The 144,179-nt window shown below is 40.2% G+C and overlaps 4 protein-coding genes across 13 annotated transcripts; 1 reads left to right on the top strand and 3 right to left on the bottom strand.

Annotated features, from left to right (window-relative positions):
* Positions 1 to 2,251: 2,251 nt before the first annotated feature.
* LOC125383698 (sterile alpha motif domain-containing protein 9-like) lies at positions 2,252 to 16,059 on the top strand. Of its 3 annotated transcripts, none has more exons than XM_048402422.1 (6): positions 2,252 to 2,300; positions 4,421 to 4,731; positions 8,575 to 8,794; positions 8,942 to 8,988; positions 9,302 to 14,037; positions 15,460 to 16,059. In XM_048402422.1, the coding sequence occupies exons 2-6, from the start codon at positions 4,425 to 4,427 to the stop codon at positions 15,532 to 15,534; spliced, it is 5,385 nt and encodes a 1,794-aa protein (XP_048258379.1). In that variant the 5' UTR covers positions 2,252 to 2,300; positions 4,421 to 4,424; the 3' UTR covers positions 15,535 to 16,059. The 3 variants fall into 3 exon arrangements, with proteins under 3 accessions (XP_048258379.1, XP_048258378.1, XP_048258377.1); XM_048402421.1 differs by lacking the exon at positions 2,252 to 2,300 and adding an exon at positions 2,519 to 2,653; XM_048402420.1 differs by lacking the exon at positions 2,252 to 2,300 and adding an exon at positions 3,048 to 3,247.
* A 23,860-nt stretch (positions 16,060 to 39,919) lies between these two features.
* Positions 39,920 to 67,466, bottom strand: LOC124141488 (brain-specific homeobox protein homolog). Of its 4 annotated transcripts, none has more exons than XM_046509527.2 (4): positions 67,389 to 67,466; positions 45,680 to 45,956; positions 43,275 to 43,459; positions 39,920 to 40,837 (listed from the first exon to the last, which is right to left on the bottom strand). In XM_046509527.2, exons 2-4 carry the CDS (start codon positions 45,933 to 45,935, stop codon positions 40,568 to 40,570), a joined length of 711 nt encoding a protein of 236 aa, XP_046365483.1. In that variant the 5' UTR covers positions 45,936 to 45,956; positions 67,389 to 67,466; the 3' UTR covers positions 39,920 to 40,567. The 4 variants fall into 4 exon arrangements, with proteins under 4 accessions (XP_046365483.1, XP_046365485.1, XP_046365484.1 ...); XM_046509529.2 differs by lacking the exon at positions 67,389 to 67,466 and adding an exon at positions 54,144 to 54,163; XM_046509528.2 differs by lacking the exon at positions 67,389 to 67,466 and adding an exon at positions 46,450 to 46,564.
* Positions 67,467 to 81,545: 14,079 nt separating this feature from the next.
* LOC124141449 (insulin-like growth factor-binding protein complex acid labile subunit) lies at positions 81,546 to 88,656 on the bottom strand. 2 transcript variants are annotated; one of them, XM_046509469.2, is made up of 4 exons: positions 88,614 to 88,656; positions 87,431 to 87,597; positions 83,697 to 84,949; positions 81,546 to 82,992 (listed from the first exon to the last, which is right to left on the bottom strand). In XM_046509469.2, the coding sequence occupies exons 3-4, from the start codon at positions 84,947 to 84,949 to the stop codon at positions 82,698 to 82,700; spliced, it is 1,548 nt and encodes a 515-aa protein (XP_046365425.2). In that variant the 5' UTR covers positions 87,431 to 87,597; positions 88,614 to 88,656; the 3' UTR covers positions 81,546 to 82,697. The 2 variants fall into 2 exon arrangements, with proteins under 2 accessions (XP_046365425.2, XP_046365424.2); XM_046509468.2 differs by having other exon boundaries at positions 83,697 to 84,952; positions 88,614 to 88,654.
* A 5,802-nt stretch (positions 88,657 to 94,458) lies between these two features.
* Positions 94,459 to 141,022, bottom strand: LOC124141450 (trichohyalin-like). Of its 4 annotated transcripts, none has more exons than XM_048402416.1 (35): positions 140,844 to 141,022; positions 140,019 to 140,102; positions 139,449 to 139,560; positions 138,567 to 138,697; positions 138,376 to 138,446; positions 137,389 to 137,544; positions 134,350 to 134,454; positions 134,032 to 134,094; positions 133,813 to 133,896; positions 132,587 to 132,670; positions 130,418 to 130,441; positions 126,820 to 126,920; positions 124,185 to 124,299; positions 123,558 to 123,655; positions 122,326 to 122,457; positions 121,343 to 121,460; positions 120,152 to 120,328; positions 119,598 to 119,717; positions 118,029 to 118,151; positions 117,476 to 117,619; positions 116,554 to 116,637; positions 116,119 to 116,187; positions 115,195 to 115,388; positions 114,114 to 114,340; positions 113,723 to 113,778; positions 113,230 to 113,300; positions 112,269 to 112,422; positions 111,245 to 111,400; positions 110,179 to 110,317; positions 108,394 to 108,633; positions 104,816 to 104,900; positions 104,214 to 104,302; positions 101,813 to 101,885; positions 100,907 to 101,074; positions 94,459 to 98,751 (listed from the first exon to the last, which is right to left on the bottom strand). In XM_048402416.1, exons 2-35 carry the CDS (start codon positions 140,092 to 140,094, stop codon positions 98,592 to 98,594), a joined length of 3,999 nt encoding a protein of 1,332 aa, XP_048258373.1. In that variant the 5' UTR covers positions 140,095 to 140,102; positions 140,844 to 141,022; the 3' UTR covers positions 94,459 to 98,591. The 4 variants fall into 4 exon arrangements, with proteins under 4 accessions (XP_048258373.1, XP_048258375.1, XP_048258374.1 ...); XM_048402418.1 differs by having other exon boundaries at positions 94,459 to 98,116; XM_048402417.1 differs by lacking the exon at positions 130,418 to 130,441.
* Positions 141,023 to 144,179: the final 3,157 nt, after the last annotated feature.

Genomic DNA, 144,179 nt, shown 5'->3' with positions numbered 1-144,179 from the left:
TTTACTTGCGGTTTTGAATAAATACATGGTTCTTGAATCAGATAGGTGAATCATTATACATACGTATCTTCACGAATTTCATTGTTCTTGTTTAAAACCAGTTGATGTTTTGGGCACAAATAGACCTTTTATACGGCCCAAGTCACACAATACATTTAACAGTAACCAACCAACGAATTAGTGTTGTATATTACTGGTAGAGGAGATTTGTTGGAAGGTAGTGGTTAATTATATTAACGTTAACATGGCTGTATATGCTAAAATGCACAGTTTCATTTAGAAGATAAATACTATATGTGTGTCTTTTTCCGGGATTTTATCGAGTATTTGCATCTTGGAAATTCATCTCGAGACCCGAAACCGTTAGCTTGTGGGGCTCGAATGAAAAGTTCTATCGTTGCCATGGTGCACGTGGCTGCTACCACTTGACAAGAGGGGGAAACTTGTGTGACTTCATCCATTAGGAAGAAATTTATTTTCATTAATGCTTTGTTTGATTATTACTTCCATATTTTAATTCTATTTTTATTATTTCTCAAAAATCCATGAAAACTAGGTTTATCAAAAAAATAAATGAAAATCCTATTTCTTTTGAGAATTTGAAACGATCCGAAAAGGTTGAGCTGTTCTATTTGCAGGAAGGGTGAATTGACCTATGTTTTTATTCAATAACATTGGCTTGTTTGGCTTATCAAATCAGAAATAAAAACAAAGTTTTCACATTTAAATTCAATTTAATTCAGTTTAATTACAATTTGCAAGCTGCATTCACTTTCATATAAGTAACAATTAAGTATTTCACTTATGTTGCCTTCAAAGCTTACACCCCTTTTCGCAGTTTAGACTCTTCCGAGTTGCCGAGACGCGACCATGCTGCCAAACCTTACAAGAGAGTCGTGACTTTCTATAGGTTTACAATTCGGCATACATCTATTTGCTCTTTGTTGAATCGTAATGACATGCGGGATGACATACGGTTGTTGGCTGAAGGAATGCGTGGCTGTTGTTCTACGCAAGAGTCAGTAAGTTTCCGTTCGGACTCAAGCAATCAAGTCCATAGTGTCAGGGTTGGATCACACACAAACAAAATGTGACCTTGCAATATCCGATTCTCATCCGGTTCTTCTGTGACATAGCTGTTACGTAATACAAAAGCAAGTGCTTACACTTTGCAACTGTTACAAAACAGTTACTTGATCTTTGGTTTGTTTCCTGTTTGACCCCGTGTGAAAATTGTCGTTGATGAGTTGGTTCGATATTGTTGTGTTTGCGAGTAGCATTAGTTTTTTTGTATGTGTTTATGACGGGTGACACCGGTGGGGCGGGGTACGCCCACCTTTCGCGAACACCTGGTGTCATCACTATTTGAAAGTGATTCTCAAACACTAGTCATGATAAGTCGGACTCGTGCTATCGACTCTGCTATTAGTAGAGTTTTTTATTAAATATGGAAAGGGTTTTGTCGCTTTTATTTGGGTTGGATTATTATAATAACCATCAAACTATTCTACACTTACAATGTGTTATTTCCACGACTGGGATGTCTATAAGTGTTCAAGACAAATATGTACGGTAACACGTTTGCTTACGTTTTAACTACCCCAAGCTACGCACCTGTTTTTGCTACATGCATATTGCGAGTTCCTCTACTATAACTGAGCATAGCATATGATGATTTTGTATATACTTGAACTTCAAACTGATTTATCCTCTTGTAAACGCAATATATACCTCATATATGACCTCACAATAACCGCGAAGCCATGAATATACATGTATTCGCAAATCAATGTCTTACATATTAATCAAGCCAACAATATCAGGTGTGAAGCTTCTGTTGTTTATATTCTATAACGCACGGCGGCCTGTAAACAATTAAGTCTGGGTCAGACAAACCAGTGATTCATATTCTAAGTAACGTGTCACGCTGCCAGTGCACAATGGCACAAAACCAACCAAGTCCCCAAGTTACGTCAATATTGTTTAATGCCCTTTTCTAATACGGAATCCCAAAGGAAGCTTACGTGTTGAAGTATTTGTAATTGTAAGTTACGATGAACTGTATTCATCTTAGTTCTGTATGGCAGTGCTTTAGTATTCATTGAAAAGTATAAACATGTACTGTATTTAAGTAATGTATTATTTCACTTCAAACATATTTTCTCAGTAATTGAAACATTGTCGTTTATCCGGCCACGTTAAACACGGTTAAACGAGATCTAAGTATCACGTTTCACTGCATGGTCGTCGGAGAAGAATACGCTGTAGTCAGCAATTTTACTGTTTAGAAAATATGACAGGTGAGGAAACATTGTGTATCACAGTGGAGTGTCAGGTTCCTCAGGTAGTGTAAGAGCGGGAACTTGTTTTTTGGTATATTAATAATGAATTTGTGCACGACAAATACTTCAATTATAATCCTTATTCAACACAAGGCTATGACTGATAAGCGCGTGACACCCGGATCGATGACATAACAATAGCTCAGGTACGTAACCTATTTCCTGGTACTTGAACACATCACGTTACCTGGAAAGGTCGACCGTTCAGTCTTAACACAAGAGGACATGGGGAATATCGATATACTAGTGTTATATTACATACATATGTTACTCGGATAACTAACAGCATTCACAAGCAAGGTGGATGTAAGGTAAGCAATATGGCCGCTCACACATTACGCAAACAGATAGGGTAAAACTATATAAGGGATTTGCGTTCTAGATTGTCTAGATGGACTATATAGTATATTCAAATACAATTTAATTGGTCATAAGACTTTTAGGTTTAGGATTCAGGGAACTAATGTCGCCAGTCGAGTTTAACAGCCCGGAAATGGTTACGAAACTCCGGACTGCAACATTTCTGAATTAAAGTATTTTTATGCCCCAAAGCTTAAGGAATTAAGTTTTATATCCGATATCGAACCTTTGAACTGGTCCCCGATGTCTTCTCGGACTGAAGTGAAGTAACGCGAGAAGTGCACACTGAGAGATAGGACTTCTTTGTAATCAGCGCGACCTCTACACGTTTGTACATGTTATGGGGTTTGGCTAAACTACACAGTTATAAATACATGACTGATTGCGTAACATGGTTTCCAAGAAGTAGATCTCTTTAGCTGGAACGACACTCGGATAGGAGTGAGCCATAACACTGGAGAATATACACCGAGTGGTTGTCCGATTAGAAATGGACATCTTACTGGACAGGACACAAACCTGACAGACAGACGGGTGGAAAGAAGGTAGTATAACCGGGGTGTCGCCCTACAATTGTGGCTGAATGTGGGTCATCGTGCCCGGACATCTTGCATCGTTGCTCATTTGTTTTCTTAATCTGTCAGTTACCAAATAGAGTAAAGCATGACAAATGAGATCTGGATAGAAGGCATAATCTAATGCCCAAATGTGTTTGTTGTTAGCATGGTATATTAACATCAATACACTCAATGACCGAGCACTATATGAATATCTTACCAAGTTTTAATAGAACTGAGCAAATTACGGATATAGACATGCTGTGGTTATATTTGTATTGTTTGTTCCCCGTAGATGTGAGGTTTAATGAGGGTTTTTTTTGATAAAATCTACTGTCGGTCTTGCTATACACCGAAAACACAGTCGAGTTATCTACAAACAACGTTGATAAACGTAACCTGGGCCGACTTCACAATAGATTGTTGCGTTGTGTAATTAGGTCAGATTTTCTTGGGAACATTTCCTGGAAATGTTAAGACTATAAGGAACAATCGAGATATGTCGATGTGATAAACCCGCAACTACATTTACTAAAAAAAGTAATTAAAATAGGCAAATGCGGAAAAGATCGTTTTAATTCATGTTTGATACAAATCATGCAAATTAGACCGTACGTAGACGATAGGCCGAATTCAAAAGGCGATAGTAGATTTTGATAAGAGACTATTCCGTTTGTGAATTCCAGTTTGTTTTTTGGTATGATGTAAAATGTAAAATGTAAATCGAGTCGTCGCTATATGCTTTGAAAACCTCATGGGCGAGAACGGTGACAATATAAAATTTAAGAAATATCGGTTACATATGTTTTATATCTGTATCTGGAATCACACGATGTCTCGATCCTGAAATTTTAAACATAATGATTAACAAGATCATTGGATGGCATTTAGAAGGTAACTCTAAATTACGAGCCGTGGACAGCAAAAACTAGCTACAACAGTAACGACACTAACAATCATTATAACTGAATTACAATGTATACTACCACATAACATTAGATAATTTGAACTTCTTTTGGACAATAACCTCAAATTTTCAGTTGCTTCATAACGATGTTATAAAGTAAACGGAAACGTTGCTACAATAGTAATCAAGAAATGGATCGTCCACCCTACCATGTCATTAGTTTACATTAATAACTGATCGAGGTCATATTTCAGGAATATGGATTCCAAGGAATGGCGCAGGATAATGAAGAATTGGGTCTATCTTAAAAGTGAGCTTCAGTTGGAAGATGGCGGTGACATTCTTAACGGCCTGTTCCAAAATGGCACACTGAACGACAGCGAGTATAAACTAATCAAAAGTATTTCTCCTGAACCTGAAAAGGTGGAAAGACTACTGTTCGCGCTGAAACGAAAACCACAAAATCTGAACGCGTATAAACGTTTCTGTGACATTGTAAGAGAAATCCAGCCACACATAGAGGAGAAACTTGCAGCTACGCCCGATGAAGATGCCTGTTTAGAAGGTAAGTCCTTTGGAGATAAACTTCAGCTAGGTGATGAACACATGAGCATCTATAAAGTGAATGACTGGGTTTGATGTAACGTCGCTTTATACATTAATTCAGTATTTTCAGTTATACCACATTTGAGCTCAATGTGGAAAGTCGTGTGTGTACTAGTCCATGTTTTATCCCATGAATGCCGAGCGAGCGTTAGGCAGGTAGACAACCCCCGACCTTCCGCTCTCTGGGCAGACGCTCTATGACTTAGCCGCGGAGGTGTAATGAACAGAGCGAACAGGGATTCGAAACAACGATCATAGGTTTCTGACACGCCTCAGGGACGACATTCTGCAGAACCGTTTAGGCTCGACGATAGGTTGACATTTAATGCAATACGTCTTTAGGGCCGACGATACAGGGCTGTTAAAGTCCAATATTTCATACCAGCAGACAAACCTAAGGCACCCCTCTCAACTATAACAACGGCGAACCTGAGGCACTCGAAATGACAGTGCATAAGTACGAAAAGGTAACTATACAGCACAGGGTGTTGTGCTACCTGCTCATGTTTGAACGGGTTGTGTTGTGTTGTCATGGTGCGCGTGATCACTATTGTATGTATGCGTGCAGCTGCTGTCTAGTGTTAAGAGAGCAGTGCGTAGCCAAATGCTACAAAGGATAGCCTGAAACATGAACACACACGAGCGTGACATATTAACTTACGGCCGCTGGCAGATTATAGGGTAACGTCCCTACAATAACCAACTATAGGTCATATCTAACACAGGTGTCACAAATAGATAACACGCACCTGCACCTGCACACACACACACACACATGCACACACACGCACACACGCACGCACGCACGCACGCACGCACGCACACACACACACATATCTATATACATACTTTGGCATGTGTTAATTTATCGATTCTCAGTGTTCATTGGTCAGTTGAAGCGGTATATGACAGCACATTGCTGTATTGTTACTTGCACAGGTTTGAACTTGTAAAATGGGTCACGTTGTGATTTTAATCAAATTAAAAGAATGAGTTTAGTTTAATCCCGGTTATATACTCTCCCACAATAGAAACGCACAGGTGAATTTTCACATATTTTTATATGTTGTGTTCAAGGTAAATAAAAGCGATATCCATATTCATAGGACATCTCTGCCCCACCGGTGGCACCCGTTATATAGACATGCACTGGTAATTACATTGTTCACCTGAAACCACTTTAATACAATATCATTTGCAGCCATAGTACATATACAACAAGAAAGTCGGAATACAAGTTTAGTCAGTATTGATGTCATTTGACAAGTGGGCGTGTGTTCTCAGTAACTATACTGAGTCAAATTAAAAACTTCACATTTTTAAAAGTAATCCCATATATGATATAAAAAGGACACATGAATCAGAGAAGTTAATATTTAATCATTAATGTCCAAAGAAGGATTTTGATTAACGGTGGTAACCATAGTTTGTTCCAAGCACCCACGGTTTTCGGTAATAACATCAACAGTATAAATCATAAGTCCCAAGCACGAGAATCTGATGGCACACAAGCAGCCATTGTTGCTGCAAAATGGTGCCAATTGCAAGATCTTGCAAACTCTGTGGTTGGTTCTGGAGAGTGCGCAGACTTCTGCCAAGAGCATCCCATACGTGTTCGATGGGATTGAAGTCGGGAGACCTTGACGGCCAGTCCATGACGTTGACTCCCGCATTCTGAAGGAAATTCCTTGTCAAAATTGCTGTGTGGGGTCTGGCATTGTCGTGTTGGAAGATCAAACCGGGTCCATGTGCTGCCATAAAAGGCAGAAGTTCTGGTGCCAGTACCTGGTCGCGGTAAGCAGCAGCGTTGAGGTTGCCACGGATGACAAGAAGCCTGGAACATGCATTGCCACAGAAAGCACCCCACACCATGACATTTCCGCCTCGAAATCTGTCAACTTCCTGTTCACAACACTGGGCGTAACGTTCATTACGGCGCCTCCACACCCTTGCCCTACCATCAGCAAATCGAAGATTAAATCGGAATTCATTCACTGAATAAGACCTGATTCCAATTCCTCTGAGTCCATCGTAAGTGTCGCTGTGCCCACAATTGACGTTGACGTCTGTGTAATTGAGTCAGAATCGTCCCGCAGTATGGCCGTCGTGCTTGAAGGTGAGCAGTTCTCTGACGGTTTCGAACAGTTTGCGCACTCAGTCTACCCCTAAACAGTTCATTTCTGGTTGATGTAGCCGTCAAAAATCGGTTACGGAGGTGACGTAAGACAATCTGACGATACTCTGCATGTGACGTCACACGTGGTCGACCTGGCCGAGGGCGATCAGCGGTGGTACCTGTTTGCTGTAGACGCGTCTGTAAATCATAAACAGTCCGTCGACTACAACCCATCGTCCTTGCAACTTCAGCTACGGATGTTCCCGTCTGCAACATGCCGATAGCACGTTTACGTTGCACATTTGAAAGGCGTGGCATGACAAATGGCCGTAAAGACTTTTGTTTTCTTGTGTTTTTCTTTTTTTTGTTAATGACTGCTAACAAGAATGGCTGAAAACACGTTCGGTATTATGGCCACGTGACCAGTTGCACGTGAAAAAACACTTTTGCCACTATAGTGTTGTGCACATGATTTTGATCGATTCACCTGCACAAAAACGGGTGTTATCTGAAGACAATACGTGGCCATTACTGTTTAAATACACAATAAGGGACCACAATAATAACTGGTCAAAATGTTAAAATTTTAGGATTGTGAAGTTTTTAATTTGGTTCAGTATATTTCAACCAACATGTGCCTCCAAAACTGCTCTTCATTGAAGAAATCGTTGCTTCCAAGCTTGTGGAGACATAGCCAAATTGTCCAGCAATATGTGTAGCAGTTGCTGAAGCATCCAGGGAGGCGGTTGTCGTATGCGTACCTGTCTATCGATGACCAACAAATGTTCTATGGGGTCAGGATCTGGTTTCTAGAATGGCCGTGGGTTTGCGGGGCCGATCTTGCGTGGAAATGTGTTGCTGATATCAATCCCAAACACGAGAAATGGTGCTAGGTGAACATGGAGATGAAGTGCAACAGCAAATTCACACTCCCCAGCCTCAAGGCATCCCATGGCAACGTTGCGAGTCGTGGCATGACGTTTTTGATCCAAGCAACAAATATAGGTTAATAAACGTTTGAATGTAATGCGGTTTCAAATGGACAGTATCGCTGCTCACGATTCCCCTAACTTGCACCTGGATATTGCAAAGAATTCCTTCCTCGTGACCTGTTCATGTAAATTCACACTTCACGTAGAATACATACAAATTCAAAATGGTCCCATGAACATAAACGAACATTCTGTTGGAAAAAAATGTTACAATCAAACACCATTTCTGAAACATGTCAGCTTGATGAGGACAGCAAGAAATAAAGTAGGTCTTTGACGTTTACAACTATTACATGGTCATAGGTGATCAACCACAAGCATAATATGTCGTCAGAGAAACTCTGGTTGATAGAGTCATCAACCGAGAAGGTTCTCCGTGTCCTCTGTCAGTGTGCAAACCAGAAATGTCAGTCTGTCGCCGACTGTTACATATTGTGCAGAATGACGTCCCTTAGGCGTGCTAGAAACCTATGCCCGTTGGTTCGAATCCCGGTTCTCCTTGATTGTGATTCTAGGTTTGTTAGCACCATACCCTTGTAGGTGTGCACATAAAACCGAAATAATTTTCAAAGCGGCGGTAAACCAAACTAACTCACTCACTATCACGTAAGCCATATACCACAATGAACTGTTAAAACAGGGAGCAATTCTGTTGTTATTTAACTTGCCACAATCTTTTATTTCTTCGTCATAGCTGATCAACCACAAACAGAAGATGTCGTCAGAGGTGCCCTGCTTGATAGATTTATCAACAGAAAAGGCTCGACGTGTCCCCTGCCAGATGTTAAAGCGGTCATCAAGGAATGTGTGACTTCGGCAGGGGTGAACTATGACTGGGGTGACAAACAGCTCAGGGATCTCATCACACAAGTGTTCACTGACGCAACTTGGCAACAGCGTTCAAAAAGGGAAATGTATCCTTTGAATTGTAAAGTAATTTTACAAGCTGTTTCAAAAATATTTTGTTGATTTTCCAAATAGATCAGAAATAGATGTTCATCTCAGCTCTACATTATGTTTTTTCATTATGTCTTTCGTTATCTTTCCTTAACCCTGACAAGACCCTATTTGAGAAATTTACAAATAAGACCTTCACAGACACCTACAAGTACGTAAATATTCAAATAAAAACTTCAAAACACGTGAGAGACAATACATGTACCCTACTGTCACTGATTGATATTTGACGTCTTGAATTGACATTTCTTACAGTGAAAGAAACACATTAACAAGTAAACTGTGTAAACTAGAAGTAAGTTATAAGATGTGGCTCCGTCCATCTAATTGCCACCTGATGAGAGTCTACTCTGTGTGTGATTATGTGCATGTGTGTGTGTAATCATAAATCCCTCTTTCGCCATTAATAATAAATAATTAACTGTATTGAAAGCATTCTTACAAACAAATCTTCGATATTTTAGAACCAGGCCTCTTATCAACACCGACCAAAGAAAATGTCAAACTGATGCAAGTTGATGGTCTATGTGATTTCCTCAACAATCATCCTACAATTGGCAAGAAGGAAGACGTCATAGCAAAATGCAAAGACGAGTGCATCACCGGAGAAGTGTTCCTCTCACTAAAGGAGACAGACATAAATGAACTTTTCCCTTCCTTGAAATTTGGACATAAGCGGGCCTTGTTATTACTCATTTCAAACATTGAATCGCAACCTCATGATACGGAAAACACGAACACTGAACAAAGTGTCATTGAGTCACCAGATAGCACTTGCAAGCCGAGAGAATGCCCATACCAAGAGACATTAAGGAAGTTTGAACATCCAGTAGAACCATGGGTCAAATATGTGAAAGGAAGAGTTGTGAACACCGAATTCTGCAGTGGTAACATGGTGCAGCCGGTCAAATATTTTGCTAACATTCAAAAGCCTACAGTCATGATTCAGCAAATGGCAGATGAGACAGTTGCATTTGCTGCAGCATGTATGAATGACAGGATAAATGGCACAATTTACTTTGGTATATGCCCAGAGGGCTCTCTGGAAGTACTGCCCGGAGAAGTTGTTGGATACACTCTTGACACAGAAAAATGTCGGAGTGAAATCATGAGCAAAATAAAATTTGCCTTCGAAGAAAAGCATCATGAGATTGTGTCTAAAGTAATACGAGATCCAACATTTGTAGAGGTCATTGACAGGAATAACAGTGACGACCCCCGCTATGTTGTAGAAATAGATGTTGTTCCAACAAGTCATGTTGTAAAACATGAAGTGTTTCTAATCAGTTCAAAATTCCCCATTGGCAAGAAGAATAAACAGAGACTGTTTCGATATACAGAGGGCGCAATAAAAAGGCATGATGGAAGAGATCTTGTACACTTCACATCTAAAACTGTAATGGATTTAACAACTCTACGTCAAACCCAAGAAGCGAAGACACAGGCGCCTGGACCTGCCAAAAACCTGAGAAGAAAGTTTCTCAATTTGTTTACTGGTGGCGCAGAAACACTTGAAGATGACGTTTATCCTGTGTTGTTTTTTAGTCCTCTTGGTGACCAAATGGAAGCAAATTTCATAGAAGAAAATCTATCATTTGTTAAAGATATAGATGCAACAGCAATCTTTGACTTTGATCCCGAAAGTGACACTAAAGGCCTTTATCATTATGTGATGAACAAAGAGAGAGTCATGCAGGTCTTAACAACAGACAACTTTGATAAGAACGGAGGAGAAAATCTTGAGAAAGAAAAGCATGCTGCATTTTTAGAGAATCTTCAAACATCTTCCTTGAACACATGGACATTTTGTAATGGCTATGAATGTCTGGGAAAGCATGCCTTTGGCCCCTTTGAGTGGAAACAAAAGCGCATTGAAGGATTTCGGGGGGCCATACAATTTTATCATAATAGCATACCCCAAGGAAGAGCACTGGTGTTAGTATTTCTTTTCTCATCGAATTATGAAGTTATGTTGGAGGCAGCAGATGAGATATTTACTAAATTCCAAGAACAGTGGATAATACTGGCTGAAAATGACGCTATTGCTGATCTTTGGAAAGAACAGATGATTGCTCGTCACTGTGCTGATACAGGATCACTCAATGAGAGATGTGTTGTTGGCATTCCTTGGAATCATCTTAACGATACCATTTGTCAAGTCACAAATTTGAGACAACCATCTGCATGCCTTTTACCAACATCAAAGGGTATGCATTGCTCTCTGCGGCAAAGAGTGAAGGAGGATATGTGCGATTTGGACATTCTCAGCATACAACAGTGTAGCGACAGTGAAATTGTGAATGATACCAAGAAGAAAGAAGCTAAAAGACGTGAGGTAGAGGAGATTTTTTTCAGGGGAGGTGAAGTAGACTGGTGGAATTTTTGGTTTCCTGGAGATCACGTTCTTAAGAGAGCTTGTCATGAAAGTCTGATGAATCAAATAACAGACGCCCTTACTACTACTAAAGAAACTGACAATAAAGTAACAGTGGTGACATTGTTACACCAGCCAGGGGCAGGAGGTACCACATCAGCTCGCCAGATCCTGTGGGATCTGAAGGACAAGTACAGATGCTGTGAAGTTAAGCAAATAAATGACCAGACACCTGAACAAATAGCTACTCTGAGATGCTATGAGGATCCTGATAGTCCCAATCCCCCACTGGTTTTGATTGACAACCATGATGATGAAAAAATGAGCCTTCTCTATGCTGTCCTGGAGGATAAAGCTCGTATCGCAGCAAGATCATCGGATGGCATTCTATCCGTTTTCTGTGTCCTTCTTGTTTGCCAGCGAAGAGCTGACTTGCCAATCCAGTGTGACAGCCGGAAAGTACTACTCAAGCATGAACTGACCACAAAGGAGCTTGCCTGGTTTGAAATGAAAAATGCTGATCTAGAAAAGAGGTTCAAAGATGACAAAAAAGTCGATCCCAAACTCTTGATATCCTTTAACATCCTGAAGGAAAACTTCAACAGTGAATATATTCACAGAACAGTTGGTACACTCGTCAATAACATCAAAGATGAAAAAGAGCAAAGGGTCCTAAAATACCTTGCTCTCATAAATGCATATGATGTTGACTTCAGTCCGGTTCCCGTGGCCTGCTTTGATCCACTCATGCAAACACCACAGAGGTGCGGCATGATCATCAGTACAGGAAATCAACGCACCTATTCAAGAAAAAAAGGTTGGGAGACATGCTTAAGTTCACCATTGAGGGTGCTCTTAAACAAATCATCACGATCAGCTGGTCAAGGGACAAAAGAACAGACATTGCGCATCATACATAGCCTCCTTGCTAAAGCAATTCTTTTAAAACTTATGGAAAAGCAAGGAGAAACTATTGTTGACATAATGAACCAGCTACTCGATTCTAATGTGTTTCTCGTTGATTCTGCATATACTGAACGTTTACTGTACATTATCAGAAACATCATCAAGAAAAGATCTCGCTCAAAAGATGATAGAAAAGAAAGGTTTTCACCATTTGTTTTGGCAGCCATTGACGATGTTGATATTGATGGAACTGTAAACCTCATGATCAAGGTATTTGAGATGTCTGATGATGCACTCATTGCTCAACAGATTGCTAGATTTTACATCCATTGCAAAAACTGGACACAAGCTGAACGCTTTGCTAAGATTGCTACAAACAAGTGGTACCGAAATTCCTTCCTCTGGGATACTTTAGCAATGGTTTACAAGGAGCAGCTGTTTGATGAATATGTTCAACACTCAGAAACAGATACCAACAAAATCAATGGGGATGATGCTAAACGTATAATTGGCATTGCCTTCAAAGCTATAGAGACGTTCAGAAAAGAGCAACAGCTCAGTGAAAATGAAACTACTGCTATCAACAATGCAGGATACTGTGGAGAGATCAGGGTTATCATACTGTTGCTGAGTACTTTCCCTAAGTTTCAGTGTTACACAGGGAAGGAGGATATGCATAAATTCTTGGTCAATGCAAAGTTTGTTCCCGACACGTTTCAGTTTGTTGGTGAAGCAGATATTGAGCATTTGAAACAGATGCAAGATGATGCGACAAGAGCTCTTCGAAGACTTGATGAGGAATTTCACCAGCTTAAAAGTGTGACATCTGCCGACATTATTCCAAAGGACTCACACCTAAACAATGAGCTCCTTATCAGCTTCAAAGAAAATATTGATGGTTTCTTTGGAGAAGGAACTGATAGAGTTCCCCATGGCATGAATAATGAAGATGCCATGGCGTTTCGCAGAAGGCGCGCCAGGAGGCTAGGGGTTGCATCACTGCCCAGTGCTCTCCGGATCATGGCAACAGGTGGAGGGAAGCTTTGCAGCGCTTACAAGTTAATGGTTGAAAATGTGAAATCACCTCAAGCTAATGCTTTTGATTTTGTGACCATTTTGAACACATGTATTGCATACAATGGAGTGGAAGATAAGGAACAAACAATTGCAAGCTTCCAACAAATGATAGAATGGAGCAAAAGTCTTTATGAATGTAAAATTCAACAGGGAACACGGCCTCACCTTGAGACTTTTCTGTATCTTGTTCTTTTTCATTTGCCAACGGAGGATCGTCACATGTATAACCTGTGCTCATCTTCAAGACTTTTGGAAGCAATCAGCCAATGGAAAGAAGCATTTTACAAGAATCACCCAAGACAAAAAGATGGAAACCGCCATTTCAGGAAAAAAGATGCAACCTATTTCTTCCTTGGAAAAGGCCAAGACATGGAGAGTATAGTTTACTATGAGCAACTAAATGGCAGAAATGAAGGAAAAGGAGACATAGGAGATGGAGTCTGGCGCACAGCAACAGCTTTGAATAGACTGAAGCGAATGAAAGGTGTTCTCCTAAATGAGGGACTGGAAATTAACATGCAACTGAAATCGGTAGGAGGGAATATGTTCAATGTAGCGATCCCCACATCACTACCTATTCGAAAACGGTCGTTATGGCAAAAGAATGTATACTTTGTCTTGGGGTTTGGCTGGTCTGGTCCAAAGGCATATGATGTTACTGATGAGGAAATCAAGGAATGTCCAAATACTCAGCCTTCAGCCAGTGGAAGCAGAGATTGGGGTCCAACCACACGTGTTCCTCAACTGGCTCCAAAGAGCCTTGAAATCATCATGATGAGTATAACAGAGAAAGAGGCAAAACTTGATAAGTTGACGAAGCAGGGTGCAAGAAGAAACAAAGGGGTGATTATCACACTTGAATCTAGTAAATATGTGTGGCTACTCACTCTTTTACAGCCGAATCTAAAGCACATTTATCAAAGTCTCCTTTCTTTAACATTGATACAATGATATAAGAACTAATGTCTACATACTAACTTAAAAGCCTTTCCTTTAAAACCGTTTACTTTAGAGCTATTGTGAATGAAATGAAATTGGGTATGCTGAACAGTAAAAGAAACGCAACTTCTAAAAACGTTTGAATGATTATAAGTTTAACCATTCAAGTTTGTCTGAATTGATGACTGATGTCATGTAACTCTGCAGCTGCTGTAACCAGAGAGTTAGGATGCCATGTCACCACTGTCACAAGACAACTGTTTAGTCAACTGTCGACGTCAGTATGTGGTATTAATCTTGACAAAAATAACACCGTCAGCGACATTCACAGTGGGCCCCGGCAACATCATCGTTGGCGAAGTGCTCAGTGGTATCAAGTTGTCTTTTCAGACGAGTTTCACAGACAAGTCATTCAGGCTAACAAATGGTACCGTGGAAGTGTGATGGTTCCGGGAGCTAAAATCACAACCATAGTTCCCAGGTTCATGTCTTCCGACAACCATCTTCCCGAGGCAAGGGAGTTAACTGACTGTAAAAGTACAGTTTCCTCCCTTCACGAACTTGGCTGGAATTTCTGTGCTAAATCGTAGCGGCACCATTGGCTATTACGAGTTATGTCCCTTCTATGTCATCCTGTTGATCAATCAGATCCCCCCTCTAATATAACTAAAAACAAAATAGCAGCACCTTATGAAGACGATATATATTGTAATAGAACGGATCTTTCTTCGCGAAGTGCCTCAAATCACATAAGCACCTTGATTAAAACATGAAAAGTTTTGGAAAATATCAGTTGACGGTACACGTGCATTGTAAATCCTGCAAGCAACCAAAATCTGCAAGGCAGTTTACGAACCGGATGTCGATATCGTTACGCGTTTTTGATTGGTCTTTGCATAGACTCGTTAGTCCAGCCAAAATAAAACTCCATATTTCCAGCCTCGATCGGCAAGGGTGGAAACTGGACCTTTATAGTCAGTTAACTTCCTTGTTAACATCTGACAACGTGTAACTCTGTTGTGTATGGGATCAAGTTCTTCATGTTACATCCTCAACTGCAGTAGTTCCAATAGGACAACGCACGTCCTCATAAAGCAAGGGTGTCGATAGTGTATTCTTCCTTGGCCGGCCTTTTGGACGACGCAACTACGTTCAGCTCTTAAACTGACCTTTCACTATATGAATTTGTCTTTTGTTCAAAAACTTGAAAAAAGTGTCAGACTTGCGTTTCTTTTGCTCTTCATATAGAAATGTTCTCTTCATTTGTGGAACATTTAAAACTGGGTAATTATCTTGATGTAATATATTTTATTACTAATTTTACAGGCAATCAAAAAAGTCCTCCAGAAGCAACTACAGTGTCTTTATCGAGAAAGGGACGATCTACTGGGGATGCAATAGACGGCTTCATGTTGCCCATGAACTCATACCTGACAGATACTAAAGACATGATGATGACTTATGACTCAATCGTCTATTGATGGCATGATCTACTGAGTATGATACACAATCGGTCGTGTATGTATAGTATTAACAGTGACATTGAGAAATTCCTTACTATTAACTTTGAGTGATGTTTGGCTTTGGTTTTTGAATAGATAATATGTTTTTGTTTGTAGTTTGGATGGTGAGGTGTTGAGTGGATGGTTGCGTGGATTTATATCATTTACAGCTACAAGACCAGAAGCCGGGTGGATTTTTTTTTTAAGAAAAACACATTGGAACATTCTTAATTCCGTGGCAGGCAAATTCTTTTTTTGCTCATTTTGAAGCATAATTTTATTTCTCAAGAATATTCGGGAACACACACGCATGCACACACGCACGCACGCACACACACGTACACAGACACATACACTCACGCACATGCACTCACACTCACACACGCATACACACACGCACACACACACTCACACATTCACTCACTCTCATACACTCACACATACTCGCTCTCTCTCTCACACACACACACTCGCTCTCTCTCTCTCTCACTCACACGGGGCGGTCGGGTAGCCTAGTGGTTAAAGCGTCACGCCGAAGACCCGGGTTCGATTCCCGACATGGGTACAATGTGTGAAGCCCATTTCTGGTGTCCCCCGCCGTGATATTGCTGGAATATTGCAAAAAGCGGCGTAAAACAATACTCACTCACTCACTCTCACTCACACACACACACACACACACACACACACACACACACACACACACACACACACACACACACACACACACACACACACACACACACACCAGGATATCAATGTTCGGTCCAATATGGTTGGGTTCTTTTGCTGTAACTATAGCATGACTCGTTTTGTGGGAATAGTTCTTTTAGTACTCTCTTTTTTTATGACTAAATTAATATGCTTGTGCAAAGTTAACAAATAACAAGATGTATATTGCTACATGTTGATCTTGTGAATAATGTTGTTTTTTCCAGTTGTCGTATGTTATATACTCAACGCCAAACGCAACGCGATCCTTCGAAACATACACAGAGAAGAGATGTTTCTTTATTCTTAAGCTGCACGTGATTTCCAAACATTACACGCTAATCCTGCACGAGACAAATGGTGCATCTCGAGTCATGGATCTATGACGTCACATGTAATGAGTTCAGGAGCATCGGTTCACACAACATACCAGAACGTTCGTTTGTGCATCAAACCAATCTAATATCTCTTGAATATGAGTAAGTCTTCATACATTAACCAACATATATGGTATTCGCGTTTCTTTTGGCGGTGAGAATATATACTTAAAACAAAATGTATTCAGCGATAGAGGTTTCTTAGACTTGATAACTGTAATTGTAAACCGCCTGTGCTGTATTTGTTTAGCTCACCTGGACTGAAGGTTCAAGTGAGTTAATGTCGTGTTGCCTTGTTCTTTGTGCGTGACTCCTTCATACATGTTAACATTTCCTCGTCAAGTCCTCTAAGACCAGAAGTCTAAAGATGCTGAAAATTGACATTGGTGGTAACAGCTAAAGTCTATCGAACTAATTCAGATCTTATAATACACATGGCCGCCAGGTCCACCATAATGAATGTTTGAACATATAATTATGATTTATAATTAGTTAATGTGCTATTCAGTAAATATGTGGTATGAGGAATATAATGTTATACACTATGTTGATATTTCAACCCTGCTATAGTCTATTATTATTAAATATCTATGCTATGGAAACTTCTTAACCCATTTACTATGACTTCTTTAATATAATGAGCTGCAATGCTTTGTGACTGTTGTATTTAATTAGCTACATGTTTTTTTTATGAATGAAATATATTTGAATTGGTGCTCTTATGAAGTTCAATGTTTCTTAGATTACTAATCCCGTTTTATGTATATACTAATAAAATAACATGTTTATATCACTGAGTAGGGGCACGGGAGGTCCAGTCGTCTAAGGCGCAGCGATTCGCTGTGCAGAGTTGCGTCCCTTGGGCACGCCAGAAACCTATGATTGTGGATTCGAATCCCGGTTCGCCTCGATTATGTTTCCAGGTTTGTCAGCACCATACCCGTGCTCGTGGGTTTCATCGAAGTAGTAAACGTCTGAGACCTACATCACTTCGGGCTTTACTCCCACATTAAGCTGACACGCCATGATATAACTGGAATAATGTTAAAAGCGGCGTTAAACCCAACTCAGTCACCCACTATATCCCCGAGTGACTTTGAAATTGATATTTTCATAAATGTCGCATCCAAGAGTGAAAATATCAACATTTTCAGGTCACCAGGAGAGATAACATATTTTTACAAGAAAAGCCAAATGTTCTGTTTATTATGTATTTTTACTTTGATCTTATTCTGAAAACCATAATGTTTACAGGCAGTAAATATCGCTTATTTATTTAAAGATAAATATTGTCTTCCATTACCAGATACATTTTTTATCAGCTTATTTTAACTTATTTTAGAAACAGTTTTATCTTTGTAAATATGTATGTTTTATGTCTGTCTGTAATCTAATGTGGAGCACATGGAAATTTTTAATATATCCCCGTTGATTACATTCAGTCAAAATGAGTACACAAAAGATACGTGTGAAATAGGAAGCTGGAAAGTGGCTAGATTGTGAGGATCATATTCTCTAAAGTGCTAAACATAATTGGTATATACGGAAATAGTCTAGAACGTCTGTTGTTTCAATTCAATGTGATGTGCGGAATAACATGTAATACAATATATTGATTGTTCAACTCTGCTATAGCTTCTAATTATTAAATATCCGGGTTGTTTTCTTGTTTTAATTCAAGCTATCAGGAAATCGAAGATATTCTGTTCGTTCACCTTTTATGACCGCTTCGGGGTAAGCGTTCAAGTTACAAACTTACTCCTTGTCGATTTATATTCTTTTTCTGTGTTGATCTTATTCAACAGTGTGCCAATCACAACCTTTCTTTCATAGCTCCGTTTTCACTGTGTCCATCCCAACGATTAGTGTATATCATCACTGTTGCAACTAACCTAATTATACGGCGAGGCATAGAAATGCGTAGCTATACAAACACAGCTACACACAAGCTCCACACACAGAGACAGAGAGATGTACACACACACACACACACACACACCACACGTGTACACGCACACACACACTGATGTACATACACAGAGATATACACATACACAGATGTACACACACATAGATGTATACATACATACATACACACAGAGATGTACACACATCCACGCACAGATGTGCACATACACACACACAGATGTACACACATACTCGGGAGGTATACATACACACATATGTACACATACACACACACACACAGATGTACACATACACACACAGATGTACACACATACACACAGATGTACACATACACACACACAGATGTACACACATACACGCACAGATCTACACACATACACGCACATATGTACACACATACACGCACAGATGTACATACATACACACACATAGACGTACACACATACACACACAGATGTACACCCATACACTCACAGATGTACACACATACACGCACAGATGTACATACATACACACACAGATGTACACACATACACACACAGATGTGAACACATACACGCACAGATGTACACACATACACGCACAGATCTACACACATCCACGCACAGATGTACACACATACACGCACAGATGTACATATACATACACACACAGAAGTACACACATACACATACAGATCTACACACATACACGCACAGATGTACACACATACACGCACAGATGTACATACATACACACACAGATGTACACACATACACACACAGATGTACACACATACACTCACAGATGTACACACATACACTCACAGATGTACATACATACACACACAGATGTACACACATACACACACAGATCTACACACATACACGCACAGATGTACACACATACACGCACAGATCTACACACATCCACGCACAGATGTAAACACATACACGCACAGATGTACACATACATACACACACAGATGTACACACATACACACACAGATCTACACACATACACGCACAGATGTACACACATACACACACAGATGTACATACATACACCCACAGATCTACACACCTACACACACAGATGTACACACATACATGCACAGATGTACACACATACACACACAGATGTAAACACATACACACACAGATCTACACACATACACGCACAGATGTACACACATACTCGGGAGGTATACATACACACATATGTACACATACACACACACACACAGATGTACACATACACACACAGATGTACACACATACACACAGATGTACACATACACACACACAGATGTACACACATACACGCACAGATCTACACACATACACGCACATATGTACACACATACACGCACAGATGTACATACATACACACACATAGACGTACACACATACACACACAGATGTACACCCATACACTCACAGATGTACACACATACACGCACAGATGTACATACATACACACACAGATGTACACACATACACACACAGATGTGAACACATACACGCACAGATGTACACACATACACGCACAGATCTACACACATCCACGCACAGATGTACACACATACACGCACAGATGTACATATACATACACACACAGAAGTACACACATACACATAGAGATCTACACACATACACGCACAGATGTACACACATACACGCACAGATGTACATACATACACACACAGATGTACACACATACACACACAGATGTACACGCATACACTCACAGATGTACACACATACACTCACAGATGTACATACATACACACACAGATGTACAAACATACACACACAGATCTACACACATACACGCACAGATGTACACACATACACGCACAGATCTACACACATCCACGCACAGATGTAAACACATACACGCACAGATGTACACATACATACACACACAGATGTACACACATACACACACAGATCTACACACATACACGCACAGATGTACACACATACACACACAGATGTACATACATACACACACAGATCTACACACCTACACACACAGATGTACACACATACATGCACAGATGTACACACATACACACACAGATGTAAACACATACACACACAGATCTACACACATACACGCACAGATGTACACACATACATGCACAGATGTACATACATACACACACAGATGTAAACACATCCACGCACAAATGTACACACACACACACACACACAGATGTACACACATACACACACAGATCTACACACATACACACACAGTTGTACACACATCCACGCACAGATGTACACACCTATACACACAGATGTACACACATACACGCACAGATGTACACACATACACGCACAGATGTACACACATACACGCACAGATGTACATACATACACGCACAGATGTACACACACAGATGAACACATACATAACCAGATGTACACATACATACATACACATGTACATACACACACATATGTACACACACATAAAGGTACACACATACACACAGATGTACACATACACACACAGATGTACACACATATGTACACACATAGATGTACACACATACACACACATACGCACGCACGCACACATGCCTCGTGGTATTCAAGGGTCAATAAAACACTGTTTTCAGCTACGTAGGCGTGTGACTGAACTTTTACGCTTGGATGGCTTCCAAATATTACAATTTAGGGACTATATAAAGATACTCTGAAACTGTAAACGAATAGGTATGTCCTTGATATCATGTGTTATCATGTGATAACAATATAAATGTGTTATCATTCTTTGGCGTAATTTACTAATGTGTTCTGAATGTTGACTTATTAACAGTTGTTGCTGCTCTTGGGATATTGATTTGTCCATGTGTTATTCATTTTTGTGCTTCAAACACCTGTAAAACCTACATACCTTTAAACCCTTATGACCTTATAATTGCTTTGAATTAGTGGTGATATAGCTCTCTATATTGAAACAAGAAGCACTATGTGCCAAGTCAGCAAATAGTGACAGTAGTGATGGTGTTGGTGCCCCGGAGCACCTAGGAGCTGAGGGTAAAGCCTTTCTCTTCTCATTCTCATCTCTGGACCAAGACTTATACAGCTAAGTGTACCTGGCATGGATAAAGTCATAAATATAACCAACAGTAATTGATCGGTGACATAGTTGCACAGCTCTTTTAGGATGTCAGTCAGTCGATGTACAATACAATGGCAATTCTAGACATACACATGACGTGGCTACAGCGTATTTAGCTTTTGTTCATTCAGACAAAGGCTCTCCCAAGTCGGTCGGTATGACAATATTCTTGGATTTGAATAGGGGTCTTCCAATGAAACAGTTGAGGGGGTACTGATGGTCAAGTCGTCTAGGGCACCGCAAGTCGTTGTTGCGTCCCTGAGGCATGCCAGAATCCTACTATCGCGGGTTTGAATTCGAGATTCACCCAGATGAAGTATGTCAGCACCATACCCGTGCTCGTGGCTTTCACCGAAGCGGTAAACATCTAAGACCCGCATCACTTTGTGCTTTTCTCCCTACCCACGTTATCACCTCGTGATATAACTGAAAAAGTGCTCAAAGACGACGTTGATGGCATTGGGACATATGATTTTGTTAACAAATGATGTTAAATTATGAATGAGTTAATGCCGCGGCACAGATTGAGATTGCCTTCTTTATTTGATGCCAATGCCGTGCCATAAGCCTGTAGATAGCATACACCCAGGAGTTACATGTGCCGAATTATGTTCATACCTGCAACTGAATTTTTTTAAATGTTAAAAGGATTCGTACAATTAGCACTTTTGTTTTAGTGCTAATTTAAGAGCAATAGATATAGTCATATATACATATGAGTTACTAACTTATAGTTTTGCGCTCTACAATTCCCAGTTACATTTCATCTTATGTAATGTATAATGACCTTATATAATAAAACTTTGACTGAAACATTGTTAAATTTGTTTGAGTATTCTGTGGCGTTTAGGGGAAATTTGATCCACATTCTATTCCATATGTCTAGGTGAAGACGAAATATTGATAGGAATTAGGGTATTTTGTCCATTTGGTGGTTCAAACTTATATGTCTTGTTTGATACAGACAATAAAGTTCAAAATAAAGTTCGCCACTTTGAATAGAATTTCAACTTGAGGAAATTCCGGCCTGACCTCTTATCGCCTACACCCCATTTCGCCTACCCCCTTATCAAAACAATTTAGTATTGACTGCACATCACCTAAATGCTGTTATACTTTTAGAAAAGTGAACTCTTCCAGTAATGAGGTATACTTCATATTTTTCAACAACTGAAGAAAATAAACTCTTGCACTGATGATTTATACTTTAATAAGGTCATATATTCAACATACATCAATATCGTCATCATCATCATCATCATCATCAGTCACATAAGTTAATCAAGTACATGTGTGATACACTAATTCATCAGTCACATAACAATTACTGTAATTTCACCAAGTGTCCAACTGCATCTAGAAACTGCATCACAGTTGTTCGTCCAGTTGCGAGGTGTAGCTTCAGTCTCTCAAGTCGGGCATCACTGTCTCTGTCAATACGTGCACGTCGTTTAACAGCACCACCAAGACCTGTCTGCCGTCTATAACGTTTATCTGCTGTCTTAATCTTCTTGATATCTTTTATGAACTGGTAGATGTTGGGATGTGACAGGGGCATTCTCTTTAGTCCAATGTGAAACCCCTCCAGGTGGTTGTTGGAGCGAGGTCCAGTGTTCTCGTGCTGGTTCCAGATATTACAGGGAAATCTGGCGTCATCTTCTACTTAGGTACTTTGGTACTCAGCCATCTTCTGTCTTGGTCCATGGATCTTCCATTTTGACGTTGGCTCTGGATTCAGGAACTGGCGGAACCGACATGGCTCTATGTCTGTACAAGGCGGCTTGTACACTGGCAAAGGAAGGCATGGTGGCTGCTGTGTCTTCGTCAGCTTGGTCGAGTTCAGCATTGTAGATCTGCTGCACAGGAGTGATGTCAGTCTTGACAAGTTCCTTCATTCTGGCTATCATTCTGATGTGATCTGCATTCTCAACAGGAGGATGAGTGTGCGGAGTAATGGATGCGATGTGGTCGCCGATAGTGCTACATCTTCCATTGCAGCCAGGAATGACACACTTCTAGTGAACTGTAAGTTGACGCTTGACATTCTGTCTGTATCGGTATCCAGCATGAAGCACTTGCTGACCGCCTCTCTGTGTAGTACCAAACTCAGCTGTCTGAAGATTTGCCATTTTGACGCTGAGTGTGAAACTTGCAGAGGTTTATAGACAACATTCCGAAAAAGAATAAGATGAGATGAGCAGGTCTTGCTAACACAGAAAAAAACAGCTTAGGTGATCAAAGTAGAAGATGAGTAAGTCATGTCTATACTATAAAAATATATGTATGGTTGATCAAAGAAGAAGATAAGTAAGTCATCAATTGATTGATTCCGTGTTCTGGTTATTTTCCAGGTGTACAATTTACTTGCCTTTGTATGTGAAGTCATCCTTCTTGTTGGGCGGTCGGGTAGCCTAGTGGTTAAAAAGCGTTCGCACGTCACGCCGAAGACCCGGGTTCGATTCCCGACATGGGTACATTGTGTGAAGCCCATTTCTGGTGTAATTCGATGGTGATGCATTTCATACAGGTGTCACAGTAGTGTTTTAGGAACCTTAAGTTTAAAGTGTTTCGTTGGCTGTTTTCAGAAAGTAGCGTTTGTAATTTGGGGGTCAAATCCGATTTTCAACTGCATGCTTTCTTTTACCATGCAGCATATATCGCGGCAATCCGTACATGAACTATTCTGGGCCGCACAAACCAGTGATTCATATCACGGGTTACCACCAAATCATTGATTCATATCATGGATTACCAGGCAAACCAGTGATTCATATCACGGGTTACCAGCCAAACCATGGAATCATATCATGGGTTACCACCCAAACCATTGATTAATATCACGGGTTACCACCAAACCATTGATTCATATCATGGGTTACCAGGCAAACCAGTGATTAATATCACGGGTTACCACCAAACCATTGATTCATATCAGTGGTTACCACCAAACCAGTGATCAACATCACGGGTTACCATCAAACCATTGATTCATATCATGGGTTACAAGGCAAACCATTGATTAATATCACGGGTTACAACCAAACCATTGATTCATATCATAGGTTACCACCAAACCAGTGATTCATATCATTGGTTACCACCAAACCATTGATTCATATCATTGGTAACCACCAAACCAGTGATTCATATCATTGGTTACCAGCCATACCAGTGATCAACGTCACGGGTTACCACCAAACCATTGATTCATTTCATGGGTTACCACCAAACCAGTGATTCATATCATGGGTTACCACCAAATCATTGATTCATATCATGGGTTACCAGCCAAACCAGTGATCAACATCACGGGTTACCACCAAACCATTGATTCATATCATGGGTTACAAGGCAAACCATTGATTAATATCACGGGTTACCACCAAACCAGTGATTCATATCATGGGTTACAAGGCAAACCATTGATTAATATCACGGGTTACCACAAAACCATTGATTCATATCATGGGTTACCACCAAACCAGTGATTCATATCATGGGTTACCAGCCATATCAGTGATCAACATCACAAATGGATACACCTACTAACTAATAATGCATCCTCTTGTGTAATACAAAACGGTCATATGTCTTCTTTCTTTATTAATGAAAGAGGTTGCAGACAAGGAGACCCAATATCACCATATCTTTTTCTTTTTGCTGTGGAAATCTTAGGCTGTATGATAAGAGACAATAAAAACATTATAGGAATTGTATTGAATGAGAAAGAGTACAAATTAGGTCAGTATGCAGACGACACACAATTATTCTTAAACGGAGAGGCTGACTGCCTGTATGCAGCAATAAATATACTTGATTGTTTCTTTAAAATGTCTGGACTTAAAATAAATATTGATAAAACAAAAGCCATATGGGTCGGGTCGAAAGCAGGGAGCTCAACAAATATTTGTGAAGACTTAAAGTTAGACTGGCATGTAGGCAATTTGAAGTGTTGGGAATTATTCTCAACCCCCATTTGCAAGATCTATGGGTTATCAATACCCGAAAAAGACTTGAAACATTAAATAGGTTATTGGCAAACTGGAGAAGAAGAAACTTGACTCTTATAGGTAAAATTACTGTTATCAAGTCATTGGCTCTCTCAACTCTTGTCCATATTTTTATGGCACTGCCAAACCCCCCAGAAGATTTTATTACAAATTTAAATAAAATTTTGTTTAGTTTTTTATGGAATAATAAACCAGATAAAATTAAAAGGCAAAATCTGAAAAAAAATTATGCTGATGGTCGGCTTAGAATGGTGGACATTAAAATATTTATAGAATCACTAAAATTATCTACTTTAAGAAAGTATTTAAAAAAGAGTACATGTGATAATCCCTCAGTTTTTTCTTTCACTGATATGATAAATTTAGGAGTCAATGCTGATAAATATTTATGTGTGAAAAACCCTTTTTGGAGAGATGTTTTAAATGTTTGGGGAAATTACGGCAGAAAATTTACAACAAATTCAGAAAGGATCTCCGAAATTCTATCACAGCCCCTATGGCTAAATCACCAATTTAAACATGAAAACTACATAATTAAAAATTGGTTTAAAAAGGGTATAGTGACAATTAAGGACTTATGTAATGAGAATGGATTTTTGCCATTTGAAATATTAAAAGTACGTTATGATATACAGGGTACAATATTAGATTATAATAAGGTTAAACTTAGTATACCTAAAGAATGGAGAGACACTGTCAATCATTATATCAAAATACCAATATATGACTTAAATCTTAGTCCACAATTGAGGGATATATTTATACCCGTTCAAGGATCTAGGTACTTTTATGATAGACTAATTACAATAACAAAACCACCCTTAGTAAATGGAAAATGGCAATCTCTTTTTGATAATGATATTCAATGGAAAGAAGTTTATTCAAATTTCAGAAAATGTAACAAAGATACTAAATTGATTGACTTTCAGTTTAAGTTTATCCACAGAATAATTTACACCAAAAAGGAATTATTAAGAATGAAACTAGTTGATAATGATATTTGCTCCTTTTGTGACTTAAATGGCGAAAACCTTATACATGTATATTGGGAATGTGAATGTGTTAAACACTTTTGGAGCAAACTGGAAACCTTTTTAAACCTTGACACAAATACTAGGATCTCACTTACCAAATACTCAGTTATTTTTGGATTCGACAAAAATAAACTTTTACTTAATCATATTATAATATCCAGTAAAAGATATATATATATATATATATCAAGTATTAAGGGTGAGAAACCAATTTTTGATAATTTTAAGAAAATACTAAAAGAGACAGCGATGATTGAAAAATTCATTGCCACCAAAAACAATGGTCTATTACAATTTGAACGAAAATGGGGAAAAATCCTACACAAATTAATATAATAATCATGCCCTGTACAATAAGGCTATAGATCAGCTATGCCTCAAATAGCAATACTACCATAATTGTTTTAGTTCTATCAGACTATCGATACAACTTTTCATGCTCTTCTTGAGGCATATCATGTGTGTGTGCGTGTGCGTGTGCGTGTGCGTGTGCGTGGGTGTGTTTCAATTATGCATGCTATATTTATATCACAAGAAATGTACATCTATGTAACGTATTTTCACTACAATTGACTAAACCTACTGTGTAACCTCTGAACCTGATGTACAACTCTTCGAAAGGAATAAAAAATGTCAAAAAAAACATCACGGGTTACCACCCAAACCATTGATTCATATCATGGGTTACCACCAAACCATTGATTAATATCACGGGTTACCACCAAACCATTGATCAACATCACAGGTTACCATCAAACCATTGATCAACATTACGGGTTTCCACCAAACCAGTGATTCATAGCATGTGTTACCACCAAACCATTGATTCATATCATGGGTTACCAGCCAAACCATTGATCAACATCACGGGTTACCACCAAACCATTGATTCATATCATGGGTTACAAGGCAAACCAGTGATTAATATCACGGGTTAACATCATGGGTTACCACCAAACCATTGATCAACATCACGGGTTACCATCAAACCATTTATTCATATCAAAGGTTACCAGGCAAACCAGTGATTAATATCACGGGTTAACATCATGGGTTACCACCAAACCATTGATTCATATCATGGGTTACCAGGCAAATCATTGATCAACATCACGGGTTACCACCCAAACCATTGATTCATATCATGGGTTACCAGGCAAACCAGTGATTAATATCACGGGTTAACATCATGGGTTACCAGCCAAATCATTGATCAACATCACGGGTTACCACCCAAACCATTGATTCATATTATGGGTTACCACCAAACCAGCGATTCATATCATGGGTTACCAGGCAAACCAGTGATTAATATCACGGGTTGCCATCAAACCATTTATTCATATCAAAGGTTACCAGGCAAACCAGTGATTAATATCACGGGTTAATATCATGGGTTACCACCAAACCATTGATTCATATCATGGGTTACCAGCCAAACCGTTGATCAACATCACGGGTTACCACCACACCATTGATTCATATCATGGTAATTGTCTCGTTGTCCTGATTATTTCTACTGTGACTGCCAAAACTTCCTCTTTTCCTTATGTTATTTGTGTTTACACTAACGCCCGAAAGATGTTACATTTTGGTGTCAGAAGAGGGATACTAATTTTCTTAATTACTATCCAGTGGCCCGAATCCTTTTGTTAGTCATATGCGAAACTATAGATGTATAGGGGAGTGAGTGGGTGGGTATGGTTTTACGCCGCTTTTAGCAATATTCCACCAATATCACGGCCGGGGACACCAGAAATGGGCTTCACACATTGTACCCATGTCGGGGATCGAACCCGGGTCTTCGACGTGACGAGCGAACGCGTTAACCGCTCTGCTACCCGACCGACCGAGATGTTGTAGGGGAATCGCTTAATTAACAAGTCTCTAGGGTCAGTCGTGACTCAAGTCCTAGATCTGATGATAGGATACCTGGGAGGCAGGGAAGGCAACATCCTGCGGTACAACAGAGTCGCTCCGGTGCTTCTTATGTGTCCCAAGTCATCTTCAAGGAGAGATTCTAGGAACAGTTAAATAAAATCTGGTGCAATTATGTTCATAGTCATGAGCAAATAATTGTTCCTTCAGTAGAGAGACTGATGCCAGACTCATTCGAGTTACCCAATGTTGAGGCTAGATTATTACTTACTTCTCCCTCTACCCAATCAACCATGGCTAAGACTCATTACTAAAGCAAACATACAACACATTGAAGATCTAAACTTGGCAGGTGGGAAGACCAATAAACGATTTTGTCCCTTGCAGGTAGTTTTGGGGATTCGGCACGTACCTTCTCTACAGGTCTGTTTCCAGATGAGGTGGGGAACTATATTACCTAGTTAGGAAGCTTGGTGATAGATTTGGTTGTTCACGGCAGCGAATTTGTTGACTCTTTCGGTTACAAATGAGACAAAGAAGACCTTATGAATCAATTGCTACTTTGGGCAATGATCTGAGCCAAATGGTATAGCGAGGATATTCTAACCTTAATGCAAGAGCTCAGGAAGCCCTAGCTCTAAACCAACTCTTCAAGGCAATACCTCTCAAGATGAAATGTAGATGCACGGATCGTGAATGTCGCTCTGTCTCTGAAGCTGTTGATGTCATTGTACGCGATGAGGCTATTAAACATGACTCAAGGGAGAAATAAGAAGCAGAAAAAAATCCGCGCGTTATGTTAATCCAGCATAGGCCTTGAGATGTATTTCAAGGACATTGCCTCTAGTATATCGAGGGTTGAACACAAGTGTGAGTCTGCCAGGTCCAATAGAGAACAACATTCTGTACCTACACCTGCAGCAAGTAATTATCACTGCTCAGGCTCGTAGGCCTGCACGACGCCTTGTCTGCAACGAAAATTGGCATCTGCTCAGGAACGGACCCATCTACAATCAGATGTGCCAGAGCTTTAGGCAATGTATGCCCAATAGTCGAGGACACACACAATGACTGAGATGCATATGATGCCCCTGACTCTGGGGCCCAGGCCCCGCAACAGAGTCAAAGGCAGGGAAACTCGAGGGTACAGGAAACGTCAATCTGTCAAGGTGGAGGGTCGAACCTTGAGAGAGGAACAAGGGGCTAAGCAATATATATATATATATCCCAAGAATAGGACAAGTTGGCAAACATAACTATAGATATTATAGTGGTTTCTATTTTACTGGCATCTTAGACACATGATGCAATTTTGGATAGATTCTAGCTCCACGGTGACCCTGTTGTCTAAAGCAAAGTATAATACCCTTCCATGCAAGCCAGAACTAACATCACGGACATATATCCAGGGTGTCGTGCCAATGGCTCCACGCCCAAAAATGAACTCAGGAATATGTGAAGCTGTAGTGCCTAAGACAACAGAACCTAATTCAAGTACACCCATTACGCCATCTGCCGATGATTTGCCAGACTATTTCATAGATAACAAAGCACAGTTCAATGGGACTGATGAGTGTCAAAAGAGTTTTTGAAACCCTTAGTTTTGATTTCATTTCCAATACTGCCATATCCTATTCTAGGCAAGAAGTTCATTCTGGACACAGATGTCCGTGACAATGCAATGGTGGCAATACTGTCTCAGGGTGGGTTATGGTTATCGCCTATATGAGCAAACAATCATGCGAGGTCTATTGTAGCACCAATAAAGAGCTGCTTGCAATTGTTACAGGACCAGAACACTTTTACAAGTGTTGATTAGGACTGGCAATGCTGCAGTGTCACGGATGAAGAAAAAGAACCTCAAGAATTTTAACTGGACGGGTAGCAAGATGGCTTCAAGAGCTGGGAAATTAAAACCTGTATGTCCAGGAAGACAACATGGGAAATGCTGATGCCCTCTCTACTTTACTATGTGCCACGTATACAAGGCAGAGATCTATTCAGAGTCCCAATGATGATGAAGCTGTGAGACAGCGCCAGCTAGTATCCAATTAATTGCTGACAATGTTTCTACGGAAACAGGGCGGTCGGGTAGCCTAGTGGTTAAAGCTTTCGCTCGTCACGCCGAAGACCCGGGTTCTATTCCCGACATGGGTACAATGTGTGAAGTCCATTTCTGGTGTCCCCCGCCGTGATATTGCTGGAATATTGCTAAAAGCGGCGTAAAACCATACTCAGTCAGTCAGTCAGTCTACGGATACAAACAGCAATGTTGTAGTCTTACGAATTATTAGAGGACACAAATTTACAGAGAATGGATGCCTCACCAAAGCTGGACTTCGTGTACTCGGTGGTTGGGAGATAACACAAATGCTACAAAAGCAGTTACAGAAACATTGGTATTCCTCTTACTGCTAAAGAACATGGTTTGAAAGGCGAGAGGTTCACATGGGGCAACTGTATCGCAGGTGGGAAATTAAAATGGGAATCAGTTCGTAGTATCTGAATTAAAGTAGGACAATGTCGCGAAATACTGTCATGTGTATCCTTCCTCTCATCTTCCCGAGGCAAGAGAGTTAACTGACTTTAAAAATCCAGTTTCCACCCTTGCCGAACTAGGCTGGAATTACTGGGCTCGACCGTAGCGCCACCAGTGGCTATTACCAGTTATGTCACCTCTAAGCCTCTCCTATGAACCAATCAGAGTTCACCTCTCGTATCACTTGCGTTTGCTTCACACAAAATGGTGGCGCCCGGTAAAGGCGATCTGATCAATAATCAAGATCTATATTGTGATAGAACGGGTTTTACATCGCGAAATACATCAATTCACGCGAGCACCTTGATTAAAAAGATGAAAAGTTTGGAAAATATCTGCTGACAACGAGTTGGCGGTGCACATGCTTTGCAAATCCTGCAATCGACCGAAATCTGCACGAAAGTTTACGAACCGGATTTCGATTTCGGTGTGCGATTTTGTTTGGACTATGCATAGACTCGTTGGTCCAGCCAAAATGTAACTCCATAATACCAGCCTAGTTCGGCAAGGGTGGAAACTGGACTTTTATAGTCAGTTAACTCCCTTGCCTCGGGAAGATGCCTTCCTCTGGGCACTTGGGCTCTGAAAGGAATTTGAGGAAAGTCGGACAATAACTTTATTGCCAGTAACGAACGATGCTATTTCAGCATACTCTTGTGTCTCTACCGGGTCCCTACCAAGTTGGGGAACCAATGGAGCGTGTCTCCGTCGACATAGTGGGACCTCGCCCTAAATCTCAGTGACATATTCATTATGGCAACGGCAGACCGTTTTACAAAGTGGGTAGAAGCTGTAGTTTTACCTGGACAAGAGGCAAGGACTCGCTGAGGCCTTCATTGTCACATTTTTGTCGTTTTGATGTACCACTGCAATAGCACTCTGACCTGAAGGGTCAACTTTTGAGTCTTTTTGAGTCTGCTGTTTTCAAGAAAATGTGTGACCTGTTCCCCATTGATAAGACTAGAACAACATATATGCATCCACAGTCTAATGGTTGTGAGGAGTAGTTAAGTCGATTCAGGATTTTCCAAACTGCTGTAGTTTGCTTAACAACGAGAAGAAAACTGAATATATGTACTCCCTATATGGCTCTGTGTGTGATGTCAGTACATATAAATATCTTGCTATGTATTTGACTATGTCCTCGATTTCACTGCCAATAATTTGTCATCCTACCCCAATTATTTTTAATTTGATTAGATATCAGTGACGAATATCATTAAAAAAGGAACTTAACCTCCCTGGGGAGTCAAATCACATTGTTTCTCTTCAGTTGACAAGGGAGGGAACTCTAAACCAAGAGGCCAGCACACCCGCAGATCTTGACTCATGCTTCAATCGCTAAAGCTCTCGGGATACGGGAATATCAGAGACAGTATTTTCATCGAGTTATTATTACATTTTAGCTCGTCACATCATTAGTGAACAGGGGGTCACCTCTGGATTACAAGAAACGAACTGTAATATGTGGACGGCTAGGAAGCCTTATGGTTAAAGCGTCGTTCGATTGTCACGCAACAGACCCGCCTTCGGGGTGGGAGAGAACTCGTCGATTCGAAGCCCAGATCTGCGCACGATCCTTAATGTTGACATCAACATACCCGTAATCATGGTAACACCTGAATCAAGGGAGTTGCTCCCAGATTGACCGAACACGCTGTGATATCGCTGAAATATTGTTCACAATTCTGTCAGAGATAAGTAAGGAGACATCAACGAGGTGAACGAGTACATTATGAAGTATATACACACGTTGTGCCCATGTGAATCGAACTGGAGTACTTATAAAGTGGTGTTCACCTTAACGTAATCCGAGTATTGTTGACAATTAATCAATTTCGCAGTGCCTAACAAGTAGTTACAAAAATGTTTTTTTTATATGACATGAGTTAAAAGAAATCGAAATGGGCTTCACAGGTACCCTCGTAGGGAATCGACCCCGAACTTTAATAACCATGATCCCCACCGCCATCAAAGAGATCAAAATGTGCGTGTTCTAAACATACAACGTACTTATATTTGGTTAACTAGAAATAATTCAAACGTTCTAAGATAAAAATGAATATCATCCCTCGGGTAAAAACAAACTGTATATGACATGAAAATAATCCCTATGACTGAAAATCACCCATGTGTCTTTGTAAGTAGTAACGCAAAACACGTGTGTTTATATTGTAATAACACTTAACATATATCATTATTGCTGAAATAAATTTGACATCTATATCAGTGTCGTGAAAACAAACAACTTTAAAAAGATAACATTCCATGAGCGCAATAATTTTGAAAAATGAATTAAAATGACTTGGTAAAAAGAACATTTGAAATCAATATTCAAGACGTGAAAATAAATTCTAAATTAAAAAGTCATAAATTGAGATTACAGACAAATTGCAAAAACAAAACATTCATATGTAGCCCCTGAGTTGGATAAATTCTCCTCACATTCACATTCTCCAGAAAAGCCAATTAATTATGAGACGTTTATCATATGTCTCCGGTCACATGACCCGGCGACGTCAGGTGGCGCTTCTTCCCGACAAAGTCATCCGTCATCACGTGACACTCCCAGAGCGAGGCTCAACGGTCGTAACTGGACGTTTAGCCGTCATTAAGCCTTGATTAGAAGGTTGAAAACATTCGTTAATACACCACAGCGGGCTAATTATCTCCAACGCTCAACTGAGGAGCGGGTTATTTTTGACATGTACGGTCCCAGTGGTGACAATTAGCCCGAGATCAGAAGGAATAGTACTGAAAAGCCAGAACAAATATTTATCATGTCTGATGACATTAACACATTGTTGGCTGGTTTTATCCAGTTTTTTATCCGTTTCTTATACCGATTCTAACATTAAAGATCATCTTCAATGAACTCTTGCTTATGATCACTTCTAAACGTTTGGAATTGACAGAAAATAATTGAAATTTTAGAGTTAATTTTGATTTTTACAGATCAATATACAATGTGGGATGTTGATTTAAAGTCTGAAATGGTATAGATTAATTGGATTATCACAACTGCCGATGGTGTTTGTAGCCAATAAGAAGGTACACGTTAGACGATTAATCACGTTATTTGTGACGTATCACGGTCGACGTTGAACATAATTGATTAAAACTGACATGAGAATGTTTCCTATAGAGACCTTAGAGAAAAACTTGCTTAAGCGTTAAATATGTTTGCCCATGCCGAAGAAATATCAACCAGCATTCTTTGACTTTTTTATGACCTCAAGAGAAAAACACTCCACGTAGACAGAATTAACTGTCTAATTTTAAACTTATGTTCAAATTACGTTAGTTGAAGACACAGCCAAATTTTGCCTGTGAACTCTGGTTTTTTTCTTAGCGTGGAGAAAAGCGGGCAGTATTTCTTGTGTAAGCCCTGACTGGTCCCAGCAGTAACACCAGGTGTCGTACACGCCACGTTGAGTCCCCACAGTGGAAGTAGTAGCAGCTTTCTCAAACATATTACCGAGCTCAAATCTTCTTAACTCGAGGTGGAAGACGCAGAAAATTAATCTCAAGACACCAATTAGCAAGCAAGATCTTCGGCAAAAGCTCCCGCTTGAGAACAATGGCTGCTTATTGTCACTGATGACCGGTAGATGGCGGTGTTAGCTTCACTTCCGCTTTCTAGATCTTTGATTAATTTAACACTGTCTGGGCTCCTCTATGCGAGTGCAGGCGTGTAGGTTTTCCTATTAGTCTCCGTCAAATCGCAAATTAACCGGCTGAATATGTCATCAAAGCCTTCTTTGCCTTCGATTCGTCAGGAAATTTGGTAGGAGTCCCTTTTCCCGGCTGACTTGGATAGCAGAAGAGGATTTTTCGGCTGAGTGATGGCATTGAAAGAGGGGAGGAGTTTCGACTCTAGGCTGGAATGTAGCAACTCTGTGTAAAGAAACAGAGTGTTTGGCTATAATAGCCGCATTCAGCTTCATTAGGCCTCAATAATGGGTTTACTGCTGACAATTTCCGAATACAAATCTCATTAAGTTAAAGATCATGAATTACGATAATTCCAAATTAATTGTGTTCCTGTGGGATTCAAATAGGATTTAGGTGACCTTTCCCTTGTAGGTGACGTTAGGTTTAAATAGGCTGTTTTTCCGAGCATCGGTTACGTCACCAAACATCGGCATAGTAATCAAAATGTACCACAGCTACAGCTAAATAGCCCTGTGACAAAATGATACTGTTTCCATCGCGTTTCTTTTTTGAGGAGCACGCGACCAATTCTTTTATTATTAATTTTAACAGACCTACTGTTCATCTCCGATGAGGTTTTTTCTTGCGTGATATGATAGAGGTTGTCGCACTTTACCAATGCTGTACTCATTAGACAGTCATAATAGGTTAAACCTTATTGTTCTCTGTTTAAATGACTTGGTAAGGAATCTACTTTTATCAAAGAAATACATTTACAACTAAATAGTGTCACTTGTTTAACAAATATATTATATTATTAATATCTATCTGTCGTGTTATGAAATCTAACTTATGTCTTATAGCCTACACTTTTTTTGTGAAATTTGTTCAATAGGTTTAGGTTTGAAACGTATTTATTATAAAAAGTGAGGTTATTCCAGTGAACACCAACCTGTCAATATTGTTACTATGAACCAGTCATATTGGTGAGGCTACATAATAGCGTCAATTCGGATCTGTGGAGTAGCCTAGTGGCTAAAGTGTTCGCTTGTCATGCCGCAGCCTGGGTTCTATTCCCCACAATGTTCGAAGCCCATTTCTTGGGTCACCTGCCCTGGTATTCATGGAATACTAGTTTTACTAATGGCGGCATAAAACCATTCTCAATCAATCAATGGAGTGATTTCGCTTACTATCTATGACTGCATGTACCGTGGTGCCTCCGTGGTCTAACGGATAGAGTGGCTGCCTAGAGAGTGGAATGTTGGTGGTTTGATCCCCAGCTGAGTCCAACAGACGATAAAAGGTGGTACTTGTACTTGTTGTTACCCTGCCTGACGCTCGGTAATGGGTGATAAAACCTGGACTGGTCGGCTCGAAGTCAGAATACGGTGTCCCATCCCGGTGTGCAGCTGACATTCCCAGAAATCGTGATCAGCTCGAATATGGCTCGAACCCAAGATCAGCGGATCCTTCTTCGACCAAGTTTCACAACTCCGCATGGCCAATTGCGGCGTCATATATACCAGTGGGTCCACCCGTTCTCCAGACATTTACCTCTCAGTGGATCATGCGATCATAGGCATAATGATGACAAACAAAGGATCTAAACTTTTAGACAGATATATTTCATAAAACGTGAGTTGTATTGGAACAACATGAATCATATATACGTCCAACATCTGTCACTTTGTCCGAAGCCAAGTCCCCCTTGACGATAGCACCCCTGAATGCGACGCTAACAAGATGACAAGAGTTGTTTGGCTCTAACCTGTGTTGTCTTATCAAAGGACAGGGCATGATTAGGAGACCATTTAGTCCACGGCATAATTTTAGAAACGACTTTTGTTAAACATTTACGAAAGTAATCAGATATGTTCACGTGAATGAGAATTTGAATTTGTTTCTGTCAGTGCTATCTCCTGTTAAGTCATATTTGTGTTCTTAATCATGCCAGAAGTACAAAAGCTGCAAATGAAAGAAAGGAAAAGGTCAAGTTATCATCCTTTTGAACGTGCCTGATCAGTTTTATACCAATATTACAAAGATTTCGTACCATTGATATAAAGCTTTCATCCAAAACTACAAAGTTTTCCGTAACTTTTGACACTTTTAGTGCCCCAAGAAAAATCTTTACCGGTCCTCGTCCTCTCATAGATTAGAACATCACTCCCCATCAAACACTAATCTCATAACGTATGATGTCTAGACACCCCGGTCTAGTCACGGTATGCAACGCAACAAGATCGTGACACCTCCCCCGACACCCCAACCTTCTACATCAGTGCTGGCTAGCCTGGATAAAGCATATTCATTCTTCACTGAGCCCCTTCAAGTGAATCCTCATCCGTTAAAAACCCAGCCAGAGCCATAGCCGCATTATACCAGTGAGAATTATCATCTAAATGTTTTAAATGGAAAAAGTCTTGTAATTATGTTAAATTACTGGAAGAGGCTGAATGATATTCAAAGAGCAGCCTTAAGCTACAAAGATGAGAGTCCAGGCTACATTTGATTTGTGGTCACGCGAGTCTAATTTAGAGGTAATTGTCCCTGTTTGTCCAGTTGAGGGTGGAGATTGTATTGGTTGAGTGGCGAGCGGCGGGACCAACCCTAGCTCTATTATTGAGCGTGGAAAGCAAATGACAATGAACTTCTTTCCCCAACTGTAACGTGAACACATGTCCATCTGTTTGCCTCGAGATAAAGCGTTCACTCGGTGGAATAAGTACTGTCTCTTCCATGAGTGTCACATTCTTAGCGCGTCACCTGGTTACTGCTGCTAACGGGGAAGACCAGAGTTGCTTACAATGTAACCACGTTAATCCGGACGGTACCCTTCAAACTGAATTCGCCCGGATTGCCAAATTAACAAATCATTTAGTAATACCTTTTACCCTAACCATAACCCTTTTAATTTAATCGCCGGGAAAGCGGGGTGTCCGGTCTAAAGGGGTCCGGACTTACGAGGTTCCACAGTATTTACGAAGTCAGTATTTGTCACGGGTGGAACTGCAGTCAGCTGATCGAGGGTTTGTATCCCAGATTTGCCAAGATTACGGTCAGTGGTCGGACCATATCGTTACACGTTGGTTTCTAGACAGTAGTCTACAACCGGTGTCATTTCGGGATTTCCTCCCATATTAAGCTGGCACGCCATTATATAATTGAAATAATGTTCGTTTCGGCTTCAAATGAACTCGGTAACTCATTCTAATACAAAATATTCTTAAATTAAAGATAATCTAAAATGCTATCAATGTGGTGGCAAATTTCAATTTAATCAATTTAATTGCATGTTCGTGTGAATTTTTTAAGAATAGAGACAAAAAAACTAGAAAAGCTAAGTCACCAGGGGCTCACAGAAACATATATTGGGCACACGTTAGGTGTAATAGATTGATGGTGATTATCTGGGTATAAATTGACTTAATAATCAAATACTAAAGATTTAAATCTTCTATATAATTTGAGAAGCTCACGTGACACATGGCACGATGCAGCATTCACTGTCAAGACCTTGATCAGAAATGCCTACAAAGTCGGTACCCTCAATTCTAACTTAATGGCTAGTGTGTTACACAAGGCTACACAAGTATACTGTATACTGAATCCGAACTGTAGTTAACCATAATGCGTAAAATATGAAACACAATTCTTTTCAATTTACAAATCTGAGTTTCCTTATTGGTGTATAAACTCACGCGGAATACACATATCAAGAAGAAAAAGAACATCTCACAGAACCATATCTTTCACGGTAGGTTAACAAATTATGCTTTACAAGATTTGACGTGAACCATTTACGAGCAACTTTACCCATTACCTACAAGCCAACTGGAAATAATAAGTTAAGAGATTTTCCGCGCTGTTGGCAACAAAAGAATAGGAGCCAGAACATTGCCCTGCGGTCCACCACTCACCACAGTTTAACTCGTTACTCCAATCCGCTTGAATAATACGCTTTACAAACAAACCACCAGACACTGTCTGTTAAAGGTATTACTTAAACCATATTTCCTAAATACCGTCTGTGAAATGTCTCTCTATGGCCAAATGTCAGTGGGGCGTTAACAACCTTACATATGTACGAACAGTTCAATGCTACGTTGGTCTCACTGTAGGAAGTCGATTGAGCGACTGTGTAAAATGTGACAAGAATTGTAACCAAACTGTCAGACAAAAGAATGTACATATACACTTTAAAATCGATTTGACCAAATAATGTTATCGAATCCTTACTAGGCTGAAATCAGTTGCTGAAAGACGGCAAACTTAGGGTCAAAACCAGGGGTCCGGAAAATTTAAAATCCCAATCGGACATTTACATTTATGCCACGCCCCCTTCAAACAGCGTGTTTTAGTACGACTTTTTACACACAAATTACAAGTTGTTACGTATTCATAATATGATGAATTATGAATTGTTTCAATTAAAATTGTTTAATTCACCGGACAATTAATAACAAATAATATCATTTTAGATATATATGGAAAACATACGTTTGTTTCTGTTATAATAACGATCTGTCAACGTTGTGAACGGTCTAATTAATATTCATGAGTCTGCTCAAGTGTACGCGTTGTAACATTTGACTCAAAACCACATCACCGTCGAATAACCATTTGTTTTTGTGTTAAATGTTTAGACACCATCAAACACGGCTGTGTACTTTCTTTTCCCCGACAGTTTATGTTTGACTCGTGCAGGGTTTGACATAAACGGGCAAAATAAACTAACATTTAAAGAACTATGGTAATTACTTAACCCTGTTCAAGATTTACTAAGGCCGAACAGTCAATGCTTTTGTAATACACCAGTACACTACTCTTTAAAAGAAAGAAAGAGGAGATATGAACTGTGTGTTCCTATAAAGGTGAAAAAAAGGGAGAGAAGAAAACATATGAGCACGATATTTTTGCGTTTGAATAATTTTCGTTACCAGGTACTCATCACCATGGATAATCTGTAAGCTTAGACATACAGTGTATGAATAATGACAAACCATTAGATATACACATATTACAACATCATTTATTGAACAGATACTGGAAAATCCGTCTCATCGACAGACTATTGCACAAAGTCCAGATATGTTTATATAAATATTATTCACAGAAAAAAAACAACTTCAAAGCTCTACATAGCACTGTACATGGCCAACACAACACATCAAGTTTAGATTCGTATGAAAATAGTCAAAAGGATTTCAATATTCACAATAGCGATGTGGTTTGTCTCTTGGTCAATGATTAACAACGTGTCTTTCACAACTAGCGATTTGCGATCTTGTTTATTCATACGGCCCCATCACTGTCTCTCATCTGATTCAGATTTGAAAAGCATTTCTGCATCTTCAAAAAATATGTCCCAATGGAAAATGAAAACACACGTGGGGGCACGACGTTCCTAATGTTTGCAAATAACTACCGTTCACTCGGCTAATATCAATCTCACATTTTGTAGTTTGTGGAATACGCCAAGAGGATTCGGGTGTCGTTCTGACCATTCGTCATTATTTGCTTCTTTCTGTAACTTGCCAAACGATGTTCGGCTTCTCCCGGAATGACATGTGTTGATCAAGAATGCGTTGGCATTCCATCTTGCTTCCGGATATCACAAAGGGGGATAACTCCCATTTGCACTCAACATAATGCTGTTCCCAAAACGTTTTGTGATATATTATGATGCCGAAGTAGAAGGATGTTCAATATCTGTATCCACAACATTTATTTCTTCCGTATCTTCGTTATCTGAGCATGCGCAGTCCTTGTAACTAGTAACAGGTGTATCACTTTCAAGATGGCCGCTATCTGATCGGTCATCTCCTACGTCAGAGTGGCTGTCTGATTGGTTGTTTTTGTCGCTTGTGTTAGAGGGGTCGCTGTCATCTTGTGTTTTGCGTTGCAATTTCTTTTGTTTCATTCTTCGATTTTGAAACCATGTCTTCACCTGAAAGTAAGTAAGAGACATTAAAACCAAAGAATACAACTTGATGCTTCTTCCTCGAACTGAACATTAATGAACATATGGATAATATTTTCAGTAAACTACGGTTATACCGAACTAAAAGGGACCACTAATTTTAGTTCGTTATAACCGTAGTTCGTTATAAGCATATATATATATATACAGCATATATACAGCAAATGGACGGGACCAAAAAGAGTTCGTTATATCCGCAAGTTCGTCATAAGCGTGTTCGTTATAAACGTAGTTTACTGTACATGGCAATACCCAACTCAATTGTCAACGCAAACAGGTGGGGTTCCATTAACACGCAAAGCTTCACATTACAAACACATATCAGAGGTCAACTCGGCGAGTGCAAGGTCGCACATGCTAATAATGCACACGTATGATACACGTAATGAAACAAATTAACCTTTATTCTAATTACAAAATGAAAAGACTATCATAGTGACAATCCGTTTCATATCATCATAAAGCACGTGTTTGAAACAACTATAGCACTTGTAATCAAAGGCTGCTAAGTACCGTTATGTTCCGAGAACCTGAAGATGCATGTTCTGTCTCACTCATGATCAACACGAACCCGTGGAAGTTACTTGTACATAACTCAACGGTAAAGGAATTCCCCGTTGCAGCGCCATCATATGATTCTATCTTATCTTGAATATAGCAATCCAATTCACACCTCTACTCGCTGGTACACCACTTATCTTCAAGTGATGTGATACATTTATCTCAATGTTTATGTCGGCGTCTTTATTGGTTAATCCGGCTATCCATATAACTTTGGAGCCACTTAAATATCAACCATGTTGCTATCCAATTATCGCTTTGCCTTCTTCAAGCAATCTTCACCATCTAATGACTCCTTCAACTTCACCGAACGATGCGTAAGTATGGTTATATCGTTACCGTATAATTGCTGAGATAAGAGCTCTCCAACCATTTGTAAGCAGCTTCTTAAGCCATTAAGAGGGACTGAGATGTGCTTTACTTCGGCTTAATATCCGGCGCCGGATACATTAAGCGATAAGTTGGGATTAGCAAAACATTATATTATCTAATTTGGGTGGTTGACAATATGTTTTAGATTAAATGATGTGATAACCAACAATTTCTTTCGAGACATGGTCGACATTTCTTTGGTATAAATTAGCTTAATTGGACAGTTCAAATTTGGTACAGGTCTTCAGGACTAGTTTGATGAATGTCACTTGAAATAATTATATTTTTTAATAACAGTTGGGTTTTCATGCAAATTGCGATAAAAGGCATATGCACTTCAGAGGATTTATTGATGCAGTAGAAATTGATTGTTTCCGGACGAACCTGATCCCCTTGAATTAAGTACAAGTCAGCCGATATCAAACTTTCTGTCCACTACTTTGAACGGCGATAGTTCTGACCCACTTATATAACTAAACAGGGAGAGTTATTTTATTAACGTGTCACGTGTTACAAAAGAACGATATATGCATGTTCTTTGGCATATTAAAAAGTAACACCCAGCCATTAGGCTTATGAGACACAATAAAACATTATATACATTATATACTATAAAATACATTGACAATAAAATTTACATGTCTAGCTAAATGCCAAGCTAAATGATTGCTTACGTTTAAACATCTTTAAAAGTGTATTGGCTAACAAAGGCTGAATTTCTTTACATTTTAAAATATAAATGAAAGCGTCATCAACGCTAATATTTTCAAATAACGGATTTAAAACAATACATTCTCTAAGCAAAATACTTCTAAGATCATCATATAAAGGACATAACATTAAAAAGTGAAATTCATCTTCGTGAAACTTTTGATGAACAAATTTAAAACAGTGCGGGCAGATTCTATTTTCTTAAAGGGTTGGTGGAGTTGTAAAACGTCCTGTTTCGATAGCCAGGGGTAAAGATGCAGATCTAAAACTAGCTAAAATGCGCTGTGGTTCCCTGTATTTAATACTTAAAACATAAGGAGCAACACGTTACTAAACAATTACTTCATAAAATGTCTTTTCAAGATTCATCCTATTTTTCTTAAATGTATTCTATGAGACCCAAAACAGTATTCATAACGTTTGAACTTGGAAAAAACGAAAAGGGATAATTCTGATCTTAAAAAATCAACTGTCTTTAATCATTTCTCAAAATAAAATAGATGCATTTCGTTAATATCAAGCATACCTTTTCCAAAAAGAATGAAGGATGTATTTTTAAAACCATGTACCTGTCAAATATGATTTGACTAATCAACTGTCAATTTATACATCTGGATGAAGTTCGTTCCTTGAATATCAGACATATTTGGTGGTGGTGGGGGGCAAAAATATCAGTTTTCAAATGGATGCATCTGCCAAATTCGACTTCCCCGTCCAACATCAATTCATACATATCTAGGGACAAAAAATGTCATCCTACCTGTGTCTCTGACAGACTGAGTTGAGAGGCTAATTCCATTCTCTCAGGGGTGGAGAGGTACCGTTGGGCTTCGAACCTCTTCTCTAACCCATTCAACTGCTGGTCGCTAAACACGGTCCGGGCCTTCCTCCTGCGGCAGTGTTTCCCTGGGCTGTCGTGTTGAAACAGCGGGGTTAGCGGGAGACCTTCAAAAACAAGGGAGATAATAAGTTTTGGTTGTGTGATATTGTAAGTGAGAAGGGTTGTAATGCTCTACCAGAAATTCAGTTCTACTAGCATTAAGCGAACTTAATTCTGTCCTAACTACCTTATCCCCCACAAGGACAGTTTGTACTGTAACTGACACGTTCGTGAAGAATTTTGAGTTTTTATCATATAAATGGGGACTGTCCAATCGTCTAGTTCCCATTTCAGTTTAGGTTCGGAAACACGTGAAACTGAGATATTGACTTTGTGTTATTGTGGTGATTATAAACTGTTAAAATAATAAACGAGACAAATTATTAGTATACAGCCAAATAGGTTCTTAAGAGTCTTGTATAAAACATGGACTGCATATTAGCCCGACTCTGTAGCTAATTACAGTTAAATCATATTTATTTCGCCTTACCATGACATCATGCTACCGAAATAAATATTTAGTTACGATTGTTATTAAATTAGATAATGAATATTTACCTAACTCATTTTAAAACTGTCTATTATCATAATTATTATTATTATTATTGTTTTTGTTGTTGTGGTTAATAATAATATTATTGTTGTTGTTGTTATTATTATTATAATTATCGTTGTTTATTTCTCACCAGGGAAACCTTCCTACTTGTATTACTAGCGTCCTGTAATCTGTATTAATGTTGGCTGTGAAAACATTGCTAGACATTGCTCTGACAACCTTATATCTGTAAGTGTATATATCCATAAGGAATGTCAAGAAAATAATTCCCGAACGCCAGCAATCATACAAGAACTAAGGAACATGGACATAACCAAATTTGAAGATCAAACTTCAATATTTATTTACGCATATCTTAATAATAACCTGAGATGCTGATACGAATCTCTTTGACAGCTTATACAAAAGGATCAGTGAGGCTTCACTACAAATTAACGGGATCAGTGCTGAACATGATTTCCCATAATGCAACGCAGGCGCCGACTAAATGATTACGTTTTGGTCACCGTTCAGTCTTGTTAATTGCACTTTACAAGACGCGGGTCAGATAAAGCCAACACGTTGCACAGGTAATTCTCCGCCAATTAGGCCGAGTTCAAAGTACGTGCGCTACCTGTCCTTTGTTTGTACATCATGGCCTAACTATTGTTGTTTGGTGTAACCGCCATATGACAGGTACTTCATATCATTCCGTCATTGGCTTTATAAGCTGATAACATTTGATAAATTATTATTAGAAACTTCTTGAATAATATTTATCGATTGACAAGTTTATAATGAAAATTGGTACTATAGGAATTTTCTTTATCCTGTGGCCATTTATTTATTTATTTATTTATTTATTTATTTATTTATTTATTTATTTATTTATTTATTTATTTATTTATTTATTTATTTATTTATTTATTTATTTATTTTATTTATTTTCCGAATATTCTTATGGTCCGAACATTTTAACAAAAGGAGAAAAGACAAGTAAATGCAGCTCTTTTAAATATCAATATTCAAACTGTTAATCTATAACTTTTGACCCTAAATTGCCAATCAAAAAAACATACGGCAGCCTAAACGTTGACTTTCATGCGTTGTAAATAGAAATATTAAAAAAATTATATCGTCACTAAAATCTTTCAGCAATATTTGACATGTCCTTCCCTTGCGATGGTAGTTCCTCGAACAGTTTCTCTGGTGCCACTGACGGCTAAACCATGGAATGTATCGATCTTCAGTCCTGCTCTGTAAACTTTATGGACTTTCTCCCATTGAAGTCAACAAACATTTTAAATAACTGTCTTCTTAAATCATTACTTTGTTTTCCTCCTCGGCAAAACAGTAACGTAACTGCGTATGTATGATAGATATGTCCTATATATTTGTTGTTTTGTTTATTTTGGAATAACACAGATACATCACATGAAACGATATATCATTTCTGGGAGAACAAGTATTTTCTAAAAACACTGTTTACATATTTCGGTTTTTGTATTTATACCCTTCTGTACCCTAATATTATATAAACAGTGAAACTATGAAATTCATATTCAGTGTTTTCATAAAATTATTAAAGAAACGAAATATCTTTTAAAAATAGAAGTCCGTTTTAAATATACTCAAATATATGTTTTAGTGTCAAAATACACACATCCGCACCATCATAAACATTGAGCGGATAATGCATTTAACAATTTCTGTAAAAATGAAAAAAGAATATTTGTATAACGGTACTTACTGGAAGTCGGGATGAGGAAGGCTGGGTGGTCTGGGTGCTTGGGGATGAGCCCTGCCCCGTGGGCCAGGAACGGGTGGGTGTAGAAGGCGGGGGTCCCGGGGAGACACGCATACCCGTACTCTGGGAATGCCGACCGCAGTCCAGTCACCGCCGTGAAGTCGCGAGGCAGTTGTTTAGGTTTGTTGAGGAGGATGTCGTCTATGAAGAACGATGTTGATCTACTTGTGTGAGGCTCGGTGAAAGAAGACATTGTCATGCTAAGTCCTGGTACGTTTTTCTGAAAACAAAACAAGACAAATAATATTAATTGCACGAACAAGACTTCATATTTTGTTGGGTTTTTTCAACCGTATAAACATCTTACTTCCGTATGACATGACAAAGCATTATATATATCACATTATTCAAAACCTTAAAAAGTTTTTTTGATTATATCAAAAACCATCCGTGCCAAGAAATACACACAAACATTACACAAAATAATTTGCCAACGTATGAAATCATTTTTTATAAATAATACTAACTTGAAAAGGTAATAAGTAAAAAAGATCAAATATTAATGTTTCTGGGTTGAAAGTCCTTCAAATGAATAAGGTTATGAAACTGAATTTGATCAACTTCAAAGCAACAGCTTTAAAAATGTTAAATTGAAAATACATAGAGAAATCGGTATCTTTTAGAAGTTAAATCACCATATCAGTGTCAAATTCTAACAAAAACGACCAACTCTCCCCAAACTCACAAACATCTCCTATTCCTGCCCAGATTACCTCGTATGTGCGCCCACGTGCCTTCTCGGGAGAATACCATTTACCCTCCCTAGATAGCTTTAAAAGTGTTAGCCAAACAATCGAACATGAGATTGTATCAGTCCGCCGATGCCTATTCGCCGTCACCCCAAGTGGTAATTTGGTTTATACTTCCGCACGAAAATCCTTTGGACTAATTCGGCCAAATTACTGTGATTTGTCGTTGCCTAATTAACATAGCGCGAGCAGCGGTTGGGCCATGTCAATGCTGCCGCTCTCGCCTTGAATCGCTTGAGGACTTGGGCTCGGTGGATGAGATGGACAAACCGGGAACATATCTCATAATCATTAAGTGATCTTTTTTCCACGGTGATGTCTAAGACAAACGTCTTTCATGTTAAATACCTGTGTTTTAAACAACACGGCGTGGTTCTGTTGATCGAGAGATCAGATACCAGCCTGTTTCAACAAAGTGGCAATGTTGTAGATATAATATTAATCCTGTTCATCATTTTATACGTATCACAATACATAATTGTAGCACCTCCATTTCAATAGGATAGGAGAGACAAGACAGATAACTTTATTTACTTTTCTGGCACAAACACATACACACACATATTTTCGTTACTTGGCAGCAGGCAGATTATTTACAACTGACAACAATTTACAGCAATTAAATGTATATACTGTTTAACCCACAAGGCTTATGTTTGCGTTATGATTGAACAACCTTAGACCATTTATTGAACATACTATTTTTGTACTATTTAACAGACTGTGAAATCTTAACACATTTGGTTTATTATAATAACATCTAGGCAAGAAATCAGTTCCATAGCTGTAAAAATAATTACAATTGAAGAGTGCATGAAATTTATCAACAGCGTCGCTACTATCACGTAAATTACATTTTCTTTCAATAAACGGCGCTTGGGTCCAACGAACCACCTGTATTTATACAACACCTGGATCATATCTTATATACATAATGGGATTTGTCAAGAACTTATTAATTCTTTACAGTTGTAATTCTACCTGAATTAACAGGGGACAGGTGGGGTTCGCTACTTCCCCTACCCGACAAACCGGGCCAACCCCTATCTACACCCTACATCCGATTATCTTCATATTAAAAGTAATAATATGAAAAGTTTTAGGATCTGTTAGGAACTATTGCATGTTCCGCTATTCTTGCAACTTTATTTTATCATAAGTGTGTTGCATGCCTACCAAGATGGACCCTTCGCCATTCAAATGTGTATAATTAATAGCATTATGCAGTGTTGAAGGCTGGGGCTGTGGTTTGAATAAACGACATTTCTCCAACGATTCCATATTCTGGTAGCCTGACTACTGAACAGAAGCCCTCAGACCTGTTAAACATGCATTGGGCAGTTGTCCACCGGTTTTGTGATTTTTATCGCAAATGTTATTACGAGATTTGACTGGATGCGACTCAAAGATTGCCTTTTGTGCAGCATTAAGATTCACGACACTCCATCTCCCGCCGTTCGGTAATTCGTCAAATTCGGCAGCCAGGAAGCACGAAATGATTTAATCAATTATGGAATTAGACGTCGTGATTTCATGGACTAACTGGCTTTAACCATCCCCATCGCAGTGTCGACGTTTCGTGTGTGTTATTCCCCACACCCAACACTATGCCAAGACGCCACGATCACCCAGCTATTATGCCAATTATAACTATAAACAACCCCACTTGCCACGCTACTTGGACGAACGCTCTTCTCGTCTCAAGGGGGACTTTTTTTGCCCCGTTCGTCTGATTTTTGACCGAAACGCATTAGCCATGTGAGCACAGAGCATTACCCGACAGCTCCGATCACCTCTGAGGCCAGTTAGAGAAATCACTAGCTAATTTGGCCCTAATGACGATGCGTGGTGTGAATTCTTTACTTAGCAAAACGGATGAGACTGTAATTTAATGAACGCTCGTGAATTTGATTCCCTTTTCCCCAATCAAAGCCTAAATGAAGGAGCCTTTTGTTGTTGCTTGGCCGTTTCTTATGTGACTCCTACTTCATTAGGCAAACTCCAAGTGCAAAGCGGAGATTTTATAGTCATCAATTGTAACCTTTTTCCAAGGCATGGGTACTTCTGAATACTGAGTCACTAGTTATGGTTATCTGTGCCTAGTTAGCCTCTACGGTTGCCTCCTAATTAGATAGTACCTGTCATTATACCTGACCATAGAGCATAGAACCGCTATTGTATACCTTCCGTCTTGTAACTGATGCTGTCTCCTTATCTTCTTCAGGTGATGGAAACATTTTGCTTTTGGCTGCCTCTGCAGCTTAAGCATTTGGAAATAGTTATTGTTTTTCGATGTGAAACAGTGAGAATTGGTCCGTATTGAGAAAATGATATCGTTATGTTAGATTATCAATACGCGTGTTAATCCGTGGAAACTAATAATTTTAATTAATCTGAATTAAACATTAAGATCGCTGAAAAAGTTATACAGTTTTACCTATTTATCATTTACGAACGCCGGAACGGTTTTGTTGATGGGAGACAAAAGTTCGTCCTGTTGAACGCTACTCAAGATCTAGTTTTTAAGATGGATAAATTGTCATTTTTTACGATGAAGGTTCTTCAAAGATCGCCTAACTAATAATTTTCTGCATTTTTGAACCTTTAATTCTCACTTATCATTAAACAACGAAATGAAAGAACTGTTATTTTGTTATTAGTCCTGCTACGCCCATCAGCAGGGTGATCACTGGCATTTAGCATCAGAACGTTTACAATGAAAATCAATAAGTCTTTATGCAGCAAAGAAAAGACCCCTGCGCGTGGTTTATCATCAAAGTACAATTATGTGATATTTAGGAGGATTACCTTATGATTACACCGCGTTTCTACTTCCCGCCCCTCCCCCTTGTCCCTGTCCCTCCCCCTCTCCCCTGCTAGCAGGCATATAAACCCCATGAAAATGCCGTCCATTTGACAAATTACCCGTCACAACCATGGTAAATGTTAGGGCCTGGGAGGCACTAGAAATGTTGGCTGGCAACAATAAGCAAATACCCTCAAACCGGATAAAATGCTGTTCAGTAATGCGACAAAAATTGCCGCAAAACGTCGTGCATATTCTGAGTTGAGGCAGGAAATAAGCTAATAAGGCCCTTTGCAATAACTAAATGCATCCAGCGATGGGACATGCCTCGCCACATTTCGCTCTTTCCTCTTCAGCCCTGGAAATTAAATAAAATCTGAGGTCTAATAGCTGTAATTGGTCTATTTCCAAGCTATTTACGTCATTGGCCATCTTTGCTCCCCACTAGCGACGTCAGGCGCATCAACCCCAGTCCAAAGGAGACCTGATTCTTCCGCCAATCACCTTTTTAATGGATGTTTGGTGCCGGATGCTAAGGACTGGGGTGGGATCGTGCATCCATTTTAACAACGTAAAGGTGGCCTATTATCCCGCTATTTGAGCCTCGTTCTGAGGCTATTCCAACCTGACTATTTAATGACTCCTGACGGCCAGCCTCGGAATCGTGCATAATGACTGATAATTGTAGTAATTACCTACAAGAAAAAACACATCAAAGTATTTAGATCTGAACGCCAAATCTCGTGTAATAAGCGGGCAAAGATGATGTAGTTTGTAAAAGCGACGTCTTCGACAAAGCAGAAAATATCACTCCCTGGTCAAACAGCGAAAAAACATCTCCGATCCTTTTAGCCTGGTAATGACGGCAATAGCTGCTGATTGAGGTTAAAGTTAGGTGAGATTTGCAACATAAATCACACCTTTTCGTGCATAACAACCTCGGTAACTTACGAACCTCGACCACTCACGGCCCTGACATATTGAATGTTACCGTGGTGAAATAGCGTTGTGAAATGACGGTGTTTTTGCGTCACTGTTAAGCTAAGATCTGAGGCGGCATGTGGGAAAGTGCTAATGTACGAAAATTACAGGGATTTGCTGTAAAATTAAAATATCTCTTCACAACTATTTCAACTATTTACTGTGATGAAAGGACTTGACGTTTTCCAGTAATTTGTGAAACCATCCCTTTTAAAATCCATTAGAATTACATGTGCGTAATGCACATTGTAATTGCGAAACGAAACAGCTTAAACATCATTTTATATGTATTAGGAATGTTGACAATACTATGTGTGGATGGCTCTGAGAAAAATATCCCATGGAATATGTCAAAACCATTAATACAAAGCTTCAGGGAATAATTTACTCTACAAACAAAACAGATCCTGTCTATCCTGATGTTATTCACCATTGTTAGTAGTAAACATGCTTCAAAACAATTAATACGTGTTTCTCAACGACAGATCTTAGAAGTTTACGTATCTCGGTCGTTTAAAGGCGGAAAAATAATTTTAACGAAATATAGATAAATAATATGTAAATTCTATTAAAAGAATGAAATGAAGAAATAATGAGTAGTGTGCTTTTGAAACAATGTATTAATATCAAAAGCTATCCAGCGGTTGGAAATATTTCGTTAATCTTTGAGTCTCAGATACAACCATTTTCAGTACAAGACTATCGATTTTCCCCTTGCCAGATAACAAGCTGACATAAATATAGAATTGCCGTTGCCTTGTTATTTGTATAGATCATGTTCTTTTTAACACAAGGTGTGTGTATCGTGAAGAAGATCGCCGTATAATAGCAATGAAAACGAAGTGATTGAGGTCAGCGCTAACATATACTTCATGTGAAAAGAGGCTGTTGATGAGGCTGGTAGGCTATACTGTCAAAGGACATATTAGTGAAATCTACGAATTCAGTTTTTTATTTATATTTTTTTTGTAGGCTTTAATTTCCCGATTAAATACAAAATATTTCAGCGTATTTCATCATTTTGTACTTGCTCAGTATCATATTAGGTAAATGTCGCATACAAAATATTATTTTAAAACAAGTTTAAGTAGTAAACAAATATGACCGGAATACACAGACTGGGTTTTGGGGAAGTGTACACACCGGGCCAGTCATGGAAGCAGTTTCATGGATTATAGGTAAATAACAGTTATGGATTATAGTTAACTAACAGTTAATGGGTAGTTTAGTTTTCTTCTACAGTAGGACTTTGCCTGACATCAAACCTTTTCATGCAATTGTAAATGTCGACCCTTGTGAAAAATACAGGTGTAACTTAAGTGTAGACAGCTATTTCAATCAATATACATGTATTTAGATTATACCTTTTTTTTGTTAAATAAAAAAAGAATTTGTTGACTTCATAAGTGCATGATTAGGAGTACCAAACTAGAATGAATATTGTTTTACTTCGCGTCAGCAGCCAAACTAGACGTGCAAGATAAAAAGAGAAATGATATAAAACAAGCATTTTTAAATGACATGCAAACACTCCGATCATTCATTTACAACAACGCTGACATTCCGAACACGCTGTAAACTGATTAAATCCCTCAATTTGTGTGGGATTAATTGACATATAAAATAACATCATGGACATACGATATATTTACCTGGTATTCTGGGTAAACGTAAGAATCCGCGTAAACCATTCCTCCAAGTGTCGGTATAAAATGTACAGTATACTGACGATATCCGCGCTATATACAGCTACAATCCTGGGCTAATGATAACAAATCAGTGTTACAACATTTACACGTCCGTACCCTCAAGCTACTGACCAGGGGAATGAGGAAATGGTCAGTGTTGTGTCCACCATGCTTATAAAACAGTAGCTGGGCGGTCATTTATCAGCGGGGCGGAACAATTAACGCGTCAAGCAGTCTTTCACACCTACCCTGATCGCAGTTAGATTGACGGACGGCAAAACGCTTGTCTGGAAATCACGGCAGGTTTGATAGTACATTTGGACTATTGATTGGTTTTAAAGTATCTGAAGTATGGTTGTGAAAAAATCTCAATGAACCCTTTGATTTTTTTTCACAAATACACACGTTATCTTTTGCTCGAGTAAAAAAAATGAAAGAAAACTATATTTTTTATGGGGTTCGATTATAAATTGTATTAAGAAATAAATATTGCTCATTATTTGGGGTGACGAATTTTCTGTTCTGCTATTGTCGCTTTATGATATTTTAGAACCGATATTGTAGTACCGTCAATAATAGTGTGATATGTTTACATTAATATAGTACTGACCTTTTAATATTAAATGCAAGCTGAACATAACATTAATACCAATCTACTTCGACTTAAACGCGATAATATACACACACAAAATTAATTGAATACAGTATTCAAAACAAACATTTTGAGCGGCAAGGGACTGTTATATAAACAATATAAAATACTACATGGCATTTCCCGTTGTTGTGCTATTTTTCTACAAACAAAATGATATCATTTCTGTTCACAAGGATAAGAGAATTCCGCAGATATAGAATGTTCTGATGTATACTGTTTGTGTTACGTTTTGTTTACATAAACAAGGGATGAATTCATATAAAACTATGTGACTACACGAAAGCATTGAATTCTTTTGGCATTAAAAATCTTTCGAACATGAAAACGACTTAGCATCATGTCATGATCATAATAAAACCACAAGATCATAAAGAAAACAATCACACACACAACTGCCAATGTTTGTTTGTTTGGAAGACTGTGTGTCAATCGATGAAACATTCTGTAAACCTGATGCTCCTACGATAGTTAAAACCATTATAATTACAGTTATCAATCTGCATTCAAGATAATCATCAACACGTGAGTAATAAACAAAAGACAGATAATGACTTTTAACTTTAAGTCATTTGACATTTGAGGAAATGTGTGACAGTGAAAGTGATGGTCATCAAAATGTAAGGTATGTACACTGAAGCAACGTTACAGATAATCTAAACAGTTTCCAGTGAACTCAGAAGCGATACATTACAGTTCGCTATTAGCTAATGGAGGTGCAGCCGGGTATATATATTTACGCTGCCATTTGATCCTTGAACAAACTTTACGTGGAAAGATCCTGAACTCTTTTTCTTAAATACAATGTTTCGAAATTCGCTTTATAACAAGAAGTTCAAGTAAACGTATATACTGGTAAAATAAGTGTGGGTAGGAATTTAATTAAAACATTTGTTCCGATCTCTTTGATAATTATATTATGATGATCATGTTTATTATATATTCAAAACGTTTGTACCTTAAGATATATTTACAGTCAAGTCTCGTTAATCCGACACTGTATATCAACGCCATGGCTGTAGAACGTCTTGTATTATCCGTGTTTGACATCTGTATAATGTCATGTTTATTGTATGTGTCTACTGAGCGAGTTTCCTGTATTTTAATTGTAAGTATCAGATTCCCGTTCTCGATTAAGATATTTTTCTCTCGATTTAGTCATTTGTTTGGCTAATCATACCAACCTATCCTGGAAACTTTTAATATTGTAATTTGAGAAATGGCAACGATTTTGGAATAAGAAATTACTTGGACTTGGTCCCTTGGCATCGCATTTTTTACATAAAACACAATGATTACACAGTAAAAATTATATTGTCAAGTATTTACAAACGTGCTCATATATCTAAGTGTTGTCCTGTAATGAAATGCTAGCCGTTATTTTTTTTTAAATGATACATAATCATATCAGAATCTTAAATCTTCACACCAACTATGGCATCTGATCAATCAGTGTTGAGATATGGTTAAAAGAACAATAGTCAATTGTATTGTGATAATAATTGTTATAGAGGCGAGAGCCTCTCCTTACCTGTGACCCGCACGCGTCCTGCCTCGACCAACTGTCTGTCAGACACACCAATTGCAATCGGCCCGCCTAAGTACGGCTATGTAAACTCACCCAAACAACAATACCCAATGTCGTATGATTATATCGCTACCTGGCTGGTTGGAAATCCCCCACCCGTACCGCTAAGCCAGACAGCGTAATAGGTATAGAGAAAACTCCTTGGTTTTCTTTGGCTATCAACTTGTAACAAATCACCACAGTAGGTGAGTATTAGGAGAGAGGCGGTAATCTACTTTACGAGATGATTGGCCCATTACCTGACATTAAACAAGTTATCATCTTGGTTTACACCTGTGTGTTGATGGACGCTGGCTCAGGTGATCGTGGTAGGTGTATAATGGAGGCAGCACCTGTCTTTTGTCGTTGCTGTTGGTAACGTTTTCACGGGGTTCATTTTATAACTTTATAACGGGGCTGTAAAGGATGGTCTCGTTACAGGGATTAGGCGCAGAACGTGTGAATTAGCTGTATATGTTATTCATGGAGATTCTAGATGTAGCGTTGTCTTCATTGATAATGACAACGTATTACGTATACTGTCGTTTGAGAATGACAATTCATCTCTGAATGGATGGTTGAAGTCATAAAATAGGTAGAGCTGTAGCAACATGCAGTATAATTAGTTGATCTAGGTTATAGGACTGTCAACACGTCAATGATTGCTTCCTCAAGCGATCAATATTGAATCCTGTCATTCAGCCGATGAAGGGCCAAAACGTAGTCCTGAAAGGATGTTTACACATGTATATGAATATAGACGTTGTTATCTATAAAAGTCCTTCTCAGAGTATTTGATTCATTATAGTAACTCCAATGACACACTATTTTGAACTATTTCTTTGTAATGCACACTATATTATGATGAATAAGCATGTGCCTATGGAAGGGTTGACATTTAAGACTAACCTACTTAATACTGCTATCTGTACATTTTATTGCTTTAAATACAATTTGAAACTGGTTGCAAGTGGTAAATTCATTATACTCATGGTAGGATATTAATTGAATAGCTTTAAAATATTAATATTTAAAAAAAGAATTGAAGTTTTGATACTGTCATACAGAACTTCACAATCAACATACGCTTAAATAATTATTTACATGTCAAATAAAAGTGACAGAACCATTTCCACAATCGGTAAATAGTCTCTGCTAAATGTCTATATCATAAGTTTATCATACGCTTTTCTTTATTAATCGCTATCAAATAGTGATGATACCAGGTGTTCGCAAAAAGGTTAGCGTATCCCGCCCCACCTGTGTTCATTCTTGTGACCGACACCTTTAAAACTATAACGGTGTAAAAAAAAAAATGACATCTCAAAGTATTAACATATCAAAGATCGAGCAGATTTTTCAAAATCGATCGTAACATCAATGACCCGGGTTGTCCGCAAATACCCTGCTCGATATTTTACAGGCCGCATTCACAAGCAAACAACAAGCAAACAACTACATAGTTTTTTTTAATTCTCAAACTAACCCAAAAGATCATGTTTGAGAAATAAAACAGTGTCTTTCGTTGAACAAGTATGCGAGTTAGATATATTTATCTAATTACAAAATGTTCAGGATTTTTTCACGATTTCATTATTGTTAAAAAAAAAGAAAGTATTAAATATTATGTATGAAGAAATGTACGGGTGCAGAGAAATACAAATATTATACTGAAAATGTATTATCTTGTCATTATTTCCTCGTAGACGGACCTTTCATACTCAAGCACGGGATAGCAGGAACTATTTCCACTAGACATAACATGTTTATACAAATAGCAGTTCCTTTGGGAGACACCATAATGGGGAGACACCCACACACCCACCCTATATTGTTATGGAAACCAAATATGCTTATTAAACATGATCATTCATTTATCACACTTGTCACGGCGGTCTTCGAGGTGGATGTCATTCAATATCAACGGAAAAAGAAAACACACCAGTGACGTCAGGAACATATTTTTTTCGAAAAAGTATAATGAGTATCAAGACTCACAGTTTAAATGTTATTTTAGATTTGAACAACTGTAACATCATGCAACACAGTATACACATACTGACAACCGTTGTGTGATACTGCAAAAAACGTTATAATGTAAATACTTTGATCTATAAATCATCATTTATTTTACAGGCAGGGCACCCTAAAGCGTTTTCCGTTCACCTTATTCTATTGTCCATTTAAGAAAATATTTTAAAAAAATGTTTAATAATAAAATAATTGTTATTGACATATATCTTTTTTTCTTCATATATCCAGGCTTCGTGAGAAATATAAATATTAAATCTAATTTTGATTTGATGACAAGTAATTCAAATAAAACGTGTCAAAAATCTTCAAACATAAAAATGTGACCGAAACAAGAGTGCTTTCAATGGAATCGGTTTCTCTCGTGAAAGTAGTTCCCTGTCTTAATATCATTACGCTTGCCCCGCCTGCTCTCTCATCACCTTCGTTGTCTCTTCCGCCGTCGAATATCAGTCGATATTCTGCCGTTTGAGCTCTTGATTGGTAGAGGCCATATCCTCGCTGTGTATTTATAAGTGGAATCCTGATACAATTTCGGCAATTTCTCGCTTCGTTAGTCAAATTAGAAAGTTGTTTCTCGCGAATATGGGACACAGAGGACGTGTTTAATTTCCAACTAATCCGGCAACTAAATCCAATATCCGTTCGAATGTGTCGATACAGCGAGGACGGTTTGATTGCTTCAGATCTGGGGATCGAGGGCGTTTAGTGACTGTTGCGCCTATGTGACTCAAGATTGAGTCTCGCAGTTTGTGTTTGTGAATTCAAGACAAACGGACTCTTGAATCTGTTGTTGTATAATCGATCATTCTTTTGAAATATAAGCGAAAAAACCATTTCCATAATCACAAGAAATAATCTGCCGGAGACAGAATCCATTGTACGATTCCGACTGTATAGTAGTGAGTGAGTGAGTGAGTATGGTTTTACGCCGCTTTTAGCAATATTCCAGCAATATCACGGCGGGGGACACCTGAAATGGGCTTCACACATTGTACCCATGTCGGGAATCGAACCCGGGTCATCGGCGTGACGAGCGAACGTTTTAACCACTAGGCTACCCGACCGTCCCCGACTGTATAGTAAGCACATGGATCACAATCCAATAGTGATGACACCAGGTGTTCGCGAAGAGGTGAACGTATCCTGCCCCACTGGTGGCATTTCATTGTTTTGAAACATTGAAACGAGTTGTTTATTTACACTAAAGCTTTGGTTTCAAAATAACCGTTGTGTTTTACCAATCTATTAAAAAATGGTAACATGTTTTGTAACGAACATAATACGTATAGAAAGATCGGTTTGTCATTTTGTAGGTTTAATGATAGATCAAATAATCTTGAATATATAATGCTCCCTTACACACAATTCTCGACAAATATAACGTAATAGAAATATATGGGTGTTTAGATATAAAAAGGTCATAAATAAATGTGGGATTTGTTCCTGTCCTGCCATATTAAAGTATTTGATTCATGTTATTGTACCTGATACATCCTTTTGAATTTTAATTTTAATCACACCTGACCGGAAGGTTCACACGCATTACTGGCTGTGAGAGAGTTGATCAAATTTCCAGTTATATCACAGAAGGAATGGCTTCACACATTGTACCAAGGTTGGGTACATTCTGAATTAACGCGCAGTGAAAACGTCTGGATTAACGAGTTTTTTTTGTCAACACAAGAGAATAATCAGTCTTGATTATCTGCCTAAATATATGCGTAAATATAACGCCCGGACAGGAGATACCCCAAACAACCAAACCAGTGTATAGAACACACCACTCTCCTTGTATAAAGATCATGTATATTCTTCCTCGTAATTGTTTTGAATGTTAATGCTTCTGTGATAACTATGTAATTATAGCTTGGATGTATGTGTGTGCTTTTGTGGATCTAGTGAGATATGTATTGCAAAAGACATTCTGTTTCTTTGTGTCAAAACAACAGTAAATCGCACAAAGAAAAGGTAAATTTATAAGGTCTCCACCAGGACTCCCTAGGGACTCCAATTCGGGCTCCCACGGGACTTTTATAAGGACTCCCATAAAAACTCTCATAGGGCTGCCATAAGGACTCACATACGGACTCACATAAGGTCGTCACATAGGAGTCTCACATATGATCAATTAGGACTCACATACGGACTCACATAAGGTCGTCACATAGGAGTCTCACATATGATCAATTAGGACTCACATACGGACTCACATAAGGTCGTCACATAGGAGTCTCACATATGATCAATTAGGACTCACATACGGACTCACATAAGGTCTTCACATAGGAGTCTCACATATGATCAGTTAGGACTCACATACGGACTCACATAAGGACTTCACATAGGAGTGCAACATATGATCAGTTAGGACTCACATACGGACTCACATAAGGACTTCACATAGGAGTCCAACATATGATCAGTTAGGACTCACATACGGACTCACATAAGGTCGTCATATAGGAGTCTCACATATGATCAGTTAGGACTCACATACGGACTCACATAATGTCGTCATATAGGAGTCTCACATATGATCAATTAGGACTCACATACGGACTCACATAAGGTCTTCGCATTGGAGCCTTACATATGATCAATTAGGACTCACATAAGAACTACGTCATCACATAAGATTTCCATTCGGACTACCATTGGATTCACATACGGACTCACGTTGGATTAAAATTAGGACTGGTTGCTATATGGTAGAGATATTGCCGATGCCCCGCTAAGTTGTAATTCACTCATTCAGTCACCCACTAGTACTAGACTATTCATTCCAACAAGACTCACACAGGAAGTGCCACAAGGATCTCCGAAACATTGCTCTCGGAAAGAAGTGTCCCTCTATCAAAGTGATCTCTTAGTTGCCCTTTAAACGTTGTTCTGGCGAATTTATATGAATGTCATGCCCGTGTTGATCACACCGCAAACTATTTATTGAGAACATCGACTACACTGTAACGGAATCAGTTTGCTATGTATACTGTGTGCTGCGGAGGTCGATCGATTTAAAGCCAGAGTAGTGTGGGAAACATGTGAACCAATACATTAACACGTAGTGAGTTTAACAAGGCAGTGTCTGAATATGTCAGCGATTAAACGATTACAGCCTGTTTCCCCTTTAACTATTCACAGTTTCATCACAATCAAATGAGAAAGTGGAGTGAAACGCCGCTCTGTAAGTATTTCAGTTATATCACGGCGGGTAAGACGTTAACTATTCTGGTGAAACCAAAAGAGTGAGTGAGTGAGTTGGGTTTAACACCGCTTTTAACAGTATTCCAGTTATATCACGGCGTGTCAGATTAATGTGGGAGGAAAGCCCCAAGTGATGCAGGTCTCAGACGTTTACCACTTCGGTGAAACCCATGAGCACGGGTATGGTGCTGACAAACCTAGAAACATAATCGGGGCGAACCGGGATTCGAACCCACAATCATAGGTTTTTGGCTTGCCCAAGGGACGCAACTCTGCACAGCGAATCGCGGCGCCTTAAACGACTGGACCACCCCTGTCCCCCGAAACCAAAAGATATGGTGCTGAGAAAATACGCTGAATTATTGTATCCTGGAAAGTTTGTTTGTTTGTTGTTTAACGCCGCACTCAGCAATATTCCAGCTATATGAAGGCGGTCTGTAAATAATCGACTCTGGACCAGATAATCCAGCGATTGACATCATTAAAATCGTCTACGCAACTGGGATGCACCGTTTTAGCGAATACACCGTTTTAGCAGTAATGCAGCGATATAAACGTGGGAACAAGTTAATTCAAACAGAAACAGTCATCTGTTGTGTATTATTCAGGTAATCGTGAAAAAACAATTAAGGTCTAGCTTAGGCATTTCTCGAAACACAAATTAAATCGCCATATTATTCATTAAGTATCAAATAGTTCTATTTATTACTCAGGGAATATGTTCCTCTGAATTACTATCGGGGTGTACCCGGAATACAGAGCGATTCTCTACCAATAACGTGTTATCATACGATGTCATTTTCTTTAACAGGGGGGGGATGTGTGTGTCACGGGTGGCCCAGTTAACTAAGGCGCCGCGAATCGCTGTGCAGAGTTGCGTCCCTTGGGCATGCCAGAAACCTATGATTGTGGGTTCGAATCCCGGTTCGCCCCGATTATGTTTCTAGGTTTGTCAGCACCATACCCATGCTCGTGGGATTCACCGAAGTGGTAAACGTCACTTCGGGCTTTCCTCCCACATTAAGCTGACACGCCGTAATATGACTGAAATACTGTTAAACGCGGCGTTAAACCTAACTCACTCACTCCTTTTACAGGTTTACTCATAGGATGTTCCTTTCTTGATAAATTAACTTTATCAACACTGCAATAGAACTGAATTTCTTCTTTCTCATTTAACGATATTTAACAATATTTTTTTAATGGTTGAAAAGTTAGTGATAAACAGTCATACAAAAAAATGGTCACCTTGACATTGAAAAATGAGTAATATGCAAGCCATATTACGACAGAGGACACAAAGATAGGGTTTCACACATAGTACCTTTGTTGGAATCGAACAAAGGGCTTCGGCGTGACGAGCGAACGCGTTGACCACTCACCCACCGTCAGTTTAAGCTGAACAAACGTTCATATAATTCACGTGCACATCATGCGTTTAAACCTCTCCTCCCCTCCTCAATAGAATGGACTAACCCACGCACGTTTTGTTCACGTTTCTGTTTTAGCTGTGTACGTAGATAACAAGAGTCTCAATACAATGTACATGTCGGTCACACGCAATGTACGGACTGTATCGTATTGTTGATAGATTTGAGGAGTTTTTGTCAGTTTTATTGCTGCTAATCAACTACAGGCCAACAGAGGCACTGTGCCCTTCTAATCGGGTGAGTGTTGAGATTGAAGGCGTTGAAAAATGGGAAATTCAAATGAAATGAACCACATGTAAACAATTGATTTTATTCCGTTTGCCGGCGATTTAATTTGCAATTTCTTTCAGTGTTTTTTTTCAAAGCTGGAAGAGCTGATTACAAGCGAACATTTTCAAAAAAGAGAAAAGAAAAAATGGTATGAGATGTTCCGAAAAGTTTCAAACTTTTGTGGAAAAGACAACTTTTTTTGAGGAAATAACATTGGCGTCATCCGCTGCTCTTTAGTTAAGAATAAGGAGTATTTTTGTGAATGACCTTTTTTGCGTATTACTAGTCCTTAGATCTTTTATTGTTATACCGCTTAAGCAGTGACATACCTGATGTCTTAAAGTGGTCATGAATGTATTGATATATTACCACATGTATATATCGATACAGTGTATATTTGTCTGCTGCATTTGATGGGTAATGTACGTTAGAACGACTTGAAAAATAAATAAATGCGGTTATGAAAGCAAAAGTTTGTTCCTAGATCTAAGCTTATTAGGTATTGGTTCATTAATTAATGTTATCACCCATTCCTGGTAGCTGCTCTACAATAAAACTAATATATATCAAATCATTACATATATTAAATCAGAAGGATATACATAAAGCAAGAGGCTGTACTAAAGCACGGAATTATACTAAAATACTAAGATATACTCAAGCACTAACATATACCACAACACTAAATATGTTAAAGCAATAAGTGAACTAAAGAACTATAAAAAAACACTAACATATCCTTAAGAACTCCAATATTATAAAGCATTTAACCAAACTAAAGCGTTACAATAAACTAAACCACACAGTGAACTAAAGCACTATAATGCAATAAAGCGCTGCAAAGCAGTGATACTTATGAATGTTTACATACGTAGTGGACCTCTACATCAACTAGAACATGCTGCTTTGGACAACTTATGGAGGCTGTCATGACATCCACACCAACTATAACATGGAGGCTGTCATGACATCCACACCAACTATAACATGGAAGCTGTCATGACATCCACACCAACTATAACATGGAAGCTGTCATGACATCCACACCAACTATAACATAGAAGCTGTCATGACATCCACGCCAACTATAACATGGAGGCTGTCATGATATCCACACCAACTATAACATGGAGGCTGTCATGACATCCACACCAACTATAACATGGAGGCTGTCATGACATCCACACCAACTATAACATGGAAGCTGTCATGACATCCACACCAACTATAACATAGAAGCTGTCATGACATCCACACCAACTATAACATAGAAGCTGTCATGACATCCACGCCAACTATAACATGGAGGCTGTCATGACATCCACACCAACTATAACATGGAGGCTGTCATGATATCCACACCAACTATAACATGGAAGCTGTCATGACATCCACACCAACTATAACATAGAAGCTGTCATGACATCCACACCAACTATAACATGGAAGTTGTCATGACATCCACGCCAACAATAACATTGAAGCTGTCATGACATCCACACCAACTATAACATAGAAGCTGTCATGACATCCACACCAACTATAACATGGAGGTTGTCATGACATCCACAACAACTATTACATGGAAGCTGTCATGACATCCACACCATACAGTCCTGTGTTCTGAAAGTGTTGTGTCTCCTTATACAGCTCTGTTGCGATACTACTTATATGCAGCACATTAGACTGCGTGCGTCTTTTATGTTAAGTAAATACTTCATTAACTTCTTCATCTCGAGAAGAGACGCGTGACATGCTCATCACTGTGTGACCTTGCTAATCGGCTGTTGCGAGACGACGGCATGGTTCGGTGTTCACGTTATCAACCACTATCGTAGATTTTTTTAATAGACGCACGGGCGGCTATTTATTTCAGAGACGTCTTACACCCGGTGTATATTAAAGGCAGGCGTCTATTGTTTAAAGTACGGTAAACACTTGTAATTTCCACAACGACAGGACATGTAATTTAAATAAAACGTTTTTGTTTGCATTGTTCAAGAAGACTGCTTTCGTTTCAATATCTCTTGATACGTTGATTTTGACCTGATGTCTCATTCAAGGCAGGCGTTTATTCGTTTCGCGACTCTCTCAGACCCGGGTTGTTGATCCAGACTTGAGTATTAACCGTTCATCGTGCAATAGCTGTGATGTCGACAACTCTCGACTAAATCACAACACACAACGATTCCTGCAGGACAACTGTGTAATTGGACGCTGCTTTTGATATTAACATGTTGTGTGTGTGAAATCAATGTAAATAATTTATGTAAATGTTCATTTCCAGATAAATACTACACCCTAATCTCTCGTTAACCCTTTAAGACTTGGACTGTTTCAAAGCCTCGTAACATAATCCAGGAAAAGTGAAACCAAATAGAAGTCTCAGAATCTTTGATCAATACAGACACAGACAGCAGCCAACACAAGGGTACAAAGCCAACTACCACCCACCCCTTACCACCTACCACACACAAACGCAAGCACGCCCGCACGCACTTACCCACGCACGCACGCACGCACACACGCCATGCCCCCTACTCCGCCCACACAACCTACAAGATATTCCTGCCAAGTTAATCAAATAAAAACGTCAGGCCGTTATTGTCGGTCAAGAACTGTGTCGCATCACTTGGTCAGTCTATACTCCCTGGAGGAGAAGGATGAGCGACAGCCTCGGGCAGTCTAGTGAATATCCTGTAGTGTCCGGTGTCATGGCTGGCTGTCCAGTGTCCGCAGCGACGATCTTCCCCGACCGACTGGTCACTAAGCGGTGAATTTCCTTCACGAAATGAGTTAGATTGTGTGAAGTAATAACTTAACACCCGATACTGACAAAACGTCAAACGTTAAATTTTAAGTATGCTTAAAAAGAGGGGAACGGCGGCAATATTTAGAATGGTACAATAGATATAATGCTTTGGGTGGATTGTTCACTGAATTTGTATTTGTAATTGTTAATTGTGGGAAGGGTGTGTGTGGAGGGGGGCATATTTCCTATCTGTATCCGTCTATGAGATGATTTAGGTACTATCCAGAATAAATGCATATATATTTTTAATTTCAATCTTAAATGATTCTACTGTCCCTTCCCTATAAATCCTTATCCGACTTTGTGTGCGTACAAATTCGATGTGATTCCATTGTAAACGTAGGCCTTCCACCATTGCTGGCCTTTGAGATCTACATATAACACTGCAATCCCCATCTGATACCTCATAATGTGCCCCGTGGAGATTCCGGCTTAAATAAATGGTCCCCAGAAACCTATACTGGTCGTGAGAAGCGACCTAATGGATCGACTGGTCAGGTTCGGTGACTTGGTTAATTGTGTGTTTTCGTACCCAAAGTACCGAATAGTTGCTGACAATATCGATCACTGTCTGGTCCATTCTCTATCTTTGACTGTCCATCGGCATGTTGCTGCAATATTGCTGAGTGCGGTTTTACAACAAAAACACTTATAATGTGTTTTTAAAGGTCAGGATCATCACAGATGCTATATTTGATATCATAAGAGCATAAGAATAATTCCACGAAAGGGGTACACATGGACAGGTTTTGTGGGGAAGGCTGGGATGTTTTTTTCCTCAAAATTCATATATCCTAGTAAATACCTTAAAAATATAATTTTGCCACGGGTACCACAACAAGAGGGTAATTGTGTATAACTAAACTGTTCGGGCCGTGACCTCAGTTCAGCGTTTACCGACATACCCGTGAAGATCCGGGGTAGAATAGGTCTTCAACAGCCCAAGCTTATCATAAGAGGTGACTATGCTTGTCGTAAGAACCGACTAACAGGATCGGGTGGTCAGGCTCGCTGACTTGAATGATGCATGTCATTTTATCCTAATTGCTTAGATCGATGCTCATGATGTTAATCACTGGATTGTCTGGTCCAGACTCGATTATTTACAGACCGACGTCATACAGCTGGAATATTGCTGGGTGCGGCGTTAAAAAACAAACAAACAAACAAACATTTACCGATAACATAGTACTCTGCTCCCAGCAAAAGGGAACAAACTAAAATAATGTTAGCGCTCCTTTCCGTGCAGACCAACCAGTGACACGATAACACAGGTCGTTCAGTCAGAATGAAATGACCACTATCGTTACAGTGGAACACATCCCATCTGTTTGCATCAATAACACATTACACATTGTACAATACGTCACAGTGAACATCCAAAAGGTACCTACGATGTCGTCATAAAGCTGATAGTATATTTGCAAATAGAAGCAACCAAAAACATTTCAATAATTAAAAGAATCCATATTACGATTCCGACTATATCATAAGCATGTGTTCATGAATCACTATCAAATGGTGATGATTCTAGGTGTTCTCACAAACACATGCAAAGGCAAGTAGGTCATGATTTTCCCCATCGTGACATGGCTGGAATATTGCTAAAGGCTGTACTCACTCCAGCAAGTGTCTCATGACTTCCGCCTTGGCTCAAAGAAAACAATACACTACGAACTTTACGTACGAGTGCTCTTAAAATCATCAGTTTGTTTCATTCATGCTATGTGTATTAATTAAAGGTGTGTGGTCTTGTTAAGATCAATGCAAACGTGATTGGGAGCGTTATTGAAACATAAATGGTTTAAACGATTTCAGTCCAGACTTCATTTAAATAACGGATGTCAGTTGTCTCCTTAATAAAATACAGTTTATTTTAAATATACAAATATGACGCTTTAAACCTCTCTCATAATAATCACTGATAACAAACGTCTAGAATATTTGAAATGGCTAAGAATGCGTCAAGTTTTCGCCCTGAATACAATCGATTAAGCGGTCTATAATTACCACGCACAAAATGGACAAGTTGATATGCGCTTGTGTGGAACCACACAGAAAGACACTGATCTATCTTAACCTTAGCACGTTCTATATAATTGACACATAAGAACATATTTACCACCGATGTGTCGTGTTGTGTATAAAAGTAGGAATATTTGCCAGATACGTTCTTGTTTCCCGCGGATCTGTTGCAGAACAAAATACCAGTTCTTATAAATTGTGAGAACCGCCTTCCTACATGTTTGTACATATGACATAATTATCGAAAGTGAATGGGTTAACGGAAATGCACATACGCTAGGAAAACGTTATAAAGCTGAAAAAGAGTTCATCGGAAAAAAATGAAATTGATTGGATGACATATCTGTTGAGATTGAGAGAATTAATAAAAAAAATTCCAAGTGGAAAATACAGAATAACACTTTCTATCTATGTAATAATCAACGACAATGTATCGTGAAGGTAACGGAATCTCTCACTTCATAATATAACTTCACACTGGCCTCAGGGCAGTTAATGATAAATGGTGACGCAATTGTTACAATTATTTAGCCGATGTTATATCTTCTAAAATACGATATCGTCGTTAAGTGGCATTTAGAAGTTGGTGTGATGAGCAAGGGAGACAGTTCTATGAACATACGTCTTCAGTACATTTAATGCGACGTTTCATTGTTGATACTAACACCGTTATCAAGCCTACTGGCTTCCGATCAACTCGTCAATATTAATCCAAGTATTGTTTAACTCAATCAAGGCTTGTCAATCTTATTTGTTCTATTATTTCATATATCATTACAGATTGAGATTATATCATTATATATAATGATTATACCTCATTTTAATAATGATTAGATCATTATATATAATATATCATTCGGCTTTAAACCTTAACCTGATCTGATGTATAAACATGAACTTGTTGTTACCCTGTCTGGCGCTCGGCATTAAGGGTCTAAAACAAGGACTGGTTGGCTCGGAGTCAGTATGCTGTGTCTGAGTGGGGTATTCATGTTAAACTGCGGCATGGTATCTCAGTGAGCTAGCACTATAAATCGGCATCAGTCCGGACTAGTACAAGCAGCCACAGAAACACACACACGTACATGCACGTCGCTATATAAGTGCAATAATCTTGGACGCGACGTTAAACCCCATTTCACCTCACCTCACCTATAAACATGAATCTATCATCATTCAACCTTGTATAAACGTCAAGTATCTACATGTGTATAACCTTACTATTTCACATTTCTGTACATCACTTGCTTGATAACGGTGTTGGTATCTAAACGACACATCACATTCATTGTAATAAAGAACGTGTATATCCACATAACCATCTCCCTTGTTCATACTATATGTATAATATGAATTCAAATTCAAAAGTATCAATTATAGTATTAATTGGTATTTATAAGACTATTTGTAAGATTTTAAAAAATGATAGCCCACCTGTGTAATTCTGTAATAAGTGTAAGTCACGGCGCCCAAGTTTCTTTCACCGCCCACTTTCGCGTTCGTCTTGAAGTGTGTCCCTCTGTTACACCACCGACAACAGTCGTCTCATATATTAATCCAGTCTATTAAGGGTCATGCGTCAACTCCAAGCAAGGACAGAATAACTAGTAAAGTTACAGGAAAATAATAGCATAATGGCTTTTAATAGAAATACCTTTGAGATTGAATGACTGCTCTCGTGTCATCGGGACAAATTTATTTCAATTAATTTGCCGATCAAACAGACCTAGAACCCCATGCTAGCCTCGCAGACGGAAGCCGATTAAGAAGCTAGCTCGGAAAATAACAAGCACTGAGCACTGTGTACCAGATGTGCGCACGCTCGGCGCTGTATTCCAGAGAGACGAAATGGCGACACTTCCGTTCCGTTATCCTACGAAGGGACAAAACCTTTACTGAGGTATTAGCCCTGCGGCCATCTCGAAGCTGGGTGGATTTGATTAGCTCTGATGAAGAGGTCTTGAGAAATAAGAATATAACGAGTCAAGAAGGGTGGGTAGGATTAACTTTGACACCAGGGCCGGAAAATTTTTGACATTATAGAAGTGAAGAGGTGAAATCGTTTTGATATAGTTTTTACCATCGCTGGGGGATTAGGAATTCCGACGAAAACACCCACTTAGACGTTTAGTATTCTTCTCGATTTCTATTTACGATGGTAATATGAGATGCGGAGTACCAAGCTGCTGAGCGCTAACAAGATAGACGAAAGACCCTCATTATTTGCGCGTTTGAAAACTATCTCCCCTTGGTGACTAATTATCAGTGACGTCATGGACTTTTTGCAGTCAAGATTAATATTTTTCGCAATTACAAAATAATCATATATACCTTGAGGGGAAATGGCTTACGAGGGTTTTTTTACGCTAATCCTAGAAAGATAATTCCACCGAGATTTTGCTACAGACGAATTTTTCACAAAACAGGGACACATAGAAAGTCTTCAAAACCATGCCGACTTTGGAAAAGTTAATCATAAAAGACTCGTGTTCGTTTTTACATCGCTATGAAATAATGTCTACTTTTATTTTAACTGGGTTACTTTTGAAGCTGTCCGAAATAAGAAAGTCAATTGTTTATTAAACGGAAAAGCCATCGCCTTGTAAAGCGAAAAAAGTAGAAAGACAGAAACTAACGAAAAAATATCTGTTAGTTACTGAATTTCTTCAAACGATTCTCGCGTTATGAGTGTCTGAAATGGATTTATTGTTTAACAAGTTTGTCGTTTTTATCAAGGCTCAGAAGTAAAGAACTCTTCAAGCTTGCCGAAAATTGAAACCATAATCTCTGTAAGCCGTTTGCTGAGAATATTCTCCAAAGAAAAATGATTAAAAACTTTGAAACTTTTAAACTTCTACTGGTTACACTTAGTGACTTAAGTTTTGTTGATCAATACATAACAACATCTGACACAACCTTAGGGACACATCGGACTTGCTCGTATGTGATGTGCCCACTGTCAGTAGCAATCGTAAACACTTCACGGGCGTGTATCCGTTCTTTCATAATGGAAGGACATACTGCATACATGGCCGTGAAGTATTGGCAATGGTCGTCAAGCGTTGTCATCAAGTCTTGTAGCACAGTTGGCTGGGCTTTTCTAGTTTATATCCTTTCTTTAAGTTTTTTTTCGATGTCTTTTATGTGTATGCTTGAGTTATTTGTTTCATATTTGTTGTTAAATCTCTACTACAGATGGTTCTGTTTTATCGTTGTGGTATAGGGTTCTTCAGCAAACTTTTTGTTTTTGTTTTCAGTTGTATGTACTTTTTTTATTTGTAAGTGAGTACGTGGATGTGCAGGGTTTATCTTGGTGTTCTTAGAGACTTAAACTTGGCCCTGATTCTGCGGCATGTGTCCATAAAACACTCCCAAATTGGAATAAAGAATTTTCCAATTTAAGTTATAATTTTCACTTATGTTTTATATTGCGAAGATGACTTATATTGGCTTTGTTAACACAACCAATAACAAAGGCTTTAATACCCTTTTCTAATTTGCTAACCAATTGCGGCGGTTGGTGAGTAGGGGTGTTACTCTTTTGTAACAGAAGGAAGGATTTTTGTTTGTTGTTTAACGCCGCACTCAGCAATATTTCAGCTGTATGACGGCGGTCTGTCAATAATCGAGTCTGGAACAGACGATCCAGTGATTGACATCATGATCATTGATCCACGCAATTGGGATACGATGACATGCATCAACCAAGTCAGCGAGCCTGACCACCCGATCTCGTTAGTCGGTTCTTACGACAAGCATAGTCGCCTTTTAGGACAAGCATGGGTTCCTGAAGATTTATTCTACCCCGGATCTTCACGGGTCCATGGTGATGATGAAATGGTTTTGGAGCAAGAGTGATGAGTGACGTGGCATAGGTTGAATGTAACATTTACAGAAGGTTGTGAAGTTAGGTCTTCTGTCCGATCGTGGTGAGTAGTATACTGCTAGGAGCAGTGTACATGCCTACATCTCTGTGGCCTGACACTGTATTTTGTACTTGGTCGACATGACATGTTTGAAATCTAAATCTGCTGACACTTTAAGCTCAGTTACCATACTGCTTGCACTTTGAGGAACAACACTGGTAATGTTTCAAACATTAATATGGGCGTGTAGCAACTGCTTTGGCACACAGTAGCATGTTTCATTTTCACTTCATTCACTTACAGGGGCGGTCCGGTAGCCTAGTGGTTAAAGCGTTCGCTCGTCACGCCGAAGACCCGGGTTCCATTCCCGACATGGGTACATCATGTGGAGCCCATTTCTGGTGTCCCCCGCCGTGATATTGCTGGAATATTGCTAAAAGCGGCGTAAAACCATACTCAGTCAGTCAGTCATTAACTTACATGTGTTCCGAGAAATTCCGTCAGTCGGGGAGACTTACCTTACCATTAATGGTGTTTACTTTTTTATACACCTGGAAAAAAGTAAGGCACCACTTTAGATATATTTCCATAGGTTGTATACTGTATTTTCTTTACGAAACACATTTTTTACAAAGTGACTAACTCATATTCCGATACTGGAATTGAAATCGATTGTATGATTAGATTTCTTTAACTTTCAATGGCAATAGTTATTAAACTTCCCCTTCAATTGGTTCCCGTCATGGCGCCATGGGATGGCCCAGCATCTGCAACCATCTGCAGAAACAACCAGTGTTAACCTTCTAGCGCCTCAAAGGCAGCTTGGGTTGAATACTCCCAAGGACACAATGATCAATTGACCGTGTTAACAATAATGTAGCGCATTATAACTTTGGTGCATTACAAATGGGACGTATTATTTTACATTATTTATTTGTATTATTATTATTATTATTTACAGATTAAATTTTTAAAAAGCAGCAAAGAGGGTTTGGGTGAACCTGGCACAGTCAGGCTGGTTAGGCTCATCATCAGCTCAGGGCCCTCGCCCCCTCTACACGTAGCCCAGACAGCAAATAGGACTTCTCCCAGGAAGCGCTGCCTAGTCAAACCCACCCAGAACTTTTCGGAGAATGCGACGACTCCCCAACACTGCAGCCTTCTGCATCACACAGATTGTCATCATTATTATCGTGTTTCAAATTGTATATAAATGAATATGAATGACACTGCGTACGTACTCTGAAATGATGTTTATTCCTAAATGTGTTCCTAATTCTATAATCTCCTCATGCCTCTTTTCGTCCATTCGCCATGTAATTGATTCAACTGTACCTAAGGGGCACGGGTGGCCCAGTCGTCTAAGGCGCCGCAAATCGCTGTGCAGAGTTGCGTCCCTTGGGCACGCCAGAAACCTAAGATTGTGGGTTCGAATCCCGGTTCGCCCCGATTATGTTTCTAGGTTTGTCAGCACCATACCCGTGCTCGTGGGTTTTCACCGAAGTGTTCACACACACACACACACACACACACACACACACACACACACACACACACACACTGTACCTAAATACTGTGTCGTTTGAGGGTGAATTCATGATTTACTCTTCTCAGTGGTCAAATCATGTTGAATCCTAATTTCTTCCAAGATTAAATTTCAAACGCTATGTAATTGATTGTTAAACTGTACCAGAGACCATATAATAGACCATCTATTATATAGTCTCTGACTGTACCCAAATATTGTGGTGTTTAGGGTGAATGTATTTACTCTTCTGGGTCCAACATGCTGAATCATTATTTCTCCCAGGATGAAACAAGACGTTACGATGACTGATGTAATCACGAGATGAAGTGGGTCTATTTATAACAACTTGGTGAAACAATATAGTTGACAAAGGTTAAACCCAGCTGTCCGCGAACAATAACAAAGGGAGGCAACTCCCCGATGTTTCTCGCGTGAGCGTCTCCGTCTTATATCTTTAATTTTAGGTTCAATTAAACCGTTGCATATGGGCGGATTATGAAATTATACGCGTGAATTTTGGTGTTTACGGGATAATTAATCGTTCCATTTCACACTCCGTCGGGGTCTAATGAACAGAGAGACGGATTTGACCAACAGCGATAACCGCACGCGCACCAGCCGAACATAGGTCACGTGACCTACTCGGGAGTCGACAATCTCCGCCTCCCACTTGGATGTCGCAGCAAGCTATCAAGTTTGCGGATAATTTCATTAGCAATTCACAGTGACAACATCTGTGTTCAAGCGACTTTCTGGTCCTAATCAGGAATTACAATAATCTCTTGTGGAAGCAAGGCCTACCTTGAACAAGAAACGGAGATTTCTTAAGACTGGTTAGAACGTTTTCTCCGCGATGAAGATCGTGCCTCGAGGATACGTTCGTTATTTTCAAATGGTGGCGATTGATAAAGTTGACCTGGTAGATCTCTTCATGTCATTAGTTGTTCGTGATGATAGAGGGAGTGAAGTAGATTTACCTACGACAAAAAACATTTTGCACAAAACTCGTACTATTTCATCGTTACATTTTAATATTTCCCCCCTTTAAAGTGGGGTTTAAATCTGCCATTACATGCGCGAATTTGAAGAATCGTTTTTCTGAAATTATGCTGATGATCTTAAACAGCTTTTTTCAATCATGGTTCTTGAATTGGTTCTGATTAGCTTCCTACCTGCCAAAATCGTCCGGATTAAAGTATTAGTAAGTCTTTCAAACCTTTACAGTTAATCCGTATAGACATAAAACACTCCATCGACACACCTGGTGTTTCTTCATATTAAATGATGGCTACCCTAAAAGCATAAGATTGTTTAGATTTCAGTATAGTTTAACGCTCAAAATTCCTATTTAAACATAAGGGGAAATTTTGACATCACAGCGATTGGAGACTGACGATATTGATAGACGGTGCTGAAGACATAATGCCCTTCACTTTTCCGTCCGGACGCCACCACTGGAGCAGGATCCGCTAACCGCTTCGCAAACATCTGGTGTCATCACTGTTTCATAGTGATTCATAAACACATGCTCACGAGATAGTCGGAGTCGTGCAATAGACTCTGCTTTGGGCATAGATGTCTTATGAATATAGGACAAAATACTTTATATAACGTTGAGATTATTTGAGTCAATAAGAAAGATTAACAAAAACGAAAGATTAACGAAACGCGCGATCCATTTGGTGATATAGAAATATATTGATAATGTACTCGTGTATAAGCTATATCAAAAATGTACTTCAAGTTGAAATACACCGATGATAATCGTTTATATGAAATATACCTATTAAGGTTTCTATGAGAAACACCGATGGTTTCATCTGGTTGAAATACACCGAAAATATATTTCTATATGAAATACACCGATATTATACTTCTACATGAAAAACACCGAAACTGTGCTTCTATATGAAATACACAGAAATATGCTTCTATATGAAACACACCGAAAATGGGATTCTATATGAAATACACCGAAAATGGGCTTCTATATGAAATACACCGATAATATTCTTCTATATGAAATACACCGATAATATTCTTCTATATGAAATACACCGATAATATTCTTCTATATGAAATACACCGATAATATTCTTCTATATGAAATACATCGATAATATTCTTCTATATGAAATACACCTATAATATTCTTCTATATGAAATGTACCGATAATATTCTTCTATATGAAATACACCGATAATATTCTTCTATGTGAAATACACCGATAATGGGCGTCTATATGAAATACATCAATATTATACTTCTACATGAAATACACCGATAATGTTCATCTATATGGCATACACCAATAAAGAGCTTTGGGTTGAAATACACCGAATATATACTTCTAAATGAATACACCGATATTATATGAACTCGATCGACGTGAAGGTCAACGTCAGAACACGCCACAGACACTCCCACAACTAGCCAACGCGTTACAAGCAGAATGGCGCAGAATTCCGCAGGACAGAACTCGAAACATTATCCAGTCAGTGCCGAGGAGATGCAGAGCCGTGATTGCTGCCCGGGGCGGTCACACGAGATACTGAGTTCAGCGCAACCTTGTGACCTTATGTGACATGACAATGAACAGTTTTCAATGCCTTTCTACGACGACAACATGTTACTGTCGTGCTCCAAAAATTTCATATTTGTATCTATGATATTAAATGAAATATATCGACTTTATTAGGTACAATAAATTTACTAAAAATCTACCTTTGCGTTTCTATTTTTGAAGAGTGTATATGAAATACACCGATAAAGAGTGTCTGGTTGAAATATACTGAATATATACTTCTAAATGAAATAATGTGCTTCTATATATTAATTACACCAAATATATATACTGAACCGCAAAAGAAACGTTACCCCAAGTAACACTGCATGAAAAAAATCCATTTAAATATCTGGGTAATTTTTGTCAAAGTAAAAATGGAAAAATGGTCCGAGCATCACGGTGTAGGGTGGAAGTGGTCTTGCACAGAGGGTCGGCCCTGTGGTCTTCCAGAACATCGGACCAGGGAGAGGCAATGGAGTCACAGCAGCTCGGTACATTGATCAAGTCTTGAGACCACACGCCATACCTTATTTGGCACGTCGCCGCAACCACGAGTTTCAGCATGGTAACGCCCGTGCCCACACTGCGAGAGCAACAAGAGACTTCCTCCAGCAGAATGGCATCCGAACCATGCAGTGGCCTGCCCTCATTCCCGATTTAAATCCCATTGAGCACCTGTGTGACGAGATTCAAAGACGGCTGAATGACGTCCGACCAAGGCCGACAACTGCAGCTGAACTGCGTCAGACGTTCCTCAGAGTGTCGGCTCAAGTGCCTATGACCTTCATCAACCGCCTCATCGGCAGTCATCAATGCACGTGGCGGACACAGAGATACTGACTTGTGATGCCATTTTCTCAGAGACTAGTGTTGTGTTTCACTTTAAGAACATTTGACACTTTCATTTCAACCTTGATGATCAGTTTTGCCAAGTTTCATCTTTTTAATATGTCTCAAAGGATGTTTACAGTGTTTGGACAAATAAGGTGTCCCATATATCCATCCATGGTGACGTTTCTTTTGCGGTTCAGTATACTTCTTTATGACATACAGCGATGATATACTTTTACATGAAATACACCGATAATGGGCTTCTACATGAAATACGCCGAAAATATACTTCTATATGTAATACACCGATAAAGAGCTTCTGGTTGAAATACACCGAATATATACTTCTAAATGAATACACCGATATTACACTTTTATATGAAATGCATGGATATTATACTTCTATATGAAATACACCGATAATATTCTTCTATATGAAATACACCGATAATATTCTTCTATATGAAATACACCGATAATTGGCTTCTATATGAAATACACCGATAATATTCTTCTATATGAAATACACCGATAATGGGCTTCTATATTAAATACACCGATAATGGGCTTCTATATGAAATACATCAATATTAAACCTCTATATGAAATGTACCGATAATGTTCTTCTATATGTCATACACCAATAAAGAGCTTTGGGTTGAAATACACCGAATATATATTTTAAATGAATACACCGATATTATACTTCTATGTAGGGGCGGTCGGGTAGCCTTGCGGTTAAAGCGTTCGCTCGTCGAGCCGAAGACCCGGGTTCCATTCCCGACATGGGTACAATGTGTGAAGCCCATTTCTGGTGTCCCCGCCGTGATATTGCTGGAACATGCTAAAAGCGGCGTAAAACCATACTCACTCACTTTTCTTCTATGTGAAATACACTGATAATTTTCTTCTATTTGAAATTCACCGATATTATACTTTTATATGAAATACACCGATATTATACTGGTATATGTAATACTCCGATAAAAAGCTTTTTGTTGAAATACACCGAATATAAACTTCTAAATGAATACACCGATATTACACTTTTATATGAAATACACCGATATTATACTTCTATATGAAATACACTGATAATTTTCTTCTATATAAAATACACCTATATTGTACTTCTGCAGGAAATAAACCGAAAATATATTTCTGAATCAAACACCTCGATCACGCATTTCTGTATCCAATAATAAAATATGGAATGAAATACAACATTGTTCATACAAATTGATGAAATGCATCGGCAATGAGCTTCTATGTGAACTTAAATCGATAATACGTTATCATGTGAAATACGTTTATGAAATACTTCTATATGAAACACATCGATAATGCGCTACTTTATGAAATATATTTTAAAATGCTTCTAACGAAATATATCTATCATGTATTCCCATATGAAATACATCGATAATTTGCCTCAATATGAAATAAATCGATAATGCGTTAGTGTAAATAGAGAGGTTATCACACGAGTGTGTTTTGTTAAATACATCATAGTGTCTATTCCTAATACAGAATATTAACCAACCCAAAACACACAAGTGTGAAAACCTCTTTCTCATATAATGTCATCATTAATTTTTATCATCAAAATGAGTATTTCCATGTCTCACAAACGGTATGTACCCATTGCAAGTTTTCCTGGAATGCGCGAATTAATATATTACGTCACAAGGTCAGTGATCAAGCAGTCGAACATTGGCAATTGGTCTAAATAGTTTCAACCGAAACGTGTTTTTGAGACAGCGACACAACTATCATACAGCCCAAAAAGACAAATGTCTACAGACAATTTTTCAACTTCGTCAATGGTAGCCTTTCGCGACATACAAACAAAGAAAGTATATATCAAATGATATAAACAACACAGGTGAAAGATAACACAGAATGATTTTCAATGGCATTTTAGGTTTATTTATAAAAGACTACGGAAAGGTAATTGACAGGTAAATAAAATAACTTTGGCAATGTCGTAATTCGCTGCGTGTGTTATTTTCGAATGAGAGCGGGGGCACGGGTGGCCCAGTCGTCTACGGCACCGCGTTTGCTGTGCAGAGTTGCGTCCCTTGGGCACGCCAGAAACCTATGATTGTGGGTTCGAATCCCGGTTCCCCCCGTTTGTTTTAAGGTGTGTCAGCACCATACCCGTGCTCGTGGGTTTCACCGAAGTGGTAAACGCCCGAGACCTGCATCACTTCGGGCTTTCCTCCCACATTTAGCAGACACGCCGTGATATAACTGGAATACTGTTAAAAGCGGTGTTAAACCCAACTCACCCACTCACTCTAATGAGAGCAGGTTCCAGCTGTTCAGAGCCGACGGTAGAACACGGATCTATATAAGGGTGTGAAAATGAACGTCGTATTTAGCAGATTGTGGCGGTGGCCGTGGTATGGTTTTGGAGTTGGATATGTCTCAGAGGACAGAACTGGTTGTCCTTGATGGAAATCTTCATGTCCGGCGTTACGTTGGCCTCGTGGTACGTCCTGCCATGGTTATTGCACACAACCTCTGGATCGTGTTGTAACAGAACCAAGCAGGACCTAACACAGCTCGTGTACAGTTTCTGACCAAGAACATCCATAGAACATCTTTGGGGTCACCTTGACCAGAACATCCGACGCAGTCCGAATCTTCCAATGAACAGAAATCAGAGTGTACAAGCACTGAGAGAGGAATGGAGGGCGATTCCTGATGACGTCATTAGACGCTGAACGAACTCTTTCCGACGTCGTGTTCACGCCTTTATGTTTGCACGTGGAGGTCGTACACATCATTGACGCATTGGCATTCACTTAGTGACAGTAATGATCATTTTAAACCACATGTCGTTCTAAGTGTTATCTGTGAAATAACCCATTTTACCGCTAGTGTTGAGTGGGATATGTGAAGTTGACACTTGATGGTCAATAGTGTTTTTATCAGTTTATATCTCGCCAAATGATACTTTCGTAATACACTTTCCCATAAAACATATATCCACTATGTACTTCCAAATGAAATATATCCACTATGTACATCCAAATGAAATATATCCACTATGTACTTCCAAATGAAATATATCCACTATGTACTTCCAAATGAAATATATCCACTATGTACTTCCAAATGAAATATATCCATCATGTCCTCCCATATGAAATACATAGAAAATTAGCTTCAATTAGAGTGATTGTGTTAAAAGCCTGTGCACCATACCAAAATCACATTAAAATAACATTGTTAAGGATTGTTCAGTCATGCATGATATTCACATGTACAAACACTTTGTCATGATTACTTATGATGTCCTTGAAGCTGCACGTGCAATAAGGTCTTTGGATGCATAAAAAATGAGTAAGTACCACAGTACACGTGGGACCGAGCCAATTCAAGCTAAGAGTAAATCGTTGAAGTGTTATAACTATGAAACCAACTTTGTAGATGGCCAAACCTCGCAAACGTTATGCCATGCCCATCTGTAAATGAGCGGTTGCGTGCAATTGGACTGCTTGAAACAGGAAAGGCAGTAAACGCTGTTGCTAGGCGTACAGTGCACCAGGTACCGACCACTTTCTTAACGTCAACAAATAACGTCACGTCGGCAAGATAATCATATCCGACCACGACGTCCAACTTTACGTCATGTGTTGCTGCGACGTCATCGAACTGCCGCCTGGCATGGTCAAGACAACATCTGAGGTTCAGGCTATAGGACAGGGGGTTAGTCCTCTTCACAGAGGAGTCCAGGTTTCATCTTGATAGCAGTGATGGCCGTCGGCGTTTTTATTGACGTCGGATGGACAGTTACGTACATGCAACGTTCTGAATTCGGTGGTGGATGCGTGCTGGTCCCGGAAGCAACGCTGCTCACCACAGGAACCTCCAGTGAATGGTAATCGATGGTAATTTGACAGGTTTACGTTACTATGACGAAGTTATCTGTCCTCGCACCCTCCAATTCCATCACACCCATGGACGTCACATCACTTTACAGTAGGACAATGCACATCCTCACGTTGCACGCGTGGTCACAGGCTTCATTGGACAACAGAACATCCCAACACTCTCTTGGTCTGCTGTTTCGCCAGATCTGTCGCCCATGGATCATGTGTTGGATAAAATGAAACGTCGTTAACGCCGATTTCAACGCCAAGCGGTGACGTTGGTCCTGCTGCGGAAGCCTTGGTTCAGATCTGGAATGACGTCCGTCAATTTGGCGCCGTTGTCAAGCTTGTGCCACTGCTAATGGTGGTCACACCCGATACTGACTGATATTCTCAATGAATCATATCTTGATATTTGACAATGAATCATATCTTGATATTTCACAATTAATTATATCTTGTTATTCGCAAATTAATTCTATCGTCTTTATGTTTACAATTAATCATATCGTCATGATATTCACAATTAATCATATCGTCTTGATATCACAATTATTCATATCGTCTTGATATTCACAATTAATCATATCGCCTTGATATCACGATTCATCATATCGTCTTGATATCACAATTAATCATATCGTCTTGATATTCACAATTAATCACATCGTCTTGTATCGCAATTCATCATATCGTCTTGATATCGCAATTAATCATATCTTCTTGATATCACAATTAATCAATTCGTCTTGATATTCACAATTAATCATATCGTCTTGATATCACAATTCATCATATCGTCTTGATATCACAATTAATCATATCGTCTTGATATCACAATTAATCATATCGTCTTGATATTCACAATTAATCAAATCGTCTTGATATCACAATTCATCATACCGTCTTGATATTACAATTAATCATATCGTCTTGATATCACAATTCATCATATCGTCTTGATATCACAATTCATCATATCGTCTTGATATCACAATTCATCATATCGTCTTGATATTCACAATTAATCATATCGTCTTGATATTCACTATAAATCATATCGTCTAGACATCGACTGGGAACAGGCCCTAAACCGCGAATCATGTCCCCTCTGGTAGGAACCAGAACCAACATTGGTCAGGGGAAGAGCGATCGCGACCCAGGGGCAATGAATGGAGATTTTACGTTCGCTTCAATATTGATACAAACACAATAACTTTAAAGCACACGCGATGACAAGTTCTCCGTTGTGATCCCAAAGAACTAGAATGTTTGGAGCGGTACAAATGCATTCAGGGGTGACAAATGTATTCAGGGCTGACAAATGTATTCAGGGCTGACAAATGTATTCAGGGCTGACAAATGTATTCAGGGCTGACAAATGCGTTGTCCCTTGTGACAGTGACCTGCTAGTAGTTGTGTATTTGTGCATGCTCTTTACGTGCTAGTTGTGTATTTGCGCATGCTCTTTACGTGCTAGTTGTGTATTTGCGCATGCTCTTTACGTGCTAGGTGTGTATTTGCGCATGCTCTTTACGTGCTAGTTGTGTATTTGCGCATGCTCTTTACGTGCTAGTTGTGTATTTGCGCATGCTCTTTACGTGCTAGTTGTGTATTTGCGCATGCTCTTTACGTACAAAGGCAAAATACCTCTAAGAAAAGTGAGATTGTCCCAGCATGCGTGGGGCCAACACGTAACAGATGTGTCTCGGTGCATCTTTAACCCACATGTCTGCAGCATCGTCAACAAATTACATCTGTAATTATGATCATATCTATAATTCACTTCCACTACGTGACATGTAATCCAGGAAGTATGCATATTACGCTCGAAGCAATTTGCGTGTTGTCGTCGTTGATATTGTTTATGAAAACATATCATGTGGGTAGCCTAGTGGTTACAGCGTTCGCTCGTGACGCCGAAGACCCGGGTTCAATTCTCCACATGGGTAAAATGTGTGGAGCCCATTCCTGTTGACCCTCCGTTCTCTTATTGCTGAAATATTACCCGTCCTGGTGGGTTTCGCAAAGTGGTAAACGTCTAAGACATGCATCACTTTAGTGCGGGCTTTCCTCCGATATTAAGCTGACTCGCCGTGACATGACTGGAATACTGGTGAAACCATTCACACTCTCTCACATATCACCAAATGATTTATTTATATTATTTATTTTTTTAAGTCTTACTCCCAGGTTATCCGATCACCTATAAAACTTCAAAATTTATAAATATTTAGTATGCTTGCAAAAAGGGTTGGGGATGAGGGGAGAAGGGGTGGAGGGGGGGACTGCCCAACCTTGCACCCTTTTCCTAACCTGCCCCATTAAAGCATCCTTGGCCCACGCTTACCGATATTCAGTTGAATCACTGCTTAGACTGAAACTGTAACTAGTGTGAATATATTGTTAAAGGTGAACTTTAATCTCGTACAACGGAACACATGGTATTAATAAAATGATATCGATCTATCAACGTGACGCGATGTTACATGATCGATAGACAGCTGGGTTCAACCATCCGAGTTGTCATGGAGACTGAACTGAGAGAGAAATAGAGACAGAGACACAGAGAGAGAATTCGGATGTAATGAAATGTGATAGTGGATGGGCCACGGGTGTCCCCGTCGTCGAAGGCGCTGCAACTCGAATCCCTGAAATTCTGTTTAAATTTTTGCAGAGTCGGGGCTCAAACTATTAATAGCAATATACATGTAACTCCAAAACCTATATTTGCTGGTAGCTGCATATTACAACGCCTGCAAAGGATAAACTTGCTTAACAATAAATAATTAAAGCTTTAGATAAAGAAAACAGGATTAATCACATGCTTCACGAACGTCAAGTTTGAAACATCGGACTATCCATTTTCATAATATCTTTTATACTATCTCGTTTTTTTAATTTGACACACACATAGATAAGTCCATAAATGTTTTATTCAAGAACATGGAAAGCATGAGCATATGTACATACACTTGAACGTGCACTATAAAACACGTAGAACCAAGCGACCCTGCTTATCAAGTCTACCGTCGGAGATGAGTATCATGTTCTAGTTGGTTGCAACGAATAAAATTTGACAAAAGTGATATACCAATTAAACAATTAAATAGAAATACATGCCTTTCTTTGCCAACACTCTGTACATCTGCGTGTCGAGCTCTTGTAACGATGCGTGTGTAATGTTCTAGGTCGCTATTTGTTTTTACAAATGTACATATCCTGAATGATGATGTTGAAGTTGATGTTGATTGTTGTTTAACGCCGCATTCAGCAATATACCAGCTATATGACGGCGGTCTGTAAATAATTGAGTCTGGACCAGACAATCCAGTGATTGACATTATGAGCATCGATCTTCGCAATTGTGATACGACGACATGCATCAACCAAGCCAGCGAGCCTGACAACCCCATCATGTTAGCCGCTTCATACGACAAGCATGGGTTGCTAAAAACCTATTCTAACCCGAATCTTCACGGGTCTTCATCACTGATAATCTCCCATGTGTTTCCATGTTCAACCACGAAATATAGAGTACCTTGGACGGGTTTCACAAAGCGACTTCAACACTACGACTGCCGTCAGTCTATGTTAAAAATGAGAGTTTTGCCCAGGGTCCAGATTTCCGAAACGATCTCAGCACTAAGACCCTCGTTAAGTCCATGTTAATGTATGTGAGTTACGACGATCGCAGCCCTAAGATCGTTTCTAAAATTAGTCACTCGGTTGTTGCTTAGGCCCCCTTTTCACAAAGCGATCTTAGCGTTAGTCGCAAGTCAATGTTAAAAATATGGGACTTGTCGTCACAGCGCTAACATTGCTTTGCGGGCTTATTGGAAGTGCTATACAACAACAGAGTCCTTTCAAGATGACTAAAAAACAAAGTATTAAGGACCTAGAGCCCGTTTCACAAAGCAATCTTAGCTCTACGAATGCTGTAAATCAACGGTAGGCTGCCGTAACGTGCGCTTTATGAAACGGACTGGTTACTCTTGACTTCTTGCATCTGTGATAATCTGATATGATTCGATGATCGTAGCAAGATCTCATCTATCGAGGCTTGCATCCTACACCTCGCTGTCCTTTAGCGGCAGTTCATCTTCCCCAACGGTGATGGTCGCCGTTCCCTCATCGTCGTCATGGACGTCCTTGGCGTACACGGAGATGTATCGGCCGTGGGTGCGACGACATAACAGCTTGTGGCGGAACCTCCATGCCACCAGCGAGATGAGGACGACGAGGAGGAGGCCGATCCCGAGGACGAAGGTCAGGAGGATCCATATGAGAGATCGTGGACAACGGAGGTCCTCTGGAGACAACCCTATCAAGTTCTGTCCTCGAAGTTTTTCGGGGGCATCACACCTGAAAGCAAACGAACTCATAGATATTTTTTTATGCAATTGGTCACTGCATACACGCATGCAGCATACATACACGCACGCGCGCACATACTCACACTCACACACACATACACACACAACCGCACAGTCACACCACAGGTCATAAGAGGCGGCTAAATTGATCTGGTGATAAAGTTCGGTGACTTAATGTCATCGGATTGGATTATTGCTGACAATATCAATCATTGAATCGTCTTGTCAAGAGTTGATCACTTAAAAGCCGCTCACAAGCGTTTTTCAGCAGCATATCCGTGCTGGTGGGTTTGACAAAGGGGTAAACATCTAAGACCTGCATCACTTCGGGCTTTCCTCCGATATTAAGCTCACTTGTCGTGATATAACTGGAATTCACTCACACATACATATTGGTTTGTTTGTTTGTTGTTTTACGCCGCACTCAGCAATATTCCAACTATATGGCGGCAGCCTGCAAATAATCGAGTCTTAACCAGACGATCCAGTTATTGACATTATGAGCATCAATCTACGCAATTGAGATACGATGATATGCATCAACCAAGTCTGCGAGCCTGACCACCCGATCCTGTTAGTCGCCTCTTACGACACGCATGGGCTGCTGAAGACCTATTCTCTTCCCGGATCTTCACGGGTCCACATATATTGGTTTACTGCGCCGGTTGTCGTGTGAATAATTCAAGTCCAAACCTTATTGTTTTGTTCTTGAAGTGTCCGCCCTCCAACATCCACCTGATCCTACAGTCACAGTTCCACGGATTCCCTTCCAGCTCAATCACCTCCAGGTCGTCCCAGGGAAGAAGTCCACTCGCCACGAAGCCCAGCTTATTGTCGCGTAAATACACCTCCTTAATCTGATGCGTGTTTCCTAAGAAGGCGTCGTATGCTATGACTTCCAGCTGTTTGTTACCGCATATTGACACTTTTCTTAAAAGAGGGAAGGAAACGAAGGCTTTGTGTTTGATGATGTTAAAGCCGTACATATTATCCAAGTACAGTTCCGTCACTCTGGATGTGACGTCTTCAGGCCAGCCACTAGCTTCAAGCTCAACGACGTGGTTACGACTCATGTTGAGGATTGTGAGAGACTGTAGGCCTTTCAGTGTATGGAAAGGTATCCCTTTTAGCCAGTTTTCCGAAAGGGACAGGATTTCCAGATTTTCTATACCCCCAAACGCCTTATCTGGTAATATTTCCAAGTTATTTCCGTCTAGGTACAATTCCCGTAGTTTTATCAACGCTTGGAAGTTTTCTTTCTGAATTGTTTCAAATCGATTCCTGCTTAGATCCAAGACGTCAAGAAAGCTAAGTCCCGCGAAGGAGTAAGGGTCAATGACTTTAAGGCTATTTCCACTCAGGTCAATCTCCTCCAGCATTGATATATCATCGAAAGCATGTTCCGCAACTGATGTCAGTTGACAGTCTGACAAATCAAGCTTCCTTAACATTCTCAGTTCGTTAAACCGGAGTGTGAAATCAATCAATTTAACCAGAGGGTTTCCCTTTAACGTGAGAAACTCAAGCTGCAGCAAGCCATCAAATGTCATTGAAGAAATACTTTCTCCCCTGATCTTGTTGTAGGACAAATCCAGAGTGTGGAGGCAGTGTAGTTTCCGAAAGGCTTCGTTATCAATCACGTCGATGCTGTTGTGGTGCAGGTAGAGTTTCCGGAGGCAGCCGTCACAGGAGTGGACGGACATGCAGGTGGAGTTGATCATGTGGAGCTCCAGGATGCGGTTGTAGCTGAGGTCGTACACCTGCGTTCCATCGGGGATGCTGTCCGTCTTTGGGAAGTCCAGCGTGAAGGTGTCAGAGCAGTTCCAGATGTTCTCGTCGATGGTGACGTTGTGGCGGCAGTGAGATGATGATGATGATGATGATGATATCGCCACAAGCGTCAGAAGGAGGACAAGGACGACGGGCTGCATCATCAGATAGGACATCTTCTAGATAGAACAGATAATAAAACTATGTTTTCTCATAACAAAGCTTGGCGCAACCGTTGGGGAGAATATGACCCTGGTGTCACGTTTATAGTATTTTGCTCAGACAGCGCTTCAAGACAACAAAATAAAAGCGACAAAACATGTGCTCTTGGCCAGGAGGCCTTCTCACAGAAATAGACCTGTCTTTTGTTATCTTGTCTCTTTTCAATGCATTGAGGGGCGTACTGTTTAAACATATCACTGCTCTCAAATACTCATGTAACCTGCCGTTCAAGCAACGCCTGTGATTAAATATATGTAGAAAGGCGGTTATTTAGTCTAAAGATATGTTAGAAGTAGCTTACAAATATAATTTACCCAGAGTCTGCTACCATCATAATGTAACACTTAATACACATCCACAATGCATTTATATTCATTGAACACGTAGTTAGCATTTAGATGGAGATACGTGAGCCTATAAAAGGAAACAGCTGAGCGATACGTAAAGGCTGGAAGATCTAAATTATCACGTGACCTAAATACTCAAAATGAAAATCCCTTTCTGCACATAACACTAGTGTATACGTACAGAAAATAAGTGCCGCTCAAGATAGCAAGCTAATGTGAGTCTTGTTACAGTATGAAGCAGCGCTTGTATTGATGGTTACTATTTAGTAGTGAGTGAGTGAGTATGGTTTTACGCCGCTTTTAGCAATATTCCAGCAATATCACGGCGGGGGACACCAGAAATGGGCTTCACACATTGTACCCATGTCGGGAATCGAACCCGGGTCTTCGGCGTGACGAGCCAACGCTTTAACCACTAGGCTACCCGACCGCCCTACTATTTAGTAGATGTTAAGCTGTTATTGTATTCAAGATGTAATCAGCGTTACTAACACAATGACCTACAAGGGTAAGTATCTAGCGCTTATCGTGTGGCAGTCACAATCACCACAAACCTATAGCACAGCTGACGTAATCTATGATACCGTATTATCTCTATAATTATACACTCATTTCGATATCAACAGGTTAAACTGTTCAGGTTAGTAATCAGTTCCGACTAAAATAAAATGTGACAATTGCAACTTAATACTCATGTTTGTTTGTTGTTTAAAGCCGCTCTCGGCAGTATTCCAGCTACATGACGGCGGACTGGGTCCGGACCAAACAATCCAGTAATCGACATCATGAGCATCGATCCACGCAACAGGTAAACGATGACATGCATCTACCAAATCAGCGAGCCTGACCACCCGATCCATTTACTCGCCTCTTACAAGAATAATGTGTTTCACGTCGAAATTCTCAGCTTCGTGTCATATGCCTATCACAAATGTACATTGATAGCAACAGTCCCAAACACATTAACAGAAGACTGGATGGCATTGTTTGTTCGTGACAAAGTATTCTTGTCTGCCGATGTCTGAATCTGGTATCTGACACGGTGTAACAATAAGAAAGTGTAAGAAATTTTAAATCATCTTTATACTCGTTTTTAATATAATCGTGAATTATGGAAATTGTATTGATAACGGTTGTACACATCACAAACCAATACTGACCATTTCATAATGGACAGGGGCGGCCGGGTAGCCTAGTGGTTAAAGCGTTCGCTCGTCACGCCGAAGATCCGGGTTCGATTCCCGACATGGGTACAATGTGTGAAGCCCATTTCTGGTGTCCCCCGCCGTGATATTGCTGGGATATTGCTAAAAGCGGCGTAAAACCATACTCACTCACTCACTCATAATGGACACGTGGACACCTAGTAGTTGGAGACGGATTGCGTTTGTTGTGTCTGCTACAAAGCATACAAAACTACACAACAGTTGTCTCCGAAAGGGGGAGCAAAACAATTTTGGGGTAGGGGGGTTCTGGTGGGGGTAGGGGGTGGGGGTGGGTTGTATGGGGGTCAGGACAACCAGCATTCCCAGGGAACAATTTTTAGAGAGTAAACACCGAAACACCTGCAGACAAATGTTGTTGTCAAGCAGTTTCTGGTACAAATTGAGATCATAGCCTTGATTCTGTCTGGACCAAAGACTCCCATGTCTAACTCAAATAGGGGCGGTCGGGTAGCCTAGTGGTTAAAGCGTTCGCTCGTCACGCAGAAGACCCGGGTTCGATTCCCGACATGGGTACAATGTGTGAAGCCGTGATATTGCTGGAATATTGCTAAAAGCTCTAACTCAAATACAAGTTAACTGGTTTCCAAATTAAACAGCACCAGTTGACAGATAAAGCAACAGATAAAACTCCTTTTTATTACAAGACTTTATCCTTAGTTTATAAATCCTATAACGTTTTCTCGTCGCAATGTGGCTGAAAAAGTGTCCATGCGATATCAAATTTTATCTCATTTACTCCCTGAAGCTTATAACGCTGGTTTGTTAATAACGACGCCTCGTTACGAGCCATACCAACACGGAACATCTATAAAATACAATTATTACAAAACACGAACAAACAACTTTTAAAGCACCAACTAACCTTTCAGCACACAAAGTGGTCTAAATGTGTCGGCAATAGTAACTCTACTTGTTCGGGAGTGGAGTCATCTTCATTCGAGTCGTCGGACAACGTGTAACATCCATTGATGAAGATGAACTTTGCCCTCCGAGTGACAATGTGCTGTGACAGCGACGGCCATCCTCACACTGCGATGACAACATTATCATATTTGTAGACACAGTCATCCCTATCAATCACCTGATAGCCTATCTTCACGAACTTTGTGTGCAGCGCTGTATCTAAGGCATGTGCCAAGTACGGCCTACTTCATAAGTCAATTTCGATTCGGCTTTAGGTGTTACTGAATTGAACCTCCGCACGAATTGTAACAATGACACCTTACATGAATTGTTTTGTCTGTCAACCATTAAAATAACGATCTATGGCGTCCGTGAAGATCCGTGTTAGAACTGATCTTCAGGAAGTTATGCTTGTCGTAAGAGGCGACTGACTTGGTTTATGCGTGTCACTGTGTACCAATTGCGCTGTCTTGGTTAATGCATGTCACTGTATACCAATTGCGTAGATCGCTGGTCATGATGTCGATCACTGGATTGTCTGGTCTAGACTCGATTATTTACAGATCGCCGTCATATAGCTGGAATATTGCAGGGTGCGGCGTTAAACAACAAACAAACAACAATATGATGTTCTTCAATGTAGCTCTGAAAACCAGAAACTGTATCGCCATGTACACCATGCATGTAACACGATGGGATAACTTGACAACTTACATTCCATGTATGTGGACCTGAGGCCTTACTTACACTAAACAGGGTTTATACATTAGAGTGAATACCAAATACTGTTCCTGTTCGAAGTCAATATGTAACCTCGATAAATGTGGATTACTGATACAATGCCTAGCGCCCGAACCGGCCGTAATTTATATGTGGTACATTGCCGAACCACTTAGATGGCAATAAGTTCATTCAAAGGCTTTCAGAAACTGAGTGAATGTTATTTTACGACCTTTTAACAATATCAAAGCTATATCACGGCGGTCTATAAATACTGGACCAGGGAGACCAAGGACTCAAAATACACAATCATGGATCTGTATTACTAAATACAGTTCGAAATATAGCACAATATTAATAAATACGTGTCTAAAATAAATATCATATAATAATGTAACATAGAAATCTTAAGACATACTGACAGTGTCTCTGGCGACTGTGTAATATAGCCTCCTCGCTGAGAGACATCCTGTGAGGCAGGTTTTGCGCAAACTGTGGACCCGGTTTGACACTGACGTACATATATCACAGATCTACAGGTATCGATTTGAATCAAGTGTAACAGATGTTTTGTTCGAAGAGGTGTGTTATTGATTATTTAAATCATTAACACAAACTTCTTGAATTTAAACCTGTTGATTAGTGAGCATGTGAATGCATATTATACACTACTGTCAGCAAGATTACAGCAGCAATATTTGTTAATCATCTGCTGTTGGACAGAGAACCTGTCTGATTATCCCCCGTTCCATTGGAAGGTAAAAGACGAACTAGTGGTGAAAACTATGTCAACGGATCACTGAAAATCAATGACACCAGGTGTTCGCGACAGCAGTGAACAGCATGAGGAATGATATTCACAACCAGGGCACGACAGACAATTAGTCATGTCACACATTGTAACCACCTGATCTTCATGACAACCTGAGACCCTATTAAATACCATAGAGTACCAATGCAATGTAAGCTACAGCTAAAAGTCATTTGCCGGCGTGCCCATGTTCACAAGTACATTTGAAGTCGGCATTGATACATCAGCCTCAAATGAACACAAAGCTACACATCATAGCTGGAAGACTAATGGACAAAAAGTTTGTTTCTTGTTCAGCATACAATGAGTTTCTAAGCTCAAAACACCATTGGCGTCTGGCTAGAATGCGTTGATTTGTTAACAGTTGTGCAAAACATGGTCGCCGAGTCTGAAGATTAGTTGCATGCAGACTATTTCTAATCGCCTGGTCATTAACTATGGTGACCTCGCGCAAGTGAGCAGCGATTGGCTGTTTTGGGCTCGATTTCTCAAGACTGGTCTCTGATTAATCGATCTTGGACTTGTGTTGTTGACCTAGGCGCCCTGTGCGGGGCCGATCATTTACATGTTGTGTCTGCAGAGACCTGTTCCAAAGTCTGCAAATTGGCTACTTCTCGCAGAGTTCTACCAGTTTGAAGCATGCCACTAGCCCTTAGGCGTTCATCACGTTGTAGACGGCGCATTCCCAGTCTGATCACAAATACCGCATTAAAGCAAGAGTAGAAGGCTTATGTGTTACTGTGTATGATGAAAACTAATGGCCCAGGGCGATTTGACGGCCTTCCACTCAAGTGTCTAAATCAAGTATGTCCCGTTAACAACGTGCACGACGGAATTGCATGATCGATGGTTTTTGGTTCTGTTCTATTTTATGTTTCTGGCAGTCATTTATCAAAGCTTATCTTATCCATCATAACATATATATTTCATGATCCATTATGTGTGTGTGTGTGTGTGTGTGTGTGTGTGTGTGTGTGTGTGTGTGTGTGTGTGTGTGTGTGTGTGGTGGGGGGAGAGGGGGGGGGGGGGGGGGGGGTGCGGTGGTGGTGCGTGCGTGCGTGCGCCAGCGGCCTGTAAATGATCAAGTCTTGACAAGACAATCCAATGATTGATATTGTGAGCAACAATCCGATGACACCTAGTCACCGAGCTTGATCACCAGGTCCATTAAGCCGCCTCATATGACCACCTTGGTTTCTGGGGACCAATTCTAACTCAGAAGCCCTAAGTAATCAGATGTATTGAATATATCGTCATAACATAATTGCAAAAGGAAACACAAATATACACTTGTGTGGGGGCCTCCATTAAACTTCGACTTTGACGAAGCTGACCCTCAACCGTCTTCCCGAGGCAAGGTAGTTAATTGACTTTAAAAGTCCAGTTTCCACCCTTGTCGAACAAGGCTGGAGTTTCTGGACTCGATCGTAGCGCCATCAGTGGCAATAAAGTGTTATGTCCCTTCTATGTTCCCCCTTCGGACCAATCAGATTCAAACTCTCATATCACTTGCATTTGCTTCAAGGTAACACACGACCAAGTGTTTTCCCATAGACTCCTGTAGTAACGTTATTTTTTTTTAAATAACTAAGCATTCAACAGCTATTACCTGTACGTGAGTGCACAGTTTTGCCTTAGAGAAACAATAAAAAAATGACTAGCTTAGCCAGCTCCTTTTCAGAGTACAGGAAGCTAAACACACCACCCCCACTTCCGCACTAAATTGTCACATTCAGCATAAAGACAGTACTAAATATACAAAGACATGGTTAGTTTTAATTACTGGATGGATGTACATTTCAAAAACATAAAACTCTCACACAAAATCATTCAATCACAGCTGCCAGATGATTCAATCTGCACTGAAGGCTTGTTGAACGACTTGTTTCTGATTTGGTGTAGTAGAACCTCAAACATAATGGCAGCGTCAAGTAAAGACGATCGCATCGATGATAAAGATGCTTTTAATAATAAAACAGGTTTCCCCTCGCGAAGAGCATCAAATCACTTGGGCACCTTGATTAAGAACATGAAAAGATTTGGAAAGAATCTGTCGACGCCCAGTTGACTGGACTTTTAAAGTCAGTTAACCTCCTTGCCTTGGGAAGATGTCCCTCAACAAGCACCTTCTGTTCCATTATGCTGTTTACAACCAGTTAGTGTGGAGTGAGTGAGTATGGTTTTACGCCGCTTTTAGCAATATTCCAGCAATATCACGGTGGGGGACACCAGAAATGGGCTTCACACATTGTACCAATGACGGGAATCGAACCCGGGTCTTCGGCGTGACGAGCGAACGCTTTAACCACTAGGCTACCCGACCGCCCCAGTTAGTGTGGAAATGTCTCTGCTGGGACATAACATGTGCTATTTAACCTATCCCTTTTAGCAGGACATTGAATTCGTGATTGGTCCAAGAGGAACATTGTATTTTAGGATTAAAGCCACACTCAAAATTACAATACATGTATACCATATAAATTTTTTTGCAGATAACATACATACATACATACACAACAACAAAACGTAATACTTTTATTTTATTTATTCAGACAAAAGTCTTAAAATATACCATACAGTCTGTGTTGGATGTTAGTATACAGCAAGGCAGAGTAATATACGAAACTAAAGAACACGTCTTGTTGCTGCAGTGCTTATTCAGCATACAGATCTATTGGTTTCTATCGTTCACTAATTCCCATGATAAAAACCTGATGAATAGCAATTACTCTTATCACAAACTTATTCGCCTTTAAAATGTATTTTATTAAGAAAATCGGTATAAAAAGTAAAAGCCTAAAACTAATATCAATAACTGTGATTTACGTCTGTGACAAATATATTGATATTACTGGTGAGAGTAATACACCGACATTTTGTGTTTGGACGGATATCTGTAAAATACATGTACATGGAAACCATTATAATGGTCCTCCGTTAGTCCCATGTAAAGAGAACACACCAACATCAGGTTTAACTGTATGATATACTACTGAAGTCATGTACTCGGGCACTACATCATTTTGGCTTTGTGTGTTATACAGAGGGACATCACAGGGATGTTCACATCATCTACAGGTTCCAGGTACTGATGCTATAGTGAGGGTTCTTACATAAGGCATTCAACCCTAGATCATGCAAAATCAAGAAATGTCATGAAATTATGTTGTTTTTTCAAAATATCAATGTTTTGAACATATAAGAGACAACAAAGTTGGTCTCAGTATTGTTTTAAGGCTTGGTTGATGGATATCCTAGCACACATTTTAAAGATAAAACCATTGTATTCAAATGTAGCTTTATATTTCTATTCAAAGATTTAGTTTGGATATAACAGCTACAATTTGATCTAAAATGACATCTGTCTGCTCCTAATCTTAACAATTTTCTACTTCTACAGTTGATAAAATTATTTTTTATCTTATTGACTTGACAAAAATGGTAAATGCATGCCATGTTATATTTTTATTCAAACCCTACGATACGAAACAACTTACAATGTTAACATTTACTTGCTGAAACCTTTATCAATTGTAGACCATAGAAGACAATTCTTGTGTTTTTGAGCCGTCGAAAATTCTATTGTTGTTGAAAATATTTCGAAACGAAAAGGCATTTTTAAACACATAATCTAGTTCAAGGCTTGTCAAGGCTGTCCACTCTTCTCCTAATTTAATCAAACAATTTTCAATCAGTTTAATTCAAACCACATTCAGGGCCCCGGTCGTTGAAGTCAGGGCCATGTAGTGTTGATCTGTACAATTGTAACCTAGTGTGTAAGAATCTGACATATACAAAAATGTTACATACATACTACAGCAACCATGAATAATATCAAGGCACACATATAGAGATGACAAATGGGAGATGAAATGTGAGTTTACTGTTGGCTTGACATACACCTGCTGTCTGATTCATTCGAAAATAACCACAGTTGAAATTTGGCGGTCAGACAGTCAAAACGATCCTTAGAAATCCCCAAAAGGAAGTGTAAAATTCCCCAATCTCATGCAGGCATCTCGTAAAGGCATATGTGGACACAAAAATGACAAGCTTTGGTAACAGCTCCAATATCTTGCTGAATGTCACACGTACACTTGCATTACACCGGATACCTGTCGGCCATATTTGTTTGGTTCTTCTTATACATAGGCACACGGCATTTGAAAAATAGGGACATAAAGATCAAATAAGCAAATAATCACACCGCTTGCATTTGTAGGGTTAAATATAATTCAACCACGAAATTGAATATCAAAGCAATCCATAAACATCGAAAATCACACATCAACATCGAAATGACTCGAAAATAGAAGTTCCAAAATGGTGTGTGGGTAGCCTCGTCAGTCACATGCGTCAGGGTCACATTTCAACAAAAAGTAGTGGTTTTCATTAACTTTGGTTACTCAAAATTACTGACGAGAGGTTTTATTACAACGCAAACCCCGAAACCCTTTGTTAATTTAGCGAGAACACTAAAAATGGCAGCTGAACAAGTAAGAAACCATTACAAAGGAAGGAGGCCGTGCACATCCCTTACCAAAATGGAGGAAGGTGTCCGGTATACTGCAATATACTGCCTTTTCACCAAGTACAACCATGCATTAGTAACAGCATTCCCATAATACACTCACCAGAAAAAACAAATCAGGGTTTTCATGTCTTTTTGATCATTTCCAAGCAAATATTGTCTAAGTCATTCATACTTAATGTAAAAATGTCTGGATAAATTTCTAAACAAGTGGTAACATGCTCATGTTCTTTTAACTAGTTACAGCAAAGAGCTGTGGTCTGTGTGCCGAGTTAGAGGAAGTGAGATTATCCTCTGATATCGTACACGTAGCACTTGAAGAGATTACACAGAAGACAACACACATCACATATACACGCTGTAATGCTGGTTGTGTATGTTATCACAGAGAGCTCTACGACACAACTCCCCACACTGTCTGGGCGACATGTGTGGAGGAGAAAGTGCTAATCCAGGGATTATATATACATGACTTTGCCAAGTCTGTTTGGTAATTAATGGTTCAATTTATTTTTCAAAGGGAGATAAATCCTAAAACATGATTTGCACATCATCCTAATCAAACATGATGTGTAAAAGAATCTCCCCTTTTCCCTTCCGCCTTGTGTGAGGGATGCTTGCAACACCAGAGGGGAGATTCTGTGAGCGCCCTATATAATGCTTTTAAAAATTAAAGAATTGGTTCTTAGGCAATGACTTTTGAAAATATAGTGTGGGCAGGTGGTGTTGTTTTGTTTTTTGTTGCTTGTTCAAACTAGTATGTAACCAAATAAACAGTTGTGTACCATCAGCCTGGGAAAGGGCCTCCCTACATAAACAAGCATATAAACTCATTGCTGCCATGACCATAACACAGGATGTAACTGCGTGCTCTATTGGATCGCATTGTTATAATTTATTAGGATTTTATTTTATTTTTAAATGGAAATAAAAACGAAACGTGCGGCAGACTTTGTGATAATGTGGGCCTAAGAACCAAGACTATTAATTTTTTTAGCCTAAGGGAAACAATGCCTTAGTGTTACAAAGTGTGACATAATGGACCAAACTCAACTGGGCAAGTCGAGTGCCATATCTACCTACCTCTAGGAGATTCACTATCTATACGATTCATTCCAATTAAATGACCATCAAATCATAAACAAGTGAAATAGGCATGAGGTGCATCCATTATGTGATATATCTGACAAAAATGAAAAAGTAATTCAAACTGCTAACAAGTATGTCTTAGATGTCTTCTTGTAATGACAAATATTGACCCAGTTAGCAAAAACATATGTTGGGAGATCCAAATCGTTAAAAATCATTGTGGCATATAATTTCAATTTAGACATTTTCTTACTCCAGATTTTGTGTAAAAAAAAACTTTTACAAAATAAAACAAGGAGATTCCTTTGTGTAACTACCATACTACAACAATTGAGAACATAATCAGCAGATACATACAAAGTTACCACTTCTTATGAATAGTTCAAACTTTTATGATACAAACGTTACCAAAGAAAGATTTCAGATCTATATCAACTAAAGGATACTAATATTCTAATCAATGGCTTCCAAGAAAGAATATGTTAGACTGGATGAATTCAGCCAATCCAATGCCTCCTTACATCTGATACTGAGCACATGAATGACCAAAGGTTAGAGTTGAGAAGGTGGGAGGGTAAAGGTGATTATGAGGTGAAGGCTGTATACACACGTCTATGTCAATTACTGCACACTATGTCATAACCCTGAATATTTGACACACTGCATCTTCCAGTGATATACTTCAGGCTACAAGGAAAATACTCATGGGATGATATTTGTACAATGAAAGAAGATACACATAACATGAGTGAACACATACATCTTCCCGAGGCAACAGTGTCCACTTGCCTTTTTATCAAAGTCTTGTTTCCACCCTTGCCACATCAAGCCCACTTTCCTGTGCTAAATATGATTGGACTATCGCACATACTGACAGTCCAATCAGAGAATGTTTCACAAAATCAACATCCACAGCTTATTTTTGTGTCAGGGATGAAATAGCAAATGTTTTCATTATCTGATCGACTAGGTCCTTGCCATGTGAAGCCATACGAGATAAGTGATTTGATTGGATATCGTGTTTTAAGGGGCACAACTCATGATCTACGCAAATTGGCGCCAGGGTTGAGCCAAGAAAAGTGGTCTTGATGTGGCAAGGGTAGAAACTAGGCTTTGATATAGGCTAGTGGACACGCTTGCCTCGGGAAGATGGTACACGCACAGGTGGGTGATCAGTGTTATAGTGGGTTAAAATATTGAGTAAGAACGAGAACCCACTAGAACTATGACCACCCACCTGTACATGTTAATGTTAATGCCATTATTTAGTCATTTATTTGCTGGACCACAGATTGGTCTACCAAAGTCAGATGTTCGAGGAGTAAAAAAATAAATGACATCTGCCTCATCCTGGAACTTTGACTTTCAAACTCTGTAAGTGTGTGAAATGTTGACTTTTCTTGGAAGACATAGGGAGTTCATTTCGGTATACAGTTAAGTGCATCTGTCAAGGATAAGGGCAGAACTCAAGATTTACTATGCACAGAATCAGCGATGATGGGTGATTTGGCAAAATATCAAAGTGAGCATCACATTAGTGTTGTCGATGGTATTTTATAAAATCACAGAATATTTTTGCATATTTGCACAAAAAAGTAAATTTGGACTATTTCTTTTCAAATTCAAATTATGGTCAGCATATCCGTGATTCAACAATAAAAAATAATGGCATTATGACAAAAACATTCTACAGACAACTTTTATAGAAAGTTTAAGTCCAATAAGATATCCAATGTACATACCAAGTCATGGTCTTTATCTATGTGAATATACAACATGTCCTGCACTGACTGTATACAATCATACAACCAACTACAATCATGTACAATCATGCACTTGTCATAGCCACGCTAACTGGTCATATATACAATTATTCACTGTAAAATATGTATATACAATCATGCACTATTTACTGAGTACATGCACAATGTACCCATGTATATATATATAATCATGCACTGTGGAATAAGTGTGTATATACAATCATGCACTATGTAATGAGGGTATACACAATGTATTGAATGCATAATCATGAACTGTGGAATTAGTGTGTTTATACAATCATGCACTATGTAATGAGGGTATACACAATGTATTGAATGCATAATCATGAACTGTGGAATTAGTGTGTTTATACAATCATGCACTATGTAATTAAGGTATATACAATGTATTGAATGCAAAATCATGCACTGTGCTACAAGTAGTAAAATACAATCTGCATTAAGTGTGTATACATTGTATTCGTTTATATACAATCAGTTACTATTTGCCTGGTATTACAATGCACCACATACATATAAGCATACATTTCAAACAATACTCATGTACATTGTACTCACAGTCAATACAATGGTGAATTGTTAAAAGACATATTTACACGCCACAAAATATATTGCATAGGCAAGAAGTCAGATACATTGCTGTTAAAAATACAAATGCTCTCTTGGTGGGATCTTCATGATCAAGCAGTAACTGTTTTTATTTTTATGTTAAAAAAAAAGGCATCTGCTTGCATGTACCGCAGCAAAAACTAAACACTCATGTACACAAAAATAGACTGGACGGTGAAGTAACAGTTTTCAAGATGGCACTTGTCCTTGTAATATTGTCATGCAGAATATTTCATAGAAAATGTCAGCGCAGTAAAAATAATCACAATATTTGTAGTTACATCAAGACACATCTGAGACATGGTGTATGTTCTACTGAGACTTACACAGAGATGGCAATTTATCAGTGTTTAAGTAGTGAGTGAGTTGGGTTTACCGCTACATTCAACAGTATTTAATACAGCTTGTCTGCTTAATTTGTGAAGACAGACCAATGTGATGCAGGTTTTAGACGCTTGTCACTTTGCCAAACCCAGCATGTCATTTTGTACTGAGAGTGAGTGAGTGAGTGAGTTGGGTTTAATGCCACTTTGAACAGTATTCCAACGAGTCAGCTTGATGTGGGAGGGAAGCCCAAAGTGATGCAGGTCTTAGGTGTTTGTCACTTTGGCGAAACCCACGAGCACGGGTATGGTCCTAACTAACCTAGAAACATAACTGAGGCGAACTGGGATTTGAACCCACGAAAACATTTCCTAGAGTGCTGACATGACAGAACACAGCGAGTTCCTTGAACAATTGGGCTTCCCTCGTGCTGACAAACCAAGGATCATTATGGGGGAAATCTTTGATTTGGGAATCCTGGCAATACTAAGGGATGCAACTCTTCACAGCAAATAGGATTCCTGAAGACCAGTGGACACCACTGCACCCACTGGACAATCAGCAATATTGAAGTATAATTCAGACAGAAAATGTAATTTTTTTCCAAACTCTAAGTCAGATTTGTGGCTAGTCCATCATAAGATACCCTTGGTAAGAGTGTTACATGAAATAAAGTACACAACTGAAACTGGTCACGCTTGACCACTGTCCACCATCTTCCGGACTTCAAGTGGTTAGGACACGGACACCACTGTGCAGGTGCTCTTGCAAGGTTATCTGTGACAGTTAAGTATAACCACAAGGATTAGTTCACAAACATCTGCAACAGAAGCAGTGGTCAACAACAGTCTTGCAGTGAGACAGTGCAGGTGCTTGCGTGCATCTCTCAAGATAACTACTTCCTGAAAACATGAAACATCAGCAGTTTCCAAATGGTTGTTCTGAAGTCAAACTGTAAGCAAGTCCGAAATAGCATTGATCATGTTCGTTGATGTTCAATATTGGAGCTTTCAACAAATACAAGTGACACAAACTATTTAACAACATCTGACACACCATGCCCTTGGGACAAATATTCCAACCCTGTTTCTAACAAACTCTTATGGACGGTACTATTTGATGCTCAGCATCTGCATGAATGTGAGTTAACGTTGATTAACACTGCTTTCAGCACCATTCTGATGCTACATTTCCTGAACTCTGTAGTCTATCTTGTTCAATACAATTCCCTCCAGCATTATATATCACAGAATCACAGCTGGTATTGTCGGACAACAATATCATTGTTGTCGTCCAGCTCGAGGCGGATGGCCCCTCCTCCCCTGTGAGAGGCTGGGTGGGTGGGGCGGGCTGGGGTGGAGGAGAAAGGCTCGGTATACGACTTCTGGTCAGAGGCACCACCTAGACTAGTGCTGTCAGAAAGTTAAGGTAAACGTGCAAACAAAACACAACGTGCAAAGAAAATGGAAAACATGGTAAATGGTAAACACAAAAGAACACATAATTTTACCTACAAGACTTATTACTGCAAATCCATGTTTTTAAACGTTGCTCTTTCTTTACATATCAATTTTTACATTACTTTCTTCCGAAGATTCAAAGCTAGTTTCTTGCCTAAAGCAATGTACTATTTGATATGTCAAGGCAAATCACTGCATAATCTGTTATGTCGTTTTTGGCTTAACGCAGCACTTGGCAATATTCCAGCCACATGACAACAGCCTGTAATAATCAAATCCAGACCAGACAATCTAGTGATTGATATTGCGAGCATCGATCCATGCTGTGGGCTTAATGATGAAACGCGATCAACCAAGTCACCAAGTCTGACAACACGATCACCTTACGACAAGCATAGGTTGCCGCTGACCTATATTCTTTCCTATGTCCCTGTGGGTGGTTCCAGCAAGTAACAGTTACCTACTCCATGTGCAATTCTATGTCAAAGCTGGCACACTTCCATCACAGAGTCACTGATCATGTTCAGTGAGTGGGTGAGCTAGTGACGACTTGTACCCAGGAATCACACCAGTCTCTTGTGACAAGCATATGGTGAACTAGTCTACCCTGGACTTCACATGGACTCCTGTTTTGGGAAGTATGAGTGACATCAATCTGTGCTAACAGTGAGGGTCAGTGTGGATAGAAGGGAAATTGAAATCGATGTTAAAGTGTTTGATTATCATTTTATAAGTTGGAAGAACATGAAAACATGACACCCTTTTTGATAGAAACTTCTTTCACTCTTTGTCAGAACGTTTCAGAGCTATTTCTTGCTCCTTCATCGGGTGAAGTAGCACTGAAACATGACAAAGAATAAAAGACGTTGCAATCCATAAAAAAATGTCATGTATTCAAATAGATGTTAGTCGGAACACAAACACAAGTCCAACGCAAATCTGACTGTTTTGTACACACCTTTGGCAGTGTACACAGACAAATAAAACAATTTCAATTTCAAACATAATCCAAAAGAATTAATGGACCTAGAGGGAGGCCTTAACTCACTCTCCATTAGAATGACATATAACTTAGGATCCTGTCAGTGGCCGAGCGATCGCATCCAAAAGAGGGAGGGAAATGACAATCAGAATTAGGAGAATAGGTACAAATGATCGACTTGAGGATTGTGAGAATATGCGAGAAATACCAAACTTAACCCAACTGTTCCTAAAATAGACTTGTCCAACATTTCAGAGGTTGGATTCTATTCAGGGAGTCATCATTATTGAAATCTGGGTAAATATTTTAAAAGCTTGTATGTTTTATCAACATCCTTACAGAGGTTGTACAGAATGTTGATATCTCATATAAGAAATAAGTGACTTGTGGTCATTGTTAATCATACAATAAAACACTGCAGAGAGAATAAGCCATGAGGGCGAATTCCTCTCATCTCAAACTCAGGATAACTGGATATACTTTTAAATAAACAAGGTCTCACAGTAACTGAGATACTCCAGTTCTTCAATAAAAAAAAGTGTAATGTAAAATTACTTCCTACAACAAGCAGCTATTCTCTGTGCAAGCAGCAAAAAGGTCAAAGGGACATATGAAGCATCACCTACCAAAGTATAGGCAACAAATAGTCACTGCGAAAGAAAGAGCTGACTGCAGGAATGAGGAGGACAGGACACTCTCATCCTTGGCTTCTTGAATCACCAACAGCACAGGAATTACTGTATTCACCATAATAAGCGCCCTGCTCTAATGAAGTGACCCCAACCAACTTAGATGACATTATATAATATGTTTGTATATTACAGATATTTTTCAGAAACATAAGAACCCAGTCACCATTATCAAAAAACTGCTTGACCTCTGATATAAATATAAATTGTTTATGGTTTTATTAAGCACCACTTCTGTCAACTTTCTAGCAGTTATAGCACTTATTACGGTGAATACGGTAATAAGCATGATCACAAGCTGGAATTCACTGAACCCTCAATGGCATCCATTGAGGTTAACACTGATGGAATGGGGATGCAGGCCTTCCAACAGGAACTGCTACTGATGATGTGATGCTGCATCCCGGCAGCTTACGCCACATGTACTGAAGGATACATCGACCCTGCGTCGGACCCCGACTGCCGGACTATGGAAGCCCCGAAGCTGATGTCCTGCTGGAAGCGGTGTAGCCACTGCTTGTGTTCTGCCAATCTGTCGGAGGTGGACACCCCGGGCTGCTGGTGGGTCTCTAGCAGACTCAGGCGGTACTGTCGCAGCTGTTCCCTGTAACCATGGCAACATGCAGTCTGTTAGTCTTTGTCTTCAGATATCACAGAATGAAACAAAACAGTATTACTCATTACAGCCTGTTAAAAAATCTAAGAAAATATTATTATGATATAAGGGACATTAAACTAACATGATTTGTTAATACGGAAACTTGATTATCCAGATAACTTCACTGAAAACAGAACTGTCTGGATTAACAGAGAAAATAAAACAAATATGTATGAGAAATCAGTAAACAGCACATTCATCATAAATTTATATATGAAGTAAATCTGATTGTATATTTTGATGGGTCTCCATAAAATTTTCTTTCCACAGGCAAAAGAGATGTGACTTATTTGGCGGGGCCTATGCTTCATATTAGATGGGAGATAATTTTCTTCAATTCTAAACAACATTTAAAGGACATTGAGACGCTGGCCCACTTGAACATGTTCAAGAATACGACAATTATCCCAAAGGTAATGAGACATAATATCTATACATTCCTCTCAAAATGATTGACAAACACTTGACTTTGGGATATGATTTAGTTGCTTTAAAACTTGGTTGTATTTGAAATCAATGACCTCAATATCACGACTGTATGTATAATATCAAATCACATCGATTTACTTCACGAGTCAAATTGAAACAAATTGTTTATGTGTCTGTGATAAGGATAGTTTGCACCTATATTATAACCAATGTCGATGTTAGAACACAGCCAGTGAAGCCTGGGACACTACCCACCTGACCGGGGGATGACCAATGCCCACTGATCCGGTGGTGAGAGTTGAAGCACTGGTCAAAGGTGGTCTTCTGTCTGTAAATACAAAGAAATGTTGCAACATACATCATCACACCGCTTCAGTATGTACTGCTGATACAAGTATGTTTAAGGGCCAGTCATACTTACTAATCTGTTTATGTTGTTCTTACTAATCTGTTTATGTTGTACAATCTGTTTATGAAATAAAAACTTCTATTCTATCAGCACTGTTGATGCAGGTCCCTCTGAGGCTCAATCAGAAACTGTTGATACAAGACTGTAAGGTCCAATCAGTATTGTTGATACAAGACTGTAAGGTCCAGTCAGGATTGTTGATACAAGACTGTAAGGTCCAATCAGGATTGTTGATACAGGTCTTGTAGTGTCTAATCAGTATTGTTGATACAAGACTGCAAGATCCAGTCAGCACTGTTGTTACAAGTCTCTTTGAAGTTCAACTTAGCACTACTGACAGGACTATGGACTTTATCACATCAGTGCTGCAGAGAAGCCAACAGGATCAGGAGACTGATTGCGCTCATACATCAATCTGTGCTTCTTCTATGATCCAAGGATTTAGAACTGTTTGATCCCAAAATAAAAGATTGGTAAGAGTCCTTACAAAGCAGCAACTCTTTGATCTTAGCAGAAAGTATCACAGTGGAGTAGCTGCCATTGTGTCCTGAATGAAGCAACTTGCTCTCCTCTGCAGTATATAGAGGAGGAGCAGAAGTAGCTTCAACAGTCTCCTCAACATCGCATTGCTGTCTCTTGTAAAGGTTATTGCGTGGTATATCGTTGACAATGGCATCTGTTTTAGCCGCCACCCAACTGAGGAACCTGCTGCTGGCTCATGACAAGGCTGCGTTTCAGATCTATGCACTGGGTAAGTCACACATGACACTTATATGCCACAGTTAGCAATGTTAAAGCTATATGATTATATGGACTAGGCACACAAGTTACTTATCTTAGTGACCTGAGCTGGGTTAATGTTTCAGTTCTATCACAGCATTTCAGCCTAAAGTGGGAGGTATTTCAAGAAAAGTTCAAAGTCTTGTGAAACCCAATGGCATGAGTCTGATGCTGACAAACCAAGGATTATGATAAGGGTGAATGTGGGATCCTGGCACTTCTAAGGGATGCAACTCTACGACTTGATACCTGGATATGTCAATAACATGCAATACAATGATTAGTGATGTTCTGCTTAATGTTTTGCCTATGCATATTGAACTGCCTGTAATGTTTCTAATGTGTCATTCCAGATCTGGAGGTTCACAGCCTCATGAAGAAGATGACGAAGCAAGTGGTGGACGGTCACATTATCCATGGCGTCCAGCTGGCCCAGAGGAGGTGTGTCGTGGAGGGAGTGAAGGAGATGTTCAGCCTCTACCGACTCAACAAGTGGAGGGAGGTCCAAGCCTGTATCAGCACCATCACCGGGGACGAGCACCAGCTCCACATAGATGTGAGCGGGGAGGACCTGCGGGACGACAGCAGGACAGGGGACCAGGACATCACCACTGACAGCCTCTCAGAGGACCAACATGTCAGGGTTGAGGAACATCAGTTGAGGGCTGAGATGCTGGGAAATGAGTCTCAGAGGGATGTGGAGGAACTGCAGATGCAGAATCGGGAGAGCTTGGAAAATGGACTGAATGTCTTTAGTCAGCATCAGAACCACAGTCAGCAACACCAAGACCGTCTTCTACAGCATCAACACCAGGGTGGGGACCACCTTCTGCAGCATCAACACCACGGTGGGGACGACCTTCTGCAGCATCAACACCACGGTGGGGACCACCTTCTGCAGCATCAACACCACGGTGGGGACCATCTACTGCAGCATCAAGGTCAGGTTGGCTTGCTTTACTGGAACCCGCCAACACAGCCAAGGGTAGAGGAGGACATGGACAATTCCTTCAGCAGTGACAACGAATCCTCCATGGACCTGAGCTATGAGGACGAGTACAGTGAGGATGAGGAAGATGCTGGCACCATCTACTGCCATGGCAGCTACAACCGCTACATGGTGACAATCACTCGAGGCCTATGTCTGGAGAGCTGTGAGCTCCACCGATGTGCTTGATGATCTGTATCCGAAGTGTACATGAATACTGTGATACCTTCATGTTGTAACTCACCAATATATGATTCTGTGATACAATGTTTTGTATGGAGTGATGATTGGTAAAATAACAGCAAAAATGTGCTACGAACATATGTTCTTTTCTTATTAATATTTATGTTCAATCTGTGCTAAGAAATAAAGTATTGTCACCTAGTTTTGTCTCGTCTTGTCTCCTTTAAGCATTCAAAATCTGACATCATGGCAAGCCCATGTCTGCTGTCACCATATACACAACCTGATTCCCCTACCTCCAAAGTACTTCCTCCATTTCCTCTCCAGTGACACCTCTGCTGTGTGGGCCAGGTTGGAATAGTCCACTCTGTGTAGGGGAGAGTGGCTGTTGATGGAAAAACAACTTAATTTATTATCTATCTAATTATAATATTACATATCTGTATTTATGTAAAAAAATAAAACTGTGTCACTCAAGTGAACTGTTAATGGTAGACATAAACTCCCTTTCATTCTACTATCAAAGATTTTCGTTAAGAACAGTAAAAAAATACCCTCCAAAAAATGAAAATTTGTATGTTCTTAAAAACAAGATTTATTATGTCATTGAGTGAGATATTACCATGGGTGGCATAGTGCACATTTTTAGTAATTTAACAGTCCTGTGGATAACTCTGTCAACTGCCAGTTTCTATTGCTTAATCTTCCATTAGGTTCACAGCTGGGATCAAGGTAAGCATCATATCTTGCAAGGTACTGTTATTTTGTTATTTAATAAAAATCTCAAACATTATCAGCAAAGATTTTAAGGTAATCCAGGAATTACAAATTACAACAGCCGAGTACGAGACACTCCTGTATTAAAAGTCTGTCTACAGGGAGCACCAGCAGTACTTACACATATCTGTTGTCCGTGGCCCAGCTGGAGTATGGGGTGTTGGGAGCGTGGGGGACGTAGATGGGGTACTGAGGGTTGGTGGACGCTGCAACAAAACAGGCAGTCATGATGTACTGTAAATACTGGAATGACTGCTGGTCGATCCTAATTTCAGAAGGTCCTGAGAGTCTGCACTCATTTATTTTGTAAGTGTTTCCATTCATAGATTTAAATCTTTTTGATCATATCACTGTTCCCCAAGTTTTAGGAAACGGTTAATTCAATGCAGGCATTTGGTTCTTTCAGTGCATCTGTTGACTATAGCTTATTGCTATAACTTTGAACATTGTTTTTGCCTGTGGGTGTTCGCATTGGGTGGTGGCTGGGGGGTAGTGTGTAGAGTAAAGTGTGACCACCTACCTGAGGAGTGGTTGCTGCCCCCTGTGGGTGGTGGCTGGTGGGTAGTGTGTAGAGTAAAGTGTGGCCACCTACCTGAGGAGTGGGTGTTGGCTGGGGAGTAGTGTGTAGAGTAAAGTGTGACCACCTACCTGAGGAGTGGTTGCTGCCCCCTGTGGGTGGTGGCTGGTGGGTGGTGGCTGGTGGGTAGTGTGTAGAGTAAAGTGTGGCCACCTACCTGAGGAGTGGGTGGTGGCTGGTGGGTAGTGGGTAGAGTAAAGTGTGGCCATCTACCTGAGGAGTGGGTGGTGGCTGGTGGGTAGTGTGTAGAGTAAAGTGTGGCCACCTACCTGAGGAGTGGGTGGTGGCTGGGGGGTAGTGTGTAGAGTTAAGTGTGGCCACCTACCTGAGGAGTGGGTGGTGGCTGGGGGGGTAGTGTGTAGAGTGAAGTGTGGCCACCTACCTGAGGAGTGGGTGGTGGCTGGGGGGTAGTGTGTAGAGTAAAGTGTGGCCACCTACCTGAGGAGTGGGTGGTGGCTGGTGGGTAGTGTGTAGAGTAAAGTGTGGCCACCTACCTGAGGAGTGGGTGTTGGCTGGGGAGTAGTGTGTAGAGTAAAGTGTGGCCACCTACCTGAGGAGTGGTTGCTGCCCCCTGTGGGTGGTGGCTGGTGGGTGGTGGCTGGTGGGTAGTGTGTAGAGTAAAGTGTGACCACCTACCTGAGGAGTGGGTGGTGGCTGGGGGGTAGTGTGTAGAGTAAAGTGTGGCCACCTACCTGAGGAGTGGGTGGTGGCTGGGGGGTAGTGTGTAGAGTAAAGTGTGACCACCTACCTGAGGAGTGGGTGGTGGCTGGGGGGTAGTGTGTAGAGTAAAGTGTGACCACCTACCTGAGGAGTGGGTGGTGGCTGGTGGGTAGTGTGTAGAGTAAAGTGTGGCCACCTACCTGAGGAGTGGGTGTTGGCTGGGGGGTAGTGTGTAGAGTAAAGTGTGGCCACCTACCTGAGGAGTGGGTGGTGGCTGGGGGTAGTGGGTAGAGTAGGTGGTGGCTCGGGGTAGTGTGTAGAGTAAAGTGTGACCACCTACCTGAGGAGTGGGTGTTGGCTGGGGGGTAGTGTGTAGAGTAAAGTGTGACCATCTACCTGAGGAGTGGGTGGTGGCTGGTGGGTAGTGTGTAGAGTAAAGTGTGACCACCTACCTGAGGAGTGGGTGTTGGCTGGGGGGTAGTGTGTAGAGTAAAGTGTGACCACCTACCTGAGGAGTGGGTGGTGGCTGGTGGGTAGTGTGTAGAGTAAAGTGTGACCACCTACCTGAGGAGTGGGTGGTGGCTGGGGGGTAGTGTGTAGAGTAAAGTGTGACCATCTACCTGAGGAGTGGGTGGTGGCTGGGGGGTAGTGTGTAGAGTAAAGTGTGACCACCTACCTGAGGAGTGGGTGGTGGCTGGGGGGTAGTGTGTAGAGTAAAGTGTGGCCACCTACCTGAGGAGTGGGTGGTGGCTGGGGGTAGTGTGTAGAGTAAAGTGTGGCCACCTTCCTGAGGAGTTGGTGATGGCTGGGGGTTAGTGTGTAGAGTAAAGTGTGACCACCTACCTGAGGAGTGGGTGTTGGCTGGGGGGTAGTGTGTAGAGTAAAGTGTGACCACCTACCTGAGGAGTGGGTGGTGGCTGGGGGGTAGTGTGTACAGTAAAGTGTGGCTACCTACCTGAGGAGTGGGTGGTGGCTGGGGGGTAGTGTGTAGAGTAAAGTGTGACCACCTACCTGAGGAGTGGGTGTTGGCTGGGGGGTAGTGTGTAGAGTAAAGTGTGACCATCTACCTGAGGAGTGGGTGGTGGCTGGGGGTAGTGTGTAGAGTAAAGTGTGACCACCTACCTGAGGAGTGGGTGTTGGCTGGGGGGTAGTGTGTAGAGTAAAGTGTGACCATCTACCTGAGAAGTGGGTGGTGGCTGGGGGTAGTGTGTAGAGTAAAGTGTGACCATCTACCTGAGGAGTGGGTGTTGGCTGGGGGGTAGTGTGTAGAGTAAAGTGTGACCACCTACCTGAGGAGAGCGTGCTGCCCCTGTGGGTGGTGGCTGGGGGGTAGTGTGTAGAGTAAAGTGTGACCATCTACCTGAGGAGTGGTTGCTGCCCCCTGTGGGTGGTGGCTGGTGGGTAGTGTGTAGAGTAAAGTGTGGCCACCTACCTGAGGAGTGGGTGGTGGCTGGGGGTAGTGGGTAGAGTAAAGTGTGACCACCTACCTGAGGAGTTGGTGGTGGCTGGGGGGTAGTGTGTAGAGTAAAGTGTGACCACCTACCTGAGTGGGTGGTGGCTGGTGGGTAGTGTGTAGAGTAAAGTGTGACCACCTACCTGAGTGGGTGGTGGCTGGGGAGTAGTGTGTAGAGTAAAGTGTGACCACCTACCTGAGGAGTGGGTGGTGGCTGGTGGGTAGTGTGTAGAGTAAAGTGTGACCACCTACCTGAGGCGTGGGTGGTGGCTGGGGGTAGTGGGTAGAGTAAAGTGTGGCCACCTACCTGAGGAGTGGATGGTGGCTGGGGGTAGTGTGTAGAGTAAAGTGTGGCCACCTACCTGAGGAGTTGGTGGTGGCTGGTTGGTATTGTGTAGAGTAAAGTGTGACCACCTACCTGAGGCGTGGGTGGTGGCTGGGGGTAGTGGGTAGAGTAAAGTGTGGCCACCTACCTGAGGAGTTGGTGTTGGCTGGGGGGTAGTGTGTAGAGTAAAGTGTGACCACCTACCTGAGGAGTGGTTGCTGCCCCCTGTGGGTGGTGGCTGGTTGGTAGTGTGTAGAGTAAAGTGTGGCCACCTACCTGAGGAGTTGGTGGTGGCTGGGGGGTAGTGTGTAGAGTAAAGTGTGACCACCTACCTGAGTAGTGGGTGGTGGCTGGGGGGTAGTGGGTAGAGTGAAGTGTGGCCATCTACCTGAGGAGTGTGTGGTGGCTGGGGGGTAGTGGGTAGAGTAAAGTGTGACCACCTACCTGAGGAGTGGTTGCTGCCCCCTGTGGGTGGTGGCTGGTGGGTAGTGTGTAGAGTAAAGTGTGGCCACCTACCTGAGGAGTTGGTGGTGGCTGGGGGGTAGTGTGTAGAGTAAAGTGTGACCACCTACCTGAGGAGTGGGTGGTGGCTGGGGGGTAGTGTGTACAGTAAAGTGTGGCCACCTACCTGAGGAGTGGGTGGTGGCTGGGGGGTAGTGTTTAGAGTGAAGTGTGACCACCTACCTGAGGAGTGGGTGCTGCCCCCTGTGGGTGGTGGCTGGTGGGTATTAGTGCTGATCATCCCAAGCACCCGAGATAGCTCACTGTTGATCTTGTATAGAGACTGGGCTAGAGGGTTACTTGGGCTTGGTGCTGACTCGTTGTGGACAGAGGAGGAGGACCCTGGGGCAGGGGGAGTGTGGTGATGCTGATGCTGATGCTGGTTCTGATGTTGCTGAAGTTGCTGATGCTGCTTGGTTAATCCTGAAAAGGCAATCCTCCATTTATAACTATCACTTATTGACAGTCACTTCACTTCAGACATATTCACAAATGGAGGGCAGCATACCAGCTATTGCAGAACATGTTGTTTGTATCCACCTAGATGTTACCCAATAAATGAATGCCCATTACAGAATGATGAAAGTGAGTAGGTATGGTTTAACACTGCTTTGAACATATAACATCCAAATCCTCTCCAACAACCTCCACAACTTCACTAAAGGAAAACAACAGAAGCAGTTCACATTACTGCCACAAGCTTTCTATCAACAGAGATCAAGGCTATTTCATCCCATCTGCCTACTATGAACTCATGAGCAGTAATCACCCCACCTATGTACACTTAATCCTGTTTAATTGTGTATGCAATTGTTACTGTTAATCCTCTACCATATATACAGTCAAGACCCGTTAATCCGACATGGTTGGCTGCCAATTAACGAGTATGTCAGATAAACAAAATTATGCTGTATGACGGATTCAAAATATTTTTAAAAGCATTATCTGGAATGGAAGTCGCCAGTTTGAAACTAGTGCCGCAAAGCTCAAGAAAGTTGCTTTCTTAGTGGCTAATGTCGACTTCCTGTTAGTCATTTCATTGGTCGGTCAAATTTGGAAAAAGGTCGTTCTGACGTGACCTGTAATGGGATGTCCTCAGCGGTAGTGAGAACTTGTATCTGGTTTTAATGATATTGAGGTAATCTAAGCATGTAATTAATCCTGTTTTCTTTATTTAAAGCAGTAATTGTTTATTGTTAAGCAAGTTTATCTCTGCAGCTACCAGCCGACTTGTCTCGCTTCAAAACACTGGGCTGTGTACTCGCAGACAGATGACCACGGAGGATGCTGATCACTGTGTCGGATTAACGAGACTGATGAGTGATTTCGGTAATTCGTTGCAAATTAGGTGCGTCGGAGTCAGAGTACAAGACTGTTGGATTAAGGGGTCTAAATAGCACTGATTTAATCGGTTCCCATCATTAGTGTCGGATAAAACCGTTTGTCGGATTAACGAGCGTCGGATTAACGAGACTTGACTGTATTCGGTACCATGTACATTATTCAGTCTGACTTGGCAATGGTATAAGGATCCTTGAACAGCACAATAAAGAAGTTGTTATCCATAAATTATGCCTACTTTGTGACTGATACCTAGATAACTAAAAGTATTGAAAACCGTTCATGTCAAATTTTACATGTCTATATAACTTCCAACATGGGCAAGCTACTAGTCAAGGCCTTGTTCAACAATGCGATAGTAGGGCTAAGTCTGTCGTAACTCCCATACTTTAACATAGACTTATGACAGCCAAAGCAATACAACTACTTTGTGGAACAAGGACATGGCTAGCCAGGTACCTGAAAGTGTTTCTGAAATTCTGAAAATGTCATCCGCTGCAAATCATTTCGATACAATGCCCAGTTAAAACCTTGCCACAACATCCTCACTGTGTCACATAACAACTAGTGGAGATGTGGAAATCTCGTCTTATAATACTCTGTCTAATTCTGGTGAAAATATCCTACCCTGAATGAAGTTGTCGAGGTTGTAGTCAGTGCTGCTGATGCCGCTGCTCTCGTCATCATCGCTGATGTCGAGGGATGGAAGACTCATAGGTTTGTAGCGGTGTTCAAAGGGAGTGTACTCTGTCTCACTGTCGCTCACCTGGAACACAAGCATATACGAGCATGTGTATTATACTGATTTTATGAAATAGTGCCAGAATTCATGTATTGGCCGAGCGAGTGTGATAGGAAATGTCTTCATAAAATATTTAGTGTGATGTTAGTTCTACGATAGGTACACAAAGTCTATGAAGTTTAATTAACGTCATCGACTGATCACTGTCGTTCCATAACAGAGTTTTACAAAAATACCGGTAGTTACAATGCAAAAAACTTACTTCAAAATTAAATTTAGATAGGCAACAGCACTCAAACTGCTTTTTCCAATATAACACATCAATCTAATCATAAATGTCGGTGACGATATGAACCTGCAAATAATGTCTCCACTTGAATCAAACTTGGACATGATACAAGCCTATGACCTCAAACTTGGACATGATACAAGCCTATGACCTCAAACTTTTCCAGGAACTTCTTCCATAAAAGGAATAACTCATGAATATTAATGACCCCACAACCTAGTTTTGTGTTGTTCATAGAAATGTGTTGATGTAGTTTCTACGCGATGTACATCCAATCAAAAGTCACAATACTTATTTCAAAGTAGACAAAAGAGTGATTAATAATACGTTTTTTTAATGTTGTATTTATAATTTACAAGTGCATTTAGTTTCGAATGTCAGCCCACCTCAAACTTTCGAGTAGACAAGAGTTAGAGTCAGCTCCCTTCTCGAAAACCAATAGTTTTGCCAAATGTTGTTTCTTAAAAGTCATGTTCGGGACATTTCATTCAGTTCGAATTCTAGGTCGTCTCTTCATCATCAAATATATACAGAAAACAAATGAAAATAATGTAACACAGATTCTAGCACAGACAAGCTCACACGATGTGTGAACTTAGCCATCAATAGTTAAGGGACACAACCAGGAACAGAAACCCGTGAATCGTGTATATATTGCTCACATTGCAGTTCTCTAGTTGCCTTATCTTGAGCTCCTTCTCGCGGACGAGTCTGGACCCAGCGGCCATCTGCACCTCCATCTGATCCAGCTTGAGGGCCTCCATCTCCAGACTGGACCTCACATCATCCAGCAGCCTCGCACTGTCATCCGGCAGAGGCTGTGGAGGAACAGTGTCATCATAACAAGCTGAGCTTTCCCCTCTGGCATCCCACCCTCCACTCTACCTGCCTACCTACCATTCTACCATCTGACCCACAGTTCTACCATCTGACCCACAGTTCTACCATCTGACCCACAGTTCTACCATCTGACCCACAGTTCTACCATCTGACCCACAGTTCTACCATCTGACCAACCATTCTATACCTACCCACCATCCCACCTACCATTCCACTATCCACCATTCTACCTACCACCAACAAACCCACCATTCTATACACCCACCATTCCTTACCCATCATTCTACCAACCCATCATCTGACCCACCATCCCACCTATCATCCCACCCATCTACCATTCCACCTACCCACCATCCCACCCACCATTCCACTTACCCATCATCCAAACCACCATTCCACATACCCACCAGCCCACATACCTACAACTCTAACAGCCATTCTACTACCCTTTATCCCACCTATAATCCTGCTCTGTACCCAACCATCCTACCCTCTGACCCTACCACCATGTCCACCACCCAACTCTTTTCATCAGACATTTGTCAGGCTTGACACTCTAGCATGAGATACATGTGTGGGTATGCATTTAGGAATGATCAAGCCCTATCACAGAAGAAGACTGTACTCCTATGAAATATCAAAATGGGTTCTACTTTGTAACAATCAATGCTCAAGAAATTCTGGAGTTTGTATAAGATAATTACAGTTCTTCCATGGTCTTCAGGACATGGCAGACCCAAGAAATACTCATCCAACCATGAAGCCTATCTTGTTGAGTTTGGAACACACTGACTGGAGTTTTGAGGACTGGAACAGTATGTGCCACCCTCATCAACAACAACCCACCCCTTGTTGAGCTAGACTCATGTCTCGCGTCAGTTCCTGTTTGGCTGCTGTCAGGGCTGCCTGGCGCCGCTTCAGAGACTGCCGCTGTTTACGGAGGAAGGTCTTAGCCAGGCCAATGGATGAACTCTCCTTCTTGAGGTGATCTCGTAACACTCTGCATGAGACAAATCACAGGATTCAGACATCACAGAAAAGAACCATAGATATCATCTGGGGTATTGTCCATTTGCAAAATCAATCAGCAAGTGGCACAAGCCAAAAAGCAATTTTGTTAAAGTGATGTAAAATGGGGTTTAACATTGTGTCCAAGATAATTGCACTCATACAGCAAGGTGCATGCATGTGTATGATGTGTGTGGCTTGTACAAGTCTGGATTGATGCTGATTAATAGTGCTATCCCACTGAGATATAATTCCGCAGTTTAACATGAATACCCCACTCAGACACAGATACTGACTCCGAGCCGACCAGTCCTTGTTTTAGCCCCTTAATGCTAATTATCCTGGTGTTCAATATTGCCCCGAAAATATTTCAGTAACATCACAGTGTTGAAGGTCATAGACACCATATTTCACTTGTTTGTTTATTTGTTATGTAACATCGCACTTGGCAATATTCCAGCAACTGATTATATGATGGAAGCCTGTAAATAATTAATTCTGGATAAAACCAGATAGAAACCTGATACTCTGATACTATGATACTATGATACTATGATACTATGGGCGACAATCCATGTCGTCGTGACACGCTATCAACCAAGTCACTAAGTCTGACAACAAGATCCATCAAATTGCCTTTTTAGACCAGCAAAGTTACTGGGGACCTATTCTAGTCCGGAATGCCCATGGGGTACCCCATTTATATCCTGCTACGAGGATGGGCATGGTGCTGACATCAGGGCTTATCAAGCTACACCACAGGAGGAACTTGATGTACAGTGCCACATGCTTCACCTACCTGCTGAAGGTGCCTGTCACGAAAGACTCTGGTTCATCATCAGACAACATGTCCAACACACTCGCAGAGATCTGCAACATCAACCATGCCCAGAATCAGACCAATCAAAGTTAGAATAAGACACTTTGGGCTAAAAAAATCATCACTAGGGTTTCTACCCAGTAAGTATCTGCACAACAAGTTCAAAACAAAACACCTGTCTTCAGACAAAACGGAATTCCATTGTGACATAACCAGGTCACATGATATTTCAGGTCTTCACGCCTCTGAGAACAGCTCAACGGCTTCCTTTAACCAGTGTTCAGAGCCCAACATCCCCCCTTACATGTTTGTATCTACATATTTCAAAATATCACACCTTGCAATATTCACCATTTTCAGTCTTAGTCAATGTCGTTACAATGGAAACTCAAAAACAATTTTTTTTTAAAATCCCAAACTATCAAAAGGCACCAGTTCACCACTAGACCTATCTATGTGCCAAGACACATACCATCTCAGCTTCATCTGTCATCCTCACGCTCTTCTTCTTTGAGCCAGGTATAGGCACTGATGGAAAGAAAAACGTTGCTTGGTTTATTACGCTTTCTATGTGTGTCTATTGAGCAAACTGTATGAGGAGTCACAGCCTAGTCTGAAGTAGGAACAATATCAGAGATGCCAGCAATGTGCAATCCGTGTAGATGTAATTTTGCTGACTGCAGTATTTAATTAAAATCACTTTCTCAGTCACAAATAATAATCTGTAAATCAGCTTGTACAACAAGCAGTGGGCACTACAGACCAATTCCTAATGGTAATAGAATCTTAATACAAAACACTTATAAAGCAATATCAAATATCAAGGGGGGGGACCCAAGCCTAGTTTTGTTCCTTAACCTCACCTTGTATAGAGGAGTCGTCCTCCTCACTGAGCAGAGGGTTGCTGGCCCTCCTGTCTGTGTGGTGGAGGTCATCCATGGACAGTCGTCCAGCTGTCTGGTCAGCCACTCGGGTGGTACTGTGCAAGAGCTGCCGGCCAGCAGTTTCGTTTTCCTCGATGGCCTCATTGATGCGGAGATGCAGTTTTTCCAGTTCCTGGGTCTTCTTGTCCAACTTCTCCTTCAGTTCACTGACAAAGAGACATAGTAGCATCAATGCAACCATCTTCCTGAGGCAAGGGAGTTAACTGACCATAAAAGTCAAGTTTCCAACCTTGCTGACCTAGGCTGGAATTCCGTGGCTCGATCATTGCGCCCTTCTATGTCCCTCCTACTTGCACTTGCATTTGCATTTGCTTCAAACAAAGTGACAGCACCTAGTCAAAATGATCTGATCGATGATCATGATATTTATTGTAATAAAATGGCTCTTAATTCGCAAAATGCATCAAACCATTTAAGCACCTTGATAAACAACATGAAAAGATTTGGAAACTATCAGGTTACGGTACACATGCTCTGCAAATTCTGCAATTGTCCGAAATCTGCACTAAAGTTTATGAACCCAATGTCAAATTCGTTACGCGATTTTGATTCAACTATAGACAGACTCACTAGTCAAGCCAAAATTTAACTCCCACAATACCAGCCCTATTCGGCAAGGGTGGAAACTGGACATTTATAGTCAGTTAACTCCCTTGCCTCGGGAAGATGCAATGCATCGTTAACTCCCTCTCGTGACACAGTGGGGTGAGTTTAACAATCCTGAAGTCAAAACAAAGCAGCAAAGAACAATGTGTCATACTTGTTTAGGACCTATATGAGACACAGTCTGCATCAGCAACATTATCTGCTTCAAGATAAAACTATCTAGATAGTTTATACCAAAGCAAGATTCTGCCTGCCCAATAAGTCACTGCCTGAGAAACAGTTTACATCTTACATCCCACCAAGAAAAGCAACATGTATTCTTTCATATTGAAATAACAGCATACCGCACAGTGCAAGGAACCATTTTCGATATGATTATTTAGAGAAAACTTACTTGAGTTTGCGCGTGTTCTGGTCCCGCGTCATTTTCAGCTTCAGGACATCCCCCTCCAGTATCCTCTTGTCCTTCTTGAAAGCCTCAACATCTGTTCTCGCCATCCGGATCTCTTCTTGAAGCTGCTTCCTCTCTTCCCTCATCCTCTCCAACTCATGACTTGTCAGAGACTGGGCTCGGTTCCCAAAAGCATCCTGAAATTGTAGTGTCACAATATCTGTCTATTCCATGCTTAAATGACCCTAAAAATATATCCCAAATCCCATAGGCTCTTATCAAAACCACAAATATGAGTTACATTCGTATACACAGATCGAGCAGTAGTGAACAAAATTAGTTGAAAGTTACTAGGCAATAATATAACCTTTGCACGCTGCTGTTTTTTGTAAAAGATCTGTAATATACACACAGAAAAAAGTCATGTTCATGTAAATGTTTGGTCTAAGTAGGGGGAGCTTACAAAGATTACAGATTGGTCTGATAGTTGGTCAGTAGAAGTTTATTATAGCAGGGTGCTCATATGGCAAATATGGTACAAGCTATTTTAAGAATGTGCGAGTATGGTTTTACGCTGCTTTTAGCAATATTCCAGCAACATCACGTCAGGGGACACTAGAAATGGGCTTTACACATAGCACTCATTTGGGGAATCGAACCCGGGGCTTCAGCATGATGAGCAAACACTTTAACCATTAGGCTACCCCACCACCCTGTTATTTTAAGACAATCTATTAATGGAATAGATATGACAAGACAACTCCTAGTTTCAAGGTATGTAAAACAATAAGCAAGATCGGTGAAACAGTGTGTAGCAATACAAAATGAAGCCATCATGCATTTTTTTGTAGAACCTTGACACAGTTCTGCACAAGTGCATCATTCATTCAGCCTTTCTGCTACAAAATGACAAGCGTCTCCACTCACATCTTGCTGCTGGTCTAACTTGTTCTGATCCTCCCGGAACTTCTCCCTCCTGTCGTCTAGCCTCTGCTCCTGGTGGACATCCAAGCAATAGCTTGTTTCAATGACGTTTCGGTCACATTCCGTGTGTCACAAAATATATCATAATTTTCTTTTTCAACAATAACTAACAAAATGATTATTACACAGCATCACCAGCTTGAAAATCTTTCACATACAATTTGGTCAAATTATTAGCTTGATTAGATTACTACAAAAAAGTGTAACATATTAACAGAATAACACTTTGAAAAACGTATTATCACATTATCATTAGTTTGAACATATTTCTCATTTATTTTGTCAAATTATTGGACATGTTACCAAAATGTGTAACATGATAACACTATGATATTATCATTATGCTGTGAATCAAGTTTTTTAACATATAATACTTACTTCAATGTCCAGATTCTTAAAACTCTTCTCAATGTCCTTTTTCTTCCTCTCTAAATCTGCACTCTTCTCCCGAATTTCTTCTTCCTGTAGTACAAATATATATTGAAATATCCAGCAAGATTCAGCAAGATTGTATCAACATGTACAGCATCGGGTGAAATACATTATCATACCTCCATGTCAGAATGATGAGATCTGATTGGTCCACCTGATCTTCAAAAAATAGTATATATCCCACCTAGGAGGGAAATAAATTTCTCAGCGGGGGAATAAATCCTTTATTCCCCGCTACGAGCAAGTCGGCTGCATGTGTTTTTCTGAGAGGCAGAATAAATCCATTATACCCAGCTATAAAGCAAAAAGACCCACACTTTTGTCGAGTCAATGGAGGTCATGTGACATAGCACAAGTTTACCCCAGCTCAATCAAACAGCTGTAGTGAATTTTGAATTTGTTTTAATTGTTTTACAATGTCATATTAAAATATGTTGGTAACATAAATTCATTGTAGGCAGTGGCGAGTAGCATAAAACCTAACGAGTGATCCTGCTACAACTTTTAGCGCCAACTTTATAGCATCTATAGAACAGTTCTCTTCAAAGATCTCAGGAAAATTGTACAATACAAAATACTTATTGAAGCTGATTCAATGTTATGTGGCAATGCAGTGTCAACTTTATAGTATCTATTGAACTGTTTTCTCCAGGAAATTGTACAAGAGAAAAAACTTATTGAAGTTGGTTCGTATAATAGGTTTGTGTAACCAGGCAAAACAGTGGCATATAACAAGAGCAAAGATCAGGGTACTTGGATGCACAGTCAGCCTCTGATTACAAGCCTCGATACTGGGGCACAAAAGAACCAAGGATACACAGTGACCTACAGGATGACGGGAACAAGGTTTCTACAGCACATCCCTCACCTCATCCTCCAGCTGTTCCTGCAGGCTCTCTCTCTTGCGGGCACACTGACGCTTCAGACTCTCCATCTCCTGGCTGTGCTGCTTCTCAAGCCTCCTTTTCTCAGCCTCAAAGGTGCTGGTCAGGTTCCTCTGTTCCTTGGTAATCTTTAGCAGGATCGCAAACAACATACTCATCACAAGAAACTCATCATTTACAATAGTTTTTACACTGACATATTCACTGGAGCACACAATAAGACGGAGTTCCTGGTACAAGTTTTACCTGCAACCTGGGGGTAATTCAGTGATAGTCTGATGACCTAGATACTGTCAAATTATTATGTTATTATATGTGTGTTTTAACATTCGCCTTGTTAAAAGTCCAAGGTCAGTCACATTGGCCCGAGGAAAATGTTATTGGCCCGAATCTACTGAAAAATGACAAAATGACGTTTTGACAAATGATGTCAATACGGGGCCCTATTGACCCCGTTACCCTATTGGGATAACAAAGACATCCATCAGTGGTTGCAGTCTACCAGTGAGCCAATAACAATCATGTCTATCTATGTACCGTGTTCCTGTATTCCTCCTGCATCTTCCTCAGCTCTTCCTCGTGGTCCTTCCTCAACTTCTCCATTCTCTTCTTCTGGTCCTCCTTCATTTCCTGCCTCCTCTCTGCCAGAACCTCGTCCAGCTGCAAGCAGAGTCACACTCTCAATAACACAGGACTAACTGGTGGCAGAGCCACACTCTCAACAACACACTACTAACTGGTGGCAGTGTCACACTCCAAACAACACTATACTAACTGGTGGCAGTGCCACACTCTCAACAACACACTACTAACTGGAGGCAGTGCCACACTCTCAACAACACACAACTAACTGGAGGCAGTGTCACACTCTCAACAACACACTACTAACTGGTGGCAGTGTCACACTCCAAACAACACACAACTAACTGGAGGCAGTGTCACACTCTCAACAACACACTACTAACTGGTGGCAGTGCCACACTCCAAACAACACTATGCTAACTGGCGGCAGTGCCACACTCTCAACAACACACAACTAACTGGAGGCAGTGTCACACTCTCAACAACACACTACTAACTGGTGGCAGTGCCACACTCCAAACAACACTATACTAACTGGTGGCAGTGCCACACTCTCAACAACACACAACTAACTGGTGGCAGTGCCACACTCTCAACAACACACTACTAACAGGAGGCAGTGCCACACTCTCAACAACACACTACTAACTGGAGGCAGTGTCACACTCTCAACAACACACTACTAACTGGAGGCAGTGTCACACTCTCAACAACACACTACTAACTGGTGGCAGTGCCACAATCTCAACAACACACTACTAACTGGTTGCAGTGTCACACTCTCAACAACACACTACTAACTGGTGGCAGTGCCACACTCTCAACAACACACTACTAACTGGTGGCAGTGCCACACTCTCAACAACACTATGCTAACTGGAGGCAGAGCCACACTCTCAACAACACACTACTAACTGGTGGCAGTGTCACACTCTCAACAACACACTACTAACTGGTAGCAGTGTCACACTCTCAACAACACACTACTAACTGGAGGCAGAACCACACCCCCAACAACACACTACTAACTGGTTGCAGTGTCACACTCTCAACAACACACTACTAACTGGAGGCAGAACCACACCCCCAACAACACACTACTAACTGGTGGCAGTGCCACACTCTCAACAACACACTACTAACAGGAGGCAGTGTCACACTCTCAACAACACTATACTAACTGGTGGCAGTGTCACACTCTCAACAACACACTCCTGACTGGTGGCAGTGCCACACTCTCAACAACACTATACTAACTGGTGGGAGTGTCACACTCTCAACAACACACTACTAACTGGTGGCAGAACCACACCCCCAACAACACTATACTAACTGGTGGCAGTGCCACACTCTCAACAACACACTACTAACTGGTGGCAGTTCCATGCTCTTAACAACACACTACTAACTGGTGGCAGTTCCACGCTCTTAACAACACACTTCTCACTGGAGGCAGAACCACACTCCCAACAACACAAAACTTCCGGATGATAAGCGCATGGTTAGGTGTAATTGACTACTGACCCCTTTCTCCATGTCGTTGATGGTTCTCTGCCTCTTCTGGGCCACCTCCAGCTCCTGCTCCTGCTGCTCGCTCTGCTCCGCCTGGAGCCGCTTCACCTCCATCTGCATCTCACGCATCGCCTGCATCAATAGTCCCCAATATTCATCACAATATCAACATATCTGACCAGATGCTGACTTTATAAATCCAAGCAATTCAGCTCAATGTCTAGAATCATGTCATTATCAGTTGCAAATTAAGGCGAGTCCTTTGATAGTCAAGATTTTCTGCTATAGTATTTCAATTCTTTTTCAATTTCCTCATCTTGAAGTTGTAACATTGACAAGAAGTGGTTAATTTTCATGCTTAATTGTAACCTCTGACTGTTACTGATGTGGTGTGATGTCATTCAGAGAGAGACCATTGACAGGACACAATATGGTTGTCACACAGAACTATTTCACTGCAAATGAAACTTCTTATCTTGTAACCAATGATTCACGTGTTAAACAAGTCACAAGCAGGGTCATAGTCATAGACAAGGGGTCAAGACACACATTCACTCACTACCCACCTTTGAATGTTTCTCCTGCAGGTCGGACCTGAGGTCATCGACCTTGGCCTTGTGCTTCCTCTCCAGCTCGTCCTCTAGGTCCTCCAGTTCCTGGGCCTGCCTTGACCTCAACTTCTCCATCTTCCTGTTGCGCTCTGCCTCCAGCTTCTCCCTCTCACTGGACAATGCAACATCCACCTGGAAGCAGCGCGATACTGCACATGTACACTCACCGCCAAAAGAAACGCGAACCATAGAAAATCGTAGAGTATGTACGTTAAGAAGAGATGTTTCCAATGTGTACCAATTAATGACAAAACTAACAACCAGTCAAGTGCTACCACAGAGTGTCTTTACTCTTATCACGATATGCTGCACGTGACTTCCAAACTTTACACACTAATCCTGCACGAGACACATGGTGCATCTCCAGTAATGGATCTATGATGTCACATGCAATGTGTTCATGAGCATCTATTCACACACCATACCAGTATGTTCGTTTGTGTGTCGAACCAATCTAACATCTCTTGAATATGAGTAATTCTTTATTTATTTACCAACATGTACGGTTTTAGCGTTTCTATTGTCGGTGAATATATATCTCCATACTGTGACTACACTTTCTGACATAAAACAGAACAAGTGCTCTGCTAAATCCTCATCTGAAATACGCTCTAATCTATAGAGTTAATAATCCTTATTCTTACATTGTTAGAGTGACTGAATTTGGTATTAATGCTGCTTCGAAAAGTATTTCAATAATACCACAATATGAGTCCAACTTAATGTGGGTAAGAAAGAGATTCACATTCTCTAGAAGGTCCTACATGTTGTCCACCTTGGTGAAGCGCACAAGCATGGTGCTGACAAACTAGGAATCATACCTGTGGCAAGTCTGGGATTTGAACCTGCGATCATCAGATTCTGGCATGACTTAACTCTGCAAGTCATTTTCAGCACCTTGGATACCTGGGTAACAACCTGCCTGCCTGCCCCCCAACCCCTCATTAAGTCTTTTACAATTCGTATGACAATGGTAGCCTTTCATGAAACAGTATGAGAGAAACAAGCAGGCTTTGCACACAGATCAAGTCAACAGTCATTCACAACAGCCATATGTCATTCACAACAGCCAAATTTGTAAACATAAGATTTCGATCAGAAATCCTAGAAATGAATATTCTTCAAATCTACCCGAAACAAGCTTACCTGTGAGTGAAGTTTGTCGAGGGCCTTTGCCTTCTCCTCCTCTAGCTTGTCCTGTTCCTCCGCCTGTAGTGACTTCACCTCCTCGCGGAGTCGCTGCAGGGCGAGCTGCATCTCCTCCCTGCATTAGAGCAACACTTAACAACTCGTCCTCCACACAACATGGCTGGCATCGCGGCAAGACCCTACACTTGTACCATCACTACTGCAATAGTCAGGCTTAGTCGGAAACGATTGAGACCTTTGGTTATCGCCCACATTCCCGAAATCGTTTTGAAGTTTACAACCACCAATATCAGTATTGTGAGCTTGTCAGGAAAGAAAGCCAATTCTGATATGCTAACACAAAAAAGGTCAATGTTAAGATTATGTATGAGGTTTTATGAAAATTATCTTGTCTCTGGCTGATGGGCAGACTCTATGAGTACTGACTTATCATGAAAGTAAGATGGACTTGTAAGTCTCAGATACAGCAAACCTATAAGCTGGGTAGAGAATTACTTGAAGTTATTCATGTTTCTGTTTCTGAATATTCAGGTAGAACCTGAAGTGGTTCAAAAGCAAAATATTGAGTAATAGTACAAACAATGATGAAAACAAGGTGCACAAAAAACGTCAAAGTGTGAAGCAAAAAATAAATAAATTAGAAAACAAAAATAAGAACAAAAGACACAATACTCACACACAAACAATAAAGAAAATCACATAAACACCCAAAAAGAACATAAACATGTATGTTAGCATCATAGAGTGCAATTTCTGAGGTTAACACTTAAAATGTGTTATCAACAAATTCAAAGCACATGTAGTCAGAACAAAAAAGCAAAGAAATGACTTGAAGCAACAAAACAAAAACCAATCAGACAAAACAGAAAGTAAAAGGGAATGGAACCCAACCACCAATGAACGAGTGGGAAATGAAAGATGGAGGGAATCTTTATGTGCGAGGCATGAAACGTCCGCCCTTCTCCTGCATGCTGGCCTACCGCAGTTTCTTTTCCTCGTCTTGCTTCTTTCTCTCGCACTCTTCCCTGAGTTTACTGAGGTCACTCTCTCGCGCATCCTTGAGGTCTTCCCGCTCCTGCTCAGCCTGCGCCTGCAACCTCGACTCGGCCAGTCTAACATGGCCGCCGCGGCAGTGAGAGAGAAGCACATGAGTGTAGGGGGCGCCCATATGATGACAGTAACACTAATGTCAGGTACAAGCCCACTTCTCACTAGCCAGTATTACATCATGGAGACTTAGGATGCATGGATGGTACACTATATTATGAGTGGGTGAGTATGGTTTTACGCCGCTTTTAGCGATATTCCAGCTATTATGAATTTCTAGCAAACATTGATCTTGTTGAGTCTTAACAGATGCAGTATTTGACAAAACCTTTTGGTCAAATCTCATTTTGTTTTTTCTTTTTTAGATCTTGACTTGGTGGTTTTTTTCTCTTATCAAATTTCATTATAGATAAATGTGTAATATTTTACTTGGGCGTCTCACAAATATTAGTATCAGTTTAGAAGTTTGTCTGGTATCAACATTTTCATTCAGATAAAAATGGAATTGAAAACAACCCAACATGCTAAAATATGTTCCGAAATGCAATGGCACATCAAAAGAAAGCTAATGACTGACGGAGATGTGTGGGTTTATACCTTGAACATGTTGAAGTAACAGTACATGAAGGTCATTCTATCAAGAAGAAGTCATAAACTGCATGTTGTGTGGGTCTATTCGTAGTCACTGTGACATGATTCACTACTTGAGATTAAATTACACACTTCAGGCCTAGGCGTTCTAATCTCCAGGAGTGAAAATCTCTAAAACTATCTTCTGGAGTGAAAATCTCTAAAACTAAGAGCCTCTAGTGTCAGTATTACTCTAGCACATCAATTGAAGAAAACAGCAAACAAAATATTTTCACACACAATCTACAGTCAATAACAATTTCAATATCCTTTACCATTATGAAGTAATAGTACTAAATCAACCAAATAATTAGAAATAATAAACAAATGTAATAATGTATTAACAGCTAATCCTTAAAAGAATCAGGAAATTATACCAACCATTTACCATTAACCAAGCTACAGTATTACTGTTTAAACACATGATGAACACTCCTTGCTACAGCTGGTCTACATGATCTACTTGGTGCTAGCCTATCTAGTGACATCGAACCAGAAGACGCTCGTGTCGTCTATGTGATGAGGGCCAACTCACTTGATGCTCTCCTCCTTCTCATCTCTCAGCTTCCTCTCCTCCTCTTCCTGCTCCCGCCGGATCTCCGCCTTCAGCTTCCGCAGCCGAGAATCCTTGTCCTACAACAGACCGCACACTATACAGTTGCTTGTCTTGAGTGAGTGAGTGAGTGAGTGAGTGAGTGAGTGAGTGAGTGAGTGAGTGAGTGAGTGAGTGAGTGAGTGAGTGAGTGAGTGTGTGAGTGAGTGAGTGAGTGAGGTGAGTGAGTGCCCATAATGGTTTATTCTTCCTGCAGTGTTTCATTGTACGATAAACAACTCCCACTCGTTGTTTATTTCTTAAATGAAAACAGGTGTTTGGGACATCATGAAAGAGTAAGGTTCTGCACTGTAGTTAGCAATATTCCAGCCTTATCATGGTCAGATACACCTTATATGGGCTTCAAACATTGAACCCATGTGAGGAATCGAAGCAGGTGTGTAGTGCCAGTGCCTTAACCACCCAACTACCCAAATATGGTGAATATGTAATGTAAAATGAATCAGCTTATCATCCTGACCAACTCTTTCCCCATAGTGATTAAGTAAAGCCGATCTATGCATTGTGTGAGGTGCCGAGGTCTCTGTGACCTCCTCCCCAGTGACTTACCTCTAAGAGCTCCAGCTTGGCGTTCTCGAGCTCCTTCTCCATGCGTCGCTTCATGTCACTGACAGCCCGGTCATTGGCCGTCTGCACCTTCTGCTCCTCATCCTTGACCAGACGTCTGACAATACCAAGTACAGCATGACTTCAGACGTCTGACACACAATACCAAGTACAGCATGACTTCAGACGTCTGACACACAATACCAAGTACAGCATGACTTCAGACGTCTGACACACAATACCAAGTACAACATGACTTCAGACTTCTGACACACAATACCAAGTACAGCATGACTTCAGACGTCTGACACATGATACCAAGTACAGCATGACTTCAGACGTCTGACACACAATACCAAGTACAACATGACTTCAGACGTCTGACACATGATACCAAGTATAGCATAACTTCAGACGTCTGACACACAATACCAAGTACAACATGACTTCAGACATCTGACACACAATACCAAGTACAACATGACTTCAGACATCTGACACACAATACCAAGCATAGCATGACTTCAGACGTCTGACACACAATACCAAGTACAACATGACTTCAGACGTCTGACACACAATACCAAGTATAGCATGACTTCAGCTGTCTGGCACACAATACCAAGTATAGCATGACTTCAGACGTCTGACACACAATACCAAGTATAGCATGACTTCAGACGTCTGACACACAATACCAAGTACAACATGACTTCAGACTTCTGACACATGATACTAAGTATAGCATGACTTCAGACTTCTGACACATGATACCAAGTATTGCATGACTTCAGACGTCTGACACACAATACCAAGTATTGTATGACTTCAGATGTCTGACACATGATACCAAGTATAGCATGACTTCAGAGGTTTGACACACAATACCAAGCATAGCATGACTTCAGACGTCTGACACACAATACCAAGTACAGCATGACTTCAGACGTCTGACACACGATACCAAGTACAGCATGACTTCAGACGTCTGACACACAATACCAAGTACAGCATGACTTCAGACGTCTGACACACAATACCAAGTACAACATGACTTCAGACGTCTGACACATGATACCAAGTATAGCATAACTTCAGACGTCTGACACACAATACCAAGTACAACATGACTTCAGACGTCTGACACACAATACCAAGTACAACATGACTTCAGACATCTGACACACAATACCAAGCATAGCATGACTTCAGACGTCTGACACACAATACCAAGTACAACATGACTTCAGACGTCTGACACACAATACCAAGTATAGCATGACTTCAGCTGTCTGGCACACAATACCAAGTATAGCATGACTTCAGACGTCTGACACACAATACCAAGTACAACATGACTTCAGACTTCTGACACATGATACCAAGTATAGCATGACTTCAGACTTCTGACACATGATACCAAGTATTGCATGACTTCAGACGTCTGACACACAATACCAAGTATTGCATGACTTCAGATGTCTGACATATGATACCAAGTATAGCATGACTTCAGAGGTTTGACACACAATACCAAGCATAGCATGACTTCAGACGTCTGACACACAATACCAAGTACAGCATGACTTCAGACGTCTGACACATGATACCAAGTATAGCATGACTTCAGACATCTGACACACAATACCAAGTACAGCATGACTTCAGACGTCTGACACATGATACCAAGTATAGCATGACTTCAGACATCTGACACACAATACCAAGTATAGCATGACTTCAGACATCTGACACACAATATCAAGTATAGCATGACTTCAGACGTCTGACACACAATACCAAGTATAGCATGACTTCAGCTGTCTGACACATGATACCAAGTATAGCATGACTTCAGCTGTCTGACACATAACATCCACTACCAGACGACCATATGGTATTATGTGGATACCATAATATCCACAACAGCCTAACATCAGCCAAGCAAGACTGGACTCATCCCAAACCTTAAAATGGGCTATGCAATTGATGGAAAATTCATACTGAACAGTTTGATTGGCATTCAAGAAGTTGGAGAGTGAGTAAGAAAACGTACAACTGTATGGATAAAAACTTCTGGTTTATTGCATCTAGCGACATTTCCATGTAGATTTTTACACCATTATCAAGCTCTTACTCACCAACTTCTAGAATGCCAATCAAACAGTTATATGGTAGGTGAGTCTTAATGTAGTAACAGGTCAGGTTACCCAGTCCACTCCAGCTTGATAACGGTGTAAAATTCTACATCGAAACGTTGCTATATGCAATAAATCAGAAGTTGTTATCCATAAAGTGGTTCGTTTTCTTAATACTGAACAGACAAAAATCCAACTTATATAAGCTCACACAGGTTCATAAGAGTGAAAGGAAAGTCAGATGTACATCCCACAGTAGTATGTGAGTGAATGTTTTTTAACATCGACAGTCAGCAATATTTGTTACTGACAAACTTGTTTTGGATGAACTCCGATGGAGTGATGGTCCATGCCAATAGAGTACCATGTCAAACAGTCAGCCAAATTTTAACTAACTGATGCCCAGTCCTAGTTATTTGTGATGCTTGGGCACAGGACACAAAGAGTCCACACTTGGAGCCATGGAGCTTTGGAGCTGTGGAAACACGGGTGACACTGACCTGTCTGCAGCCGAAGCTGCCATGTCTGCCATCCTCTTCCTGTCATCTTCCAGGGGACTCTCTCTGGCCGTGGACTTGAGGGACGATGTCAGCTCGATGTCCTGCAGGGTCAACAATAGCATGACAAACAAGGATCAACAATAGCATTATGTTTGTTTGCTGTTTATTGTTAAAGCCACACTCAGCAATACTCCAGCTTTATGACCATGGCCTGTGAATAATCAAATCTGATAGCAATCCACACCATCAGGGTACGTTTTGTTTGTTTGTTTAACGTCGCACTCAGCAATATTCTAGCTATACGATGGAAAGGTCAATGATTGAGTCTGGACCAGACAATCCAGTGATAGACATCATGAGCGTCAATCCACCCAATTGGGATACGATAACATGCATCAACCAAGTCTGCGAACCTGACCACCCGATCCTGTTAGTCTCCTCTTACGACAAGCATAGTTGCCTTTTACGACATGCATGGGTTGCTGAAGACCACCTGATGAACAACAATAACATTACACACACCTCTTCAGCATGATGTTATGAAGACCTCAGTCAAATATGATCACATTTTTTATCTAATAAATCATCTTCAGCACATTCAAACATAACAAATTGTGAAAGAATTCTATGCACATATTTTTCTACCCACACTACCTATGTCCTAGGGATATGTTGTGTGACATATTGACCAGCATCGAACTACCAGTTCAAAATTCAAAGAGCACCTGTTCTTAATGTCATAATTCTGTTGCAAGGGTTACTCCCTGGCCATGAGAACATATCAACTTCTTCCACCAACATGTCAGTTTACCTTCAAGGTTTAGAGGACACCATCTTGCACAACCAAAAGGCTTCCAGATTTAAAGCATCTAAGTGCAATAACCATTAACAGAGGTTTGACAAAAATGGCAAACTAGACTGTCTATCTACAAATCAATTATTCAGTATACAATCTACTGGTGAAACAGGTTGTCAGCATGGGGTCTGCCATCATGGGTATGTTGCATAGACAGGCTCCATACTTCTTGACTTCCAAAACATACCATGGGAAATATGCCATGTAAGCAGACTCACATAGGTAAAAACTCCTGATTATGAAATAAATGAATAATTCGCTCACACAATAGCTTGCATTTATAGATCCCTCAAATTCCTTCTCATTTTGCCATGCAATACCATGCAATATCTCTGATACAGACATTCTTATCTTGCAAGCTAGGTATTCACTGTACCCAGTCATCAATGACCGCTTGAATAAGGTTATGGTGCTGACAAACCAAGGATCATAATTGGAGATTCAATCCCACCATCAGTGGATCCGGACATAGCTAAGGCAAGCAACTCTGCATAACAAAATGTGGTGCCACAAGGTAACCTGACCTGTTACTACACTAAGACTCACCTACCATATAACTGTTTGATTGGCATTCTAGAAGTTGGTGAGTAAGAGCTTGATAACGGTGTAAAAATCTACATCGAAACGCCACTAGATGCAATAAACCAGAAGTTGTTATCCATAAAGTTGTACGTTTTCTTACTCACCTACCATATAGTCACTTGGCATGTGACAATGATTCTCAAGCTCACATGAAGCAGATGAATTAATGTTATTATTCTGGCAGCCCCATAATATGTGTATTTCAAAAATGTGCTAAATTACTTACAGTTGTTTCCTCACAACTGTATAACAAAATGTCAAAACAAACACCCCTGTAGCTGAGGTTATCCTAATTTTCATTGTTTCTTGTTTAGCATTGCACTCGGCAGTTCCAGCTATATGACTCAGCCCCTGTTACCTTTATTAGTATTTAAAACACCCAAATATAACATTATTTTAATTCTGCATTAAGACAAAATGTAAACAGTTGACAGCCAAGTAGCACATTTATTGTACTAAAATATTAAGGGGCTGCCAGCCATCACCAAGTCTTCAGCACTCATTGCTAAATTATTGGATTGATGGATGATGTAGATGACGTTAACCCACTGTTGCTAAATTGTTAATCTAATGTCAACCCTTTGTGCTTTCATCCATTCCATTAAAGTGCTCCTCAAGCAATCACAGCAGTCTGTGCAAGTGTTCATCTCACCACCAAACCAAACACACTCAAGGGTATTCATGCACCTTATTGGTTATTATTGCAAAGATCTGAAAGGTCAGCCAGCATCAGTTGGATTGACATCAATGAACACGGAGTTATTGTCAGTCTTATTTATTTCTGGGATTTTTAAGCAAGGGCAGGTAACTCTGACCTGCTTTCCAAAAAGGGAACGTACAAATTGCACATGGCACACAATGCATCTCTGTCTGTGCAGGTTGTGTCTGTGTTGAGGGTTGGGGAGATTATGAGGCCTTTAGGACTTTTCAAGTGCAGTGTAGATACCATTCTACTGAACTTTTATGAATGACTGTGAAAGGACATTTTAATACTGGAGAATAAAAACCGACAGAACACAAAGATGGTATTGTTCGGGTCAGTATTAATGAATTAAGGAAATGAGCTTGCCAAAGAAAAAAAGTGTCATTTTTTGCCAAACCGAAAGACAAGAAACAATACTGTTTGGAGGGGGGGGCTTGAGCAGTATATCAGTTCTGCCACTCTAGTCGTCCGAGATAGTCCCAGTACAATCCACATCGAAGCACCCTTTGTGACAAACCAATTCACTAGTACCTGCTTTTAGCAATATTCCAGCAAATTCACGCCGGGGGACACCAGAAATGGTCTTCACATACTGTACCCATGTGGGGAATCAAACCCGGGTCTTCGGCGTGATGAGCGAATGCTTTAACCACTAGGCTACCACCTGCTTCACTCCCTCCCACCAACCCCTTACAGAGCATATTGATGTTTGCTATAGTCCATAAATTAATAAACATAAGTGAAAATTCATAATTCTTGGGAACAGAGTTTACATTCTTGAAGCACAAAGCTGAGGAATGAGATGTGTAAGCTAGTTGTAGCGGTAGAGAGGGCTAGCTGTGACACTTGGGGCAGGGGTAACAGCAGGGATTGATGCTTCTAGTGATGCACGTTTTCCTTGTACAAAATTTGAAACCATTCACTTGTCAAATTATAGAGAAAAAAACAGGTCTGTCTATTCCAGGGGAAAATTAATTGAAATGTTGGTTCAAGTTAATGCATAATTGACAAACAATTGTCCATTCTTAAAAAATACGTATCCATACTTGTGTAGAAAGTTTTTCTGCATAGCACATATTTGCTGCTTATCAAATTTGATAATGACACATGCAAAAATGGCGGAGCAGTGGGAAAAAAATCATTAGAAATTAAAAAAATTAGATCAGAATCTGTGCGGACAACCGGACAGATGGCTGAGGGACAATGTGCAATGACATGAACTCACTTGACTTTAAGTCGGGTGAGACAAAAATAAATATACCTAAACAAAAGGGGAAAGGGTGCTGTTAATCCTAATCCTAGAAAAAAATGAACCTGGAAGGATTAATCCACTTTCAAATCATATCAAAATAAACTGTCAAAGATGGTGAATGTGTTTGAATTAGCCTTGCAAGAACCAAGTTTGCGAACCATAAGATTGTGCTGGTGATGAGACAAGAGAGCATGACACACAGTACCTGGTATCTTGTTCCTGGATACAACTGAGAAAGTGAATATGTCAGTATACTACATGCTAATATAACCTAGACAGGTTCAACCAGAAACTGTCCTATACATACTGCAATCAACGTAATTAGCACCTCAGCATAATCATGATAATAGTCTGAAACCAGGCTGTTTTGTTTGTTTGTTTGTTTGTTTGTTTGTTTGTTTGTTTAATGCTGCACTTGTCAATTTTCCAGCTTTTTGACAGTAGTCTGTAAATAATCAAGTTTTGACCAGACAATCTAGTGATTGAAATCATGAGTAATGATCCAAACAATTGGGATACGATCACCGAGCCTGACCACCCTATTGATTAAGTCCCATCTTACGACATGTATAGGTTGCTGAGGAATGATATTCTTTCACTTAATTACTTTATTATTACTAAAAACACATCTTTGTCAAAGATAGCTTCAGGGCCCACTTGCTCAGAGCAATCTTAATCTTAACATATTAACATAAGACCAACAAGAGTTGATGCACTAAGATTCCTTTGATCAAGTGGGTCCAGACCAGTAACCGAATGTTTCCACTCATTTCGACAATGGGTCACTTTACATTAAATGTACATTAAAGTACAGATCACTTGATCAGAAAATCTCTGATCTATAGTCATTCAGCTATTGCAGTGGAGAAAATATTTGACAAATACAAAATTAGCAGGGATTCAGTACAAATCAGCATTAGCATGAAAAGCATGGGTGCAAGGGTAGTAGGGTGAGGTGTGCACTAATGACATTGATTACAGTATATAGCATGTGAACACACAACCTAGATGAACATCTGAAGATGAACTCCCTACTGAGACTCCCTGATGAGCTGGAAGGAAAACTGATTTATCATTACTCGTTACATAATCTAGCCACCAGGGCTCCGTTCCACTAAGCGATCTTAGCACTATGACTATGGTAAGCCAGTGTTAATAACAAGTATGGGAATAACGATCACCTTAGCGCTAAGATGGCTTCGTGGAACGGTGCCCCCATTGGCTAGGAGGAATCTTTTAAAATGCCAAACATGTCATTTGGGTGACCACTGCCTTGTATTTAAGTTACTGTATCAAGTGGTGACAAGATAGATCTTAATGTCATACACAAATGTTAATTCTCTGTATCATGTGAACTCGTAATGATAAAATTGTAACAGGTGTTAATACCGAGATGTATGAGATTTAATGAGCTGAATGTTTGTGTACACCCCTCAATCTTCGGCCTCTTGGTGTACAGTCCATTCAGCTTATAAGATCCCATGAACTCACTAATGACACATGTAACTCACAGTATGTGTGAAATTAGAATATCCAGTCTAACAAGCTTGTCCCATGATGAGCTAGGGTGAAAACTGCTGTAGGCAGGAATATATAATGCAAGCTTTCTAAATGAGCCTCAACAATGGGATTACTTGATACATGCAGGTATGTATGTGATACACATGGGTTATGGACAGATGGCTGCAGGGTTAAAAACTAACAGTTTTTGTCCACTAATCCTTATAATGATAACGCCAAACCCTTAAAAGGGCCAATTTCTACTAGTCCTTAGGATACCTTTACTATTGGGCAGTTTGGTAAGGACTACAGGACTAGTGCCAATTTCTAACGCTGTGGCTGTTTAAATATCATTGAGATGCCCTTATCCTGACAGTCTACAGTACAACCATGCTCTTAGACAACTGTTAGTGGAAGACCAGGTCTTGTATAATACAGATGTAAGGATGGCCACTGATTAACTCTGATCCGTATGAGAAATGAGCTGATATATGGGTACTAACAAAACTAATAAACAGTTTAAGAACTAAAAATGAAGATATTAGTTTCTGTCAAATAAGCACTGGGCCTCTTCATATTTACTAGCCTCTACTACGTACTGTGTCTGAACTTAAACTTAAATCAATATAAGTGCCGGGTCTCCAAAAAGTGCCAGGTAGTTAGATTAACCTGACTTAGAGTTAAGAATCATGACATGACATTCTACAACAAATGTATCTATGAACGATGATAGTATGAAGCCGTGTCATAGCACCTTAATCTTCAAAAAGTGCCCAGACACAGAGAAAACATTTTCTGGAAGGATCATCTCCCTTGGCCTGTCACCATCACTGACTAACACAAGTACCAGCCTTCCGATGAAGGCTTGTCTCACCTTCTCTAGCGACTCCCTCATCACAGGGTCCATCGTCTCGATGTCCATCAGCTGCTCACTCAGTTTGCTGTTGATGAAGAAGTCCTGGAGGAGAGGAAGTGGATTGGTAAATGTCCAGAGTGAGTGAGTGAATTATATGTATGCCGCAGTCAGCAATAATACAGTTATATCATGGCGGCCTGTAATCGAGTCAGGGACTGAGCACCATGGGTAGGGAGTAGATGCCACAGTATATGCCAGCCCACACACTGTGACCACCTGATCCTCTTTAGAGTTGGCTCCTGTGACAAGCATGGAGTACAATGATCCATTTGTACTGTGAGGATCCGGGATAGAATAGGTCTTCAGCAACCAATGCTTGTCATAAGAGGCGACAATGCTTGTGGTAAGAGGTGACCAATGAGTTCAGGTGGTCAGGTTCCTGACTTGGCTGATGCATGTCATCGTATCCCAATTGCATGGATCGATCCTCATGATGTCGATCACTGGATCGTCTGGTCCAGACTTGATTATTTACAGACCGCCATCATATAGATGGAATATTGCAAACAATGATCCATTCAGCTCTGGAATCTCCACAGGGGAGTGAGTCAAGATTAACCAATTAAAACTAATAAAATAGGTTTGAAGTAAGGCCATAATAAACCATTAGATTTTCATCCCATCTGCCTCACAACCAAACATCCACACCAGTTCACACCACTGTCCCCAAGTACTTACTGCAGAAGAAAAACACTATGCTTTAAATGTTCAATACTTTCTAACACTTATTGTACTGCAGCCTTATGTGTACTAATTATACGCTGACTCCATGCTGAATACATAAAAACTACAATCTGACATCCACAGAGTAAGTTGTGGTTAGATCATTGGGCAGGGGCAGTCGGGGAGCCTAGAGGTTAAAGCGTTCGCTCGTCAGGCCGAAGACCCAGGTTCGATTCCCGACATGGGTTCCATCTGTGAAGCCCATTTCTATTGTCCCCCGCCGTGATATTGCTGAAATATTGCTAAAAGCGACGTAAAACCATGCTCACTCACTCACTCAATCATTAGCATGATTAGAACATTGTACATATTAGGATAAATCAAAAGGTGGTGTTTTACTTTTTTGAGTGATGATATATTGAAATTCATGATATTGCTAATTCTGAAACATATCTGAACCACACACAACTCATGATAACAATGCAGATAACACTATAGCAGCAGCAGCAGCAGCTACTCACAACATCCTTCTGGTAGTCATCACTGTCACTGTCTGTCTCTATCTTGATGGGGGCTCGATCCTGCACACTCCCTGGATCGGATTCCTGACAAAACCAAGAAATAAGACTGTAATTTAACTATTTAAACTAAACTTGAACATGTTAAATTAGATTTCTAATATGACCACACCTTAAAGTCACAATAGCGAACTTTGAAGGCTCCATTGAAGGCCTACTCACCTCATAGCCTAAAGCACCAATATCCTGAGTGTCATCCAGGAGCCTCCTTGTAGGCTTCTCATCCTGAAAACAGGAAGGGGTCAATGAGTGATGCAATATCATGCTGTGGAACACAAACATATACACATTTTGGAGCGGGCTACTCATGCTGTTGGTCACAGCGTTACTATGACAACATCGTACTCTGTGGAGTAGATGGGGATGTTCATGCTGCTGGTCATACTGTCACCATGACAACACCTACCTCATCGTCATACTCCGTGGAGTAGATGGGGATGCTCATGCTGCTGGTCACACTGTCACTATGACAACACCTACCTCATCGTCATACTCCGTGGAGTAGATGGGGATGCTCATGCTGCTGGTCATGTTCATCTTGCTGGACTTCAGCGACCCTGTGGTAGTGTTCATACTGGAGCGAATCTGTGGACGTGGATCATGTATCAGTAAACTACCACACTCAGGCACAGCATCACCATGTCCACAGCAGAACAAAGCAACGTGACATGCCGGTAGGCAAACTACCTATATACATGATATATACTACACTACTTTTGATAGAGATATTTTTTATCTTTCCATGATAAACAACACTTATTCTCATAATACGTCAAGTGTATATTAAAATAGAATGCCATATCTGATTATCCCTATCAAAAGTTGTGTAGCATACAAAGAAATATAGTAAATGGAAAGCCACTTGATCATTATAGTTGTTAAGAGTAATTGAAAAATGTCGCAAAAAGTGACAAATTATTTGGTGAGTACCAATGAGAAATATTTACTTTCACAGAATGTCATTTCTCAAACATGTAAAAAGGATAACTAATCAAGGAAAAATGTGTCCAACTTCTCAGTTGGCATGAAAATGAGAGAGTGACGAGTCATCGGCCTAGTCACGTGCTTCCAGTGTGCATGTGTGACTCAGGGGTCCACTACCTTTCGGGACAGAGATGAGATAAGCAATAAGTAAAAGTCAAGACAAGGTAAATCAAGAGTTTGCCACTAATGTGGCTATATCCCCCGCCCCTGTTGCAGAATTTATGACTTAATTAAATCTAAACAAACCCTAACCTTTTTTAACCAAGGTGGAACTTGTCATGGAAATTGTAAAAAAAAAGAAGAGTTTAGAACCTAAGTCCATTTTGCTGCAATGGAAACGTAAAAAATAAAAAAGTCTAAATAGCAAAAGGCACCAGTTCAGAATGAACCTGACAAACCTGCAAAGTTTCATGAAAAAATATTGAACGGTTTATGAGTTATGCTCCGGAAACGAACCCTACCCTCACAGAACCTAAGTCCATCTTGTTGCCATGGAAACGTTAAAAATAAAATTTCTAAAATTTCTAAATAGCAAAAGGCACCAGTTCAGAATGTACTTGACAGAGCAATGGACCAAGCAGTGTGACTGCAATGTTTTCATTCAAACAAAACAGTAGCAGTCCATCAACTACAACATCCACACATTACTTTCAAACTAAATTACTGAGAGCAGATAACTCTATAAGTGAGTATGTCAATGAGTTTTGATTTACGCCATAGGCAGCAAAACTCCAGCTATACCACGGCAAAACATTAGGTACTGGACACCATGGTTACTGAAATGTTACTGATGTTACTGCAGGAAGTACCAAGCATTGACCATGATGCTGCAGTACGAAACATGCCACTACACAGTGTCCGAAATAACTGCCTGCCCACCGGCCTGTGGCTGGTAACTTTTCCGTCGGCCTGCATGAAATTTCCCAACCTGCCCAACTGTCTGGCAACTAATTTTATGACTGCTTATGTATTCAGTTATATTATAAATCCTTGTTGATTCTCAAGTAATTGTTTGCATTATTTCTACTGAATCAAGACGTGATTTGTCTTTTATTTTTCGCGACTTTTCAATATTGATAATATCTGAATGCAGGCAGGTAGCTTTGAAGAGGGGCAGGCAATTTTTATGGGTCTCCTGCCCTACATCTTGTTGGGTTTAAAAATTATTTCAAACACTGCCACTACACCATGTCACAAACCAGAACACAGGTCAATATTATCTTACTATGCAGACATAATACACTAAAACACACGAGAGTAGATTGATTGGATTAAAACAGCAGTCTCAAGTAATCACTGGGTACATTGATTATACAACCCAAAGGGATGGGTCCTTGATGTTCCACCTAGTACATGGCTACTTTGTTACAGAGCGTTTACTTTTGATTGCCAATCAAAGGGAAAGTAAAGTAAAGCCCTTTACTTCATAACTGACTACTGGATATACCATGTATACATGAACCACTGCTAGATAGCACACTTACAGTTGGTGACAGCTGTAAAGAAAAATCAGCTAGTCTCACTCAGTGATGACAAAGGTTCTCATAAAGATCTAGTAACTGAATTTATTCTAATGCTATTTAAAACACAAACAGTTCTAAACAAATATGAAATGAATACTTCATCTTCATGTTAACTGGTTGTTATCGGTATCAGTACTAGAGCCCCTGGAATCCAACTGGGTTTTTTACAACAACATCGGACAATAGGAACCTACTTTGTCTTTGAATTTCCTAAAGAGTCTTCTACAACAATCATGAGACACTGGGGACCTCCATCGCCCTGGAACCCACACAGTGCTCTTTTACAACAAACATGGGATGCACGGGGCCTCCTCTGCCCTGAATCCCACACAGGGTTCTTTTACAACAAACATGGGATGCAGGGGACCTCCTCTGCCCTGAATCCCACACAGGGCTCCTTTACAACAAACATGGGATGCACGGGACCTCCTCTGCCCTGAATCCCACACAGGGCTCCTTTACAACAAACATGGGATGCAGGGGACCTCCTCTGCCCTGAATCCCACACAGGGCTCTTTTACAACAAACATGGGATGCAGGGGACCTCCTCTGCCCTGAATCCCACACAGCCCTCTTTTACAATAAACATGGGATGCAGGGGACCTCCTCTGCCCTGAATCCCACACAGCCCTCTTTTACAACAAACATGGGATGCAGGGGACCTCCTCTGCCCTGGAACCCACACAGGGCTCTTTTACAACAAACATGGGATGCAGGGGACCTCCTCTTACCTGAATCCCACACAGCCCTCTTTTACAACAAACATGGGATGCAGGGGACCTCCTCTTACCTGAATCCCACACAGCCCTCTTTTACAACAAACATGGGATGCAGGGGACCTCCTCTGCCCTGGAACCCACACAGGGCTCCTTTACAACAAACATGGGATGCAGGGGACCTCCTCTGCCCTTGATACCCCACAGGGGTCTTTTACAAGCAAACTATGGACCTACCCTACAGTGGAACCACTGTGGGGTGGGGACCAGATCAAGCTATATGTATGAAGACTTACCGGCTGACTTGCTCCGGCAGACCCCCTCAGGGGTGCCAGCTGTGATGACCCGGCTGTGGCCTGACCCTCAGAGGACTTGAGCGGACCCAGCTGATTCCTGCCCTGGTGTAGAGAGGGTGTGCCTCTACTTGGCTCAGCTTTCAGTGGCCCAAGTTGCTTAATAATATAATGGCATGCTTTCACCATTTTATAACAGAAAGTTAGATCAATTACCTGCCACTGTTTGCTAGAATCTAGTACATCAGCTTAAGCGATATTAACAACATGATCAAATTATGAAAGCACAAACCATACCTCAAATGGTTATCAAATGTTATCAAAATACAAACATAAAACTTCATGACTTTGAGGAAAATATTTGAAATATGTTGAAAGCGACAGATCCCTAAGATATTCTACTCAAGTAAATCCTCATCATGCTCATATTCTATGAAATGCTTGACCTTTTTCTTGTTCTAGGATTACGTTATTAATGTAGATTTAAACTTTCGTGACTTTGAAGCAAATATCTGAAAAGTTTTAACATGTTGAAAGCGACAGATGCCTAAGATATTCTATTTATGTATATCCCCATATTCTATGACATGCTTGACCTTTTTCTTGTTCTAGGATTACGTTATTAATGTAGATTTAAACTTTCGTGACTTTGAAGCAAATATCTGAAAAGTTTTAACATGTTGAAAGCGACAGATGCCTAAGATATTCTATTTATGTATATCCCCATATTCTATTACATGCTTGACCTTTTCTTGCTCTGGATTACATTATTAATGTGGATTTAAACTTCCCATTTACATCAAACCAGTTTCATAATCAGTTTCATTATGGTAGCCATTGTTACATTGTGCCGAGGTGGAAAATCTGTTTATATTTCGCTTTTGGCAACTTCACACTGTCACCATTACACATTTTTTTGCCTCTTGCATCTTGATCATTAAAATGTCTCAATGTTTGGACAACGGTCATTTATCAAACAGAAAAAAGTACCTTGAATCCAGGTTTTTCCTTTTTCTTTTTCAAGTCTTCTTTCACAGGTTTACCCTTTTTCTTCTGAGGACCTGTAACCGTGGTAACCAGCATAAACAATAACCACAAATACAATGTTCTTAATGAAATGAAATGTTGAGATGTATTTCTCTGTTTATGTTTAATGGATAGTTATTGAATGTTGTAACTACCTGACTTGTTGAGGGCATGTTTGCGTCTCTCCTCCACGACCATAGCTCTGTAGAACTCGTCACACGGGTGATCCCATATGCTCTCCCCGGTGGCGAAGTTGAAGTAGTATATGTTCTGCTCTGGGTCTTGACTGCAAGAAATAATTATGAGAAAATTAAGATTTACAAAATTCTAATGATGATAATGATAATAGATGAATTTCATGTATCATTATTGCAGTAAATTGTAATACGAAAGTCAACCCAATACCCATCATTATTGTGCATCTATGTTCTCCATATTATTATCATAGATGCAGGATGATGCACAAACAGTGTTTGCGGTGATTACCCAGCCATGTACCTGAACTAGTTATCATGGTTATTCTCAGTAGCCACTGTGATCATCAGATCATCAAACCCCAATGCTACTTGTTACAACAACCATGGGGCGTATGGGTAAGAGCCATTCTTAGCAATGAACTCTTGGAAAGTACTAAGTCATCTTCGCTCATGATCATGATGTATGAACCCCATTCATAACTGAAACTAGTTTTCACCATGGTCACTAAGTTGGCATATATGACAGCAGTCTGCAAATAGAGACTGGGCCAGACAAACTGGTGATTGACCAAATGAGCCACAATCCATGATGTTGGTGCATCAGTCAAACAGTGTAACCACCAAATTCTCATCTAAGCTGGCTCTTACAACCATGAGTTACCACAGTCCTTTATTGACCCAGGTCTTTTGTCTTTTGGAGAATGTGTAGATGTCAACAGGTTCCAACATAATAACTGACACCTTTTGATATCTGAACTGCTGAAGGGACATGTACATTTTACTAGTGTACAAGCCAGCACCAGACAAATTAAAGGTGAGACTAGGCAGAAGTAGCATTACCATGGTTTCCAGTTTTCTGGCAGCGGTGCATTGATTCCTTCCTTGGCAATCCACATGAGGTGTGGTTCCACATTTGGATCAAGTCCAATAATCTGTGCATATTCATAAACCTCTGAAATAAGAAAGAAAATAAGTTTGTTGTTGAAGTTCTTGCAAAGGCCAAGGTAATTAATGTTAAATACATGATACAGGGGACTCGTAAGGATGATATTTTTATCATTGTATGCATAAAAACAAATCTGGGTGAACATGGTGAAGTAGGCATCTTTTTAAAATACTTGTGTTATGTAAGCATGGTAATGATTTTGAAAACTTACTAAAAGACACAATCATCATGATCATGATTTTATGAAAACAGTCCTAACTAACATGAATTTTGTTTACTCTAAACATACTTATTCATGTCGATGTCATCATGGTTATAATATTATCATGATTATATCATTTTTGTTTCTTCCAATATGATTTTTTAAGGACACATTGCTTGTTATCATGGTTAGGATCACAGACATCTTGACTTTAAATAAAAAACTTGGAGATCAAGTTTCTTTCTTGCAATCCAAGACTGACCTGGTTCTGTGGGTTCGTAGTTCTCATCATAGTCTTCCTCCAGGATCACCTGGTTGTTTATCATCATGCCAGTCATCTTGATAGCTGCAATAGGGACAAGTCACGTGGAATAGTTTAGGCATATTTGTTTGTTTTATGCTACATGCAACAATATTCCAGCAATATAATGACAGCCTGGAAATCTGAACTAGACAATGCAGTGATTGACATCACAAGCACTGATATTCAGCCCTGTGTCTGCAACAAATTTTAAATGCCTCTGAATTTTAAAAAAATAGGTAGATCTATCCAGTACAGTGTAAGTGTACATAGTTCTGAAATAGATTGCAGTATTCCACAGGCACACTTATCAAGCTTATTGATTTAATTCATGTCTCCACATCTGTGTTTTCTTGCACCCTTGTTATCTTATCCCTTAGCACATGCATATACTTGCCCTTCAAACCATTTAGAAATTATCTAATATTTTCACTTCAGCATGTGTAGAACTCTATCTTTGAGGGTAAGGGTGCAAGATCAAATTCTCCGACACTTAGTGCAGTAGTATGATTAAATATCTACAAATACACTCTATAACTTGTTATATACACCTGATAGATCTCTTATTTCTTGATTCCTTAGCAATGTTCATTCTTTCACTTTGACTTCTTTAGGGCTATTTCGTTTAATGTACGTATACATGTGTTCAAGCCACAAGTACTATAGTGGGTCATCATATGTACAGTACAAATAATACCTTTTACGTATATTTTAAACAGAAACAACAAGTGTCAAACTTGAATGACAACATTCTGAGAGGTGTTTGGACATGTTTCCATAGCATACCTTTGCAAGTTCCACCGAAATCCTACACTCTTCCAAATGGAATGTTCGAACAAACAATCGTTTGAAAACAGGTCTTTCGGACCTTGTTTAATCGAAGAATGCTAATTCTTCATAATCGGCTACAACACAACTTTTTAAATCGTTTCATGGTGACTGTCAACAAACAGCCGCCATTTTCTTTCAAGCTGTGCCTAACGGGAGGGACCGGTCATTGTGCATCAAATTTAGGGACCGGTTATTTGGGATGTGGTAATATTTGTAACAAATGTATATATTTCGTCGTAAAACGTACCCCGAAAACATAAAAGTTAAACCAAACTTACCCCGTCAGTTCGTACCCAAACAAATAATAAACAAAATCTATCCAGTATTAGCTTGAGAAACCTTCTTGTTTTTAAGGAATTTGCATGAATCTGATTCCACAAGAGATTCAATTATGCAAACATTAATATACAATAAACACAATAGTTGATATTGAATTCAATTTATATTTATTTTTAGTAGACTGCCTATATATAAGAAAATGCCCCAGTGCATGAATTAATCATTTTCGTTGTTAGTGATAGTTTAGATTTTACGAGCGCTTTTCCGATTTCTCAATTTCGATTCTATTAATGCTACCTGTAAGCCTTGCGTGGGGTGAATAGACAGATGGGATTCTTTTCAAATATGAAGACCAAATAATTGATGTTTTGATAACACTTTGCATATGAAAGAGTAGAAAACTGAGATGTTTTGTCAATTGAGATTCCATGTCTTTTCTAAAGTCCCAGAGTGAAATACATTTGAAGCGCTCGGTATATCTTCAACATCTGTCAGTCTCGCGTCCCTTTTGTCCAAGAACACATCTTCCTTGTCTGACGTTTAGCATCGACGGTCATGCTCGCGCTATCAACCACTGCTTTGTCTCGACTATTTACGGACTGACGTGATATGGGGAACTTCCAACTCCTGTGGACAACAACATTCACTCATTCATTCATTCATTGTAACAGCTATTGAACGAGGTATACATCAGTCATCCGTTATGTCCGAGGTTTTAGTGCTCTTATGCACAGAAATCCTCCCATAATGCTTGATGGCCCTCCCTATGCCCTCGATCATTTTCTCCATGACACCCCCTGAAAAGGCACTTTATATTTATTTGACACAGAGGTAAATAAACTATCACTGGCTTGCTGCACGATTTGTCGCGAGTGCAATATTTCATCTTCATCTTGACCGCATGTACAAAATCGAATCGGGACCAGATAAACCGGTGATTGATATCATAAGCAACAACGAACGATCCAATCGCTGTTGGGGCACAATGACACGCAGTCAGTGAAGTCGCTGACTCTGACCACCCGATCCAGTTTTGATCAAGTAGTAGCTAGAGATGGTGCCAACCCACGTTTGGTACCCCGGATGCCGAGGACGCCATGATATGTTTATCTGGCCAATATCTCAATGTTGATACTTTTTTGTCTCTATGAACATACATGATCATGCATTGTTTGGAAATCCCAAGCTTATTTACTTGTACCCGCTGTGTACACTGATGTGACTCAATCGTTCTTAAATTGGAAGCCAGGACAAATTAAGTGGTACACAGGAAGCCTACAGTGTGTTTATAAGCACCCGAGAGATGAACAGTCATTATGTGCTGATCACATTAAAACAGCTTCACGCAAATCCATCGTTTCAAGCTTTAAGCATAATCAAGAGTAGATGTCGTCAACATCTACAAATTTTAGAGAATATCTCTATTGCCACCACATTTAGCATTAAACTGATGTCATTAAAATGTTTAATCATTCATATAAAACATTTGAATTAAATATTTTTGTTGTGGGGTGTACTTTTCAGACATCCATTCTTTTTGTCCAATGAGTTGAGATACAAGTGTACATGTCATTGGTAGATCTTTCTCCGATCAGTTTAGTCTCAGTGTCCTTTAGAGTTGATTTCTGTAATATCATTCAGAAGACTGAAGAATACTGACCCCTTGACGACTCTGTGGACTAAATGTGGTATTCTGGGAAGTAATTTCACCACCCAACTCATTCTCAAGGACCCATGAAGATCCGGGGTTGAATAGGTCTTCAGTAACCCAAGATGCCGTAAAAGGCGACTATGCTTGTGGTAAGAGGCGACTAACGGGATCGGATGGTCAGGTTCGCTGACTTGGTTGATGCATGTCATCGATCCCAATTGCGTGGATCGATGCTCATGTTGTTAATCACTGGATTGTCTGTTCCAGACTCGATTATTTACAGACCGCCGTCATATAGCTGGGATATTGCTGCGTGCGGCGTTAAACAACAAACAAACAAACATTCTCAAGAGTGTTTGTTTCTCAAACTGTTCATGGCATTCCTCATCTACGTGAATTCGCATAACCATGAGAAGTCTTTGTTTGTCAAGCCACTGAAAGGCATTTAGAAGTAATGCACATAAGGAAGAGAATTTATGGATGTCAACTTATTTATTATGCGGAACTCAACGTTTCGGAGTATATATTCCTCCAGTCCGGGAATGTGTTTGTAGATCTTGTCGTTGACAGTAAAATATGATGTGTCAAAGCAGCTGGAGGCTAGGTTAATGATGCTGTCTATGGTGCGTTTGGTGTCTAGGTCGTCGATGCTATTATGGAGTTTGTTGTGGAGGACGTCAAGTGCTTCTTGTAGAGGGATGTTGGTTGAGAGGTCGATTACGTCATAGCTGACCATGATGCCTGTTGGTTTTAGCTTCTTTTCATAATAAAGAAGTTCACATCCATAAATTCTCTTCCTTTTCTTGTATGTTGTCATTGAGCTAGTACGCATTGAATATATCATGGTCCCTTTTTGAGTTTGAACGTAAGTTGAATGACAACTCCACAACAAATGCCACGATGTGCTGACGATCTTTTGAGACCACAGACAAGAAGCCTTAAGTAACAGCGGTGTCCCAATCCCATTTCCTCCGGTTTTCTCTCCCTCGACTCGCGGACTCTGAAGCAAGAATGCATCCATACAACAATCAGTTGATGAAGACACACGCATGATGCTCAGTCGTAGGTGACGGGTCCTACTATTTTACGTTGGTTGGTTGGTTTGTTGTTTAACGCCGCACTCAGCAATATTCAAGCTATATGACGGCGGTCTGTAAATAATAGAGTCTGGACCAGACAATCCAGTGATTGATATCATGAGCACCGATCCACGCAATTGGGATTGATGACATGCAATCAAGTCAGCGAGCCTGACTACCCGACCCCGTTAGTCGCCTTTTACGACAAGTATAGTCACCTTTTACGGCAAGCATGGGTTGCTGAAGACCTATCAGTCAGTCAGTAAAACATGTTTCCGAACG

The sequence above is a fragment of the Haliotis rufescens genome, unplaced genomic scaffold (assembly GCF_023055435.1).
Source record: "Haliotis rufescens isolate VD_foot unplaced genomic scaffold, xgHalRufe1.0.p SCAF_26, whole genome shotgun sequence".
In the NCBI taxonomy this organism is placed as follows: domain Eukaryota; kingdom Metazoa; phylum Mollusca; class Gastropoda; order Lepetellida; family Haliotidae; genus Haliotis; species Haliotis rufescens.
The sequence above is the reverse complement of the archived record's forward strand: the minus strand, read 5'-3'. Positions and strand labels throughout refer to the sequence as shown.

Excerpts from the sequence above, each read along its gene's own strand:
- LOC125383698 (XM_048402422.1), top strand. The coding sequence starts at position 4,425 with ATGGATTCCAAGGAATGGCGCAGGATAATGAAGAATTGGGTCTATCTT. Across the intron at positions 4,732-8,574 it reads TGAAGATGCCTGTTTAGAAG|CTGATCAACCACAAACAGAA; the intron begins GTAAGTCCTTTG and ends TCTTCGTCATAG. Across the intron at positions 8,989-9,301 it reads ACCTTCACAGACACCTACAA|AACCAGGCCTCTTATCAACA; the intron begins GTACGTAAATAT and ends TCGATATTTTAG.
- LOC124141449 (XM_046509469.2), bottom strand. The coding sequence starts at position 84,949 with ATGTCCTATCTGATGATGCAGCCCGTCGTCCTTGTCCTCCTTCTGACG. Across the intron at positions 82,993-83,696 it reads TTCAAGAACAAAACAATAAG|GTGTGATGCCCCCGAAAAAC; the intron begins GTTTGGACTTGA and ends GTTTGCTTTCAG.
- LOC124141488 (XM_046509526.2), bottom strand. Across the intron at positions 43,460-45,679 it reads CTTCCTCATCCCGACTTCCA|GTCTCCCGCTAACCCCGCTG; the intron begins GTAAGTACCGTT and ends TTGTTTTTGAAG. Across the intron at positions 40,838-43,274 it reads TCAGTCTGTCAGAGACACAG|GTGAAGACATGGTTTCAAAA; the intron begins GTAGGATGACAT and ends ACTTACTTTCAG.
- LOC124141450 (XM_048402416.1), bottom strand. The coding sequence starts at position 140,094 with ATGACTGGCATGATGATAAACAACCAGGTGATCCTGGAGGAAGACTAT. Across the intron at positions 113,779-114,113 it reads GGACGACTCCTCTATACAAG|TGCCTATACCTGGCTCAAAG; the intron begins GTGAGGTTAAGG and ends TCTTTCCATCAG. Across the intron at positions 111,401-112,268 it reads TGAGTCTAGCTCAACAAGGG|CCTCTGCCGGATGACAGTGC; the intron begins GTGGGTTGTTGT and ends GTTCCTCCACAG.